The sequence below is a fragment of the Erythrolamprus reginae genome, chromosome Z (genome assembly GCF_031021105.1).
Source record: "Erythrolamprus reginae isolate rEryReg1 chromosome Z, rEryReg1.hap1, whole genome shotgun sequence".
NCBI classification, from domain to species: domain Eukaryota; kingdom Metazoa; phylum Chordata; class Lepidosauria; order Squamata; family Dipsadidae; genus Erythrolamprus; species Erythrolamprus reginae.
The window spans coordinates 11150219-11272114 of NC_091963.1; the positions used below are offsets into that span (position 1 = coordinate 11150219).

General features: G+C 39.3%; 1 protein-coding gene across 1 annotated transcript; it reads right to left on the reverse strand.

Annotated features, from left to right (window-relative positions):
* Positions 1-42343: 42343 nt before the first annotated feature.
* CNPY1 (canopy FGF signaling regulator 1) lies at positions 42344-120100 on the reverse strand. Its single transcript, XM_070728282.1, has 6 exons — positions 119828-120100; positions 112042-112153; positions 82580-82695; positions 50489-50692; positions 48548-48644; positions 42344-43364 (listed from the first exon to the last, which is right to left on the reverse strand). The coding sequence occupies exons 2-6, from the start codon at positions 112136-112138 to the stop codon at positions 43327-43329; spliced, it is 552 nt and encodes a 183-aa protein (XP_070584383.1). The 5' UTR covers positions 112139-112153; positions 119828-120100; the 3' UTR covers positions 42344-43326.
* Positions 120101-121896: the final 1796 nt, after the last annotated feature.

A 121896-nucleotide genomic window follows, 5' to 3' on the forward strand; every position in this document is an offset into this window, starting at 1 on the left:
GTATACACATTTCTTTAAAAAAATGGGGAAATAGGAACATTTTTGTATTTTATTGCTCATTTTTGTACAAATCATTCTGCCTTTTTCTTTTTAAATATATCTTTGTTACCCTTTCCAATTGCCATCTACTTCTGCCGCTATATAACTATTGAATACAGTATTATGAAACACGACCACTTACCTTATTTAATTTTAAAAGATGCTACAATCCTTTAAAATCCTGTAATATTTCTACTTAGATGACAGAGCCCTAAAGACAGTACAATTAAATATGTAAAGTCAGAATTATTCTCACTTTACATTATAATACCTACTACATTATAATCAAATTCATATCCAAACCTATCGTATCCTCCTATAGAGAAACCTGTGGAAAGTCTCTTTGATCTTATATTTTAAGTCTCACACACATCTAAAACAAGCAACTTCTGTAAGGACATTCTGTTACTAGATACATGGCTATGAGCACTATATTAGTTGCAAATTAATCAGGAGCTATTCCTGTGAATAAATATATTACATATTTATGAAGAAAGAGACTGAAATAAATTAAGAAATCTCACATTTTTATCTAGCACTCTTTCATAAAATTAATTTATTGTGTTGTGAGCCGCCCCGAGTCTACGGAGAGGGGCGGCATACAAATCTAATAAATAAATAAATAAATAAATAAATAAATAAATAAATAAATAAATAAATAAATAAATAAATAAATAAATAAATAAATAAATAAATAAATAAATAAATAAATAAATAAATAAATAAATAAATAAATAAATAAATAAATAAATAATAAATAAATAAATAAAATAGATAAATATTTACAGTGTTATGTTCATAAAGCTATCAGCTTTGTTATGAGGATGAAAGATAGATGATAGATAGATAGATAGATAGATAGAGCTAGATAATAGGTAGATAATACACAGAGATAGAGAGAAAAAGAGACACTCTCTCTCTCTCTCTCTCTCTCTCTCTCTCTCTCTCTCTCTGTGTTTGTGTGTGTGTGTGAGTGAGAGAGAGATATATATGTTTTAAATGCCATGGAATGTGTTGTTGAATTATAAGTGTCACAAAAGGCTTTTTTGATTTTTTTTATGCAAAGGATCAATAATATTTCTGAGATGATTATTTTAATCCTAATTTTATCACATCACATTTTTAGTGGTTTAACAATTTAAACCCCTATTTTGTAAGATTAAATATAGTGTCAGTTTTGAAAGTAACAGGACTATACTATGAAAAGTAATGACTCTGCTCATTTCCATATTCAGTGGCTCAGCATTAAGAATACAAAATAAACAATCACCCTTTGCTTATCACATAAATTCATTATTGTGCTTTCGTGGACTAAAATTTTGATATCACTATATATTTCAAGTTTTTTTAAAAAAACAAAACGCAAATGAAACTCCAAAATGAAAAACACCTTCCTGCAAAGTCCAGATTCAGTTTATTTTACCGCGGAAATTATGTTCAAATTAAAAGAATGTTAACTGTAAAAGCAAAATAAATAATAAAATTCAATCCTTCCTTTTGACATATCTGCTGCTGCTAAAGATCATCACCTATTAAAAATATAAGCCAAAATATTCTATTGTCTATTTTCTGTCGGAGTAAAAGCCACTAAAAGTTTCTTAACAGTGGTCAGGAATGGCCATAGCAAGCTACCACTGTTTTATTATGTGTATTCCTAGTGCTGATATTTTCATTTGTATATTTCAAGCTTTTATTTGTTACTGATTTGTACTGAACTTTGTTATGCATAACTGCTGTTTGCATGCCAGAAGATTTTATGAAAATTCTGTCACTTGTTCATTCCTCCATTCATCCCTCCATCCATTCATCCCTCCATCTAATATCTATGTACCATATATTTTATACACTTGCACATAAAAAAAAAATGGCAAGAAAATGCAGTATCACAGAAGTAGGAAAATATTAAAGACACATAATAAAGAAAAGAAATCAAATAATTTATTTAATCTGAGTCAATTTAAAACAACAACAACCAGTAGATAAAATATTTTGTCCCGATATGAATTATCAGATTATATTTATGAAAGTGTCTTCTATGATATAAACGTGGATTCTACTAATTTATTTTATCACCCTGTTGCTTGTATATTTCAAGTTAGTGATGGAATTTATGAATATTAACTCTGATTACATTTGTTTCCACATGTCAAACAGGAACTCCAGCAATCTCTGAGAAGTCGCAAGGCAGTATAATTTATGATTTTAAAAACTGAATAGAATAGAGATAGGAAAATCAACAGTCTTGTGATTGCAATTCCCCATGCTGATAATCATACCAACAAGTAGCAATACAATGTAGTGCGCATTATTAGCTATTTATAATTAGGCAACCATGAGTGTTAATCCCACATAAATTTAAAAGCATAAATTCAGTAGTAATGATAGCAGCAGCAAAAGTAAATTTATTTTTGGTGCAGCTACATTTCAAAGTAATACCAATATAGAATCCATACAGCAATTAAGGTATAATGTCTTACAAGTATTTATAAAATCAGGGTACAAAATTCAGAGGTGGTCGATTAAAGGACCCATAATATATAATAATACTGAAGCTTTATGGGTAGGGTCCAGTGGTATTGGGTATTTTATGAGCATGTTAACTGGGACATTTTCAGCACTGCAGATTTTGATGTCATTAAGGTGTTTGTTAGAACTGCATAGTGTTCTAACATAGAGAGTTGGGAAAGGCCCATTGAATCTGAAAGATTTAGCTGTTTTTGTGGAACTGTCTTCTATCTAATAAATAGCAATAGAATTTAGACTTATATACCACTTTGTAGTGCTTTAAAGCCTTCTCTAAGCAGTTTTACAAAGTCAGCATATTGTCCCCAACAACTGGGGTCCTCATTTTAACAACCTCAGAAGGATGAAAGGCTGAGGCAGTGAGAATTGAAGTGCTGAACTGCAGGCACCCGGCAGTCAGTAAAAGTAGCCTGCAGTACTGCATTCTAACCACTTTACCACAGTGGTGGGTTGTAAATAATTTTGCCATTGTTTTATCTGTGCCTTTGTCCATGCATGTGTGACACGTCTGCGCATGCGCAGAAGCATCCCAGGAGGGTAGGCGGAGCATTCCGCCACTGGCACTACAGGTTCTAAGAACCGGACTGAACCGCGAGCAACCCACCACTGCTGCACCACCACGTCTCAAAATAATAGAGGATAATATCTGTAGCTCTGTATTGTATTTGTATTTATTAGATTTGTATGCCACCCCTCTCCGTCACTCTGCTAAACAAATAATTTCCACAACTGTCAAAACTATTTACTAAGTCTGCACTACTATTAATCTTCTCATTGTTCCCATCACCTATCTCCTCCCACAAATTACTAAATTTGTTGCTTGTATCCTTATAATTTATATTGACTATTTTCTAATATGATTGGATTGCTTATATGTACCTGGACTATCATTAAGTGCTGTACCTTATGATTCTTGATGAATTTATCTTTTCTTTTATGTGCACCAAAACAAATTCCTTGTATGTCCAATCGCACTTTCTCAATAAATTCTATTCTATTCTATTCCATTCCATTCTAAACAAACAAACACATAAATACATAAATATATACACACACACACACTCTAGTAGTCAAACATCTGCCATCTTTTAAGTTCAAACAAAATTTTCTGCAATAAAGTGAAATAGTAATAGATTTGGTTATTCCTGTTATGTCATGATAGATCTTATTTATTTTCTGGTGTTATTATCAGGGAAATAACTTTGCCTTTAATGATGTGTAATTTTAGCAACACGTAGCGTACTTTGTTATTGTGTGAGTTCTAGCCTCCTTCCCTTCTTAAGATGTGAAATATTCAAACGATCCAGTTCCTGCCTTTTATGAAAAAGTTCAAAGCAGTACACAGTTCAGAAACAATAAAATCACTATTAAAAAGAGACAGAAAAGATAGCATAAAATAACCAAGAAGAACAGAGTGGGAAAATTAGAGGCTTGTGTGCATCACATATATTGTACAATGTTGTGACCACTAGGGTGCCTTGTCTTGACTCTGCACACATGATTAATGTATATAGAGAGGTTTATCTTTAGCTTGATTTAATATTCTTCTTATAGTTGTCCTGGAAGGGAAATAGCCTGAAGTGAGAAAAATGACAAATAAATTTAATAAATAAGTAAAGAATAATTATGAAACCTGGTACTGTACATGTGCTATACACAGAAATTATACTAGATGTTGTTCTGCATTGTTCTTTTTATAGAAACATTCATAACTATTTGATCACGCTTCTTTTATTTTAATTTCTGGGGCACTCTGATAGTTTTTATTTGTGCTATTTATTAAATAATTGGGATCAATATATCTAATATTTTTTTTGCTACATTATGTTTAAATTTGTCCACAAATAGTTTCTAATACTCAGTGAAGGGCTATCAAAAATTTTACTACCACACTGTGGGCATAGCTTATGCAGGGCGCCCTGCATTTTCTTTCAACATCTTTCAGTGCGAATTGGGTACTCTGGGTTGGAGCCCCATTTTCGCTACCCCACTCCAGACAGCAGCCCATCCTTGCTAATACTTCTTGTTGTTTCAGGATAATTTTGTGTTGTTCATTTTATAGCTTGTATTTTTATTGGACAATGAACAAAGTAAAGTTTTATCTTTTGGTCATAACAAATGCTACAACAAAAATGCGAAAAAATGGAAAAGAAAAGATATGTAAGTATATGTTATTATAACAGAAAAATAGCTACAATTCTATATATAATTGTACAATACAAATAAAACTCAAGAATATATTTCTGATTTATACACCTAGCTTTAAAAAAAAACAAAAAAACAATCCACAACTATATTCTATATAAATGACCCCTCTATTTTATTATACTTGTCCGTATATGAAGTCTGGTCAAAATGTGAACATGGTCTGGACAAAAATGAATGAATTGTGTATAGGCAATTCATTTATAGGTGGCAATTGCAATCATTTATCTGCTACAATGCTGCTGTATTGGTCTTTTGGCCTTAATAAGGTCACAGTTAATCCATTTATATTGTCCAATGTCAAATTTCAAGTCCTATCATTATAATGATAATTGTATAATCCACTATGTTCTTCCAAAACCTGGTAAGTGTAGCACTTGTTTTGTGTTGTTTTGTGTGCACATGTAACAAATTTGCTGTTTCCAGGTGTTCCAATTGAAAGTGTCTCTTATGATTCTACATGACATGGGGACAAGTTACCTGTGGAACTGCCTTCACTCCATCACATCAGCCCAACCCATCTAATCAGGCAGGGAAGGTTGTTGCAGACTTTATCAATCAAAGAATTTTTGACTCTGTGGCAGTGAAGGGCTGCAAAACTTTTTACTACCACAGTGTGGATTTGGCTTATTTTGTGGGTGTGGCTTGTCAACCATGTGACCTGGTGGGAGTGGCTTGATGATCATGTGACCGGAGGTGGCTTAAAGGTCATGTGACTGGTTTAAAGGTGGTCAAGGGTTTGGGTTATGGTTAGAGTTAGGGTGCCTGGCCTCTCCTCACCTCAAAGAGATACAATTTCCCTATCTATTTACTATTACTGAACTTCCAAAATACAGTGATACCTCGTCTTGTGAACTTAATTGGTTCTGGGACGAGGTTTGTAAGGTGAAAAGTTTGTAAGACGAAACAATGTTTCCCATAGGAATCAATGGAAAAGCGCTCAATGCATGCAAGACCAAAACTCACCCCTTTTGCCAGCTGAAGCGCCTGTTTTGTGCTGCTGGGATTCCCCTGAGGCTCCCCTCCATGGGAAACCCCACCTCTGGACTTCCGTGTTTTGCTGATGCTGCAGAGAAATCCCAGCAGTGCAAAAACGGGTGCTTCGCTGACAACGGAAGTCTGGAGGTGGGGTTTCCTAGCGAGAGGAGCCTCAGCGAAATTGCAGCATCGCAAAAACATGAAAGTCCTCGAAACCCCACCTCTGGACTTCCATGTTTTTATGATGCTGTGATTTTGCTGAGGCTCCCCTCGCTGGAAAACCCCACCTCCAGACTTCCATTGCCAACGAAGCACCCATTTTTGCACTGCTGGGATTCCCCTGCAGCATCGCAAAAACACGGAAGTCCGGAGGTGGTGTTTCCCATGGAGGGGAGCCTCAGAGGAATCCCAGCAGTGCAAAAATGGGCGCTTTGCTGGCAACAGAAGTCCAGAGGTGGGGCATCCCAGTGGCAGTGGCTTGGGTTTGTAAGGTGAAAATAGTTTGGAAGAAGAGGCAAAAAAGTCTTAAACCCCGGGTTTGTATCTCAAAAAGTTTGTATGACGAGGGGTTTGTAAGACGAGGTATCACTGTATACTTTTATTTATTTATTTATTCATTTGTCCAATACACAAATACATAGGAAGAAAAATAGACATGTGGTAAAAGTGAACTTAGAGGACAGGATATATGAAAGGAAGAGAATATATATGATAGGTGAAAGAAAGGAAAGACAATTGGACAGGAGACGAAAGGCACACCAGTGCACTTATGTACGCCCCTTACTGACCTCTTAGGAATCTATTTAATTCTATATATATGCACACAGGCACACAAAAATATATATCTACAATATAAGCTGTATATGTATGTACACACACACACGCACAGTTCTTCTAAAATTATACACAGTCAACCACATTTATTGCGATAAGAAAACATACTCAGAGCCCAGAAGAGGGAAAAAAGAAAAAAAAAATCAATTTTTTCCCTACTGGTTCTGCGTACCTGACCAAAATTTTTCTATTGGTTCCATGTACCTGCTCATACACGTAGGAGCCCATCACTGCTCTGCGGGGTCTAGGAAGGGAGCCTTCTCTGCCATTGTCCCCTTCCTGTAAATAAAATGGGCATTTTTTAAAAAAACCCGATAAATAAAAAATAAAAAATAAAAGAAAATTATTTTTTTAAAAACACACACGTTTTAAAGAAGCATTAACCTTATTGCAGAACACCTCCAGCCAAACGCTGTCATGGACAATCTCTTCCTATGCAAATGCAATGGGGTCCAATAAGGCAGGCTTACATTGCTGCATAATTCTAATGGAGCATCAACCCTGGGGCTGCTGTATTCAGTTCTTCAGAGAGAGGCCACAGCAGAAGGGCTGGGCAGAGGTTGCAGAGAGTGGTGCGTTGGTGGTGATGAGAGCAGTCATGCTTGCATTGAGCTGAAATTGATAAACTGCCTCTTTGCTCTCATCAGCCAAGGAACATGTGAGTTTGCTTCTGCCAAGGCGTCAACAGATTTTACACACCTTGTAGTGGATGCTTCTTGTTTCAGGGAGAAATATATTATTTTAACAACCTTGTAAAAAAAAAAATGTGGGGATAACAGGATACTGCCACAACATATTTGTATTGCATTTGGGTACAAAGAAAGAAAGGCTTAAAGTCAGGATCCGTTCCTAAAACCAGCTGAATTAAAGCTATTGTCCATCAGCTGCATTCCAGAGAGATTGTTAACATCAGCTATACCTTCTTTTTTAGGATGGAGATGAAAAATCCCTTGCTGTTTGCGTTGGGAGGATGCGGTGAAGTTTTGAATGGCGAGATGGACAGCCTGTGAATTTAATAAATTTAAAATAAATAAAGATCTGTCTCGTCACTTTATTGATCGGTTGTTAAAACATTCGGAGAACAGTTCTCAGGGTGAAAACGAGGTTCAGCTTTTTCCTTGAGTGAGATGCCCAGATGGGTCCCAACTATCAAAATGCATAAACTTCAACTATTTGCAAGAGTTTCCCTGAGAAGACCCATAAAGTTTACTGCATCTCCTTCACCATGAAAGGTAAGTAATTGAGGGACTAGGAAATAGTGATTCTTCCTGATATTGCAGTAGAATTTTAAGCTGACCTGAATTGTGTGGTCAAGCTTCGCAGCTATGAAATACAAATCCAATAAATAAATGAATGAATGAATGAATGAATGAATGAATGACTAAAAATGACTAAATGCCTACAAAACTTATGCCAGACCCATTCTCTAATACAGCTCATCTGTCTGGAACCCATACCACATCTCGGACATCAACACTCTCGAAAATGTCCAAAGATATTTCACCAGAAGAGCCCTTCACTCCTCCACTCGAAACAGAATACCTTACGAAAATAGACTAACTATCCTGGGTCTTGAAAGCTTAGAACTGTGGCGCCTAAAACACGATATAAGTATCGCCTACAAGATCATATGCTGCAATGTCCTTCTGGTCAATGACTACTTCAGCTTCAACCGCAACAACACAAGAGTACGCAACCGATTCAAACTTAATATTAACCACTCTAATCTTGACTGTAAAAAACATGACTTTAACAATCGAGTTGTCGAAGCGTGGAACTCATTACCGGACTCAATAGTGTCAACCCTCACCATTTCTCCCTTAGACTATCCACGATTGACCTCTCCAAGTTCCTAAGAGGCCAGTAAGGGGCGTACAGAAGTGCACTGGTGTGCCTAACGTCCCCTGTCCAATTGTCTTTCCTTATCTCATATATCATATATCTCCCTCTCATATATTTCTCTTCTTTTTTACTTACTATCTTTATATATATTACTTAATGTCTATTCTCTTCCATATGTATTGTATATTGGACAAAGAATAAATAAATAAATAAATAAAATACACTGCTAAAAAATAAATAAAGAGAACACTTAAAAAACAGATTATAACTTCAAGTAAATCAAACTTCTGTGAAATCAAACTGTCAATTTAGGAAGCAGCACTGATTGACCGTCAATTTCACATGCTTTTGTGCAAATGGAATAGTTGTGCAAATATTCAGTGAGAATATTTCATTCATTCAGATCTAGGGTGTGTTATTTGAGCGTTCCCTTTATTTTTTTGAGCAGTATATATAAATAAAATGAAACATATTGGTATAAACTTGATCCTTTTCGTTTCAACCAGTTGACTTTTCTTCTGCTTCAAGGTCCTGTAGGGAAAAGGTCTATCCCTGCTTGGATGTTGCTGCCTTTTAGATATCTGTAGATTATGATCATATTATTTTTGGTCTCTTCTTGTGCAAATTAAACATGCCCTTCGTATCATTTTGGGAGCTGTTATCAGATCCACTGTGCAGACCAAGAAATTGCCTTCCTAGGAAGGCTAAAACTGATTTAAGACTAGCTGTAGTAATGGAAACATGCAAAATTTACTTTCCTTTACATCCTCTAGCTCAGGGGTCCCCAACCACCGGGCCGCTGGGCATGTTGCACCGGTCCGTGGAGTCAGCAGCTGCCGGCCCTCATGCCGCCACCCCCTCCCTCCAGCGCTTTGCCTCCCGCCGGGCAAGAGGCCTCGGGAGGCAGGTTCTGCCGGCCACAGGACGATGGACAGAGGGGCGGGAAGGACCGAGAGGCTCAAGCCTCTTTTGGCTTCTGCCGCGGGGCGCTTTTGCGTTTTTGGCTGGGGGGAGGCAGGAGGGCCAGCCTGACCCCCTGTCTCCAGCACTTAGCCCCCGCTGGGCAAGAGGGCTTGGGAGGCAGGTTCTGCCGGCCACAGGGCGATGGCGGGAAAGAGGGGCGGGGAGGACCAGCACTCCCATGCTTAATCCCGCCCCCAACCACACCCTTTTCTGCCCCCACAGGGCCATAGAAAAATTGTCTTGCTGAAACTGGTCCCTGGTGGAAAAAACGTTGGGGACCACTGCTCTACCTCATAACAGAATAAGAGTTGGAAGGGACTTTGAAGGTCTTATAGTCCACCCCCTACTCAAGCAGGAAGCCCTATACCATGTCAGTCAAATGGTTGTCCAATCTCTTCTTTAAAACCTCCATTGTTGGAGCATACACAATTTCTGGAAGCAAGTCATCCCTTTGATTAACAATTGCTACCAACCCTGCCTTCCATTGAGGACATGTATGCTGCACGAATCAAAAAGAGGGCTAGGAAAATATTTACATATCCCTCACACCCTGGACACAAACTGCTTCAACTCCTACCCTTAAAACAATGCTATAGAGCACTGCACACCAGAACAACTAGATAAAAGAATAGTTTTCCCCCCCCGAATGCCATCACTCTGCTAAACAAATACTTCCCTCAGCACTGTCAAACTATTTACAAACTCTGCATTACTGTTAATCTTCTCGTCATTCCCATCACCCATTTCCTCCAACAAATGACTGTATGTCTGTAACTTCGTTGCTTGTATCCTTATAATTTATATTGACTGGTTCCTAATATGATTTGATTGCCTATTTGTACCCAGACTATCATTAAGTGTTGTACTTTAAGATTCTTGACAAACTTATTTTTTTTTAATGTACACTGAGAGCATATGCACCAAAGACAAATTCCTTATATGTCCAATCACAGTTGACCAATAAAGTTCTGTTCTGTTCTACTCTACTCTACTCTACTCTATTCTACTCTACTCCTATTCTATTCTACTCTAGCCTACCCCACCCCACCCCATTCCATTCTACTCCACTCTACTCCTATTCTATTCTATTCTAGCCCATCCCACCCCACCCCACTCCATTCCATTCCATTCCATTCTATTCTATTCTATTCATCAGGAAATTTCCCCTTTGTTCTAGGTTGCTTCTTTCCTTGATTAGTTTCCATACATTACTTCTTATCCTGTGATAAAAGTATAAATTCTCAAACTCTTTTACATCTTATATGAATTAGGGAGGTATCTCAGCTGCTTTTGCACCTCTATTTATTTTGTATCTACAACATGTTCTTTTTCCTGTGGTCATTTTGGTAATTCTTTTAATCTCTCTCCATCAAGGATATCTGTTTTACTGTCTACAGCAGTGGTTCTCAACCTTGGGGTCAGGACCCCTTTGGGGGTCGAACGACCATTTCACAGGGGTCGCCTAAGACAAATTTGTCGCCTAAGACAAATTTCCAATGGTGTTAGCAACTAAAGCTTCTATTCTGGCATCTCGGAACATATTTTTACAATCCAACCAATTAAGCGTTTACAGGGGGGGTGTCCCTCTGACCTCTTGCCAATCAGCTTAAAGATCTGTTGGAAGAATTGGCGCTAAACTTATAGTTGGGGGTCACCACAAGATGAGGAACTGTATTAAGGGGTCGCGGCATTAGAAAGGTTGAGAACCACTGGTCTACAGCTTTCCTCTGAAACTAGACCACATCTTCAGTCAATGGTGGCTAAACAGACAGAGGATGGACAGCATATCTGTGTGTACTGAATCCTTAACCTTTCAAACAAGAAAAGCCACATATTGATAAGGTTGAAATACTATTCGTTTCAGCAATAGTCTTTGTAGAATCTGTTAATGTAACCTTACAAAGTTAAAATGAGCCCTTCTGGATATGACTGAACCTTCTTGTGAAGTGAACACCAATTTTGCAAATATATATATATATATATATATAGTCGGCTATGAATAAATTAACTGCCTTGGAAATGGCCCTGAGTTGGGCCGAGAGGCAAAAAGGAAGCTGTGATGCTCCTTCAATATACCAGGGTGATTCAACACAAAAAACATGTAAACCTTCCCTGGTACAGAGATGAAGGGATTGGATACTATAGCCTAAAAAAGGTTAATTCTCTGCCTTACAAGGCAAGGGCTGTAAGTTCAAGTCCCAGCGGGGGTATGGCTAGCTGATGAGATCAGAACAAGGCTGAAATAGATCTATCCTAGTCTCCCTTATTTTTCAAATTCAGTAAAAACATGTGACATATATATATGTGTGTGTTTTCATAAATGTTCACAGGTACAGGTATGCAGATCTTGGCATGTTCAGGATTATTCCCATATAAGTTTCAGAGATTCCTGGTGATGTTTTGACATTTTGACAAGGTCCCACTCATCATCTTCAGGCTGGTGCTTTTGTCCTTGTGCTAGGGCAAACACAGCAAGACCTGAGCTGCCTTCCCTCTATAAATACTGCTGGGTGGGTGTGGAGTGTTGGCTCAGCAGCTGCAGGCTGTGTTGAAACTTCCTGGTGTGTCAGTGGGGTAACACCTGGGGTCATTGATGTCACCAGAAATCTTTGAAACTTACATGGGAAGCACCAGCCTGAAGATGACGAGTGGAACCTCGTCGAAACATCGCCATAAATTTCTAAATCCTACACGGGAAGAAACCCATGCCACTACACTCTTTCAGAAAATTTAAAAGAAAATATCCACCTCCACCTACAGTATAATGCAAGAGTGCTAGTTGTATTATAAGTAGTATACAGTAGTTAATACTAACATAGTTACTATGGTGCAAGGAACAGGTAGTCCCTAAGTTACAACCACAATGGAGTGAGACAGTTCAGTGAATTTTGCTCCACTTTATGACCTGTGGTTGTTAAGTTAGTAACATGGTTGTTAAATGAATCTGGCTTGCAACTCCAAACAGTCACTAAATGAACTGTTACAAGGATTACTTGTATGTGATTCAAACATTTGGGGATAGTTAAGACACATTTTTTACAGCAAGTACTTTGCCATTTTATACAGCATTGCCATGGCAGAAAATGGTATGTGCGTATATGTGTGCTTGTGTTGCTTTCTTGGAATGCATGAACCCACCAGTGCAATTGCTTTGTGCACACCCTACATCAATACCATCACAGCTTCTGCAGAAGCAGATCTGGTCGGATTCCTCCCGCCCCCCCCCCCCACCCGAAAGGAAGCTGTGCATTACGCAAGTTACAATATCATTTCTCTGGCTACTTGATTACAGTTGGATTCATTCATGCCGATGACACTAAGTTGGCAACTGGCTCAAGCTATTTTTGTGACCAACAACTCATGCAGTCTGCATTTGGATAATAAACTGTTCCATAACAAATGCAGCAGTTCAAACATTATTCCCAGGAAGTAAATCTGAATAATAAATGTGAGAGTAGGGAATGGCATGGAATTAGGTACATCACCTAAGCCCAGAAAATTGACCGGGTATGAAATATATTTAACTACTCCAGCACACACATAATCTTCCTCTGTTATTTTGATTTATTTTCATCTGAATACCATTTCTTGATTTTGACTAAGAAGCTCTGGAGTACTATCATTCATTCACTTGAAAAATAATTAGAGAAGATGCAAACTTTCAAATCATTTAGAGGTTGTTATGAAACCCGATCTAATCAGATTCATTTTTGCAGAGAGCTGGGTTAAAGATCCTTTCTGCTATATCTTTCCTTTCACTTCTTCTCAGCAGTTTTCATTTCCAATTACTTCTTTTCACACATATTTAGAATTACCTCCCGTTCTTTGGAAAATACCAAAAATATTTTTTGGATTGTTCTTTATTGAAACATAGTAAAGTTAGCTTACATTGCAGATTTACAACAGAACTCAGCTGTGTTTCTTTTGTTCGTTTCTTCTCATCCTAATGCTGAAATACAGCTCATTAAAGGACTATTATAATATTATCGCACTCTCTTATTTTAATCATTAATATTTTATAGGCGCTCTAAGATTAAGTTTACAATTACTGATCATAAAGAAAGCTTTTTATGCAATGTCAACATTGTTCTGTCATTCTCTGAATTTAATTTAATTTATTAAATGTGTATACTGCCTGATTATAAGTTAATTTTTACTTGTTTAGAATTTAGGAACAGCACTGCTATAATGATGTAGATTCTTTAGTTTAGATATCTGATCACTGTTATAGATCTTACTTTTCATTGGGGCTTCAATCAAAACATTCTTAAATTAGTGTCATAGATTTTATGGGGTTTGTTTCTCCCTATAGCTGTGCTTAGTTTTGTTGTTTGGTTCTACAAATAATCTCAAAGAGAAAATCTATTAATGTGATCACTAAGAGTTGACATCAACTTGATAGCTATCAATCTACAGATAATCAGCAAGAGTTAATTCAAGTGTTTTGGACAGGAAAACCAATTGATTAGATTTAACGAAAGGTGAAGTATACAAGACTATGAGAGCATTTGACCCCCCACCCCTTTTTTCAGGTTTTAAAAATCAAAACAGAAATTCAACAAAAAATGTTTTATAAATAATTGCCAAGAGCCTAAACATTATTATACATTTCCATCTGAGTTTTGTATAAGAAGCTGAATAAAGCTTACATTCTGTTTAATTACATTTAATTTAAACATGATTAAAAAGAGAAAAAAAAACAGAGAAGAGTAACTGTTACAGAACCCAACTAAAATTTAACTTATGGAGAATTTAATTAATTCATTAAATTAATATAGATTTAATATGTTTCATTATTATGGAAGTAGCAACTCCAAGTACATAGGTTGATAAACATTCAAGAAGCTTAATGCTTTAGCAATATCCTTCCCTAAAATTGGCCATTTCGCTCTTCATACTGAATTAATTCTGGTCCTTTTTGAAGAATCTGTTTTGCATGGATTTCATCTCCTCTCCTTACTAAGTTATTCATTCTCTGTTTAAATCCACCTGACTGCATCATCTGTGCTCTGTTGAGCTTTGAAGCCTGATGGGCAAGATAGCTCCGTTGCTACAATATCTCAGGTTTTTGCTGCCCCTTGTTAGGCCAAGGAAGTTCCAATCAAATCACGTGATGTAGCTTTGTTTTCTGCGGTCACTATCTAATCTCTCCCTTCTTCTTTTCATTACAAGGGATTTGGCTTTGCCTTGCGTTTCTCTCTCTGGCCTGCTTTTATGTCCCTCCAAGTTTTCCCAAACAGCTTGTTCAACAGCCAAACCTTAGAAAGAGCTGAAATGGTTTTTTTTTCCATGGCAGCACAAAGTAGCTCTGTGCTGTTCCAACTTCTCTAATTCTAATCCTTCCTTTCCCTTTTACTCCCTTCCTTCAAACTCAGCGGACAAAATGCATCCCAAATATTCTCTCTTTGACTTACTCATCTTCTGCCTGTCTTGCAAATTTCCTTGCTCCTTGGGATGGCCTTTTTCATTTTATTTTATTTTTATTTATTTTATTTTATTTATTTATTTATTTATTTATTTTATTTTGTCAAACAATTATAGGGTGATAATTTGTACAAATTAAACATTAGATAAGTAATGATATAAAGTAACAAAAGAGGACAATAGGACAGGGACGGTAGGCACAATGGTGCGCTTATGCACGCCCCTTACAGACCTCTTAGAAAGAGGGAGAAGTCAATTGTAGATAGTCACCCCTCTTTCTGTTTTTCTGCTGTGTATTGTTTGGCGCATTGCAATAGAGAAAGGGGGTGTCATGGGTTTCCTCATTATTGACTTCCCATCCTTCTGGATTTTTTATTTTATCCCAGCGTTTGGCACCATATGGCAGCTATGGCAACGGAATATGTCACTGTGTTCATTTTCTGGCTTAATTCTGCATTGCTGAAAACTTCCACTTTGGTCTGGTGCAAAAACATACCATTGGCAAGGCAAGGCTAGCAAGTATGATGAAAGCAAATTTATAACTACTTATTTTTTAAAAAAAAATAAGTAATGAACTCCATTGTACCTATCTGTCCTGCTTATCCATGATGCCTGAATCTTTGCAAATGTCAGGCGCCTGGATGCCATACCAATTGCTCCTAAAATCAGAAGGAGCCCGGTAGCAGTTTTTCTGATAGCGTTTTTTTAAAACGGAAACCAGCTGGGAAGTTTGCAAATGACAATCACCTGGCCTTGGAATGCTGCAACTGTCATACATACATGCCAGTTGCCAAGTGCCTGAATTTTGATCCTATGGCCATGGGAATGCTGCAATGATGGTACATAAAAGGGCTGATTGATGTATAATTATCTATTAGATTACGAAAATATAGAAGAAACAGTAAAAGAAAACATGATAGCGTGGATGACTATTTTTGATACCATCCAGCTAGAAGATTGGGAAAAGGCTATGGAAAATTAACTATAAAATGACACTGTCAGTACCGTATAAAGAAAATTTATACAAGATGGTCTACCGGTGTCATTACGCTCTGGCACGACTGGCTAAAATAGGTCCCAATACAAATAATAAATGTTGGAAATGTAAATTAGCACATGGTACATATTATCACATTCGGTGGATGTTCTGCCAGCGTGTCCCAACCACCCATAATTACAGGGTAATTAGTCCCAAACAGACACACACCCCACGATAGAAGGAAAACCAAAAGTCTTTATCAACAGAAAAGCAGAAACAACTCTCTTTTTAAATGTCAAAAGGATTTTCTGGTACACACAAGGCACAGGTTAAATGCAACCCAATTTCTCACTCAGTAACTGGGAAATTGAGTCCAATTCTAAAGTTCAGAAATTCCACACACAGTCTTGAACAGGGAAACAGCAAACCACGATCTTGACGAAACTATGAATCAGATAAACTTCCACGAGGCTAAACCAGCACACTGCTCTTTTTATCTGTAGCACTAATTACAGCAGCCCCACCCAACCACAGGTGGCCTCACTTATCTCCTGTAATAATACTTCAGTTGTTCTCTCCTATGCATCACTCCACGCATGCATGGGTCCATCATAAGTTCTTGTTCAGAATCCAGGGATGATAAGGATGATTGATCTCCTCCTGGGCTATCTGCCAAACTCCCCTCTCCTCTGTCACTCACGCTTCCTTGGTCAGAGGAGACTTCGTCGGCAGATTCTATCGGGAGCAAAAGAGGCCTGAGGCATGTGGATGTTTTCCCCACACTCCTTCCCTTCCCCCTACGCATGCGCACCTCCTGTGCGCTGCCCCCCATGCATGTGCACAGGCCTTTCTGAAGCTTGACAGGTGAAAAAAAAATGTCCAAATGGGTATTTGGAAAAATGCATTTCTGATTTGCCATTGTGCTGTTTTTTCACCCTGGAGAGTTCAGGGAAGCTTCTTGAAGCCCCGGAGTGCAAAAAACAGCACAATGGGCAAACTGGAACTGCAGAAAATGTGTTTCTGGCTGGCCTATTGTGCTTTTTTTTCACTCATTAGGATGGTAAATTGAGGACTACCTATAACTGTGGTGGAGAACCTATTCCACGCATGCCACAGGTGGTACATGGAGCCATATCAAAGGGCATGCGAGATCTTGCCCTGTATCAGCTCCAGATTTTCAGCCTTGGAAAAGGCCATTTTGTCCTCTGGACACTTCAGGGAGCTTCCCTGACGCTCCGGAGGCAAAAAAGATCCTCCAATGGCAAACCAAAAGTTCAGAAAAACGCACTTTCAGTTTGCCATTGTGCTCTTTTTTGCACTTTGGAGGGTTCAGGGAAGCTTCGGACCAGAATACCTCTGAGACCACCTTCTGCCACATGAATCACAGCGGCCGATTAGGTCCCACAGAGTTGGCCTTCTCCGGGTCCTGTCGACTAAACAATGTCATCTGGCGGGACTCAGGGGAAGAGCCTTCTCTGTGGCAGCCCCGGCCCTCTGGAACCAGCTTCCCCCAGAGATTAGGACTGCCCCACCCTCCTTGCCTTTCATAAGTTATTAAGTTATTAAAAACTCATCTTTGCCGCCAGGCATGGGGAAATTAACACACACCCAATTGTCAAGGTTAGTGTATGGTTTGATTAGATTGTGAGATTATGAGGGTTTTAAATGGTATTTTTTAAAAATTGGATTTGTACACTGTTTATGTTGTTGTGGGCTGCCCTGAGTCCTCGGAGAGGGCTGGCATACAAATATAATAATAATAATAATAATAATAATAATAATAATAATAATAATAATAATAATTGTTTTGTTGTTGTTTTGTTGTTGTTGTTGTTATTTATTATTATTATTATTATTATTGTTGTTGTTGTTATTATTATTATTATTATTATTATTATTATTATTATTATTATTATTCCTGAAGGTCCAGAATGGCCTTTTCCAAGAATGAAAATCTGGAGCTGATACAGGGCAAGGTCTCGCATGCCCCTCAATATGGCTCCACGTACCACCTGTGGCACGCGTGGCATAGGTTCACCATCACGGTTATAGGTAGTCCTCAATTTATGACCCTAATGAGACATTTATTAAGTGAATTTTCCCCATTTTGCAATCTTTCTTGCCACAATTGTTAACAGAACCACTGTAGTTTTTAAATTATTATGTTTGTTAAATGAACTTGGCTTCCCCATTCGCTTTACTGTTAGAGGATTGCAAGAGGTGATCACATGACACAGCAACAACCAGAAATACTTAGCAGATGCCAAGTTTCTGGATTTTGATCATGTGACCATGGGCATGCGATAATGGTCATAAGTATGAAAACAGTCCTAAGTCAGGTTTTCAGTATTGTTGTAACTTTTATCACAAAATGAACTGTATTACAGTTTGCAGCAAAAGGAAATCATGTTCTTAGAATGTACTTTTAATTTAGTCCACAGAAGTTTACCACACTTTGCACATATCGGGAACAATCTTGACTGATGAACAGGATAAAAATAGGTGCAAAACAGGACATTGATTTTTGATTGATTGAACAAAACTGTATAAATATGTATGTTATTGACATTTTAAGATATGTGTGTTGAAATAAAAATGGAAATTGTGGAAGAAGAAAAAAGTTACCCCCCCCCCCAAAAAGGAACAACCTCTTTGGATTTTGCATTAATTCATATTGATCAAACTTTTAAAACATTATTCAAAATCTGGTGAATGGCCCTATGGCTTATTCAAAAAATTGTGCGCAATGGAAACATAGAAATATAGAAGACTGAGGGCAGAAAAAGACCTCATGGTCCATCTATTCTGCCCTTATACTATTTCCTGTATTTTATCTTAGGGTGGATATATGTTTATCCCAGGTATGTTTAAATTCAGTTACTGTGGATTTACCAACCACGTCTGCTGGAAGTTTGTTCCAAGCATCTACTATTTCAGTAAAATAATATTTTCTCACGTTACTTCTAATCTTTCCCCCAACTAACCTCCAATTGTGCCCCCTTGTTCTTGTGTTCATTTTCCTATTAAAAACACTTCCCTCCTGAAACTTATTTAACCCTTTAACATATTTAAATGTTTCAATCATATCCCCCATTTCCATTTTGTCCTCCAGACTATACAGATTGAGTTCATTAAGTCTTTCCTGATAGGTTTTATGCTTAAGACCTTCCACCATTTTTGCAGCCCATCTTTGGACCCATTCAATTTTATCAATATCTTTTTGTAGGTGAGGTCTCTAGAACTGAACACAGTATTCCAAATGTGGTCTCACCAGTGCTCTATACAGAGGGATCACAATCTCCCTCTTCCTGCTTGTTATACCTCTAGCTATGCAGCCAAACATTCTACTTGCTTTCCCTACCGCCTGACTGCACTGTTCACCCATTTTGAGACTGTCAGCAATCACTACCCCTAAATCCTTCTCTTCTGAAGTTTTTGCTAGCACAGAACTGCCAATGCAATACTCAGATTGAGGATTCCTTTGGCCCAAGTGCATTATTTTACATTTGGAAACAATTAAACTGCAGTTTCCATTACTTTGACTATTTATCTAGTAAAGCTAAATCATTTGCCATATTACAGATGTCTCCAGGAATATCAACCCTATTGCACACTTTAGAGTCATCGACAAATAGGCAATCCTTCCCTACCAAACCTTCCCCCAGTGGAGGAATTAAGCCAACAAAATACGCTTAGTTTTTCGACACCCATGGTTGCTTAGTAAGAATGATAAGAAGCTCTCATTTTAGACCGCCAAAAATTGGCAGAATCTCACGCACATGAGCATTCTCATGTGAGATTTCTCTTCCTGTGCATGCACAGAAGTTGAATCTTATGCGGGCGCATGTGTGCACAGGTCGGGGACACAGAGATGCATACGCACCTCCCTTTTTCTTACCAGGATGGCGTACTGGACTGTCCATGTTGCAGCCCAATACTGTTGTGTGCACTCTTGCATGCACGATAGCATCTGCACACATGCTTTTGGCACTTCAGGGAAAAAAGGTTCGCCATCACTGACCTACAACATAGGGAGGCCCTTATATTGACCAATGTAAGATTGTAAAGGAGCAAATGGTTCAAAAAGTTTCAAATCCTCGTGTTAACACTGTATTTTTCAGTGTATAAGATGCACCTTTTTCCTCCCTAAAAGAGGCTGAATATTTGGGTGCATCTTATAGTCTGAATGTAGCTTTTTTTTTCCAGCCCTAAGTAGCTGCTAATGATCTTCCCAGCTCTTACCTTGCAAGCTCTTTCATTGTTTTTCTCTGGGAAGAATGTTTTCCAATCCCTAAGTTTTTGCAGTTTTTTTTTTCATTGCTCTAACTTGCTCTGAATAAGTTTCTTTCCAGACCTAACCAGGTGCTAACGATGTTCCCAGTTCTTACCAGCTTACAAGCTCTTTCATTGTTATTCTCTGTAAAGAATGTTTTCCAAGCCCTAAGGCTTTGCAGGGTATTTTTCCCCATTGGTCTAAATTGTTCCAAATATTTATTTCCAGCCCTAACCAGGTGCTAACGATGTTCCCAGTTCTTACCAGCTTACAAGCTCTTTCATTGTTATTCTCTGTAAAGAATGTTTTCCAAGCCCTAAGGCTTTGCAGGGTATTTTTCCCCATTGGTCTAACTTGTTCCAAATGTTTCTTTCCAGCCCTAACCAGGTACTAACGATGTTCCCTGTACTTATTGGCTTGCAAGCTCTTTCATTGTTACTCTCTGTGAAGAAGAATGTTTTCCAAGCCCCAAGTCTTGCAGGTTTGTTTCCCCCATTGGTCTAACTTGTTCCAAACATTTCTTTCCAATCCTAACCAGGTGCTAACGATGTTCCCAGCTCTTACCAGCTTGCAAGCTCTTTCATTGTTATCCTCTGTGAAGAAGAATGTTTTCCAAGCCCTTGAGTCTTTGCAGGGTTTTTTCCATTGTTCTACTTGCTCCGACTGTTTCTTTCTAGGTACTAATGATGTTCCCAGCTCTTACTGGCTTGCAAGGTCTTTCACTGTTACTCTCTCAGAATAAAGGTTTTTTTTAAGCCCTTAACCAGGGGATAAAATAATGTGCTAAAGCTGATCAGACTAAGGACATTAGCCAGATGAATACCTGGTAAGCAGATTCTTTTCCCTATTTTCCTCCCCAAAAACCAAACTGCATCTTATACTCCAGTGCATCTTATATTAAAAAAAATACAGTATATTAAGAGAAATATTCTCTTCTTTGGGAACCCTTTTATTTCTAATGATCTATTCTGACCTAGGCATTACCAAATCACAAAACAGACTCTTTTTCTTGAAAAACAAAATCCTTTTTATTTGGCTAATGTAAATTATAGCATTTACATCCAGCAAAGTCCTGGCAAACAGTTTTTTTAGAATTGCAGATCTTATCAGTATTTGGATAGTTGCCAGGCCGATAGTTCCCAAACTCTACGCTATACAAGAAAATACTTGGCAAGGAGTCTCTCAGATAAACAAATCTTCCCAGCAATAATATGAACTAATTGTTTCCTGCAAACGCCACTCTACTTTCGCTTCTATTTATTTTCTATGGGAGAATCATTCAGCATCCCCTTCTGCCTTTACTTCCTAATTGACTTCTGTTCTTTAATTGTTCCCTTCTCCTGACAGCCCTGTACAGTCGCACATCGGGAACAGATTCCAGCTATTCTTCAGTCCTGCTTATCTCCGACTCCGAAGGTAGCTGATAACCGTCAGATGGCCCTGGCCCCATCTCTCCCTCCAACTTAGAGCACTCGTCAGAGCCTTCTCCAGACTCCACAACTGACCCATATTCCTCCCCCTCTGAGTCTGCTGCCAGCTCCACTGGCCACTGGTGGCCCACTACATGGTCACAGGTAAAAACAAATCCATGTGTAGCGCACCAATCATGAAGATGTGGGCCTAACATTCTAGCTCTTTTAATAAGCTTTCCGTTTTCTCAAATAAAAGAGATTGCCAAGTCCAACACAAACGTTTTCCTATTTACAATAAGCCCAATGTGGTAGAATGCCAGTATTTTGTCACTGTATTCCAGCAAAGTTTTGGAGCTTAATCAGTTCCAAATTAAATCCCAATTAAGTTGGGCGGCCAATTGTAGTCTGCAGGTTGCACATTGCTCACCTTGTCACTTATCTGGACACCAAGTGATGCTGGGAGACCTCTGGGAATTCCCCCCTCATCCACTCACAGCATTCATTTGACTTCACTGTCACAAAAAATGCAACAGCTTGCAGGAGTTAGGCAGAAATTATTCGGCTGTCCTGCCATAGATTGGAGCAAATCTATGGCAGGATAGATGAAGACTTTCTGCCTAGCTCCCCCAAGGGAAAAACACACATCTGGTTTTATTTATTTCCACCACACCTATCAACCACTGAACTCTCAAAATAAAGAGCAAACAACAACAACAGAGTTGGAAGGTACCTTGGAGGTCTTCTAGTCCAACCCCCTGCTTAGGCAGGAAACCCTACATTACTTCAGACAAATGGTTATCCAACATCTTCTTTAAAACTTCCAGTGTTGGGGCATTCACAACTTCTGGAGGCAAGCTGTTCCACTGATTAATTGTTCTGTCAGGAAATTTCTCCTTAGTTCTAAGTTACTTCTCTCCTTGTTTAGTTTCCACCCATTGCTTCTTGTTCTACCCTCAGGTGCTTTGCAGAATAAATTGACTCCTTCCTCTTTGTGGCAACCCCTGAGATATTGGAAGACTGCTATCATGTCTTCCCTGGTCCTTCTTTTCATTAAACTACCCATGCTCAGTTCCTGCAACTGTTCTTCATGTTTTATCCTCCAGTCCCCTAATCGTCTTTGTCGCTCCTCTCTGCACTTTTTCTAGAGTCTCAATATTCTTTTTGCATCATGGTGACCAAAACTGAATGCAGTATTAAATCTTCTGAATGGGATAGAAAACACCACGAAATGAGGGAAACTATGCCATCACTCTGCTAAACAAATAATTCCTTCCACACTGTCAGACTTTTTACTAAATCTGCACTTCTATCTCTACTAGTTTTTCTCATCATTCCTATCATCCTTTTCCTCCCACTTAGGACTGTATGGCTGTAACTTGTTGCTTGTATCCTAAGATTTTTATTAATATTGATTGTTTTTTCATTGCTTGTTTCACCCCTATGACAATCATTAAGTGTTGTACCACATGATTCTTGACAAACGTATCTTTTTCTTTTATGTACGCTGAGAGCATCTGCACCAAGACAAATTCCTTGTGTGTCCAATCACACTTGGCCAATAAAATTCTATTCTATTCTATTCTATTCTATGCTATTCTATTCCATCACTGCCTTAGATATTGGAAGACTGCTATCATGTCACCTTTCACTGCTCTTGTGTCCTTTCTCACAATGAGCAACCACAATGGATTGTCAAATCTTGAATGCCTACCAAGTCTTGAATGGTGATCTTGAATGTCTACCAAACCAGCTTCTTGTTTCCACTCACTTATCATAAATTTACCGTGTTCCTAAAAAGGATTCATACTTACTTTTTGCAAGAAGCTAGCTCTGTTTCTTGCTTTTAAAAAAAAAACCCTTCATATTCTCTGAATATGCAGAAAGGTGAGTTTGGATGTTGGCAATTCCTGGAATATTCTCGGTCTCTTTAATTCTAACCTTATATTGACTCCTCTACTTGTTTCACATTTCCCCAGGGTGAAAATAATAGATTCCCAAGCATCCTTTCCCCCACTAGAATTATTTCTGCAGTTTTAACCTAAAACATGGTTATCATTCCGGGCTTTCTAACCAAAATCTGAGAAATGTTTCTTGAAGGGAATTCCTAGAGCTGCTTCTTTTCACACCGAATTTACTTTTGAGCAAGAGATGTTGGTGATCCTTGCAATTGGAAGTCTTACCTTTTCTCTTGGCAGATCTGCAAACTTTTGTTGCTACAGGCTTCTCAGGTTGCTTCTTTTTCTCTTAAATAAAGTCTTAGATTAATGGGGAAGGCAGGGGTAAAATAGAGTTTGCAGCTCTTACTGGGCTATCTGGATTTGCAACTGAACTATCAAACATTCATCTCAGGAAGGCAGATAGCATTCTTGGATGTTTTCCTTCCTGCAAGGTTTAGGCTGGCTGCTTGGCATTTTTTATATATACAGTCCTCCACTAATTGAGAGCAGAATTTCATTGCTAAACAGGTGTATATAAAGTGAGTCATGTCTGATTTTACTACATTTTACCACAACTATTTTTTGCCAGAGTTGTTAAATAAATCCCCTCGGTGAGGGAGATGGGAGGTTGTTAATAATAATAATAATAATAATAATAATAATAATAATAATAATATAATAATGATGATGATGATGATGATGATATAGAAGTAAAATGAAGAAAGATAAAATAATAAACAAAAATAATAAAATAAACAAAATAAAATGAACAAAATAAAATAATAAAACAAACAAAACAATAAAATAAAATAAAATAAATAATAAAATAAATAAAAGGACATACCTAATCTTTCTTCCCCTTCCTATTTCCTCTACTACAACAACCCTGTGAGGTGGGAGGGCTGAGAGAGAGGGACTGATCCAAAGTAACCTTGCCAGCTTTCTTGACTAGGGTGGAACTAGAACTCAATGTCTCCTCATGATTGGCTCAATGTCATCCAACTGGCTTTCATGCCTAAGGTGGGACTAAAACTCAGTGTCTCTTCATGATTGGCTCAAAGTCATCCAACTGACTTTCATGCCTAAACTGGGACTAGAACTCAGTGTCGTTTCACGATTGGCTCAAAGTCATCCAACGGCCTTTCTTGCTTAAGGTGGGACTAGAACTCAATATCTTGTGGTGATTGGCCCAAAGTCACCCAACTGCCTTTCATGCCTAAAGTGGGACTAGAACGTACCATCTCCTAATTCCGAGGCTGCCATCTTGTTTCTTCTCTATCTAGGAACTATCCATTAAAATTAGTCTGGTTTTATTTATTTCTCTTTTCTTTTAATGAATCCAAAAAGTGCTGTTTATGTTCTCCAAACAACAGAGTCCATGATTCACCTACAGAAGATAATATATTCTGTACTGATTTGAATACTTACATTACGGAAGTGCTGGCTGGTGAAAAATTAATAGGTTCTTGTTTAAAAGCAAGACATTACATGTATTTAGTCAATATATATTGATGATTACCTCAACAAATATCACTAGGGTGGTGGCGGTAACAATATTAAAAAGGTTAGTGTATCTATCTGGTTTTTCAATGTATGATTTTATAATCTGATTGAGGAATCCTGTTTGAAATGCTGATTATAAATGTCAGAAATCTGTAGTCTCTCAATTGCCATTTTGGTAGGTTCAAAATTTACTTTGTCATAAGTTATCATGTTCTATTTCCTTTCATCACTGTGTGTTATTTCTGAAATGGCAGATAGATGAGGAATAAAGTGAAGACAACATTTAAAAAAGCATGCTGAAATATAAGCTCCCAAAAACACAGAAGCTAGAAATGTTGATTACAGTAGTGCTATCCTTTAGCTAAATGGAAAAGAAAATGACAGGTGAGAAAATAAAACACAGTTTTTCCATGCTTAACTCTTTCCCACGTTGCTATTAACACTGAGCAATAGATAACTTTGCTCGACCAAGCATAAATAGGTTGATTTTATTATTTATTTTATGATTAAGATGGGAAAATAAGCCATATTCATCCAAATACTAAAAAAGGCAGGCATAAAGCTAATAACAGAGCAGGCAGGGAGGAACAGACTAAACAGAAGACTAAGTCAAAATCTTGATCAGGCAGTGAAGCGCCATTAGAAAAAGACAGAAGCCCTATACATCTCCCGTTTAATCAATCAGGTAACTGATTCATCAGTTCATAAAAGGACAGTTAATCAACTGAATTAATTAACTGGTTAATCAGTTAAAACTGGACAATTCAGCAAGGGGAGGGGAATGAACAATTAATTTGCCTTTGTAACAGCTGCTTTTTATAGGATGGAAAGGAACTGGAGTTTAAACAAGGATTTGCGTATGCCTAAAATGTTGCAGCATTCTGCATATAAAGGTTGCAATTCGTAGCAGATTAGTGAGCAGGAAAAAGGGTAAGAGGGGTCATGGTTTGCACAGACATCATGAGATGCTCCATTCTGTAGTTGTTGTTTAGTTCACAAACTTGTGTCTTTGCTTCACAGGTAGTTCAAAGGCCGAAACAACTACACTGCTCAAAAAAATAAAAGGAACACTCAAAGAACACATCCTGGACCTGAGTGAATGAAATATTCTCATTGAATACTTTGTTCTGTATAAAGTTGAATGTGCTGATAATATGTGAAATTGATTGTCAGTCAGTGTTGCTTCCTAATTGGGCAGTTTGATTTTTATTTTATTTATTTATTTATTTATTTTGTCAAACAATTATAGGGTGGTAATTTGTACAAATAAAACATTAGATAAGATTTCACAGAAGTTTGATTTACTTGGAGTTATATTGTGTCATTTAAGTGTCCCCTTTATTTTTTTTGAGCAGTATACTCTCAACTGTAGCAAGCAGGCTGGGCAGGGACACCTTCTGTTTTGACAAGCAGCCACCAATTTAAACATTGAAAAATGGGGTCAGTGCTCGGGTTCTTTGGTTAACCGATGTTTTGTCTGAAGCGAAAGGAGTGAGAGTGGCTTTGATCCTCAGGAATTCATATTGGCTGGGGTTTGTGGAATATTTGTGGAGGACACCCTCATTCTTCATATCAAGGACAAACTTTCTTCCTGGACGTCTCAACCCTTTTTCTGAAAATCATCTCTTCGTTGTCTGGCCTGCTATCCTGAAAACTTTGAATTGCTGCAGATGCAATGGGAAAAACTCAACAAAGTACAGGTTTGCAAAAGAGTAGCCTTTAGAGAAATGTGGCAAACACCTATGATCAGCTGTCAAATGTCTCGGACTGTGAGGGAAGTATTGGCTTATCTAATTAATGCAACAACCCCTGCGGGTCTTAAAAGGATAGGATGAATTTGCAGCCACTGTTCTTAAGATATTTTCCTCTCTGGCATACACTTTTGACTATGGCTACCTAATTTCATGTTATTCTGACTGGCTTTATAATGCATTATTATTATTATTATTAATAATAATAATAATAATAATAATAATAATAATAATAATTTATTAGATTTGTATGCCGCCCCTCTCCGAAGACTCGGGGCGGCTCACAACAATAACAAAAACAATAGTAATACAAATCTAATATTTTAAAAAGTATATGTAAAACACATACATACCAAACATAAAATATAAAAGCCTGGGGGAGGTGTCTCAGTTCCCCCATGCCTGGCGATAAAGGTGGGTCTTGAGTAATTTGCGAAAGACAAAGAGGGTGGGGGCCGTTCTAATCTCCGGGGGGAGTTGATTCCAGAGGGCCAGGGCCGCCACAGAGAAGGCTCTTCCCCTGGGGCCCGCCAAACTACATTGTTTTGTCAACGGGACCTGGAGAAGGCCAACTCTGTGGGACCTAATCGACAGCTGGGATTCGTGCGGTAGAAGGCGGTTCCAGAGATATTCTGGTCCACTGCCATGTAGGGCTTTAAAGGTCATTACCAACACTTTGAATTGTGACCGGAAACTGATTGGCAGCCAGTGCAGGCCACTGAGACCTCTGGGTTTTTTTTAATTTCTAGATTGCTTTCAACCCTAAGAGAAATAATACTAATAAAACTCATAATTGGAACTGTTTACATTCTGCAGTGATACTTTAATACCGCCAACAAACACATCTGCCATTCCCAGGTCCTTGGTAAGGTCTCGATAGGTGGGTGAAAATGCTAAATCCAGTCAAAACACCTGGCTGACTGTGTGATGAATATAATATTTTTTTTAAAAAGTCTAGAAGAGAAAGAACAGGAAAAAAAAATTAAGTGAGCCAGGGTGGCACAGTGCTTAGAGTGCAGCACTACAGGCTACTTTCAGCTAACTGCTAGCTGTAGTTCGGCAGTTCAAATCTCACCACTGGCTCAAGGTTGACTCAGCCTTCTACCGTTCCAAGGTGGGTAAAATGAGGACCCAGATTGTTTGGGGCAATATGCTTACTCCTATAAAATAGGGGAATGTAGGTGTGGGAGTAGGGTGGAAGAGGGACAAACTGAGATATTGGATTGCCTCTACTTTTCACCCTTTGTAGCAGAGGTGGGTTGCTCCTGGTTGGAACAGATTCTTCAGAACCGGTAGCGGGAATTCCCCCCCCCCCCACTCGCCAGGCCAGGAGCGATCGCTAGTTGGCCACGCCCCTGAAATGGTTCTCTCAGCGTCATAGGCACGGCCATCTTGTTTTTGGCTTCTGCGCACGGGCCTGTGTGCACCCACGCGGCATGGGAGGAAGCGAACCGGCAGCGAGGTAAACTTAGAACCTACCCCGGCTCTTTACCGGTTGCCTGTGACAGGTGCTTCAGTTAACAGCAAAGTTTGTTTGTTTGTTTATTTATTTATTTATTTATTGGACTTATATGCAGCCCTTCTCCCAGGACTCAGGGTGGCTCATAACATATTAAAAAAAATAAAACAACCAGTTTAGAAGCCCAATATTTAAAATAATCTAAAAACCCCACATTTAAAATCACACAGCCCTACTTCCTCACACCACAGTCACACAAAAGGCCGGGGCTAGGTACTAAAGTTTAGCGGCCTCAGGCTTGCCAGCAAAGGTAAGTTTTTAAGGCCTTCTGGAAAGTCAGGAGAGTGGGGGCAGTATGAATCTCCAGAGGGAGTTGGTTCCAAAGGACCGAGGCCACCACAGAGAAGGCTCTTCCCCTAGGCCCCATCAGACGACATTGCCTGGCTGATGGGACCTGGAGAAGGCCGACTCTGTGGAACCTGACTGGTTGTAGGGATACATGAGGCAGAAGACGGTCCCATAGATAATCTCCAGTAGAGAGTTAGCCCTCTTGTAATAATTTAGCAGTAAAAGAAATGCTGTGCTTAATGCTATCCAGCTTTATGGAGTATAAGTTTGCTTCAAAAACTTATGTGGCTATGCAAATAGCCACCGCTTAGAAAAAAAAAAATCCTGATTAGTATCCTATTTTACTGGGGCACAATTTTTAACCACTAGGCTGTTTCTTCTTACATGTGTAATCTCACTCAGCTAGAGATCATGTGGTGTGCATATATATGACAATATTATTGAAAGTTTGATGAAAGGAACAATGGGCAAACAAATTTGGTTTCCTGTTCTACAGAGGTCATTGAGGACAGTAGAGCAACCAAGAATGAGAGAAAGGTATGGAAATTTCAACTAATAAATTAAATTTGCAACAAGTGCCAAAAGCAAGTGCTATGGAAGAGTGCGTTTCTTTCTTTCTTTCTTTCTTTCTTTCTTTCTTTCTTTCTTTCTTTCCTTCTTTCCTTCCTTCCTTCCTTCCTCCTTCCTTCCTTCCTTCCTCTTTCTTTCTTTCCTTTTCTTTCTTTCCTTCCTTTCTTTCTTTTTCTTTCTTTTTTCCTTTCTCTCCCTCCTTCCCTCTCCCCCCTCCCTCCTTCCTTCCTTTTTCTCCCTCCCTCCCTTTCTCCTGGGTCCCGCCAGATGACATTGTTTTGAGATATGGCTCCACATGCCCCCTGTGGCACCCGTGCCATAGGTTTGCCATCACTGTCTTAGGCTGTCTGACAGTCAACAGCACCCCATTCCTAAGAGGTCTGTAAGGGGCTTGCATAAGTGCACCATTGTGCCTACTGTCACAGTCTTACTATCCTATTGTCCTCATGTATTTGTACTTACTTTGCTTGTTTATACCTATACTTGCTAACTTGTACATGTCTAACAAACAAACAAACAAACAAACACACAAACAAAAAATAAAAATATTCTTCTGCAGTGTTAAATGTAAGTGTCAGTTTATTATCATTCCCGCTGTAGACGAGCTAAAGAAGATTCTTCTATGACATGGTTTTGAAGGCAGCCAAATTCATTTCTTTTTTGCCATTACACTGATCCATCTGTAAATATATTTAAAGGTACCAAGAAGCTCTTTGCATCCCCAGGACTTTCAAATACAGTATGGTTGGTAGGTTACACCTTCGCCCTCTCTTTATATTTTTCTCAGTGCAAAGCCTCACCAAATTATTTTCCTCATTGGCACTGTGTTCCTCTTTAACAAAATATGTAAAATTGGTTTCTTCTAGCATTCTGAAGCCTTCCAAAACATTGCTGCATCCCAGCAAAGTAGGGATTATAATTCTTCATCTCTGCAATCTCACTTTAGATAAAATGATTTTGTGGAAACTTTCCAGAAAAGGTCCCGTGAGATATATTTCAGCTTGGCTTGTTTTCATGGTCCGACCTGTAAAAGGACTACGAGTTGCTGGATACCAAAGCTTTGCATTCTAGTGTAAAAGTCTGAGGCTTATGTTGGCTTTTCTTTGTTTTTTTAATTTAAAAAAATAGTTTATTGAGTATTAAAAATTAGAAAATAAAAAGGGGAAGAGAGGGGGGAGGGAATAAAGGAAGGTCTTATATTGTACATAGTTGAAGCATATCAAAAAGTCGAAACAACAACTGTATATCTTTAAGTGCCGTAATACATATAGTATAAAGTAAATAAATAAGGTAATAAAAGCGGTAAAGGGAAAGGAGTTTGTTGAGAAGAGGGGAAAAGGGAAGGAGATTATAGTTTAGTTATGTGGTAGGTGTATGTGATAAAAGTTTAAGTTTTAAGTTTTATTAGATTTGTATGCCGCCCCTCTCCGAAGACTCCGACGACGGTAGTAGATCAGATGCAAGATTATAGTATTAAGCTTTGGTGTTTGTGTGCAGTTGTAAATGTTTTTGTGATAGAATGTACAATTAAAGAGTCGCAAAAGTCTATAAGGCTTATGTTGGCTTTTCAACTAAGCTACAATAGATATTTTGGTTGGATAATTGCCATTTCTCTTCCAGTTTGATCCAAAAAGTGAGACCTTTCCATGGCCACAAAGTCTGGGAAGTGTTCTGTCTGGGTCCCCCAGAGGCCAACACCAACCAAAAAGAGTATCCAGACACACTGGTAAAAAGCAAAGGCAGTTTATATAATTCAAAGCAAACACAGGTAACACAAACTGTTCTTACAGACAGGAACACGATGAAGCTTCACAGAGGTTTCACGAAGGCCAGGCAATAAAACAGGATTCTTGCTGGCAAAAACAACACTGGAGATAATAAAACCCACGCCTCCCCCAAGTCTTTCAGCCTTCTAGGCCACAAGCCAAGATCAGAGACGCCAAGAATCGAAGCAAGGTCACAGGACTCCCAGTTGATAACTCTCCACAAGACTGTAAGGGCGGGCCTGCCTTTTCAACCCTGCTGAGGAGAACCACACCCAAACCCAGCTGTTGCCAATTCAGGGATGGAAATACCTTTCTAATTGGCCCCTTCTTTGAGCTGCACGTCTCTGCCTCATGTCTATTATAGCCTGTGCGTCTTCATCCAATGAATCCAGGCTACTAGCTGGGGAGAGCCCCCCCCCCGGGGGTCTCAGGCTGCTCTCCCTCCTCCTCCTCCTGACGTTCCTCTCCCCCGTCTGCCTGGTCCTCCCCATCCTGGTCACTGTCCTCCTCCTCTGGGCATGGATCCGGCAGAGCTCCAGCCGGTCCCTGAGGAGCCTCAGGCTGAATCACAACAGGAAGGAAGGACGGAAGGGGGAGATATAAAGCTCTCCCAAGGAGAGGAGAGGGCAGCCAATGATCTTCGGGGAAAATTATTTATTTATTTGATTTCTATACCGCCCTTCTTTTTTAAGAGATTGGAACAAATTCATTTTTGCCCCAAAATGCATGCAGACTGTTTCAAGGTGTTCTAGACATTTTTACTTGCCCGTAGTTCTCAAGTTACAATCATTTGTTTAGTAACTATTTTTATTTTATTTTATTTTTATTCATTAAACTTATACGCTGCCCTTCTCCTCATGGACTCAAGGCGACTTACAATGATAAAACATACTAGAAAATATTAAAAAATACCCCAATACATAAATAACAACAATAAAAGTTTATTTGAAATATATGTATGTAGTGAAAGAAAATATTAACTGAAGATAAGCAAATACAGAGCCAGGGTGGCGCAGCAGGTAGAGTGCTGTACTGCAGGCCACTGAAGCTGACTGTAGATCTGTAGGTCAGCGGTTCAAATCTCATCACCGGCTCAAGGTTGACTCAGCCTTCCATCCTTCCCAGGTGGGTAAAATGAGGGCCCAGATTGTGGGGGCAATATGTTGGTTCTGTTAAAAAGTGCTGTTGTAAGCCGCCCTGAGTCTAAGGAGAAGGGCAGCATAAAAATAAATAAATAAATAAATAAATAAATAAATAAATAAATGGACGGACGGACGGAAGGAAGGACGGACGAACAAATAAATAAATAAATAAATAAATATGTGCATATATAGAATACCACTGAAACTGAATACATTTTATATGTTGTTTTATATGCTCATTTGTCTGTCTATCTTGTTTTTTCTTCTTTCTTTGTATGTTCTGTTTGTTTAAATTGTTTTTCTTTCTATTTTTATATGTAGAAACGTAATAGAGATTTTATTTTTTTTAAAAAAAGTTTATTCGAAGTTACAACACTGGAAAAAAATAACGTATGACTGTTTTTACACTTACAATCATTGCAACATCCCTCTGGTCACATAATCAAACTTCCATATTTGGCAACTGGCTCATAGTTATGATGGCTAGAATGCCCTGGGGTCATGTGGTCGCTTTTGAAATCTTCTGATAAGCAAAGTCAATGAAGAAGTCAGATTCACTTTACAACCTAAATACCTATAGTGATTCACTTAACAACTGCGGTAAGAATTGTTGTAAATTGGAGCAAAACTCACTTAAGTGTTTCAGTTAGCAACAAAAATGTTGGGCCCAATTGTTGTCATAAGCTAAAGACCACCTGTATTGAGTATTTTTTGAAGATTTACCACAATGTAAGTATGTATGGGACTTGTTGGCGGGCTCTGAATTTGTTTGCCATTGGTTCTGCATGCGCAGAAGCGTCCTGGGTGGGTGGGCGGAGCCTCCTGCCGGTACCAGTTCTAAGAACATACCGTTGATGGGGCTGCTATTCAGGCTCTTAGTTTCCCTTGGGTAGAACTTTTGTTGTTAGACAAGTTGCTTTGTCTTTATCCCAACTTTCAATGCAGGCCTCGTTGAGCTAATTCTGTAGCACAAGCCAACAAATTCTTGCAAAGCCGTTGGAAGCCCACATATGATCCCGAACAACTGAATATCTTTAATTCTAATTATCTAGTTAAACTACCATAACAAAAACATGCTGTATGTAGTTGTGTTCGGGATAATTACAGAATATTTCACACAGAAGTGTGATTAACAGTATTTCATTACATTTCGATGCGGCTTCCCTAGTTTGTGATGAATTGAAATGCATGTTGGATGGTTGTCTCTTCTACAAGTTAATAATCTCACCATCAGCTTTGGATTTGTGTCTCTAAAATGCAAAAGTACATCAGGACTTTTGTGACACTGTGAGTGATTATGAGTGTGTGTGTGTATGTATGAGAAAGATATGAAGTGTGAGTACTCACCAGGACACAAAATATGATTTGTCTTTGAAGAATATGATTTGTAGGCTTATCTTAGTAAATAAAGAATTGATTTTTCCCATTGGAGACTGTTCAATTTCACTACTTATCCCCCAGTTATTCTAGAGAGAGTAGTTGGCAGCTCATTCAGGCTCACTTCCACGTTGTTGAATAAGGGGTGTGCATAAGTGCATCTTTGTGCCTACCATCCCTGTCTTACTATCCTATTGTCCAAATATACATATACTTACTTTGCTTAAGTTTATGTTTATACCAATACCTACTATCTTCTACATGTTTTTGACAAATAAATAAATTAAATTAAATTAAATTAAATTAAAGTAAAGTAAAGTAAAGTAAAGTAAAATAAAATAATAAAATAAAATAAAATAAATAAAGTAAAGTAAAGTAAAATAAAGTAAAGTAAAATAAAATAAAAAATAAAAAATAAAATAAAATAATAAAATAAAATAAAATAAAATCTTCAGGGAAACCATTAAATTTGAAATTTTTAAGTGGGAATTGAACCGTTGGTGGAATTCATTTTTTTTACTACGGTTTTGTTGTTGTAAGCCGCCCTGAGTCTAAGGAGAAGGGTTAGAAACTAATCAAACAGAAGAAATAACCTGGAATTAAGGAGAAACTTCCTAACAGGATAATTAACCAGTGGAGCATCTTGCCGCCAAAAATCATGGATACTCCATTATTGGAGATTTTAAAGAAGAGTCTAGACCAGTGATGGGTGCCACAGGGGACATGCGGAGAGCTATAGCTGCTGGCACCCAAGCTGTTGCCCTAGCTCAGCTCACAGAGGCTCTGGGGGGGGCATTTTTGGCTTCCAGAGAGCCTCCAGGGGGCTGAGGGAGAACATTTTCCAGGGAAGACTTTGGAGCCTGGGGAGAGTGAAACACCATCCACCAGAAGTTGGGAAATAGGCCGTTTCTGGCCTCTAAAGGGCCTCCGGGGAGCCTCCAGGGGGCGGGGAAACTGTTTTTGCCTCCCCAGGCATTGAATTATGGGTATGGGCACTCGCACATATGCAATAGCGCTCGGCCATGCTCTTTCGGCAGCCGAGGAAAAAAAAGGTTCACCATCACTGGTCTAGACAGTTACTTACCTGAAAAGGTAAAAATTCTCCTACTTCAGCAGAGGGTTGTGTCAAGCGGGTGCAGAAATTGGTGATAAATTAACAGCTTGCCATGATGGGCTGCCAAAATTTTTACTGCCACCACTGTGGGCATGGCTTACTTTGTGGGTGTGGCTTGCTGGTCATGTGACTAGGAAGGAGTGGCTTGCTGGCCATGAGACCAGGTGGGAGTGGCTTGGCAATCGTGTGACTGGGTGGGAATGACTTATCGACCAAGATAAGTTTTCAGATAGGTGCTTGGACTCTTCTTCAGTTGATTAAGTCACAAAAAGGTATTAGGTTCAGTATGTTAACACATTAGGCAAGTAGCTCAGTTTTCTTTAATCGCTATAAAAGTTCGGTTCTAGATAATGATGAAAATGATTAAAATGTTTATGAGTAAAATATTTAATTATTTCCTATTTTAAAAGTAATTAAGGATCATACTAAGGTACTAAAGAAGGACAATAAAAAATATTAAAATATTCAATAAATAGTGCATAAACTTATCACCCCCCCGTCCCCCCCCCCCGGGGGCAGCAGCCATTACTGCATTGAGAGCTTATGCACCAAAGACAAATTCCTTGTGTGTCCAATCATACTTGGCCAATAAAGAATTCTTTTATTTTCTGTTCTATTTTCTTCAAAGCTTCAGACTTATTCTAGATATGATTAACATTCTTTCCAAAGGCAAAAGCTGAAAGTTCAGGTAGTCCTCAACTTACAAACATTAATTTAGTCACTATTCAAAGCCACAATATGACTGCAATCAAGGAGCTATGACTGGTCCTCGTCACAGCATCCCCACAATCATGCCAACAAAATTTGGCAGTTGTCAGCCAGCATATATTTATAGCAATTATAACATCTTGGCTGGAATCTCTGATTGCCATTTGCGATCTTCACAGCCGGCTTCCGACCAGCAATCAATGTGAAAAACTGTATTTGCTTAACAACCAATATGATTTACGGTACTAAAACAATGGCAAGAATTTGCGTAACTATGGCCAAAAAAAGCAAAAAGATCTTAAAATTGTGCACGATTTACTTAGCTAGCTGATCTGGACTGCAAAATGCAGATGACAAGCAGATGGCAGCAGAGAGTTAGGTCTTTCTGTACCTGCTAATGGCTATCTTGATTTTTCCATCCCAGATTTGATAGCTCTGGATAAGGGATTTTATTGAAATGAAACGCGCTACAAATGCATTAAGCTAATGCTATATAACATAGACGTATTAGGGATCCATTTTCCAGCAAGATTGGTACAAAATGTTTGGACTATTCAAATCTTGCCATGCTGCAGACAAACAACTTTTAGGATATGAACACATTTAATTAAACAATGTTGTTAATAATACTTTATAAGGCCTTGGTAAGGCCACACTTGGAATATTGCATTCAGTTTTGGTCGCCACGATGCAAAAAGGATGTTGAGACTCTAGAAGGAGTGCAGAGAAGAGCAACAAAGATGATTAGGGGACTGGAGGCTAAAACATATGAAGAACGGTTGCAGGAACTGGGCATGGCTAGTTTGATTTATTTATTTATTCAATTTTTTTTAATGCCGCCCTTCTCCTTAGACTCAGGGTGGCTTACAACATGTTAGCGGTAGCACTTTTTAACAGAGCCAGCATATTGCCCCCACAATCCGGGACCTCATTTTACCCACCTCGAAAGGATGGAAGGCTGAGACAACCTTGAGCCGGTGATGACATTTGAACTGCTGACCTACAGATCTACAGTCAGCTTCAGTGGCCTGAAGTACAGTGGTACCTCATGATACGAACCCCTCGTCTTACGAACAACCCGAGATACGAACCCGGGGTTCAGAATTTTTTTGCCTCTTCTTACGAACTTTTTCCTTCTTACGAACCCGCCACCGCCATGAAGCCCCACCGCCTGGCTGTTGCTTTTTGAAACAGCCGGGGGGCTTCTTAGCGTCCTCCTGAACCCGAACGCCAAACCTGAACTTACGGGTTCAGCGTTTGGGAGGCCGCCGAGAAGCCCCCTGTCTGTTTCAAAAGACGACAGCTGGGCTGCGGGGCTTCTCGGCGGCCTCCCGAATGCCGAACCCAGAAGTTCGGCAAAGGTTCAGGTTCGGGTGGCCGCTGAGAAGCCCCGACACCCGGCTGTCACCTTTTAAAACAGCCTGGGGGGCTTCTCAGCATCCTCCTGAACCCGAACGCCAAACCCGAACTTACGGGTTCGGCATTCAGAAGGCCGCCGAGAAGCCCCCCGGCTGTTTTAAAAGGGGACAGCCGGGCGGCGGGACTTCTCAGTGGCCTCCCGAACGCCGAACCCAGAACTTTGGCAAAAGTTCGAGTTCGGGAGGCCGCTGAGAAGCCCCCCGGCTGTTTCAAAAGACGACAGCCGGGCGGCGGGGTTTCTCGGCGGCCTCCTGAACGCAGAACCCGGAAGTTCGGGTTTGGCGTTTGGGTTCAGGAGGACGCTGAGAAGCCCCCCGGCTGTTTCAAAAGGTGACAGCCGGGCAGCAGGGTTTTTTTGCATTTTTTTTTCCGTTGCACGGATTAATTGATCTTACATTGTTTCCTATGGGAAACAATGTTTCATCTTATGAACTTTTCGTCTTACGAACCTCCCCCCGGAACCAATTAGGTTCGTAAGACAAGGTATTACTGTACAGCATTCTACCTGCTGCGCCACCCCAGCTCTTTTTGAAAAAGAATGAAAAGCAGGACCAGGGGAGACATGATAGCAGTCTTCCAATATCTCAGGGGTTGCCACAAAGAAGGAGTCAACCTATTCTCCAAAGCACCTGAGGGTAGAACAAGAAACAATGTGTGGAAACTAAACAAGGAGATAAGTAACTTAGAACTAAGGAGAAATTTCCTAACAATTAGATCAATTAATCAGTGTAACAGCTTTGCCTCCAGAAGTTCTGAATGCTCCAACACTAGAAATTTTTCAGCAGATGTTGGATAACCATCTCTCTGAAGTAGTGTAGGGTTTCCTGCCTAAGCAGGAGTTGGACTAGAAGACCTCCAAAGTCCCTCCCAACTCTGTTGTTGTTGTTGTTGTTGTTGTTGTTGTTATTATTATTATTATTATTATTACGATTATAGATATAAGATTACTGACACTTCCAGTTTTAATCAGTTTTCCAGCTAGATGTGTTAGATATAAAGTCTGAGACACAGGTATAAACCAAGAGAACAGATGCACCATAGGGACATCTCATAGGAGATATTTCCTGAGAGAACAATTAATCAGCAGAACAACATACCTCCAGAAGTTGTGAATGCTCCAACACTGGAATTTTTAAAGAGGATGTCAGATGGTCAGAAGAAATAGTGTAGGGTTTCCTACCTAAGCAGGGGGTTGGGCTAGAAGACCTCCAAGGTTCCTTCCAACTCTATTATTATTATTATTATTATTATTATTATTATTATTATTATTATTATTAATTTTATTATTATTAATTTTATTATTATTATTATTATTATTATTATTAATTACTATTACTATTTATGGATTCATGCCTGGATATTTCCAAGACCACCTTCTTATCTCAAAAGATCCAGGAGAAAAGACTTGCTAATGGTCTTCCCCAGAGGGCCAATTCTGCAGAACTGGTAGCGAAAATTTTGAGTAGTTCGGAGAAGTGGTAAATACCGCCTCTGACTGGCCCCGCCCACATCTATTCTCTGCCTCCTGAGTCCCAGCTGATTGGGAGGAAATGGGGATTTTGCGGTAATGGGAATGGAGATTTTACAGTATCCTTCACCTGCCACCAGTAGCAGTACAGATGAGGACGCTGCACCAGTGGTAAAACTGTAGCTGTGCATACAACTTTAGGTCTCTGGCATGCACAGGAAGCAAAATCTTGCGAGGGGACAGGTAGGTACATGAGATTCTGGTGATTTTCTGCATCTGCGCATGCACAGAAGTAAAAAAATTGCCGAAACCTTTCTCTCACCCGCGTCCTCTTGCGAGATTTTGCTTCCTGTACATGCGCAAAAGCAAAATCTTGCTGGGACGCACGTGGGCCAATCCAGAGACCCAATGCATGCACATCATACTGGTAGCAGCGGTAGCGCAAACCCCGCCTGCCTGCCACACCCACCAAGCCATACCTCCAAGCCAGGCCACACCCACCAAGCCATGCCCATAGAACCAATAGTAATTTTTTTAAAATCCCAACAACTTTTCCCAAAAAAGGAATTCCATCTGTGGGTACCCCACACACAACTGAATAGGTAGAGTCCACTTTTTGTGAAAAGGAGCTTTCATAAGCCTGGAACACGACCTCTGCAATGAGCTTTCACAGGACTATTGGAACATGGCTTATGATGAGTAATGAATGATATTATTTGGCTTGCCCGTGACTTGTAACTTGTTGCTTATATCCTAAGATTTTTATTAATCATTGCTTATTTGACCCCTATGACAATCATTAAGTGTTGTACAACATAATTCTTGACAAATGTATATTTTATTTTATGTACGCTGAGAGCATGTGCACCAAGACAAATTCCTTGTGTGTCCAATCACACTTGGCCAATTCTATTCTATTCTATTCTATTCTATTCTATTCTATTCTATTCTATAGATGGCTTTGGAAATCTGTGATGTTTTAAAATTTTCCTTAATAATACATAGTATATTTCTGGAAGCTCCTGGAATAGAGTGGCATAGGTATTACACAAACACACTGACAAATATCTAGTGAATTGTTTGGGGTAACTTCTTCTTATTACATGAAAAATCAATAGTGTTCCATGAAAACTGAAGTAAACCATTTGACACTTTCCATTAAATTTTCTATGTACTTAAGTAGGGACCAGATTTCCAACCACATTTTTCTAAATGAACACACTGAAAATCCTTTTCATTTCCTCTTCATATTTTAGTGTTGTCTAAGCTTAAATTTCAAGTTAAAATTCAGGTACTGAAACAAATTGAAGTATTCATCTTTATTGATCAACAGAAGCAAAACCATATTTTGTAGTAAAAATGTTTGATTTTTAACAAAAGGAAGTCAACTCTTGAAGGAGACAATAGAAATGTATTTAATGGGATAATAAATTAGAAAATATTTCCAATGCAAGTGTATTTATGTCTATATTTATATCGACATTGCAGTCCAAACAGATATATTCAGAAGAAAATCACACAGATTTCATTAGGATTATACTATAAAGCCATTAATTCTGAATTCATTGAGCAATGAAGATCTTTTTTTTCCATAGAAAATCACTTTCCGTATTCAGAAGTACATCCCACTAATTTAATATATCATATTTAAATATTAAAGCCATAAGAATTAGAGCTCATTGCTGTAAACATGCACTACCACATTAAAAGGAAGTTGGTAGAACTGAGTTTTAAGCCCATGTATGTTATTTAAGGCAACAAAAAAATATTATAAGACTTGCATACTAGTTTTTAACTATCAATGGGGGATTTCCTATAGGGAGGAAGTGGATCGTTCTTCATGTGAATATTTATTTACTTATTTACTTATTTACTTATTTGCTTACTTACTTACTTACTTACTTACTTACTTACTTACTTACTTACTTACTTACTTACTTACCTACCTACCTACCTACCTACCTACCTACCTACCTACTTACTTACTTACTTACTTACTTACTTACTTACTTACCTAAATAATAAGCCACGGTAATGTTAAAATAATTTGTTCTTGGCCACAACACAAGCAGTCTGCGACTTGCGATCATTTGTTTAATGACTGAAGTTACAATGGAACTGAAAAAGTGATTTACAGTATGGGCATGTTGCATACTTATGATCATTGCAGGAGCCTGCTTGGCCTCTGGCATGTATTTAAGACGTTTGCAGTGTCCCAAGATCATCTGATCCCCTTTTGCAAACTTCTGACAAGCAAAGTCAATGGGGAAGCCAGATTCGCTTAAGAACCACGTTACTAACTGTAACAACTGCAGCAATTCATTGAACAACTGTGTCCAGGAATGTCGTAACAAATGGGTTTTTATTACGGGGTTTTAGTTATTAGATATTATATTTGACTTCTTATTGCTCTGTATACAGGGGATGGACAAAAGAATGGAAACACTTGACTTTTTGGCATCATAATGTTTGAATGTGTTCAAATCAATCAAAACTTGACATATTTTAATGTTTTTTTAAAAATTCTGTTATTTGATATGTTTTTTTAAACTGCCTTTTTTTAAACAGAAATTTGAGGAAATTGGTTATAACCTTCTAGAAATGGCAGACCTCTCAGACTTTCAAAGAGGCCAAATTATTGGTGCTCGAATGGCAGGCGCTAATGTAACAGAAAGTGCCCGAATGTTTGACGTTTCAAGAGGTCATGTCTCAAAAGTAATGACTGCTTTTGAAAGAGAAGGGAAAATGTCCTCAGCCAAGCACAGGTCTGGTCGAAAGTCGAAGTTGTCTGAGAGAGACCGTCGGACTCTAAAGCGAATTGTTAGAGAGGATCGCAAGACCGCAGCTCCTAAAATCACTGCAGAGCTCAATAGACATGTACAGAACCCAGTTTCCACAAAAACTGTTTGAAGGGAGCTTCACAAATCTGGATTCCACGGAAAAGCTGCAAGGTGTTTCCATTGTTTTGTCCACCCCCTGTATTTTGTTATTTGTATTATATTATTTTGTAAGCTGCCCCAAGTCCTTTGGGTTTGGGCAGCATAGAAGTTGAAGAAATAAATAAAAATAAATAGATAAATACCAGTTGTGGGTTGCTTCTGGTACAGTAAAGGACGGCGCACCAAGTAGTGATCGCTGCAGGTGCACACACAGCTTCAATTATCTTGCATGCGCTCGCATATGTCCCATCCTGATTTTGCTTCCATGCATGCGTGAAAGTAAAAAATAATAATTGCCAAAATCTCACGCGCATGTGCGTTCCCTCATTAAATTTTGCTTCCTGCGCATTTTATCTTAGTTAGGATGGATATTTGTTTATCCCAGGCATATTTACATTCAGCTACTGTGGATTTACCAACCATGTCTGCTGGAAGTTTGTTCCAAGCATCTACTACTCTTTCAGTAAAATAATATTTTCTCATGTTGCTTCTGATCTTTCCCCCAACTAAATTCAGATTGTGCCCCCTTGTTCTTGTGTTCATTTTCCTATTAAAAACACTTTCCTCCTGAACCTTAGTTAACCCTTTAACATATTTAAATGTTTCAATCATGTCCCCCCTTTCCCTTCTGTCCTCCAGACTATACAGATTGAGTTCATTAAGTCTTTCCTGAAACATTTTATGCTTAAGACCTTCCACCATTTTTGTCGCCTGTCTTTGGACCCGTTCAATTTTGTCAATCTCTTTTTGTAGGTAAGGTCTCCAGAACTGTACACAGTATTCCAAATGTGGTCTCTCACCAGCGCTCTCTACAGTGGAATCACCATCTCCCTCTTCCTGTTTGTTATACCTCTCGCTATGCAGCCAAGCATTCTACTTGCTTTCCCTACCGCCTGACCGCACTGTTCATCCATTTTGAGAGTGTCAGAAATCACTACCCCTAAATCCTTCTCTTCTGAGGTTTTTGCGCATGCACCCAAAAGAGAAGCAAAGCTGTGTGCGCAAACGCCCCTGGTCCTTTTATCATTTCATCTGTCAAAACAAGCCCGCTAGTTCCTAAGAATCTAACAGCCCAGCGTAAATTTTGCAACTTTAAAAATGTGTAACAGCTGCACTGGAAAGTTGATTCTATGGCTTTGCCTTTTTCAAAATACAGATTGAAAGTTCATATTTAAATAAATATCATCTCTTTTTTTTCATAACAGTGTGGAAGTTTTCAGTCAAGAAGTCTGCGATATACAATAGAAATCAGTCAAATATATTTTCCAATGGAAATAATATAGCTGAGGGTGTGTTTGAAATGTTAAACATACTGATGCATTAGTAAGAAATTACTACGGAGTGGGTGAAGGAATCGAAAGCCACTGAAATGAGGAAAAACCTTTTTATTATACAGTGCAAGAAATAATAAACAATTATATTCCTGAGTTAGTAATACCTTCCAACCAAACTATTAGACATGGTTTATTGGTACTAGAGTTACATTTTCCTACCTAAGCTGTCTACTTACAAGTTACAACAGTGATTTAAAAAAAAAAAAAAATTATAAGGCATAAGGAGGCACTATATTAACTGATTGGATTGTCCAGTTAGATCAGCCAAGTAGAGATCAATTATTTCATTTTCATTACCCGTTCTCTCCCCAAATTCGGGGTGTAAAACCTGTTGGTGACCCTTTGCTCCTAAGTAAAACCATTTTATATAAGGCACATCAATTTTTCTATGACAACTTGCCGTGGGACAACAGTTACACTAAAGGATACCAAAGGAGGATACCAAAGGAGGGACAAAATGAAGTGTCAATGATAACAATTATTCCTCCCACCCCCCAAACTATTTTAATTAATTAAATTGCATTTTTGAATTGTCTCACAGCAAGTTCTCCTATGATGAGTTAGCCATGGCGAATTGACTTTGGAAAGTTGTCCCATTCTAGTTTAGAAAACTGCCCCAGCATTGATCTAAAAGCTACAGAGAATAAATCAACAGGTTTTGGAAAAGTATAACTCACGTAGATTTGAAACAGCATTTTTACTCGTAATTAACAATTTCTCCTATGAGAAGTGCAGGATTTTTTGAGTACAACTGACCCAGCAGCTTTAAAAGCCGAAGATTCCGCCCCCCCCCAACTAACTCAATCCAATATCCGAAATAGACAAGAATAACAGACATATTAATTTATCAGACAATTCATGGAAGTTTGTTATGAAGGTTAATGGAAGATATAGAAGGTAGAATTATTTTAGTTTATATTCTTCATCCAGATGTTGATTAATACTAATACTAGTACTAACACTAGCACTGCACTAACATTAGCACTAACACTAATAATGATGGTGATGTTTGTTGCCTTTTAGAGTTCACTGTGCATTTCAGCTTCTTTGCAAAGACCTATCAAGAGAGGGCAAAATTAGACACCAATGGAAGAACAAACAATTAGATTATCTCACAATTACATGTTTATATTTATTCAGGCTTCAGGTACCCTTGATCATGACAATGCAATAGATTATTCACCATTATTCAAAAACCATAAGTCATATCCTGATACACATTTTGAAACAGAGAGTTACTGATGAGTTTTTAATATCATAGTAGGTTATTTTTTCATTTTAAGCCTGGTCCAATATATTCAATGATTTGACACAGTGTTTTAAAACAAAGCAATCAGATTTTTAAATATAACTTCATGGATAGGTGTGTTAAGATTTTTAAAAATTGAACAGTATCTGAAAGTCCATATTTTGGGCAAACTGGTGGCATTAAGACAATGGACAAACATGTGATGATTTAATCACTAATTAACATGATTGTTCTCTTTCTTTAGAAATTTGACAAAATTGTTAATTTTTATACACAACACACAACTTTTCCTTTCAGTATTTTGCTTTGTGGAAGCTGTTTCAATTTAATAAACACAGAACTTTGGTATAAAAATATTACATCCTCTTTGTAGGAGATTTATCTAAAGACCACAGCCCGGATCTTTAACAAAATTATTGGGGAATAAATCTCTTTTTTGTGCTGCTTATTTCTGAATCAACAGAGTTAATACTGGCATCTAATCTCTGACAACATAAAAAACCAGAATTTGAACTGATTCAGTATTTGGAGACAGGAATATGTTTCAGATACACCAGCAAAACAAAATTAGTTTCCCCCCCCCCTATTGTGACGTAGTTGGGTTTTCCTTATGCATTCTTTTAAAGAGTTGAGAGAGATCTAAATAATAAGCTAAAATCAGAATTACAAAATGACATAAAAGTAAAAAAAAAAAAAAGGCTATCAGAAAGAGTTTGTCCTCAGATGACTGCCGCATTTATTCCTAGAAAGCTTGAATGTACACTACCCGTCATAGGGGAAGATTAATAAAACTCTATATTTACTAGAAATTTCTGGGCAGGAGAGAGAAGAAAAGATAATTATGAAACTGTAAAGGCTCATTAAAAATAGATCAGTGGAGAGTACATCTTTATCTTCAAATCCCAGAGAATGTTATTAGAATACAGTAAAAATGTTAGCATCATTTGTATATTAACACTGAGTTGCATTGTGTAGGATCTGGTTGTCCTGTTTGGGGTTGGCAACCCATTTTGAAGAATAGTGTTAGCAAGTTGCCTAGAAAACAGTGAATCTGAAAGAGAAGCTATAATAGATGTGCCAAACTGAACAAGTGAAAATGGAAGCAAAAACATCAGGGTTTTATACAATAATAGAAGCATTTTTCTATCCTTGTGAGACTTAAAAATGCATGAATGGCTTCTGCTCAAGCTTTCCACATACATAAATAAATTCACCTTTGGGATGAGAATGAAAAATTTCAGCCAAAGAGAATAATTTTTCAGAGTTATGAGCACGTGAAGCTGATTAGAATAATGGAAACCTCTATATTACCTTAATGATAATAATGGGTTGGGGACAGATGGACATAATGGCAGTCTATTATGTTGTTGAAACAAATTAACTGATACAAATCCAAGAATGCTACATTCTTGACCAATGTCTTAATCCTATTGCTTCTAAACAGCAGAATTACAAAATAACAGTGAGGCAATGAAAATTGTGCTTTAGGCAAATTAATGTCCACCCAATTTGGTTTAGGTAGACTTCACTGGCATAACAATAAATTCCGAGTTAAGTATTTATATGAATGTCAGTGATCCTATAGCGAAACGTAGTTTCCAGCTAATGGCTACAATGTCTATTAACTTCAGAACCAATTCCTTTAAGCGGAGGGGAAAATATCTTCGTAAGAACTGTGAAAAAGAATAGATAAAGGCTGCTTTGCTCTTTCGATTCCTTCTTGGCTGAAAGAGGAATATAGAGATTTTAAGTGAGATCAAAGAAATCTTTTGACAGATGACTGATCCATGGTTGTCTGCATCAAATAAAAAATAAATAACAAAAAACAACAAAACACACAACCCTCATCCTTTTAACATAGCTTGTGAAAGAGTTTTTGGCTGTTTGTTTTTTTTTAATATGAAAAACCAGATGCAATTATTATGTAAAAAATGGAAGAAACACCACATATTTTTCTAGCTAAAGAGTGCCTCAGTTTGACAGATTATAGGGTAAGGAATTCATAGATAATTTATCATAGATTGCTTTTAATAAGGTAATTTCCCCATCTCTGATGAAAGAGGTACATAAATCAGTAACTGCTTTGTAGGACATCTTTCTTGTACACTATCACAAATATGTCACAGTCGCTAAAGTGTGCTTTGTAAAACATTTCACCCAAACTGTTTATCTTTTGTGTTGCAGAGAAATACATACTGACACAAGTAGTTGCTTCAACTAAAGCATTTCCTCCCACAAATTTCACATCAATACGTTATATATGTATTGTATGCTATGTGTATTGGAAACAACTAACAGCATTTAAAGAAGTATATAATCAAAACTGTAATATGATTTGTAGAGATGAGAAATGAGTTGGGCGCATTCAACACCCACAGGGCTTCCCTACAATTTGTTAGGCTCTTTTGTTTCTTATATTTATGGGGCGATCTCTGTAAAATGTGATTTTTCTGCTACTCAAGGCAGACATCAGTTAGTAAACACAAGTGCTTGGTTTGCCTAAAGCTGAACATTTTTATAATTGGAATGAATATCTGCAGTTCCCCCTTTTCCTTTTTTTTGAAAAGCCTCACTGTGTTTTAGCATTTGGAAGGGGATCTTTTTAAAACTTTCTACTTACGGAAGCAATAGAAAGAATGTATGGTTGTTTACTTTTCTTTCTGAGTTTTCACTTCAGCCATATTTATAATCCTGTGAGATTTTACAAGGTCAGAAAGAAATGCTGATCTTTCCTGTCATTTGTTTTTCCTTGTTTCTCATAAATAACCTGTGCAGGGACTAATAACAAACTATTATGACCTTCTCTTCCTCCTCCTTACCATCATCATCGCCACCACCACCACCACCACCATCATCAATTTTTCTATTCAGTTCTTTAAGAAGAAATGTTTATGGCTGATTGGTGCAATAGCCACCTTTCTCATCATTCTTTCTAGTCATTGCAGAATTTTGGCACAATTTTGGAGTAAACTGGCTTAAAGAAGCAATCTAGCTTCACAGTTCTAAATACAGTGATCCCTCATTTTTCGCGGGGGATGCGTTCCAAGACCACCCGTGAAAAAACAATTTCCGTGAAGTAGAGGAAAGATATTTTTTTAATGTATTTGGACTTTTAAAATGCACCCTTTGCATTAAACAGTCATTCCATAATGTTTCTCAGCTGGAACTACATGTGATATCCCACCAGTTTCTTTAATAGAATACAGTAGTACTGTAGAAGAATTTTATGAATTTTTAATGGATTTAAAATTTTCAATGGATTTAATGGATTTAAGCCCCCTTTGAAAACCCGTGAAGTAGTGAATCCGCAAAGGATGAACCGCGAAGTAGCGAGGGATTACTGTATTATTAGAAGGAAATAAGTCCCATAGATTCTGATCAAAGGTCACCAACTTCTCAAACACTATTAAATTGCAGGGAGCCACATTACCAAAATGAGAATACTGCAGTAGTCTTGAAGTTATGATCTATCCTCAAATAGATGGTAGTTATATAGGTAGATAGGCAGACAGATACTTATTTGACCAAAAGAGCCATTATTTTCACTGTTAACCAAGGTAGACCACAACCTAGACCCAACTAAATAATAATAATAATAATAATAATAATAATAATAATAATAATAACAACAACTTGATTCTATCCCATTGATTTTTAAATGAACCCTATTTATTTAAGTCACTACCTGGATATATATATATATGTACAGTATATTGCATCCTAAGAACCCAATATATCACATCTTACTTTGACAAGAATAAGACAACTGAAAGAATATAGATTAGAGAAAAGGTGCCTTAAAACAAAGGCAAATTTGAAAATAAGATTAATATGCTGGAGGAAATTGTCTCATACTATTCTTCTCTTTCTTTCAGCTTATTTCTACACTTTTCTCTTTACTTTCACATTGTTTAAAAACCTTTCAAGCAGTTCAAAGTTTATATGCCCCCCTGGACCTATTTGGGAGTTGGGCGGCATATAAATTTAATAAAACAAAATAAGAAATAAAAGAAATAAAAGGCAAAGTGTACACAAGTTTTAAAAGTCATTGTGTGGGACAATTTGTTTCTACTATATTAAGAATCTCAATTATATTGTGATCAAGTGATAGATAAAATTTAAATAATTTATCTTTTATTTGCAATAGATTTTTTTTAACAATTACGAACTTCTAGACTATGTAAATTATTAATTCCTCCCCTGTATTCTTCTGAATTCTTTTATTAACCACTAATTGGCCCCGTTAACATTTGCTAGTGTTAACATTAGATCTCATCATCTCTCCAAGTCATCTTTTTAAAAATCACCCATTTTTACAATCTGCTCATTCAGATGCGATAGCAATTTCATCCTACACATATTTCCTGCTAAAAACCCAGTTTGTTTTGTGGCCTTATACGAGTAATTGTCCATAGTATTTAAGTTTATGTTTATTTAGAATTTGACACAAGAGATTGGATAGTCCTAAAACAACCTTCTTGGTTTTAGTATCAACAATCTGAAACTGAAGCCAAAATGAATAGATGAAATGATTCTTGCAGGAATACCACTGCTTAAATTCTATTTCTATTGTTCTCTTTATAATAGTTGAAAATCAGATGTTAATTTAGTTAAAGGAACCAACCTTTCCTAGGCAGGGAATTTAGCCAACATTAAAATACTCTACTGGTACTCCAGACCTTGAAGTAAACCCTTCTATGATATATATTTGCCTATTCATCCAACCCCCGCCCCAAAAAATAATCTTGTTTTGGATATATATTTTTTTGAATGAATAGGCAAACATATTTCTATTTCTTTAACCAACTTTCCTTGGCAGGGCAATGCCCATGCAGCCTTCAATCTAGAAAATATTATCTTCCAAAGTGTTTTTTCTGCATCCCAGCAACACAACATGGATTGGCGGGGTGTGGGGGAGGGAGAAGGTATACGTGTTGAAGGCGGGAGAATTGCTGTTGAGAAAGAAGCACATGTTACATCAGACACACTACCTGATTTTTCAATGCACAGCTTGTCAGCCAGAGAGTGTGTCTCCCGAGTGATAACTGAGAATATTTCTTCTTCATACTGTTCTATGATAGTCTCACACTGCAAAGAGGGGAAAAAAACAGCAGAAAATAACTAAAGAAGGCCATTTACACAGAGCAACCAAATGATGTTATGTCAAGGAGAGACAATTTGGGTTTGTTGTTTCATGTTGTTGTTATTTTGCCGAGACAGCTTGCCTTCCTGATCGGTTGTCCTGTAACAGTATATAGGATTAACAATATATTGAGATTTCATTATAGGCTCATTCAAATTCTATCTGCTGATGAATGATTCTGCTTAATGCTGGTTATTCATTTTGTGGCACAGTTGCTTGAAACGGTTCTAGGGATTGATTCTAATGCTTTGAAATGGATGGATGGATAAATCATGTACAGTATGTGCATATGGGGAAAGGAACTATTTCACTGTATCACCAAATAATAACTTATTTTTCAAAATGAAGAAGGCATCAGTGACTTCATACATAAGTCCTCAGAAAGGGGCGGCATACAAATCCAATAAATAAATAAATAAATATCAGTTCTATTTCTGATTTTGATCACCTTTGGGCCTCCTCCCAATGAGGAGATTTGGTCACTTGGCCTTAAGCATTAGGTAAAAGCCCCTGTCCCCAAAATCTACAGAGAATCACAGCAAGGGAGAAGCATTCTATCAGATGCCCTTAAAAATAGCCAGGAAACCAACTATTATCATGAAAAGACCCAATTCTACCATAAAATTTTACACCTCTCCCCCCAAGAATCCGGTTCTTAGGTTCAAATCTCGTACGTGATGTGCATTCTTAAATAAACATTGCTTCAGCACATGAAATAAGTCTCCATGGATTTTGTAATGCAAAAATTGTCTTCAAAAAATGAAATTTCAAGTATCAGTTCCTTAAAATTTTTACATGCTCTCTTGGGTTTATTTAGAATTTTGCAAAACAGCTTGGATGACCCTAAAACAACCTTCTTGATTTTAGAATCATGTAAAAGGTAAAATGAGTAGATAATGAGATTCCTGCAGGAATCCCCTTGCCCAAATTCTTTATTTGATCTTTGTGCTAATTGTTGAAGATCAGTTCTTAATTTAGTTAAAGGAACCAACTCTTCTTGGCACGGAATATAACTGGCATTAAAATACCCTACAAGAGCTCAAGACCGATTAGAATCCTGAAATAAATTCTTCAAAAATAACAAGACTTGCTTTCTTTTCTATGAGTCTAATTTTGAATGACCAGGCAAATATATTTCCAGATTTCTTTCTTCTTTTCACAGGCCAGTGTAGAAAAAGTTATTTTCATGAGATTTGTTGGTGTTTGAGGCACAGGCCAGCTCAACAACAACATTCTTGTGTCAACTTGCTCTAGACCTCCATTCTAGCTCTCAACAAAGTTGAAAGAAAGAAAAGTGAAAAAAAACAACAACTAAAGTCACTACCACTTCACTAGCTATCAGTGTTTGAATTAGCAATCTTTAAATCTGAATGCAAAACCTAGCATCACATTGTCATGTTTTCTTGCAGAACAGAGTAACCAATTGTTGTCTTTAGATTCATATTTCTGAAAATTATGGAAGGTAAATCAGTAGATTTGTGTTGCTTTTCTATCTTTTATTTTAAAATTATTTCAACTTAAATATTTGATAACCCAAAATGTAAAGAGAGTGACATTACCCATGCATACTTTTTCTGAAGGATATTGAGATATTCCATAGTATTCTTGCTTTAACCCATCCTGTCCCATTTATTATTATTTAAGGCAAATTAACTCAGGCCCTGAAAAACACCCCGATACTATAAAAGCCTTAAAATTAGATTCAGGGAAGCAAATTAATCTACAGTATCAAATGTGAGGGTCAGAACAGTTCATCGCCCAAAGTCATTAGTTTATCCTGTTGTCTTACCGCATAACTCAAGGGTTTATAAGCATCAGAATAAAAGAAATATTGTTTATATATTGGATATATTTCCTCATCCTTCCTTGGAGCATATCTCTTGAATATCTTTTTCTTAGTTACAGGATCATCCTCAAGTTTGTAATCGTTCATCCGATCGCATATATCTTCCAAAATGTCTGTTAAGAAGGTCTCTGACTTTACAAAAGGAATCTAAAGAAAAAGATGTACAGAAATATACAATTTTTTTTCCAGATTTTACCAAAGCAAAATCCTGCAGGCGTACATAAATACAGAATCCTTAACCCGGATTGACAGTACAGAACAATGCCTCCAGATCTCCGTATCTACATAATTATTGTCTGATATCGTATTACATATATAATTAAAAATGTCAGCTAAATCTAGGATGAGTCTGGAAATAATTAAACATTTAAGACGCTAATAAAATATTCTTTTTAGCCTGAAAATATACGTGCCATTGTAAGCTGATTTTTAAATGCAAAGGTGCTTAAATTTAAAAAAAAGAAAAAAAAAGAAATTGCAGAGGTATATTTTATGTTCAAACCTCAACCTATAAAGAGAGAGAAACTTTGTTTTTCAGGTCTCTGTGAAGTCTTAGTAGATTCCTTGTTAGAATAGTTTCTTTAACCAAAGTTTCCAAACATTCTACACCCACCCCCCAACACTCACTCACTCTCTCTCTCTCTCTCTCTCTCACACACACACACACACACATACACACGTCCATCTTTCAGTTAGTCTGACTTGTTCATCAAGTCACTTGCAGCTGTTTAATGCCTCCCAAGGGTTTGGGCAAAGAAAATAAACACTTACAAAACTGTACTTCTCCCAGAATCTACTATTTCAGGTTTTCTTTTCAAACAGCTGGGCCATGTCTTTGCCCTTTCCTCTTCCTTCAGAATTAAGCAAGAATTCAGGGGACACATTTAGACACACACCCCTACGTACTTAGCGAGGGTCTCAGCAGTCAATGCTACAAGGGTCAAAGAGCACCCCCTGCTCTTGGTAACAGAGACAAAAAAAACCTTCTCTCCCGTCTAGACAGGTCAAGGTGCACGATGCGCCCATCTCTGGTGCTTCTTCCGGAAGAGGGCGTGAATTGAAGCCAAGTGCACATTAAACAACAGAGCTACATTTTTTGGGGGGCCTTTAGAAGATTTCCCCTCTTCACCCTCTGCTGATCAAAGGAGGAAGTTATCATGACAACCGGAGTCAAAGAACCTGAATCACAAATGAACTCGATTTCTTCAGTGTTGATATATCCCATCCCTATTGTCTCTTTTCACACATAGTATGAACCCTTCCGGTCGGTCTCAACGATTACATTACAGAAGGACTTTCATATGTGTGCTCCATTTACACAAAGGGGGTCCCTTCCTTCACCACCATCTGGTCACAAATCTGGGAAATAAAGGCCGGAGAATTAAAATTAAAGCTTAGAGTCCCTTTCTCTCCAACCCCCATCTCTTGTGTGCATCTTGAAGTAGGCCTTTCATTACAATAGGGCTTCCCTCGTTTTGCCTTCTTCTCCTACCTTGTAGTTAGAAACCTGAAGCTTATGGAAATAGGAAAGAACAAGAAAAAACCCTCAACATTAATTATATATAATATAGATAATATATATATTAAGTCTCAGTGAGGGTATGTCTAGCTGATGAGGTCAGAATAAGGCCAAAATAGATCTACTCTAGTCTCCCTTAATTTTCAAATTCAGCAAAAACATGTGACACACACACACACACACACACACATATATATAATTAATATCACGAATAAAATTGTTCTAAAAATGAACACATTTGTGTGTGGATGCACATTCTCATATCTCAAAAAAAAATTCCTCCCTTATATATATATACTATACAGTATATACACACACACATATATGTTATACATGTTTATGCTTTTACTTTTAATCTTATATATGCTGGACAAAAAAAAATTAAATAAATACATTTTTTTTAAAAAAGAATATGGCTAATAGGAAATGTCCTCTCTTTGTTTCTGTCCTTCCTTTCTTCTTTTTCCTCCACCTTTTTCCCCCTGGCAGATGTTCGGAAACAGATTTCATGTGTTGTGTTGAAATCACAAATTATGAATAAAATTGTTCTAAAAATGAACACATTTGTATGCGTGTGCACATTCTCATATCTCAAAAAAATATATATTCCTCCCTTATAATGTAGAGACTCCATAGCATGTTTCCAAAGACATTAGGGTGAAACACATGATCTGACATAACGTTTCTCCATCTTTATGAGTAGACTCGCATTGCAAAGCTAGGTGTACTCTGATTGGAAGAACTTTTTGCTAATTTCAATGGAGTTTTAAAAAAAATAAAACACGTAAAGCATTTGCACCAAGTGGAAACAAAAGCAGAGATAGCGCTGCCTTTCCCCACCCTTCATGATACTTTAATGTGTTAAAAGAGATGCATTTCTTTATTTCACAAAGTTTGTATTGAGCTCATGGAAATGAATGATTTGATTTAAAAGTCTTCGACTACAATAATGTAATGAGAATGAAACTTTACAAAGTTTGATGTAGGGTGCATCTACAGTATACGCAAGGGTTCTTCAGATATGAGGGTTTTAACTGACTTTGCTGCAAATAAATAGCGTTAATAATATTTCAATATAATATTGAAATGCTTAAACATATCTTCCTGACTACGGGTGGGGAGAAAAGCATACGAGATGTATTGCTAAATAAACCGAACTGAACTTGCATCAACCATGGGAAATAAAAATAGAATGATGATGCTGTTAAACAGAGTAGCTTCATATTTCGAACTGTGGTTGTTTTCAGAGGACTGTTTTAAACAACAACAACAAAAGATATGTAGTAAAAATGCATGAAAAAGCAGAATGGATATTTAGCTAAGATTTTTGGGGAGGAGTAGAAGTATATTTGGGATGTATATATCCAAGCCAATTAAAGATACTGAGGTGTCAAACATAAGGAAAAAGTACAAGAAACATTTGAGAATTGGTTTCGGCTTGAATCATACAATGGGATATATATTAAGTTAATCAGAATATAGGTAAGACTTCAATTTGAACCCAAAAATCTTTGTATTGCTTTGAAATAAGCATGTATTAGCTTCTCTTTCTAAATATACAAACTCTTCAACAAACTGTGAATGAACTAGTTTGATGCCTGACATGGAGTTCCTACTTCAAAATAATGTTTGGTAGTACTGATCCTGTATAGATCTAAAATATGTACAGAATAACTTATGCAGGCATGTAGAAAAAAAGAGGTATACACTCTACACAACTCAATATATTTCTGAGGGATTTGCTTGCTTTCATGACAATTTTCAATAACCTATTTTTTATTTTGAACAAAGTAGCTTCAATAAACAAAGTCCCAATATTTCTTCTCTTCTCCCATCCCCTACTATCTAGAATGACCGCACCTAAATTTAAAACAAGACAATTCATATGGTTTTGCTGTTTTACAAAACTCCTAAGGAGAGTAAACACTCTGTTGACAGAGTTTTGCATACAAAGAGATGCTGTGGGCCAAATTATATCCTCACCAAAATTCATATACATGTTAACCGATGAGTTTCTTACACCAATTCAAGACGGGCAATAGCACTCCTGCTTTTGTATAATTTTCTTGGTTCCCAAGTTAAGAGGCCTTCCCTAGAAGGCCACCACAATTTATATTTCCACTGTTTTAGAGTTTTGAGAAAGATACATCAAATAGCCATCCGTGCAAAACCACCCCTCCCAAAGTTAAGCATACTTTAAAATTGCTTTAATAATATTTTTTTGGAGGGGGGGGGCCTTGGACAAGGGGCAGAAACCAAGAGCAATTCTATGAAAGCCCTAAAGATTCTGAATGGTGCTTCTCAATAAGACAGCTTCTATTGTAATCACCCCGGAGATGTGGGGCCTTCACCATGGAAAAAACTGCCTCAGACATTGTAACCTCATTAAAATATGAATAACAAGTCAGCCGTCATTCAAAAGAAAGAAAGGCATCTGATTCTGCATCAAATTTCGCCATCATTTCAAACAACCACAACAGAGCAACATGGAACAACACACACCCCTCACAAACAAAAAAAACCGGGGGAAAACCCTCTTTTCCATTTCCCTAACTGGATGTTTGTCGCATGTGGAAACGTTGTTAGCAGCAGAGTGGATTAAGCCTAAACATTTTCAAAGAAATCACTTGTGTTGCCAAATCTTTCAGAGCATGCCGATCACATCTTTTTAAAGAAAAAGAGGAAGACTCTCAAACCAACGGTCAGATAGTTTTTCCAACAATGCAAAACCCAAAAGAAGAAGGGAGGGAGGGGGGAGAAAAAGTTAACATCAACACACCTCGCGGGTGGAAGAAAGGAGGCACGCCACAATTCCAAGACATTTTAGCCAATTTTAAGCCCCAGGATGGAGAATTCATTACGAGCAACAATGACACCTTCATAACAGTCAATTACATGGAAGCTCCTGATCCAGTTCATTACAGTGTCTCTGCTAATTTCATCGTAAATTTCTGCCTTGATAGAGAACGTAGCTTGCCAAGAATGCAGTTGGGATATGCAATGAAAAATAAAAACGTAACTGCTACAGATGGGCAGCTTCCAAAACCCAGATCAAATGTTTCTGAATACTACATTCCATGCAAGAATTTAGCCCTCTCTTCTATCCAGGTTTCACCATACAGTGTTCCCTCGATTTTCGCGGGTTCGAACTTCGCGGAAAGTCTATACCACAGTTTTTCAAAAATATTAATTAAAAAATACTTTGCGGGTTTTTTCCCTATACCACGGTTTTTCCCACCCGATGACGTCATATGTCATCGCCAAACTTTCGTCTGCCTTTAATAAATATATTTTTTAATAAACTTTAATAAATAAACATGGTGAGTAATAATCTAAATGGTTGCTAAGGGAATGGGAAATTGCAATTTAGGGGTTTAAAGTGTTAAGGGAAGGCTTGTGATACTGTTCATAGCCAAAAATAGTGTATTTACTTCCGCATCTCTACTTCGCGGAAATTCAACTTTCGCGGGCGGTCTCGGAACGCATCCCCCGCGAAAAGCGAGGGAACACTGTATATGATTTCTCTCTCTCTCTGTGTCTCTCTCTCTGTGTGTGTATGTGTGTATCTACAATCATGTACCACTAAAAGTAGATCCACACAGATGAGAATAGAAGTATGCATCTCTTTAGATTCTTCCACGCAGGAGAAATCATCAGCTTTGTCATTGGGAACAATATTCCAATTTTCAATATTTATTAAGGGTCAGTATTTAAAAATGAAAACTCAATCGTTCACACACACACACACACACCATTTGCTTTAGGCTAGTGCAGGAGAAACATGAATGCTGAACCACTCAAAAGGCTGATGGGATATATAATTAGCTATTATGTTAATTGAATCCACTGTGAGTTTATTGTATGAGATTTCTTCATATAATATGCAAATGATCTCTAAGGTTTAGTTTTATTAGACAATATAATTAGAAATCCTTTTAAAAGAGAGAATTCTAATGAGGTACAATAAAGGTTAGGAAAATATGTTTGCTATGTTGAGTTACCACCTGGGCTTGCTTAATTAAAATGAAGCGAGCGAGAGAGAGAGAGAGAGAGAGGAAAACTTTGCACATCAACCAGGCCCTCTCCCATACATACACATTATACAAATGCAAAGTTTAAAACCTTAATTGTTACAGTTCAGAAATTTAATTTACATTTTTTTTTAAAAAAATCATTTATTTGTCCTTTATAATCCTTTACCATTGGTTCATAGTCTAACAGGATTTCATTCATTCCCCATCTATAGTCTCTAGATTTCTTTTTTAAGAATCCAAGTCACTAGGTTATGTCCAGAAAAAGTTCTTGGTATTATCTCTTTTCCAATCCAATCAAGCAGATTCTTGGAAATACAAAATATATCAATTCTTCACAATGGATGAGAAATGTTTGACCTGTTTTAGTCTGGCACTTTCAATTTTCAAAATCAAAGCACAGATCCAGCTATATACATAAAAATAAGAGAATAGGGGATTCACCTATTAAATTCACCTGTTATTGTTCTATTGATTAAGAGATGTGATCCAAGTAAATACTCTAATATTTGTTCTGTAACCATCATCATTTCATTTCCAATAACAGATGCCTGGTGTTCTAAGAGCTGGAATTATTCATCTTCCTGAATGTAAAAAGTAACCCTGTCTTGGCTTAGAGTTTCTGGAGTAAAGTTTGTCTCACCTCACGTAAACCAATCATCAGTTTTAGAGTTGAAACTCTTTTTACTTTTCTGTTTTCAATATTGCAGAAAAATTACACCAGTAACATTAATATAGAAGATATAGGCAAACCGTACAGTATTTAAACCTGGGCTTTCCTGTTACAGCAACTATGCTATATTTTATGAATATGATGAATAATGTGATGTAATCAGACATCATTTGTTTAATATAATATTGACCATTGTTTTTAATAGGTACCCTCTACTATAAGAGCCTGGCCAATCTAGGAAGAACTAGAAGACTAACCATTTCTTAATTTTGGATACAACATTTTGATCGGCTTAATTTTTGATAAGAAGCAATAATCCTGTTAGCATAAAATTAAATTATTGTTAACCAGTAAAATGAAGACTTTGTAGAAAAGGTAATCTGCACCCTAACAATTGGCAACACACACCATACAATGACCCCATGCTCAGAAACAAAGTTGAACTGGTGTCACTATCCTATTGATGTGTGCTTCACATTTTAAAATTTGTGTTCGACTTTTTTGGGGGAGCATGTAGTACTTATATCAAGGCGTTCTTTTAATATGATCCCTGATCCAACCAAGTAAAATAAAAGTTATCCTACATTCTCAGTCCAGACTCAACCATTGAGATAAATTCTACCGGCTTCTATTGTGTAGTATCTACTATCCAGTAAATAAAGATGTAACATGTTAAAGAAGAATGGTTTCTTTGCAACCAAGTGGACAAATAGGTTTAATTGCCAGCATCATCAAAGGTCTATGATCAGTTTGCAATTGGAAGGACTTCCAAATTTCCAGGTTGGAAATTGGAGAGCAATAAATAGCGAAACATCGATTTAGATGACAAGTCATTTAATTTGGCATAAGAAAACTATCTTGGCTTTGCCTGTAAGCCAAATGCATTCCAATAATATAAAATTCTACATTCTAGAAATTGCTAGTTAAAAGAAAGTGGAACTGTTCATAGTGGGAAAGTTACGATTTTCACCCTGTAACAAAAAACATCACTGAACTACAACCCTTCTCCTCTTTGACAGAAGTTTAGAAGTTGCCAAGAAATATCCCAGTTTGTGTATTTTGAAGAGTAAGGGGTAATATATGCTTGATAATTCTAAAAGTCCTGGTGTAAAAATTCCATCTAAGTTGTTGACTTCAACCCTCTACTTTCACATAAGCTGTTTCATTCTTTAAAGCACCATGCTTTATTAATGCATGTTATGGTTCCCCCCTCCCCTCTATAGAGCTGATTCCATCCGACTAAATAAACTGAATACCATACAAAGCTCCACTCACGATCCTATCTCTCTTCCCAGTTTACAGGGGGGCTTCTTCAGTATAGGAACAATATGGAACAACAATGGTGTATCCTTATCAAGGGTAGATTCTGCAGTATCTTAGGGTGACCCATGGCCCCAGCTGACAATGTATGAGATGCTCCTATCCCTTCAAAGAACAAAATGAGGCTATCTGATCAGATTATTGATTAGAATAAAATGAGATTGATTGGTGCCAGCCAGCTACAGTGAATGGAGTTTCGGTTCCACTGATCGAACATGAGACAAATTAGGTTTCATATTTGAAGTCAATGGGATATAAAGTTAGTTAACCTTGACTACTTATGCTGCTGCATTGTCAATACATTTTAATAGCTGATAACATAAAATTTGTACTGTTCATTTACTATTACCCTTGAATTGGATGGAAGGGAGGAAGGAATAAAAATGAGAAAGAAAGAAAGAGGGAGGGAGGGAGGAAGGAAGGAAGGAAGGAAGGAAGGAAGGTAGTGACCTGCCGGTGACATCACAATGGTGTTATGTAACTGGTTCGGTTGGTCCCGGTTAATGGGTACCGCCAACTTTTAAAAAAAACATGATTTTTAAAAAAATTGTCTTCTGAACATGTGCAAGCTTCCGGCACTGTGCATGTGATCGCCATCTTGTTTTCAGCTTTATTTTTTTTTAAATTGGCACTGTGCATCCGCATACGTACACCAAGTAAATACGCGCCCACAAGGCGCAACCCATTCAGCATGGGAGGAAGCGGACCAGCAGTGAAGTAAGTTAGAATCCACCCCTGGAAGGGAGGGACGGAGGGAGGAAGGAAGGAAGGAAGGGAAGGAGGGAGGGAGGGAGGAAGGAAGGGAGGAAGGATGGTTAGAAGGAAGGATGGTTAGAAGGAAGGAAGGAAGGAAGGAAGGAGAGGGGCGACATACAAATCTAATAAATAATAATAATACAAGGAAGGAAGGATGGTTAGAAGGAAGGATGGTTAGAAGGAAGGAAGGAAGGAAGGAAGGAAGGAAGGAAGGAGAGGGGCGACATACAAATCTAATAAATAATAATAATACAAGGAAGGAAGGAAGGAAGGGAGGGAGGGAGGGAGGGAGGGAGGGAGGAAGGAAGGGTTCTCTAGTCCAATATAGATAGTCCTCAACTGACAAGAGTTGATTTACTGACTGCTCCAATTTATAACAGCACTGAAGAAAGTGACTTATGATCATTTTCTAGAGTTACAACCTTTGTTTCTAGCATCCCCATGATTATGTGATCAAAATTCAGATGCTGGGCCACTGGTTCATATTTATGACAGTCACACTGTTCTGAGGTCACGTGATCCTTTTTTTGCGACCTTGTGACAGGCAAAGTCAACTGGGAAACCTAATTCAGTTAACAATCTAGTTACTAAGTTTTCCCCTACAGTGATTCATTCAACAACCAAGGCAAGAAAATGGGGCAGAATTCAATTAACAAAACCCCCTCTCGTTTAACAACAGAAATTCTAGGCTCAATTGTGGTCTTAAGTTGAGGACTACCTCTATACAATTACACATGGTATTGTCCATTTCAGCTGAAATTCAGTTTATTCCTTTCCTGTGCATTGTGCTTCAGTCAACTAACATACTTACTAACTAGATGTTAGTTATCTAATGTGAAAAATAGCCAAATTAAAAAAAACAACAGACCAAGGAAACCAAATGCAAACTATATTTTCTGCTTCAGCTTTCCTCTTCTGCAAATTTAACATCTGTGATCCAAAGAGATTTGCTGAAGAGGCCTGAAGTCATCTCTGAATACAAGTAAGTGGTTCTCAGTTTTGATATCCTCAGTGCTTCTAGACAGAAGGGCTTTGGGGAACGTTACAGCACTAAATTACTGGGATTCTGAGTGCCTAAAACCAGCAGACTCCACCTATCAATCCCCATAAACAAGCCACCTACCTACTGCTAAAGGAAAGGAGGGCAGCTAATAAGCACCTGTTGCACCCTGCCAAATTCCCATGTAATATTTCCCTTTGTCATAACATTCTTGTACTTCCAGCTAATGATGTTTATGTGGAGACTGAGCCATCTGAACACACAAGAGAGGTAGCATTCACCTTGCAGTGGGTGAATTTCTAGTAGGTTAGCCCTGAGATTAGGTAAGAGCTCTGCAGTATATAAAAATGTTCTTAGCTTGGCATTACATCAACACATCTATGTAGTTTTCTGGCAATAATACAGCAGTGATCTGCTGCTTTGTTTGTTTGTTTGTTTGTTTGTTTGTTTGTTTAGAAGGGGACATTAATTTTTCAGTCCAGTCCACAGCCTTGCAATTCTTTGTCCTATCTCTCTCTCTCTCTCTTTCTCTCTCTCTCTCTTTCTCTCTCTCTTTCTATCTATCTATCTCTATCCATCCATCCATCCATCCATCATCTATCTACCCACAGTATATACCTATCTATGTGTCTACCTACCTACTATCTATCCAACTCTCCCTCCATCATTCATCTATCATATAGTATCTACCCACCCACCCACCCATCCATCCATCTGTCATCCATCTATCATCTATCTACCCACAGTATACACTTATCTACACATCTACATATCTACCTATCTACCCATCCCTCCCTCCCTCCATCTATCTACCTACAGTATCTACCCACCTACCCACCTACCCATCCCTCCATCCCTCCCTCCCTCCCTCCATCCATCCATCCATCCATCTTTCTCTCTCTCTCTCTCTTCTATCTATCTATCTATCTATCTATCTATCTATCTATCTATCTATCTATCTATCTATCTATCTATCTATCTATCTATCTATCTATCTATCTATCTACATATACCCACACACCCTTTTCCTGATCTGTGAAAGCATCCATTCATTCTTGAATTTTTTGTACTACAGAGGAATAGGTCTAGCATCCGATTTTTCCATATTCCAACAAATGACACAGACATTTATATATTTACGGACATTTATTTATATACCTTCCGAGGTGGGTAAAATGAGGACCCGGATTGTGGGAGCAATAGTCTAGCTCTTTTAAAAAGTGCTATTGCTAACATGTTGTAAGCCACCCTGAATCTAAGAAGAAAGGCGGCATAAAAATTGAATTACTACATAATAATAATAATAATAATAATAATAATAATAATAATAATAATAATAATATAATCCTGCACCCATTGTAGGAAGGTTTGAACATGATCTTGCTTAGTGTAAGGGTTCTTTTCTTACAAGAAATTTTTTTTAATGAAACCTAAGTATAAAGTAACAGAATAGCAGAGTTGGAAGGGACCTTGGAGGTCTTATAACTCCCTGCTCAAGTGGGAAACCTTATACCATTTCAGAGAAATTGTTGTCCAAAGTCTTCTTTAAAACCTCCAGTGTTGGAGCATTCACAATTTCTGGAGGCAAGTAATTCCATCGATTAATCATTTTAACTGTCAGGAAATATCTCCTTAATTCTAGATTCTCTCCTTGATTAGTTTCCATCCATTGCTTCTTTTCCTACATTCAAGTGTTTGGGAGAAAAGGTTGAACCCCTCCCCTCCCTCTTCTTATTGGCAACCCTTTAGTTATTGGAAGATTGCTATCATATCACCTTTCACTGCTCCCATGTCCTTTCTCACAATGACCGCCCAGAGATAATTACATGATTGTCAAATTTCTACCAAGTCTTGAATGGTGATCTTGAATGTCTACTAAATCAGCTTCTTGTTTCTACTCACTTATTGTAAATGTATCCTGCTCCTAAAAAGAAGAAAGAAGCTAGCTCTGTTTCTTGCTCTTTTAAAAAAAACACCCTTCATATTCTCTGAATATGCACAAAGGTGAGCTTGGATGTAGGCAATCCCTGTAATATTCTCTGTCTCTTTAATTCTAACCTTATGTTGACTCTTCCTACTTGTTTCACACTTCCTCAGGGTGAAAATAATAGGTTCCCATGCGTCATTTCCCCCATTCCAGTTATTTCGGCAGTTTTACCCCTTTTGGTCTGTCCTAAAACATGGTTCTCATTCTGGGCTGTCTAATCTAATCTATTCTACTTACTTACCTACCCACCTAAAATATTTCATTTTAATAGAACTTCTGCGCAATCAGCTTCTCCTTTGCAGCTACTTATTTCAGTGACCATCAGTGTTCCCTCTAATTTTTTTGGGGGGTGGGCGGAAAAGTATAGTGTCTGAGCGGCAGTCCCTTCGGGACTGGGCGGCACAGAAATAATAAATAAACAAACAAACAAATAAATGAATGAATGAATGAATAAATAAACAAACAAACAAACAAACAAACAAAAAACCCACCCTGTTTTGCCTCAGAGAATTTCAAAATAAAACACTGTACTGTGTGTCTATAACAGTGAGCTCATAATAGGGCAACTCCATCAATATCAAAATGCCACTTAAATAGTTGAGCTAGTTTCAAACTAGATTTTGATTTTCTTTCTCTCTTCCTTACTCCCATTCTTTTTCTTTCTCTTTTCCTTCCTCTCTTTTTTCTATCTGTTTCTCTCTCTTCCTCTCTTCCTCTCTCTCTCCTTCCCTCTCACTCTTTCCCTCTCGGCTTCTGGGCAGGTTTGGAAAACTCTGAGTTGATGATGATTTTTAAGTGAGCGATTGCTCACTGCTCAGCTTAGAGGGAACTATGGTGGCCATAATGGTTTTTTTTTTAAGGGGAAGGATCACTTGATACTGGTAGCTTTGTTCACCCCTCCTTCATAGGAAATACTTGGATTTTTCTAAATATGACCAGAAAAAAAAGCATGTGATGTGATTTTGTTTTTTAAAAGGTTAACACATTTCTTTTATTTTCCTTTTGAAAAGAATACCTTAGAATAGAGCTAATGACTAAATGACATTCTTGTTTTGAATGTTTAGCATTCGGAGATTGGCAGAAAAGAAGATAATTACCAATAATCTTCAAATTTCTCTTTAGGATTGGGAAGAGGAAATGGTAACAGTGCATAAATGCCAAAGACTAGATGTTTCAGATAGTATAACCTGGAATATAACTTTAATTTATTGGCAAGGTAAGAAAAATATTTCCTATATTCCAGCTTTACCATTGAAGTATCACTTTAACAACAGCACAACAGCAATATTTTTCAACCTTGGCAACTTTAAAATATCTGGACTTCAATTCCCAGAATTCCCTGAGCCAGTATGTTTTGATCTTTACTAACAGCATATTTATTTCCGCAACAGCATGTATTTATTTCCGGCAGGCTAGGGAATTCTGGGAGTTGAATTGTGTAATTAGAGATACACATGCTATTACAAACACAAACAACCCCAGCAATTACACAGCACTAAGGCTGTCCTCAAAGAATGAATTTACAACTAGTACAGGTTTCTGAGACGTACAAACTGCTGACCTGCCCAGTGGCAGGGGGACTTCTAATATTTGCAACAAGACAAGATTTTTCCTAATCCCCCCACCCCACAAAGCAACAATAATATTTTCAAGAAATTTTGTGTCTGCGTGGCCTGCATTCACAGCGGCAATTCAGCCACAAGTGTTGAAAAGGAAAGGAAGAACATCACCTAAGAGAAACAGATGCAAAGGCAAATAAGGGGTGGGGTGGGGAAACATAGATAGAAGAATATAAAATTATGCCTGGTATGAAGAACTTAGGGGAAAGGCAATTTCTATCACTCTTTCCCTGAATACTAAAACTTGAAGTCATCTATAAAATGTCAGGAGTATGTATGCGTGCAGATATGTACACATAAATGCACACACACATATATACATGCACACAAAGACACATGCGTTTTCTCACCAGTTCTGACCTATCCCAGTTCACATCTGGCCTGTGACGGCTCCACCTTCTGGCCTTCCTTTTGGGGCACGCTAATTCTGAAACGAAATGTTCTCAGCACCAACCTTCCATGGGGAGACCGCAGGCCCCACTCCTTCCTTAAGAAACAGGGGGAAAGAGAGGCCAATCCTACCTTGAGCACATTGTGATAAATATCTTCTGGCATTTTCCCTGTGCAAATGTAGAAAGCAAATGCCCACTCTTGCCCATTATGCAGAAGGAGAGCCAGCTGGCCATGGATGTGAAAACCCAGCCCAGGATCTTTGTATGGCTTGTGGATAAGAACACAGACAGCTGAAAGGAAGAGGGATGAAAGGTTTGCTGACATTCCAGTCAACCTTAGCCATCCTTTATTCACCAAAAATAATGGTGAACTGCAGGGGACTTGGTGCATGACCCCATTCATCCATCCCTTTTGCTAGCAGGAGAGGGAGAGAGAGAGAGAGAGAAGGAGGGAGGGAAGGAGAGAGAGAGAGAGGGAGAGAAAGAGAGAGAAAGAGAAATAATAATAAAGCTCAATGCAATGGACTCGACCATTTAATGTGATTCTGGTTGCCTGCAAATGTTCTTCCGGTGACCAAGCATGAAAGAAGAGGAAAAGCAGTTTGCATCCCATATGCATTTGCAAAGCATTCGACAGGGTAGACTTTTCAAAGGATTACACTCTTGTTCAAGGCTGAGCATTGCAGACCCACACTGGAAATAGATCATGAATGAGAGGAAGGCAAGTCATTAATAACAGGATATTCGTCTAATCGCTACTTTGTTTCCACCAGAACCTCATCTCCTAAAGGATTCTTAATGGGCCTGTCATGCCACCAGAATCACTTGGCAAAAATAGCAAACATAATGGACTTTCGGATTTAGGTATTTAGAAAAACCAGAATAAATTGCACCTTTTGGAGGCAATGTGACCCCTTTTGCAGAATGAATTCATAAACTTGTGAAATTTGGCCATAATGGTTGATGAGATAAGGAACTGAAGAGAATGATTAATTTTCAACTGTGGCATCCCAAGGACCTATATTCAGTTGATTTATATAAATATTTCTTTGGCAAAAGTGATTGAAATATTGGCTCAGTAGACAAATTATATTTAGTATATTTTAGTGCTGGCCCTAAGTTACAAGTTTCTGGTCATAAGTTACCCATCAAAATAATTTTGGGTTATTTTCTCTCTTGATTTGTTTCTGTTTGGTTAACCTAAGGCTTAGCAGAGATCCAAAGGACATTCCATTTGGGGGGAAAAACCATGATCTTAATCAGTCACCATTAAAAAAAAAAAGAATATGCCTATAAATACAAAATTGTGTGTAAAAGTCTAAAGCCCAGCAATGCAAAAAAATCCACTGCAATAAGAATTGTGGATTGAAATTTGTCGAACGTCTTCAAAAGTACATTAATTTTCTTTAGTTTTAATATTTAATATTTAATTTTACATGAGTTGTTATAATTATTCATGTGTTAAAAAAACAAACTCATTATCTCTCAGTGTAGTACATATATTGTTGAATTGAATATTTTAATATTGCAAGCTGCCTTGACAAAAACACAATCTTGAAAAAGTAGTTAACATTCAACAAGAAAAACTATAGGGAGAGAAAAGAAGGAATGTTGGTGGAAAATAACTTTAAAAAACATCCTTTGTAAAAATATGAAAATCCTGGCTGTGGCCATTCGTAATGAATTTGTGTGTTGGTGTGCAATCTTATTAATTGTTACTTTTTAAAATTATGAAAGAGTGAGAAAAAAACTTCCTATAAATAAAATTATCCTATTTTCTTACATTTTAATAGTCTTGGGATTTCTTCAGCTACTATTATCATTCTTTTTCTCAATGTTTTATCATTATGTGTTATTTTCTTTCACTAGCTAAAATTCCCCTTTTTGTGGGCATGTTATTTATTAACTTAGGGTGGCTATTGAGTATATGCTATTAATAATAAAATATTATTATTATTACATGCTATTGAACATATAATATATAAATAAATTGCGAATACATGAACTCCTAACAAACCATTCATATATCCCATCTATTTGTGCTAAAAAAAAGGTGTAAATATATAAAAGGGAAGAGAAGAGAAGAAGCCATCTACTTTTTTGTGAGCCTTGATTCCTTCTTCTGCATATACTAAATAGCAAATACTAAACTTCATATACTAAATAGCAAATTCATTCCAAGATTTCTTAGATCACAATCTCCTTTTGAAAAATAGGCATTTGACTGCTTTAGATTACCCCTCCACACTTTTCAGTTTTTGCCAAATTGGATGGGAACAATTTCTCCATTCCTTTTTAGAATAAATATTTTGAAGCCAACTTGCATTCCTTCACATTTTCCTGGAGAGAAAAATACAGCCAACATTTCTGTACAGACTTATCAGCTATCACTTAAGAGAGACAAAGCGGATTATCACCCCAGCTGTCAGGGAAGGCAGGCATCTTACACAACATTTACAGGTAGCAAAGGTCATGTTCCTATGACAGCCTTGGGGACTGGACATATTTCTCCAAAGAATTATGTCCTTTGCCGAAATAAACAGAGACTAATGATTGATTTAAGCACTGAAAACAACTCCATGAAGGGAGAGAGGGAAGGAAAACCCCAATCTCAAAGAGAAAGAACATCAGAAAAAGATTTCAACGCATGCACCAATGTAGATTACAGTGATCCCTCACCACTTCATGGTTCACCTTTCGCGGACTCGGTGCATCGCGGGGTTTTATAAAATATTAATGGAAAAAATATATTGCGGATTTTCGCTCACTTCGCGGGTTTTCTGCAGAACTCGATCTGAGACGCTACCTGCCTACATGAGATTGTAAACAACACACGATTGGTTGATTGATGGAGAAGTGACCAATCAGAGAGTGCTGCTTTGTATCCCAGAGCCTGATTGGCTCAATACAGTAGCGCGTTGTTTACTTTTTGTCTGTGCACAGCTTCCGCATCTCTGAAACTGCTCCTACACTCGGCCATTTCACGTGGAGCATCGTTTCATCACGTAGATTTAGGAATAAATTCAAAACATTTAACAGTAAGTGTAAAGGTATAATACATGCACAGAACAATGTAGGAATGGTTATTAAGGGAATGGAAAAGGTTTATGTAGCGTAAAAGTATGGTGGAGGGTTTATAAAGCCTTAAAATAGTGCATAAGTATTTAAATAAATATAGCGTCCCTACTTTGCAGATTTTCCTTTATCGCAAGCGGTCCTGGAAAGTAACGCCTGCGATAAACGAGGGAACATTGTACTATATTTGCCCAGATTATCATCTCCTCTTCTTGTCCTCTTTGCCACAGGAACATTCATTTTCCAAAAATCAGGCAGGTAAAAAAGACATAAACTTCTCCAACCTTGTAAGTATGCACACAGGATGGTACAGAGTCAAAGCTCTCAGGAATCAGTATCCGAGAGTTACCCTTACAACCACAATTCATGGTTTGTGAATCACCACCCACCAATCCTGCCAGAAAAGATGATCACATAACCCCGGGACACAACAAACATCTGCCGCATGAATCCCAGTGACCAGTTAGGTCCCACAGAGTGGGCCTTCTCCGGTTCCCGTCAACTAAACAATGTCGTTTGGAGGGGCCCAGGGGAAGCGCCTTCTCTGTGGCGGCCCCGGCCCTCTGGAACCAACTCCCCCAGAGATTAGAATAGCCCCCACCCTCCTTGCCTTTTGTAAGCTCCTCAAAACCCACCTCTGCCGTCAGGCATGGGGGAACTGAGATACTCTTTTCCCCTAGGCTTGTTCAATTTATGCATGATATGTTTGTATGTATGTTTGGTTTTATAACAAGGGTTTTTAGCTGTTTTATTATTGGATTTTTCCATTCTGTTTTTATCACTGTTGTTAGCCGCCCCAAGTCCACGGAGAGGGGCGGCATACAAATCCAATAAACAAACAAACAAACAAACAAATAAATATGAATCAGTTGCCAAGCATTTGAACTTTGGTCACATCACAACAAAGATACTGCAGTGGTTGGAAGTGTAAAAAATGGTCATATGCTGTTGTAACTTGGAATGGTTAGCAAATAAACTGTTGTAAATTGAGGACTACCTATAAAATTTTCCAACGACACAGAAGGGGTCACTATTAAATATGTGAAGAATAGTTGGCATTCGAATTGTTGCTTCGAATTTATTGAATTTAATTTAGACATGAAGATGACCAAATTTTGGGTTTTGTCTTGACCCCTTCCACCTTTGGGAGTGTAGGTATGTTTGTTTGTTTGTTTTATTGTTTGTTTGTCAAGTATATATTGGTAGTATACAAAGAAATAACACTGTTTATATAGATGATATTGGTACTACCTTTACAAAGAATGAGCCAAAGAATATGTTTTTGGTGTAGCAAATGAAAATTAAAGATAATCTTTCTTGTCTACTTCAAAGGTGATCACCTCGGATTTAATGGACGCATTAGTGGCACATCACAAAGTTTTTGGTTGGCCTGGTTGTTTTTGGTTTTTTTAATCCAGCTCTTTCCCCAAACATTTACATGAATTCCAGCTGAATTATTTCCCATTCAGAACTAATATATCATGTATATTACAGAAAAAAAGAAATTTGTTGATTTTCTTTCTGACAGCCTTTGTATGTTTTGGGAAGGAGTGGGATCTCTTTTCCAACGATGGACAAACATGCAGCTACCTTTTTATACAACTGACTCCTAAATCTTTATGAGTCTGGGAACCAATTGTCCCCATCCTGGAAAAAAAGAATTCAAAATACCTGCCCAAAATCCCCCAGAGGTTTTCAGAAGAAGCACTATGTTGACATTTGGCAAACCTGAATTAAGGAAGATCTGCTCCACCAATGTATTGCAGACGGTGGCATCCTGGTTATTCTTCTCTAAAGAACCTACTCTTGATATCTACTCATGCATATCTCCTGTATATCTTCAGCAACAGCGCTACCATCTGCAGATAGCAGGAACTTAAAACTGCATGGATGTTTTCAGATGCAAAGGTAAGATTGAAGATGTCCATGCTTCCATTCTGGCATTCAGTAAGGTCTCAAGGAGATTGATATCAAGATGTTCCTATGGTGCTCCTGTTCTCATGGGTTGTACCTGTGTCTCAGGCTCTATATCTAACACATCTAGCTGGAAAACTGATTAAAACTGGAAGAGCCACTACTTGTCAACTTTGAAATGAGCTAGATGGATCAGTAATCTATAATAATAACAACAACAGAGTTGAAAGGGACCTTGGAGGTCTTCTAGTCCAACCCCCTGCTTAGGCAGGAAACCCTATACTACTTCAGACAGACATCTTCTTAAAAACTTCCAGTGTTGGAGCATTCACAACTTCTGGAGGCAAGCTGTTCCACTGATAAACTGTTCTAACTGTCAGGAAATTTCTCCTTAGTTCTCAGTTGCTTCTCTCCTTGTTCAGCTTCTACCCATTGCTTCTTGTTCTACCTTCAGGTGCTTTGGAGAATAGCTTGACTCCCTCTTCTTTGGGGCAGCCCCTGAGATATTGGAACTCTATCATGTCTCCCCTAGTCCTTCTTTTCATTAAACTAGCCATGCCCAGCTTTTGCAACTGTTCTTCATATGTTTTAGCCTCCAGTCCCCTAATCATCTTTGTTGCTCTTCTCTGCACTTTTTCTAGAGTCTCAACATCCTTTTTGCATCATGGTGACCAAACTGAATGCAATTTTATTATATTATCTAGTTTAATACACTTTAATTCATTCATACATACGCATACATTTGTTTGAGAGCAGATACTGTACTAGAAACATGAACAACAACAGAGTTGAACAGGACCTTGGAGGTCTTCTAGTCCAACTCCCTGCTTAGGCAGGAAACCGCCCGAGTCTTCAGAGAGGGGCGGCATACAAATCTAATTAATAATAATAATAATAATAATAATAATAATAATAATAAAGAACTTGGCAGGGTGATTTGAGCCAGTTTCTTCTCACCACAAGAGTCAACATAATGTAATGGGTTTGATATAAAGGTGGTACCAAACTGACAGACCAGGTTCTATACTTCCCTTAGAGAAAGGGAAGTTGGGTTGGTGATTTTGGGGCAGTTATTTTTTTTTCCCCATCCTTAGTTTTGGGAGTTGAAAAACATCTAGTTACCAACTTGCACTGGATCAGTGTTCATTATATTATATAATATGGATCCCAAGCTTTAAATGTAGCAGTATAGTAGAAGATAATTTGACAAGACATAACAAAATACATGTAGATCTGAAGGCATACACCTGTAAAAGCTCATATGGAGATTTACAAAGTGGCACTCAGGGCAACAAGATGCACGTATAATGTCGCCCTGATTGCATCTGCGGAATCCCGCCCAGCCACTCTGTTTAGGGTGATTCGCTTCCTCCTTAATCAGGGGGGAGTTGACAAACCCTTGCAGGGTAGTTCTGAGGACTTTAACAAGTTTTTTGCAGATAAAATCACTCAGATGTGGACAGACCTTGACTCCAATTGGAATGTAGTGTTGGCTGGCAAAGAGTCAGTCGAGATGATAGGGGCCCATCCTAGTCCACCTGTATTGGAGGAGTCCACGGAGAGGGGCGGCATGCAAGTTCGACAAATAAATGAATGAATGAATGAATAAAATTTATATTAGGTTTCAAGAGTAAATTTCATGTTCATATATTTGTATGCCGCCCCGAGTCTTTGGAGAGGGGCGGCATACAAATCTAATAAATTATTTATTATTATTATTATGTCAGTACAACACAGCAAACGAGATCACTATGCTGGATTTCGTATTTCATCACCAGTCGGGCGCTTCCCAAGCACCTAGGACTGCGTGATGTAGTGGCGAATTATGTTTGCCGATCCCAGTAAAGCGGCCTTTTGCAATTGACAGATGGAGATTTTGTCAATTCCAATGGTTTTCAAATGTCCTCTGAGATCCTTTGGCACTGTGCCCAGTGTGCCAAGTACCACTGGGACCACTTTCACTGGCTTATGCCAGAGTCGTTGCAGCTCGATTTTTAGATCTTTGTATTTCACTAATTTCTCTAGCTGCTTCTCCTGAATTCTGCTGTCTCCTGGGATTGCGTTGTCGATGATCCATACTTTCTTTTTCTCCACGATCGCAATGTCTGGTGTGTTATGCTTCAGAATTCGGTCAGTCGGAAGTCGGAAGTCCCACAGTAGTTTTGTTTGCTCATTTTTGACCACTTTTTCGGGCTTATGATCCCACCAGTTTTTTGCCACTGGTAAATGGTGGTTCCGGCACAAGTTCCAGTAGATCATCTGTGCCACAGCATCATGTCTATGCTTGTAGTCAGTCTGTGCGATCTTTTTGCAGCAGACTGCAAATTATTATTATTGTTGTTGTTGTTGTTGTTATTCAGACGAAACTGGAATTCCTTCAGAAGGAGAAGGAGCTGGAGCTAGAAAATATTTAGGCTGCTATGTTGCATCATCCAAAAGAGTTTAAAAAAGATGCTGAAATGTGAAACTTGTACAAATAAATAGGCATGATAGAATTTGAATGGCATATATCCCATCAGAACTGAAATATGATTATCCTTCATAAACAGTTGGATTCAGATATATTTGCTCTGCATTTTTTTTTTAATCCCTGTGGGAATGGAGTTTACAAATTAGGAGAGCAAAATAAGTTCTAGTGTGTTTCAGAATACAAGGGATGCTGTTTGTTACAGTTCAGGTTGAATTAATCTGCATTGGTTTTGTCTGGTATCTCATTACAGTCAGAGGTTGTCAGTTGTGTCTGCCCTGCTTTTTGAGAGAGGTTTTAAAAATCAGCATTTGCTTCTGATGAATCAGCAGCTGACGATTTCTCTATTGCTAGCCCTTAAAATATTGGAACGATTTAGATGCAGAAATCTGAATATTCATAGGCAACTAAAACATATTGGCAAGCCATTCTGGACCATCAAATAATTTGAAGATTGGTGTTACCTAGTTCATTTTTAATTACTGTAATTGCATTTTTTAAAATTTCTTTTTATGCAAAATGGCATTTATTTATTTATTTATTAGATTTGTATGCCGCCCCTCTCCGTAGACTCGGGGTGGCTCACAACATATAATAAAACAATTCACAACAAATCTAATAAATTAATTTTTTTTTTTAAAAAGCCCCATTATTAAACCAGACATACACACAGACATACCATACATAAATTGTATAGGCCCGGGGGAGGGGGGAATGCCTCAATTCCCCCATGCCTGACAGCAGAGTTGAGTTTTAAGGAGTTTACAGAAGAAGGGTGGGGGCAGTTCTAATCTCCGGGGGGAGCTGGTTCCAGAGAGTCAGGGCTGCCACAGAGAAGGCTCTTCCCCTGGGACCCGCCAGATGACATTGTTTAGTTGACGGAACCTGGAGAAGGCCAACTCTGTGGGACCTAATAGGTCGCTGGGATTCGTGCGGCAGAAGGCGGTCCCGGAGATATTCTGGTCCGATGCCATGAAGGACTTTATAGGTCATAACCAACACTTTGAATTGTGACCGGAAATTGATCGGCAACCAATGCAGACTGCGGAGTGTTGGTGTAACATGGGCATACCTAGGGCATGATGTAAAGACGCAGATTCTTCAAGCCACAGACCAGATGAATGCATGGATTCTGCAAATATCCATCATTCTTAACTCTTTCAGCCAATCACCAAGGGAACGTGAGCTCTAGCCCTGCCTTAGGCATAAATACCAACTGGTAAGTTTGGGCCAGTCACTTTCTCTCAGCCCTGTCTACATTACAGGGTTGTTGTTATGGAGAAAATAGGAAAAGGGAGGAATATAGTGGTACCTCTACTTACGAAGTTAATTCGTTCTGTGACCAGGTTCTTAAGTAGAAAAGTTTGTAAGAAGAAGCAATTTTCCCCATAGGAATCAATGTAAAAGCAAATAATGCATGCGATTGGGGAAACCACAGGGAGGGTGGAGGCCCTGTTTCCTCCCAGGAGATTTCTAGAGAGGCCCCACGGACGCTTCTCCCCACCTTTTCCGGCCCTCTTTCCTCCCAGGAGATTCCTAGAGGGGCCCCACGGAGACTTCTCCCTGCGTTTTCCAGCCCTGTTTCCTCCCAGGAGATTCCTAGAGGGGCCCCACGGAGGCTTCTCCCTGCCTTTTCCGGTTACAGCTTCAGAGGCTCGGGTTTGTAAGTGGAAAATGGTTCTTGCAAAGAGGCAAAAAAAAAAATCTTGAACACCTGATTCTTATCTAGAAAAGTTCATAAGTAGTCATTCTTAGGTAGAGGTACCACTGTATTAGGTACATTCACTGCTATGAATATTACTTATAAAGTAATAAAGGTGGGATAACAATCTAATAAAAGTAGTCCTTGACGTACAACCTTCATTGAGCCCAAAATTGCAGTGGGTAAGCAACGCGATTATTAAGTGAGTTTTGCTCTAGTTTATAATTGTTTCTGCCACAATGATTAACAACCGAATGCAAGTTGTTTTGTATTCAATTGTTATGCAAATCTGGCTTTCCCCATTGACTTTGCTTATTGGAAACTAGCTGGTAAGGTTTCAAATGGTGATTCTGGGACGTCACAATTGTCATAACTATAGGCTAGTTGCCAAGGGCTCAAATTTTCATTACATTACTATAGGGATGTAATGTAAATGTAGAAACTGACTTTCTTCAATGCTGTTGTCACTTCATTCAATCATTAAATGAATGCTTGTAAATACATTCACTATATTAAATACGTTTTTCCTTTAATTTTGCTAAACTGACACTTCGGTTTGGCCAGACATTATGTTTGTTTTTATTATTGTCTGGTGGTAATAATGAAAGATGTGTATCCTTTAAAAACCCTGCGTTCTTCTGTTCTCTTTTCCTCTTTGTGTTAAATTATTTATTCTGGTTATTATTATATGCATTGGCTGTGCTCGCATTACAACAGTTCGCTTACTGACTGTTTGAAAGTTACAATGGTACTGAAATATGACTTACAAACATTTTTCACACTGATGACCATGGCAGCATCCCCACAATAACGTAGTTTACATTTGGATGTTTGACAACTCACTCACATTTTTGACTGTTGCAATGTCCCAGGGACATATGATCCCCTTTTGCAACCTTCTGACAAGCAAAGTCAGTAGGGAGGCTAGATTCACTTAACAACCATGTTAATAACTTAACAACTGCAGCGATTCACTTAACAAATTTCCAACTGTAAAATAATGCACTTGGGGAAAAGGAATCCTCAATCTGAGTATTGTATTGGCAGTTCTGTGTTAGCAAAAACTTCAGAAGAGAAGGATTTAGGGGTAGTGATTTCTGACAGTCTCAAAATGGGTGAGCATTGTGGGTGGGCGGTAGGAAAAGCAAGTAGGATGCTTGGCTGCATAGCTAGAGGTATAACAAGCAGGAAGAGGAAGATTGTGATCCCCTTATATAGAGCGCTGGTGAGACCACATTTGGAATACTGTGTTCAGTTCTGGAGACCTCACCTACAAAAAGATATTGAACAGGTCCAAAGACGGGCTACAAGAATGGTAGAAGGTCTTAAGCATAGAACGTATCAGGAAAGACTTAATGAACTCAATCTGTATAGTCTGGAGGACAGAAGGAAAAGGGGGGACATGATCGAAACATTTAAATATGTTAAAGGGTTAAACAAGGTCCAGGAGGGAAGTGTTTTTAATAGGAAAGTGAACACAAGAACAAGGGGACACAATCTGAAGTTAGTTGGGGGAAAGATCAAAAGCAACATGAGAAAATATTATTTTACTGAAAGAGTAGTAGATCCTTGGAACAAACTTCCAGCAGACGTGGTTGGTAAATCCACAGTAACTGAATTTAAACATGCCTGGGATAAACATAGATCCATCCTAAGATAAAATACAAAAATAGTATAAGGGCAGACTAGATGGACCATGAGGTCTTTTTCTGCCGTCAGTCTTCCATGTTTCTAATAAAACACGAAAATAGGCAGTTCCAGTCTTAAAGAAAACATAAAAACAATGTAAGAAATCTTCCCAGGATAAAGTTAGCTTATGCCTCATTGATAAGAGATTGAGTTTTTAGATTAACACCACCACCTCCCATATCCCTAATTATGAATTGGTTGAATAGTCTGAATTTGGAGATAAAGAGATAAAAATATATCATTTCCACCACTAGTGGGAAGCAAGGGATGGTCTTTGACCTTGATGGGTTGCGATGCCCTCTGATTCTCTCCACATTAGAAGACTCCTGAGAACCCTGATCGTTAGCGCTGCTGGGCAAATTGCCACAGAGTTTATATTTAGTAGGTGTTTGATGCATTTTGGCAGGAGAAGAAAAAAAGAGAGAGTGGGATGAGAAAAAGACATTTTAAAAACAAAATATCATCATGCAATATTTTGCAAGAATATTTTACAAGGAAGATAACTTTTTAAAAATAAGGTTGCCTGTCCAAAAAGAGGTTTGGATCCATGGCCCTAATTTGCAATTTAAAAATAAGATTGCCAGAAGTGGAAAAATATTTTAAAAACTGAGAAATCTGGCTAGAGCAGTGTTTTTCAACCAGTGTGCCGCGAGACATGGTCAGGTGTGCCGTGAAGAAGGAAGCTCAGGTTCCCATCTCGCAACTTTTGGCAGAGAGAGTGTGTGTGTGTGTGTGTGAGAGAGAGAAAGAAAGCAAGAGAGAGAAAGAAAAAGAAAGAAAGAAAGAGACAGAGAGTGAGAGAGAAAGCAAGAGAGAGAAAGAAAAGAAAGAGAGAGAAAGCAAGTGTCAGAGAGAAAGAAGGCAAGAGAGAGAAAGAAACCAGGAGAGGGAGAGAGAGAGAAAAGGAGAGGAAGGGAGAGAGAAATGAGCAAAGAGAGGAGGGGAAAAAAGAGAAATGAGAAAATGATTGAGACAGAGAAGGAGAGGAAAGAGAGAGAAACAAGAGAGAGAGAGAAGTGACTCTTGATTTAAAGCATATTTAAAGCACCCAAAGAATAAGAGAGAGAAAAACCCCAGCCCTCACCTGTTTTTGGAAATGATTCAAGAGTGTGTATACACACACACACACACACACAAGGGTGGGGAGGAGACAGGGATGGAAAAAGAGAGGAGAGTGTCTTAGGGTGTCATTTTGTGTCATTTTGGTTGGTGGTGTGCCCCAGGATTTTAAAATGTAAAAAATGTGCCGCAGCTCAAAAACGGTTGAAAATCACTGGGCTAGAGCATTAGCCAAAGGAATGTTCAAAGTAATCGATACTGATCTATAGATAAAGTTTGGGTAGTATAGTTGAACCTGAACTTTGATCAGAGCAATGGGGGGTGAGTTTCTACACATTTGCCTTCAGCTTTTCCCAAGACTTTATCTCTCCTTTTCTTTCCCAGGTTCATTGTGATGTTCTTGCTAGATGGAGAGAGAAGGAAAGCCGAGGAGAACAGGCGATGCCTCTCAACGCCAATCACCGGCAAGGCTAATAGCAAACGAGTGAAGAGCTGTCACTCAATAACATCTGGCGAGGTGCAAACTCTCCAGCTGTGCAGGAGATGAAAATAGGCTTTGAATGCAGAAATATCTAAATTCAACCCTCAAGTAACAGGTGTGAAGAAAGAAGTGATGTGTGGAATCCTACAGTTACTGCCCGTCTCAAAAGATCAGATTTAAACAACATGGTGCCGTCCAAATTTGTAGGTCCACTTTCCATCCAACACAGCCTGCACTGGCTGCAGATCGGTTTCCGGTCACAATTCAAAGTGTTGGTAATGACCTTTGAAGCCCTACATGGCATTGGGCCAGAATACATCCAGAACCGCCTTCTACCGCACGAATCCAGTGGCCGATAAGGTCCCACAGAGTTGGCCTTCTCTGGGTCCCATAGACCAAACAATGTCATTTGGCGGGCCCCAGGGGAAGAGCCTTCTCTGTGGCGGCCCCGGCCCTCTGGAATCAACTCCCCCCAGAGATTAGAACGGCCCCCACCCTCCTTGTCTTTCACAAATTACTCAAGACCCACCTTTGTTGCCAGGCATGGGGGAGTTGGGATATTCCTTATGTTATGTTATGTTATGTTATGTTATGTTATGTTATGTTATGTTATGTGTGTTATGTTTGTTATGTTATGTGAATAACAACAACAACAACAGTCCTAGATGCTTGGGAAGTGTTTAATTTGTGATACTGTGATACCAGTGATGGGCTACCAAAATTTTTACTACCACACTGTGGGCGTGGCTTATGCATTTTGTTTCAACATCTTTCAGTGCAAATTGGGTGCTCTGGGGTGGAGATCCAAATTTTGCTACCAGAACTGCGTTCCTGATCGTTCCCGTAGGAGCCAATTACCGTGTGATACAAAATCCAGCATATAAATCTTGTTTGTTGTGTATTACTGTTTTTTTGCGAATATAATAATAATAATAATAATAATAATAATAATAATAATAATAATAATGTGATTACATGACCTTGGGACACTGCAACCCTCATAAATACATGCAGATTGACAATCATCTGAATTTTGAATCACGTGACCCTGGGAATGCTAAAGTGGTCATCATAAGCAGAGGTGATATTCCGCCGGTTCGGACCGGTTCGGGTGAACTGGTAGTGGCAACCTGTGTATGACGCCACCCATTCTGGTGCTATGCCATCCTATTTCTGCCTATTTTGAAGCTGCCCACATATGTGCAAGCCGCATGCGCAAGCAAAGTGCATGCACAAAAGGTTGCGTGGCCACCCACATTTGCGAACTGATAGAGAAGGTAAGTGAATAACACCTCTGGTCATAGGTCACATTTTTCAGTGCCATTCAGTAGCGAGTTTTATTTATTTATTTATTTTATTTATTCTTTGTCCAATATACAATACATATGAAAGAAAATAGACATTAAGTAATATATATAAAGATAGAAAGTAAGAAAGAAGAGAAGTAGAAGGGAAGGAGATAAAATATATGATATATGAGATAAGGAAAGACAATTGGACAGGGGACGATAGGCACATCAGTGCACTTATGTACGCCCCTTATTGGCCTCTTAGGAACCTGGAGAGGTCAATCGTGGAGAGTCTAAGGGAGAAATGTTGGGGGCTGGGGGCTGACACCACTGAGTCCGACAATGAGTTCCACGCTTTGACAACTTCAACAGAACAGTAAAGGACGTTGCACCGGTAGTAAAAGTTGAGCTGCGCACACAGCTTCGGGTGTCCTGCATGTATGTGCACACATCCCAGTGTGGTTTTGCTTCTGTGCATCCAGAGAAGCAAAAAACCCTGCCAAAATCTCTCTCACACACGCATCCCCTTGCAAGATTTTTCTTCCTGCGCATGCGCAGAAACAAAAACACACTAGGACGTCCGAAACTGTGCAAACAGCGAACTGGTAGCAGCTCTAGGAGAAATCTGCCCCTAGTGCCATTGTAACTTTGAACTGTCACTAAATGACTGATTGTAAGTTGAGGACTATCTGTACATAAATACCTCTGGCAAATAAGGAAGTGATCCGTATTTAGAAGAAAGAGCCCCCGTTGGAATAAGATTGCTTATATGAGTTTAGGCCTTTGCCTCTTCTGAGGTTTTCTGCTCCAAATAGTCCCTCCAAATGCTGTCTTCACATGTTTAGGCTGGGGCAAAGGTCGCCCAGTCATAATCTTCCGCTTCCTATTTGCAATTGTGTGGGCTTGTATCCCAGGTCCTTTTTCTCTGGTTACTTACAGGTCCCCATTGGAGGCCTCGCTATTTCTCTGAATGGTTTGAAACGTTCAGATTCTATCCAGAGAGTTGTTTGGTTATTTTACTTCTGGTGGGGTAGTTCAGATGTTGGCCTTGCAAGCATCTTAGAATGTGAAATCTACTCTGGTCTTAGGCCTGAAAGCTGTCTTGATGATTTTTTAAAATTTAGTTTAATCTTTCCTTTATTATTTTTATAAATAAGTCAAGGCGGCAAAGATATCAAGCACACCTTCCTCCTCCTGTTAATTTATGGTCTTGCACTGGTGCTTTAATCACTGGACTAAACTGGATCTCTAAATAACTTTGGACCAAACCTGGTTTGGATTGGTTTTATAGGACCGTAGCGGGAATTTCCTCCGCTCACCGAACCAGAAGTGATTGCTGGCTACGCCCTTGAATTAGCTCACTCAGTGGTGTCAAAGGCACCACTATCCTAGTTTTGGCTTCTGTGCAGAAGCTGGGTTTTTGGCATTGCGCATGTGCAGGTGTGTGGTACGCGAGCATCTACATGGCACATAACACCAATGATCCATCTAACATTAGAAAATAGTGCGTGGCAATTGGAAACTACTGCGCGCCATTCTCTAGTCATATGTGTGACCAGTCGTGCAGCCTTCAATATTATTATTATTATTATTATTATTATTATTATTATTATTATTATTAATTAGATTTGTATGCCGCCCCTCTCCGGAGACTCGGAGTGGCTCACAATAACAAAACACTACAAATCCAATAGTTAAAAACAATTTAAAACCCTTAATATAAAAAACAATCATACATCTCATACAAACCATACGAAAAGCGGAAATGGCCCAGGGGAATCAATTTCCCCATGCCTGGCGGCAGAGGTGGGTTTTAAGGAGTTTGCAAAAGGCAAGGAGGGTGGGGGCAGTCCTAATCTCCAGGAGGGAGTTGATTCCAGAGGGTCGGGGCCGCCACAGAGAAGGCTCTTCCCCTGGGTCCCGCCAGATGGCATTGTTTCGTCGACGGGACCCGTAGAAGGCCAACTGTGGGACCTAACCAGTCGCTGGGATTCGTGCAGCAGAAGGCGGTCTCAGAGATATTCTGATCCAATGCCATGGAGGGCTTTATAGGTCATAACCAACACTTTGAATGTGTTGGTGTGACATGGGCATACCTGGGGAAGCCCATGATTGCTCTCGCAGCTGCATTTTGATATATCTTACCATTTGTTAGATATCTTTTGGGTTCTGATGGACCCACATTATGATGGATAAAGAGGCGGAAGGCTAAATCGTATGACAAATAATTGAAGGAAGTAGGTATGTTTAGACCAGTAGTGCATTGGTACCGGTGCACAGGGTCGGGCTACCATTCCTGGTCCTACCAGAATGGCATTTCCGATCGTTCCGGCTGGTGCCCATCACTGCTGGTGCAGTAATGGACTGTGCACCGGAAGCATCCACCAGATTGCGCAATTTGTGTGTGACTGTTCCTGTGGCAGTCCTATGGGCACCACCATCTTTTAAATTTTTTAAAAAATATTTCTTGCTTTGTGCGCATGGGCAGAAGCAAAATCTTGTGAGGCGATGTGTGCGCGAGAGAGAATTTGGCAATTTTTTGCTTCTGTGCATCTGTGGAAGGAAAAAAAAATCATGCGCACACGTGCCCTTGCAAGATTTCAGCATGTTTTTGCTTCTTACGCATGGGTAGAATCAAAGCCATGCTGGGGATGCATGCACGCACACGCAAGACAACTGAAGCTGCACAGTAGTGGTGGTAATGGCAATCCGCCCCTGGTTTAGCCCTTTGAAGAGAAAGATTGGAGTGACATGATAGCACTGTTCCAATATCGGAGGAGCTGTCACAGAGATGAGAGAGTCGACTTATTCTCCAAAGGACGATTGATTGATTGATTGATTGATTGATTGATTGATTCATTGATTCATTCATTCATTCATTCATTCATTCATTATGCCGCCCTTCTCCTTAGACTCAGGGCGGCTTACAAAATGTTAGCAATAGCACTTTCAGAACCAGCCTATTGCCCCCACAATCCAGGTCCTCATTTTACCCACCTCGGAAGGATGGAAGGCTGAGTCAACCTTGAGCCGGCGGTGAGATTTGAACCGCTGACCTACAGATCTAGAGTCAGCTACAGTGGCCTGCAGTACAGCACTCTACCTGCTGCGCCACCATGGCTCCCCATTCAATAAAGATCCAAACTGGAACTAAAGAGAAATTTCCTGACAAAGAGAACAATTAGAAAATGGGATAGCTTGCCTCCCGCAGTCGTGGGTACACCACGCCTGGAAGTTTTCAAAAATAGACTGGACAGCCAACTGGGATGGGATAAAGCAGTGATGGCGAACCTTATTTTCCTTGGGTGCCAAAAGAGCATACACATGAGTGCCCACAACCATAATTCAATGCCTGGGGAGGGCAAAAACAGCTTTCCCTGCCCCATAGAGGCCTTTTGGAGGCTGGAAATGGCCTGTTTCCCAACTTCTGGTGGGCCCAGTAGGCTCATGTTTTGCCCTTCCCAGACTCCAAAGGCTTCCCTGGAGCCAGGGAAGGGTAGAAACGCCCTCACCCATCCCCCTGGAGGCCCACTGGAAGCCAAAAATGCCCTCTTAGAGTCTCTGTGCGAGCCAAAAGTCAAATGGCCAGCACACTTGCATGTCTTGCGAGTCTTCAGAGAGGGGTGGCATACAAATCTAAATAATAATAATAATAATAATAATAATAATAATAATAATAATAACAACAACAACAACAATAATGTCGGAGCTGAGTTTGGGCAATGGCTCGTGTGCCAGCAATATGGCTCCATGTGGCACCTGTGGCAGCCATAACATAGGTTTGCCATCACTGGTATAAAGACTCCTGCCCTGAGCAGAGGGTTGGTTTAGAACCATTATGCCAAACCTATGGCACACGTGCCACAGATGGAATGCAGAGCCATATGGGAGGGCACATGAGACTTTTCTATGCTTCAGCTCCACCGCGTTCATGCTGGCCAGCTGATTTTCAGCAGTTTCTTCCTCCGGATGCTTCAGGGAAGTTTCCCTGAAGCCCCAGAGGCCAAAACACCCCCCCCCCCCCCAATGGACAAACCGGAAGTAGTAAAAATGCACTTCCGGTTTGCCGGTTTAGGCATTTTACTCCATGGTGGATTCGGAGAACTGCACAGGTATGAACCCACTGATTTTGGGCGATTTTTCCCCTCAGCATCTCTGTGTGGGAGAATCCCTCAGCTGTGCTTCGGATGAAGAATAAAAGTCAGCATTAAAAGGGCGCGAGGGCTTCTTCTGACAGGGAAATGCCAGGGGGGGGGGGAAATCACCCAAAATCAGTGAGTTCACATTGGTGCAGCTCTCTGGACCACAACGGTAAGAATCCACCACTGCCTACCAGGCTTCACAAAGGCCTGTGTGCATGTGTGGTGGGGCAGCCCAGGAGGGGGGAGGGGGGCATGCATGAGGAGAGAGGGAAGGTGTTCTGTCCAAGGGAATTTGCATACTGGCCGCTGATTGGATAACAGCGGCCATTTGAATGCTGCCCGCTGATTGGACAACAGCAGCCATTTGAATACCAGCCACTGATTGGATAACAGTGGCTGCTGCCAGTTTTAAACGGCTGTCAGAGCCACACACGTACCCTTTTGAATTGTTTTATAAAGCGTGCCATTATTTTAGGGTGCTTCTTGCACTACCCAGCCTGTTAGCGATCACTTGCTGCCGTTCCAGTTAATTGTTAATAAAACCAATTTAACTACGTGTCCATCCTGGTGTACTGGTCTAGAAGTCCTCCAAGCTTCCTTCCAGTCCTACGATCCGATGTTCTCATTCCGTAGTACAACTTGTCAATGCAACAAGACTCCATTCTCAACATTTTTTTAAAAAGTCCCCATCCAATTTTTTTTTTTTTTAAAAAAAGACGCTGGGAAAAAGGGAAAAAATATACTTCAATTTCAAGCTTAGAGATGATTTTAAGTCCCAGAGGAAAATGAAGCAATTTAGTGGCTGCTGGCCTAACGCAGGAAAGGTTAGAAGATTAAAAGACCAACTGCTGTTTGGGTAAGTGGTTGATAATTGCACGACCTAGCAATTACTGAGCTTGGTCTCCTGGTCTTGTCTTACCTTCTTTTTACCTCGTGTGCCATCAGGGTTGATTCGAAATGTCCCCGAATTTACAGTCCTTCTTGGTCCAATTTTCTTGATCTCATACTCCAACTCATCAGCAAGAGCCCTACATGCTGCAGAGTGCAAAGGAAAAGGAATACGGAGAGACATCCTCATTCCAAAAAATCCCAATAGAAAAATACGACAAAAACAGGGTGTGTGTGCGTGCGTACGTGTGTGAAAAACTGACACAAATACTGAGAGAGCTGTTTGCAGTCAAAGCGTCTTCCAAAACATGGGCTTACATAGCCATTCAAACATGTTGTCACCAAGAAGTATTAATATATTTAATAATTTAACCTTAATAATTAAGGTTAAAGCTACTGCCTTATAGACAGACTCCCCAGGTTCAAATCCCGGCAAGGGTATGGCTAGCTGATGGGAGCAAAATAGTTTGAAATAGATCTATACTAGTCTGCCTTCCTTTTCATTATCAGCAAACGTGTGTTACACATATAGAATATAGTTTGTCAGCTACATTAAAAAAATTAACTGCCTTGTATATGGCTCCTGGAGGGGCCGAGAGGCAAAAAAGAAACAGTATGCTTCCTCACATAATTGGGTGATTTGACAGGAAAAATCATGTAACTCTTCCCTGTACAAGCTGAGAGGAGGAGAACCTGTGGTCTAGAGGTTAAAGATACTGACTTACAGGCAGACTCCCCTGTACAGGTTCAAATATCAGTAAGGATATCGCTAGCTGATAAGAGCAAAATAGCTTTAAATAGATCTATACTAGCCTCCCTTCCTTTTCATTATCAGTAAAAATATGCTACATACATACACACACATGTGTGTGTGTAACATATTTTTGCTGATAATGAAAAAGAAGGGAGACTACTAAAGATCTATTTCAGACTTATTTGCCTTAATCAGGTAGCCACACCCTTACTGGGATTTGAACCTGGGGCCTCTGCCTTGTAAGGCAGTGGCCTTAGCCTCTAGGCTACAGGATCATCTCCTGTATCACCTCCTATATATATAATCCGGGCCAGAAACTCACTGTAGTTTTCTTCTGAGAATAATTCTTGGAAAGAAGATTTGGACACCAAAGTGTCATGTGCAGTGTTGATGGCATAGATGACAACAGCTATTTTATTGGAGGGAGAGATAATTCTTGTACCTTGATAGAAGCCACATTTTAAAGATTGGTTGTGCCTGAGATGGCACCATCTGGAGCCTTGCATGTAGTAAGCCAGGTTATACGGCTGCAGCTAAATGTTATCCCCTTGTCATTTATTCTCTTGGAAACAAAACTAATATGTGTCCCAAAGAAAAAAAAAATTGTACTCATTCATAATTTGCTAAATTATGAAATGCCTGAAGCTAACCAGATAAGATATTCAAACGCAATGTGTAGAGAAGAGAAAGGGAAAAGCAGTGCCAAAGCCGACAGTTCGTAAAAAGGTTGCAAGTGACGGAATTGGCAGCTGAACCTGGCAACTTTGAGATGTGTGAACTTCAGCTCCCGGGGTCCTTATAAATGGCCATGATAGTTATGGAGTGCTGGGATTTGAAGTCCAAACATCTCAAAGCTGCCATGATGGTTATGGAATGCTGGGATTTGAAGTCCAAACATCTCAAAGCTGCCATGATGGTTATGGAATGCTGGGATTTGAAGTCCAGACATCTCAAAGCTGCCATGATGGTTATGGAATGCTGGGATTTGAAGTCCAAACATCTCAAAGCTGCCATAACACCTCAACAGTGCCACAGGCTTATAGCATCCATGCCACGCCGCAATAAGGCAGTAATTGCTGCAAAAGAGGTCCAAGTCAAGTACCATGTACATATGCATGCTTATACTTTTCAGATGTCTTATATTGTTCTATGTACAATCTTTGTTTTATTAATCGCATGTAATATTCTAATAGTCTGAGATGGTAGATTTTGGCTGTCCCATAATCATCACAATTATGACAAATCACAAGCTTGAAATATTTTGCCTTGCATGTTATGAATATCTCTCCTATATTAAGTTTCACCTTTTAAGTTACATTACTGAAATGAATGAACGTTTGCACGATATTCTAATTTTTTGAGTTTCACTTGTAAATGCCTACGTGGCATAACTGAACACACTCAAAACCATAGAAATGGTGGTAGACTTTAGGAGAAATCTTTCCATCCTTACAATAGTAGACAACACAGTATCACCGTATTCTATTCTATTCTATTCTATTCTATTCTATTCCATTCCATTCCAATACTAGACAACACAGTAGCACCGTATTCTATTCCATTCCATTCCAATACTAGACAACACAGTATCACCGTATTCAATTCTATTCTATTCCATTCCATTCCAATACTAGACAACGCAGTATCACCGTATTCTATTCTATTCTATTCCATTCCATTCCATTCAGCCTGGTTACTTGAGGGACTGCTGTCTCTCACAATATCTATCCAGCAGATGTTTGATCCTGTACAGCTAGTACACTCTGGATTCCTTTGATCAAACAATGCTATCTATTGGGACCCTGGAAACACGCCTCCTATGAAGCAGCACTTGCCCCTCTGGAATGAGATCCCCCTGAGATTGAAAGGTCCATAAAGACCCCTAAGGTTTTTGGCAAAGAAGACCCTTCCCTTCTTTGCCCTTGCCATCTTAGAAACATAGAAACATAGAAGACTGATGGCAGAAAAAGACCTCATGATCCATCTAGTCTGCCCTTATACTATTTTCTGTATTTTATCTTAGGATGACTATATGTTTATCCCAGGCATGTTTAAGTTCAGTTACTGTGGATTTACCAACCACGTATGCTGGGAGTTTGTTCCAAGAATCTCCTACTGTTTCAGTAAAATAATATTTTCTCACGTTGTTTTTGATCTTTACCCCAAAAGCAATGTGAGAAAATATTATCTTCTTTCCTCATCTATTCTTTATTATCTTAATTTATTTAATTTACATCGCCTGCCATTTTTTTTATAAACCCTTCAAGGAGGTGAACATATCTAATGCACCTTCTTCTATTTTCTATTCTCCTTCTTTCTATTTTCTCAACAGCAGCAATCTTGAGAGACAGGTTGGACAGAGAGAGAGTGAGTGGCCCAAAGTCACCCAGTTGGTTTTCATCCCTAAAAGGCAGGACTAGGAATCCCACTTTCCTGGCAATTAGTCTAAAGTCGCTCAGTTGCTTTCACGCCTAAGGCGGGATTGGAATTCACACTATCCTGGTGATTGGTCTAAAGCCATGATGGAGAACCTATGCCATGCGTGCCACAAGTGGTGCATGGAGACATATCTGCTGGCACGCGAGCCATTGCCTTAGCGCAGCTCCAGTGCACGTGTGGGTGCCCGCATGATTTTTGGCTTGCATGGAGGCTCTGGGAGGACCTTTTTGGGCCCCAGGGGGGCAGGAGTGGGTTTTTTATCTTCCCTGAGCTCCATGAAAGCCTCTGGAGCCTGGGGAGGGTGAAAAATGAGCGTGCCAAGCCCACTGGAAGTCAGAAAAAGGGGGATCGGGGGCACGTGGAGGTGTATTGAATATGGGTGTGGGCACACGCACACGTGCAATAGCGCATGTGCACTATTTTGGCACCCAAGGAAAAAAAGGTTTGCCATCACTGGTCTAAAGCCTGGGGTCAAGCTCGATCACTTCCCATGATGTCACATGACCAGGGATGGATTGCCATTACCCCCACTACTGATGCACTGCGCACGCAGCTTTGGTTCTCTTGTGGGCAAGCAGCACTATGCGTGTACATCCTAGCATGCGCAGGAAGCAAAAACATGCTGAAATCATGTGAGGGGATGTGTGCGCACATGAAATTTCAGTGATATTTTTGCTTCCGTGCATGCAAGTCTCCGGAGAGAGGTGGCATACAAATTCAATCAATCAATCAATAATCCCTAAAATCTTGCACCCACGCATGTCCCCTTGTGAGATTTTTCTTCTATGCATGTGCACGAAGCAAAAATTCAAACAAGTAACAAAAAAAGATGGCAGCACCCATAGGACTGGCACCGTAGCGGCTGCGTGCAAATTGTGCAATCTGGCATTCGCTGCCAGTGCGTCGTCCCCTACCATACCAGTATCAACCCACTACTGCATACGATGTATCGCAATGTTTTTTTGGCCTTTACAGAGCTGGGGAGGGCATGGCCTGTGCGTGATGCATCTGGCCCGCAGACCACCAGTTTGATACCCCTAATCCAGTGATGGCGAACCTATGGCACGGGTGCCATAGGTGGCAAGTGGAGCCATATCTGCTGGCACATGAGCTGTCGCCCTAGCTCAGCTCCAGTGTGCATGTGTGTGACAGCCAGCTGACTTTTGGCTCACACAGAGGCTCTGGGAGGGCGTTTTTGGCTTCCAGAGAGCCTCCGGAGGGAAGGGCGTTTTTACCCTACCCCGGCTCCAGGGAAGCCTTTGGAGTCTGGTGAGGGCAAAACATGAGCCTACTGGGCCAACCAGAAGTTGGGAAACAGGACGTTTTTGGCTTCCGGGGAGGCAGGGGAAGGTCTTTTGCCCTTCCTAGGCATTGAATTATAGGTGTGGGCACTCGCACATGCGTGATATGTGCACCCACACTCTTTTGTCACCCAAGGAGAAAAAAGTTCACTATCACTGTCCTAATCTAAAGTTATCCGGTTGACTTTCATGCCTATGACACGAAACTCTACCATCGCCTAGTGACTGACCCAAAGTCACCCAGTCAGTTTTTAGGACTAGAACTCATTGCCCAGTTCCTATCCTGCTTTCTTTCTTTCTTTCTTTCTTTCTTTCTTTCTTTCTTTCTTTCTTCATTCATTCATTCATTCATTTATTTATTCATTGGATTTGTATGCCGCCCCTCTCCGTGGACTCGGGGCGGCTAACAACAGGGATAAAAACAGAATTTAAAAATCCAATACTAAAACAGCTAAAAACCTTTGTTATAAAACCAATCATACATACAAACATACCATGCATAAATTGTAGAAGCCTAGGGGGGGAAATTATCTTAGTTCCCCCATGCCTGATGGCAGAGGTGGGTTTTGAGGAGCTTACGAAAGGCAAGGAGGGTGGGGGCTATTCTAATCTCTGGGGGGAGTTGGTTCCAGAGGGCCGGGGCCACCACATAGAAGGCTCTTCCCCTGGGCCCCGCCAACCGACATTGTTTAGTTGATGGGATCTGGAGAAGGCCCACTCTGTGGGACTTAACTGGTCGCTGGCATTCGTGCGGCAGAAGGCGGTCCCTGCTTTAACCACTATTATTTACATAAGAACATAACAACATAAAAAGAGCCATGCTGAATCATGCCAAAGCCCATCGAGTCCAGCATTCTGTGTCACACAATGGACCAGCAATTGACCCTGGGGATCTTGAGCAGAAAGAGAAGGCAAGACCCTCCCTTTCCCTTGACCCCCAACAAACGATACTCAAGGTAATCCTGCCTGCCTCAACCAACATAGAGGCAGCACATGGACATCCGTTTTAATAACCATCGATTTACAATGGATATTGTATTGTGATTTCTATCTTTGATTGCTGTCAGCTGCCCAGAATTATTAAAAGTCAGGTAGCAAAGAAATTTAATTTATCCTCATGATCACATCATACTGAAGCTATCATTTAGGCTCTTTCTGCAATTTCCATGCGGTTTTACCATCCATTCTTCTTATTTGCCAGGAGATATTATTTCCTTCTTTTCCCATTCCATCCCCTACCGAAATCATGCCGCGATTGTACAAGTATCAGAAAATTATCCAATTGCAAAAAAATCTACAGATTATAATTTATATCTTCAACTGCCTGCAAGATATATTTTTAATTATACTTGGCAGACATAAAGTTTTCCTTCACAACCTCAGAAGCCAATTTATTTGGCTTTTGAGGCTAAGGGGATTCCTCCCCCACTGTAATACCAGTGTCAGGAAAGTTTTGGCACTTTTTATAATTTGGCAAGACATTGATTATTTGATTGTGTTTTTAGCATTTGCGGTAGTTCAGAAAAGGAAAGAAACCATAAAAATGAATACTGATATTATTCTTGCTGTAGAGTTACAATAACAGTATCTTGCAAATCTGAAGATGCCTCCCTACTCTCTGCCTTTATCTTATTGGGTTGATTTATTAATCGAACTTACAGTTAAAGGTCTTAGCTTCAAGGAACTCTGGGCTATCTTATCAGAGATGCTTTCCCCGGTTAGAATTCTACTCCTTTCTCTTATCTAACCCATTATTTTGGTTGCAGCTCTTCCTCCTTTTTTCCCCCCTCAAGGCTATCCTCATAGCTGCATTGCAGGTAGGAAAAAATGAAAGCAATTAATTTTCTGACTCTTTCCAAGGGTTGAGAGTGACCTATATGTCAAGGCATCTCCAACTCCAAGGCCAGAGTGATGGGAAAGCAAGCAAGCCAAACTCACATCCATCCCCCGCATCAGTCAGTGGAAAAATTGTCTCCCACGAAACTGATCCTAGGTGTCAAAAAAGTTGGGGACCACTGTCCTAAGTGTTAGTGTGAAGGTATCAAGTGGAGAAGTATCATAAGCTATTTTCAGATTCCTGTGTTCAACTTTCTCTCAAACCCACCCATCCATCCACCCATCGATTCACATTGCATACCTACTGCAACTTTTACCCAACCCATCATCAGATTGCTTCAGACAAGATGGACTTCTTAAAGATGGTACCTTGGTTCCCCCTTAGCAGGAAGTATTTATTATTTTTATTAATTAGATCTCTATGCCGCACTTCTCGAGACGACTCGAGTATTTGTTTGTTTGTTTGTTTGTTTGTTTGTTTGTTTCTTTGGTTTGATTTGTATGCCGCCCCTCTCCGTAGACTCGGGGCGGCTAACAACAGCAAAAAGACAATATGAACAAATCTAATATTAAAAGTAATGTAAAAAACCCCCAATTTAAGAAACCAATCATACATACAGACATACCATGCATAAATTTTATAAGCCTGGGGGGAAGGGAATATCTGAATTCCCCCATGCCTGACGACAGAAGTGGGTTTTAAGAAGCTTACGAAAGGCAAGGAGGGTGGGGGCAATTTTAATCTCTGGGGGGAGTTGATTCCAAAGGGCCGGGGCCACCACAGAGAAGGCTCTTCCCCTGGGTCCCGCCAGATGACATTGTTTCGTCGATGGGACCCGAGAAGGCCAACTCTGTGGGACCTAACTGGTCACTGGGATTCGTGCGGCAGAAGACAGTCCTGGAGATATTCTGGTCCGATGCCATGAAGGGCTTTATAGGTCATAACCAATACTTTGAATTGTGACCGGAAACCGATCAGCAACCAATGCAGACTGCAGAGTGTTGGTGTGACATGGGCATATTTAGGAAGGCCCATGATAGCTCTCGCAGTATGAGAGAAACAGCTTCCTATCTCCTATTGACCCTTCCTTGAATAAGTGGCCTTGACTAAGGTGACCAGATTTTAATATTGGTAAATATTATTTATTGGTAAATATTTAATATTGGACACCATTGATGGAGGTGGTGGTTATTGATTCTTGAGCCATCCAGAATGAATAAAGTATTTAATTTCTCTCAGTGGTGGGAGAGGTTCATTCCCTCTCCAAGTGCTCAGAGAAAGGAAGGACTTTATTCACTCTGGACTGCCCAGAGTGAATAAAGTGCTTCCTTTCTCTTGGCGTGTCATGCATTCTTTCTAAAAACCGGAACTTTTTTAAAAAATCGGGACTTTAAAAGTCTGGTCACCTTAGGCTTGACCCAATTGGCTACCCTGATTAGCCAGCTTGGTTTCTCCCCCAGAAAAATATGAATATTTCTAATAATAATAATAATAATAATAATAATAATAATAATAATAATAATAACAACAACAACAACAATAATAATAATGACGATAATTTATTAGATTTATATGCCACCCCTCTCCGAAGACTCAGGGCGGCTCACAACAATAACAAATACAGTAACAGTAATTCAAATCTAATTAATAAAAAATAGAATTAAAACCCCAACACAGTCATACCATTCTCAAGTGCTTAGAGTCAGAAGAGGGGGGAGTTAATCTCCCCATGCCTGGCGGCATAGGTGAGTCTTTAACATCTTATATTTATCTTTAACACTTATATTTTATCCATGAAATTCTCTTAAGAGTTAATGCAATTCTCTCCCACCCCTGCCTTTCTCTCCAAAACTTTCTAAAGGAACTTATCAGGAAAAGAAGGAGGGAAACACAAGTGGTTTTTTCCCTATTTGGCCCTCGGGCTAAAAGAAGCATTACAAATATTAATGAGTAGAGAAATAGCCCTCTTATACTATATCTCAGGTTCTAGAACAGGGATAGGCAAAGTTGGCTCTTCTATGACTTGTGGACTTCAACTCCCAGAATTCCTGAGCTGATCATGCTAGCTTAGGAATTCTGGGAGTTGAAGTCCTATGTCATAGAAGAGCCAACTTTGCCTACCCCTGTTCTAGATACAGGTAGTCCTTGATGTATGACCCCAATTGACCCCAATACTTCTATTGCTAAGTGAGAAAGTTGCTAAGTGAATTTTGCTCTTTTCTATGATTTTTCTTGCTGCAGTTGTTAAAGGAATCAAAATGGTTGTAGTTGTAACAATGTTAGTAATAAGGTCTTTAAGTGAATCTGGATTCCCCATTGATTTTGCTTGCCAGAAAGTTGCAAAAGGCAATCACATGACACTGCATCCATCATAAATATGAACCAGTTGCACAAATTCAATTTTGATCATATAACCATGAAAATGTAGCAACGGTTGTAAATGTAAAAATAAGACACTTTTTCCCTGTGCCATTGTAATTTTAGACGCTAAATGAACTGCTGTAATTTAAGAACCATCTCTATGGTGATTGAGGACCCTGCCAAAACTCTACTCCAACTCAATCTGTTCTGTTCTGGGACATGTTCATGGCAAATTGATATTTGATTTCTGATTTAATAAGATTTCAGACCATCCACCACTATCCACATCTGGCTAAAATAGAGAACTACAAGGAAATAAGGAATTTTCAAAGAATTGAGAAAATGTGGAGTGGAAATATTGGGATGGATTGAATCAGCACCTGATATAGCACCTTCCTGATATAGTGTGCACTATGACTGCTGTTAGGTAATAACAACAACAACAACAAAGTTGGAATTGACCTTGGAAGTCTTCTAGCTTAAGCAGGAAACCCTACACCACTTCAGACAAATGGTTATCCAACATCTTCTTAAAAACTTCCAGTGTTGGGGCATTCACAACTTCTGGAGGCAAGCTGTTCCACTGATTAATTGTTCTAACTCTCAGGAAATTTCGCCTTAGTTCTAAGTTGCTTCTCTCCTTGGTTCAGCTTCTACCCATTGCTTCTTGTTCTTCCCTCAGGTGCCTTGGAGAATAGCTTGACTCCCTCTTCTTTGTGGCAACCTCTGAGATATTGGAACATGCTATTATGTCTTCCCTGGTCCTTCTTTTCCTTAAACTAGACACACCCAGTTCCTGCAATGGTTCTTCATATATTTTAGCCTAATCATCTTTATTGCTCTTCTCTGCACTTTTTCTAGGTTTGCAAGTATTAATCCTGCTGACTGAAATAGAAAGCTGTTTCTGTAGGAAGAATGACATCTAATTTTGTTTCTTTCTTTTTAAAAAAAAAAAAATAGGCTAGTTAAAAAAATAGTGCATAGTATCATAGAGATGGAAGGGACCTTGATACTTTCTATTCCAACCCTGTACTCAGTGGTGGGATTGAAAAAAATTAGCAACCAATTCGCTGCCCAGTTGTTTAGTGGGTATGGCCAGGGAGATGTGGTCTACTCAGCCTCCTGAACCACAGGCTCCAGAGACTTTCCTCCAGATTTCAGGAGGGTGAAACGGCCTCTCCTGAACACCGGAGCCCCTATTTCCCTCTCCCAAAACTAAGGTGTGTCTTATACTCTAGTGCATCTTACACTCTGAAAGATAGGGTAAATGGAACACTTGCCTCTACATGTGATGAAATAAAAGCTACATTTTCCCAGAGGGAAGAGGGAAGTTTTGTTTTGAGTCTAGTTAGAGATTTGGCATCTTTTGAAGGGGAATACCATATATTCTGGAACAATTACCCATCCCACTTTCCAGAAGAAATTGTGGCCCAATAAAGTGTCAAAAGATAACAAAATCTACTCTAACAAAGCTCATAATCTATTGCCTGGGGAATGGCCTTGGCTGATTGGTTGTTTCAGCACAGACTATTTAGTCCCTAATCAAATTTTGCAGTTAGAATTACTATTGGCTGTTTTGTTCTCATTAAACCGTACTGGAATTATTGCGCAGCCACCCTTGCATGGAGTAGTTAAAAGCTAAACCCGATTATAAATTCCAGCTACAGGCTGGATGGGCTAAAACCAACCATTAAAAACCCCTCAGAAGATGAAGGGTAAATGCAGGGGTCCTAATGTTACCTACCTAGACCTGATGAAATCTGTATTATTATTTTAAATTTATCACTGTGTGCAGCTGCTAACCTGAAATGTGCCTGGTGATATAAGACAGGTGGGGAGAGGGGGGGAAGGGAAAAATAAATAAAGAAAGAAAGAAAGAAAGAAAGAAAGAAAGAAAGAAAGAAAGAAAGAAAGAAAAATTAAACAGCTAAAAGTATTGTTGGTCTTATAGGTTGATTTGGGTTTGGGTTGAGGGGAAATCTAATAGGTTGAATGATTGCTTTTCATTTGAAGTGGCTATGTCTCAGCCCCTATAATTTGCTTGGAGTAAGACTTAATGAGTAAAAATATGTCTAGAAAGATTTTTCTCATTTAGTTTATTTTATACTGCTCAAAAAAATTAAAGGGAACACTCAAAGAACACAGCCTAGATCTGAATGAATGAAATATTCTCATTGAATACTTTGTTCTGTACAAAGTGGAATGTGTACAACAGCATGTGAAATTGATCATCCATCAGTATTGCTTCCTAAGTGGATAGTTTGATTTCATAGAAGTTTGATTTATTTGGAGTTATATTGTGTTAACTGTTCCCTTTATTTTTTTAAGCAGTGTATTTTCCGAGATCCCATCTTTCTGCTTCTAAATTTAATTGCCTCAGAACTACACAAGGATCAGTATGATGCAATTGCATCTTCATTACACACACCTGCTCAGGTGTCTCACTCTGGAGAAGGCTGGTAGGATGTTTTATATTTATTGCACTGGTGGATAACACAATATTTCCTCTTACTTACTTAACAATCTTGCTGAACTGCAATTCCTAACCTTTCTCATTGCCTCGTTGCCAGTCGGGTTGCTGGGAATTGAAGTTCTGAATATCATATTCTCCAAGTCCCAAAAATTGCATTTGTTTGTTTATTTGTTATTTACTTATTGGGCTAGAAAATCAAAGCAATAAACAAAATCCTAATCAAGGAATTACAAAGTCAGATAAACAAGCAACAATAGACAACTCTCTAATGAAGAAACCAACAAGAACAACTCCCACCAAATCTATCAGGGTAAATAACTAATATATAATATATGTACCCTGTGAGCCGCCCTGAGTCTTCGGAAAAGGGTGGCATACAAGTCTAATAAATAATATAAAATAATAATAATAATAATAATAATAATAATAATAATAATAATAATAATAATAAACAGAGAGCAAACCCATTGCCTTCTAGTACTATTGAAGTTAGCTAGATGGGTAATGAAATGTCTATAAGAAAACAACCATACTGAGTGAGCACCAATGACCGCACAGTTCAAGCCTGAGCTACAAACATTTTCTTCTATCAAAATCAAATCAGCCTGGATAGAGCATTCTGTGGCTGGGATGCCCTCACCAAAAAGGCCCTGTCTCACTTTTCCATGACCAGTTTTTGCTAGATTGTAAAGGTGCCTTAAGATCTATACTGAATTATTAATGTGGAAGCAGTGTGGTGTTATTAATAAATACTAATTAAGACATTGCTCAGAATTACAGCCACAGACATCTTCCCCAAACCTATATAATTTATGTATGGTATGTTTGTATGTATGTCTTGTTTTTAAATAAGGGTTTTTAAAAATATATTCGATTTGTTATTGTACATTGTTTTTATTATTGCTGTGAGCCGCCTTGAGTCTAAGAGAGGGGCGGCATACAAATCTAAATAATAATAATGATAATAATAATAATAATAATAATAATAATAATAATAATATGCTAATGCTAATGCTAATGCTAATGCTAATGCTAATGTATTGGACCCAAATCAGCATGGCTTTACTGAAGGCAAATCATGTCAGACTAATCTCATTGATTTCTTTGACTATGTCACAAAGGTGTTGGATGAAGGTGGTGCCGTGGATATTGCCTACCTGGACTTCAGCAAAGCCTTTGATACGGTTCCACATAAAGAGCTGATAGATAAATTAGTGAAGATTGGACTTAATCCCTGGATAGTTCAATGGATTTGCAGCTGGCTGAAGCGTAGACATCAGAGAGTTATTGTTAATGGCGAGTATTCTGAGCAGAGTCAGGTTAAAAGCGGTGTGCCACAAGGGTCTGTTCTGGGTCCTATTCTTTTTAATATATTTGTGAGTGACATAGGGGAAGGTTTGGTAGGGAAGGTTTGCCTATTTGCCGATAACTCTAAAGTGTGCAATAGGGTTGATATTCCTGGAGGCGTCTGTAATATGGTAAATGATTTAGCTTTACTAGATAAATGGTCTAAGCAATGGAAACTGCAGTTTAATGTTTCCAAATGTAAAATAATGCACTTGGGGAAAAGGAATCCTCAATCTGAGTATTGTATTGGCAGTTCTGTGTTGGCAAATACTTCAAAAGAAAAGGATTTAGGGGTAGTGATTTCTGACAGTCTCAAAATGGGTGAACAGTGCAGTCAGGCGGTAGGGAAAGCAAGTAGGATGCTTGGCTGCATAGCTAGAGGTATAACAAGCAGGAAGAGGGAGATTATGATCCCACTATATAGAATGCTGGTGAGACCACATTTGGAATACTGTGTTCAGTTCTGGAGACCTCACCTACAAAAAGATATTGACAAAATTGAACGGGTCCAAAGACGGGCTACAAGAATGGTGGAAGGTCTTAAGCATAAAACGTATCAGGAAAGACTTAATGAACTCAATCTGTATAGTCTGGAGGACAGAAGGAAAAGGGGGGACATGATCGAAACATTTAAATATATTAAAGGGTTAAATAAGGTCCAGGAGGGAAGTGTTTTTAATAGGAAAGTGAACACAAGAACAAGGGGACACAATCTGAAGTTAGTTGGGGGAAAGACCAAAAGCAACATGAGAAAATATTATTTTACTGAAAGAGTAGTAGATCCTTGGAACAAACTTCCAGCAGACGTGGTAGATAAATCCACAGTAACTGAATTTAAACATGCCTGGGATAAACATATATCCATCCTAAGATAAAATACAGAAAATAGTATAAGGGCAGACTAGATGCACCATGAGGTCTTTTTCTGCCGTCAGACTTCTATGTTTCTATGTTTCTAATGATAATGATAATGATAATGATAATAAGTATGTCCAACATACAACTGCATTGGGCAGCCAGTCATAAAATGAGCCCATTCTTCCCTGCAACCTGAATATTTGCTCCGTGTCTGTCTTAAAATTAATTAAACCAGGAGAAGACAGCCTAGAAAGGCTGATAAAGCTGTGAAATTTTCAGTTCGAACCATCTTTCAACTCCTGCCAAAGAATGGTGTGGAGGCTGGAAATAATTTAGAAAGGTTGAGGGAAGGTCAAAGAGCTTGTAATTGAATAATTCAGCACAGCAAACTGAAGCAAAAGCAAAAGTTTAGCATCCTGACAAATAAGCATTAGATAGGAAGCCTGGAAATAAATATTGAATACATAACTGATATATGACTTTAGGGTTAATCGATAAGCATTATTATTGCTGAAGTAACTGGGGGGTTTTCCCTCTTGGGACAGAATGAATATTATTTTCCATTGTCATTCTGGGTAGAAGATAAATCTTCCCCAAATAAGCTGTTTGTACATTTCTTGTGTGCCTGATGATTCAAACATCTAGCAGCAGGGGCGGATTGCTGCTACTGCTGCTACTGGTGCGCTTCATTTGTCTTGCGTGCATGCACGTCCCCAGCGTTTTTTGCTTCTGCACATGCATGGAAGCAAAAAAAATGCCCAAATCTCATGCGTGCGCATGTCCCCATGCAACATTTTGCTTCTGTGTATGCGCACAAGGCAAAAAATACCAAAAAAAGGCAGCCAAGACTTCCAAACTGGCAAGTATATTTTCAATCAGCAGCACTAGTATAGATCATAGAATGGATAGAACTAAGAAATAAGGCAATACTGACAATAGAGGGACATGATCTTCAACTAGGATGGCATGCATTTATATAGGATGAGAAATATGAAGTCCGCACATATTTTAAGAGACATTTGCTTAGAAATGCATTATTACAAATTTGGTTGAATATTAAAAAACATAATTACTTAAAGATCCCATATTGGCTTTCTACAGTTGAAGCAATAAAACATTCAAATCCTAAAACACTTGATATAATTATATGATACAAAGGTAGTTTGAGAACTAGAGAAGATCTGACAGAACATGGAATTAGTTTGGATTGGTGGACCTATACACCAGTCCAAGCTAAATATCATAAAAATATAAAATTGTTCAAAATCCAGAAAAAACCTAATGACCTTGATAGGATATTACTTAGTACAGATGAAAAACTATTAAGCAATATCTATAAGTTTCTAATAAGATGTAAAATGGAAGAGGAGATAGTTAAAGACATGATGATTAGATGGGGAAAAAACTTTGGTCACACTATTGATTTGGAGAATATGGGGGGGGGAAAATTGGACAACTAATTGAAAATTAACAATGTTGGTGCCATAGAAAGAAAACCAGTATAAGATGGTCTACATGTGGCATTTACCACCTGTAAGAATTGCCAGGATGTTCCCAAATTCATCCTCAATATGCTGGAAATGTAAAAAGGAAACTGGAACTTATTACCATTTATGATGGACAAAGGCAAAAAAATATGGAGTAAAATCAGACCCTGGCCGATAGAGATAATAAAAGAAGATATAGAGATGAAGCCTAACTTATTTCTATTGGGCATAATTGACAAAAAATATAAAAAAGAAATAAACGACTTGATTATACACATCACTACTTCGGCTAGAATAACATATGCACAATTTTGGAAAAATTAGGAAAAAACAAAAGACGAGGATATAATTAGAAAAATATTGGATTGCACTCAAATGGACCAATTAAAGAGGAAAATAAAAGAATAAGAAGACATCGAATATTACTCAATATGGAATAAATTATACGAACGGCTGAAAGAAAGAATTAGGTAAAACTGTCAATACTTGAATTGTCAATACGTGAAAAAATATCATCAAATATTTATGGATCATTCTATAGAATAATGTAGAAGAAGAAAGAAGATAAAAAACAAGTAACTTATAAAGTGAAAATATATTTGAATAGGAAAAGTATATTGGTGCATATATATATGTGTGTGTGTGTGTGTGTATAGCTGAAGGGATTGGATACTGTAGCCTAGAGAATAATTCTCTGCCTTACAAGGCAAAGGTTGCAGGTTCAAGTCCCAGTGGGTATTGCTAGCTGATGAGGCCAAAATAAGGCCGAAATAGATCTATCCTAGTCTCCCTTAATTTTCAAATTCAGCAAAAAACAGGTATGACGATCTTGGTATATTCGGGTTTCTTCCCATGTAGGATTTGGAAATTTCTGGCGACGTTTCGATGAGGTCCCACTCATCATCTTCAGGCTGGTGTTTCTGTCCTTGTTCTAAGGCGAACACTTAGAACAAGAACAGAAACACCAGCCTGAAGATGATGAGTGGGACCTCATCGAAACGTCGCCAGAAATTTCCAAATCCTACACAGGGAGAAAGATAAAATCCGACTAGAACACCAAGGAATCTATGAAATCCCTTGCAAAACATGTGCAGCCACATACATTGGACAAACCAATCGAAGAGTGAGCCAACGCATTGCAGAACATGAGAATGCAGTTAAAAAAGAAGAAAAGACTTCCTCCCTTCTCCAGCACATCAAAAAAACAGGGCACGAAATTGACTTTGAAAAAACTAAATTACTTTCCAAAACAGAAAATTTATACAGAAGAATTACCAGAGAAGCTATAGAGATTGAGAAACGCCCCCTATGCATAAATAAAAGGGATGATACGTTCCGCCTACCAGAGATTTGGAAACCAGCCTTAAACAAAAAAACATATCAGAATAATCACCATATCAATCTTCCAAGTAAGTGTGATTCCACCAACCAATCAAATCACTAAAACATAGTGACCCAATCTATTTGCTACATTCAAACCAAATCTCCACCCCCAACACTATATACAAGGAAGAAATGGCAGTTACAAACATTCCATATTTACAGCAACACGAAGCTTGAAACTTCAGCCTGATGATGGTGAATGTGATTAAATAAAACAGATACAAAAATAAGTTTTATTTAACAACAGCTGTCACTTCCTGGATTACTGGTCTTGGCTCGGCTCTCCTTTTTTCCCCTGCTGCTGCTGCGTCTGTGCTCCTTGCTTTTTTCTTCTTTCCTCCTTCCTGGCCTTGGACAAGCTTCCCTCTCTCCTGCCTGGCTCCCCTCCAGCCTCACGTGGCCATCTCCCACCTGAGGTACAAGCAGAAGGTGTGGGTGGAAGCGGCGCTGGCAGCATTTATGCTTCTAGCAGCACCTGTTCGCCTAGCTACCCAGCCTGAAGTGTGTGTGTGTGGGGGTGACCCAGGAAGGAAAGCACGGGAAACGCAAAGCAAATTGTCACCCCAGTGAACGACACTGTAAGGTTGTACGTCGAGGACTTAACAGTTCACTTGAACGATCATGATCATTCAAACCAATCCCTCTTGGTCACATGGCCAGCAAGCCACTCCTACCTAGTCTCATGACCACACCCACAAAATAAACCACACCCACAGTGTGGGAGTAAAAATTTTGGCTGCCCATGACTGTTTTCACCCATGCACAACACATCCTCATCATCTTTATCTACAAATGATAGAGTTTGCCTAGAACAAGATCTGCCCCTTACTGCCTGAAGTCAAATTATTTAGGTCATATTTTTTTAACCTGTCCTTTCACAGCTGGATATTCATAATGGACAGCAATAAAGTCTTAAGAAGTCCACAGCTGAAGTGACAGAAGGCCTCACTTATTCTTTGGACTTATTTGCATTCTGGATTGTACTGAACCCCCTTCTGTTTGAAAAAAACAGGTCGATTAATTAAACAAATATATTAACCATATATTTGCAAAGCTCCATTTTTCCTCATGAGTTCAATCTTATTATAAAGATCTCTTAATTTTTATGCGAACAATATTTTTCTTAGTCAAGTTGGGCTAAGAGATAGTGCCTAAATAGCAGTAATACAGTGTTCAAACTTCGCGGAAAGTCAATACCACGGTTTTTAAAAAATATTAATTAAAAAATACTTTGAGATTTTCCCCCTATACCATGGCTTTTCCTGCCCGATGACATCATATGTCATCAGCAAACTTTCATCCACCTTTAATAAAAATTTTTTTAATAAACTTTAATAAATAAACATGGTTGCTAAATGGTTGCTAAGGGAATGGGAAATTGTAATTTAAGGGTTTAACGTGTTAAGGGAAGGCTTGTGATACTGTTCATAGCCAAAAATACTGTATTTACTTCCGCATCTCTACTTCGCGGAAATTCAACTTTCGCGGACGGTCTTGGAATGCATCCCCCGCGAAAATTGAGGGAACACTGTACTCAGACTTATATACCACTTCACAGTGCTTTACAGCCCTTTCTAAGTGGTTTACAGAGCCAGTTTATTTCCCCCAGCAATCGGGGCCCTCATTTTACTGACCTTGGAAAGATGGAAGGTTGAGTCAACCTTGAGCTGGTCAGGATCGAACTGCCAAAAGCCGGCAGTCAGCAGACGTATCCTGTAGTACTCTAACCACTGGAACCCCCCTTCTCATGGATGAGTCACTCAATCAGGTCTGTGCATTTGAGGAATCAAATGGAACCTGGGTTCTATCAGGACTTAACTATAGTCTCCATACCTACAAATGCCTTGTATGAACAGAATCCGGAAAATAAATTTCTCCAAAATGGCGACATCCGATAAGACAGTGATGGCAAACCTTTTTTGGTTCATGTGCCAAATGGGAGTGTTTGTTTGTTTGTTTATTGATTGATTGATTGATTGATTGATTGATTGATTGGATTTGTATGCTGCCCCTCTCCTTAGACTCGGGGTGGCTAACAACAATGATAAAAACAGCATGTAACAATCCAATCCAATACTAAAATAACTCTTGTACTCTTATTATAAAAACCAAACATACATACAGACATAGCATGCGTAAATTGTAAAGGCCTAGGGGGAAAGAATATCTCAGTTCCCCCATGTCTGAGGGCAGAGGTGGGTTTTAAGAAGTTTACGAAAGGTGAGGAGGATGGGGGCAATTCTAATCTCTGGGGGGAGTTGGTTCCACATATGCCCACACCCATTTCCTCCCCCCAAGCTACTCTTGTGCATATGCACAAACCCTCCCATCCCCAAACATGTGCACAGGTCTCACTGAAACCTGGGGCGGGGAAAAAATGGGCAAACCAGAAGTTCAGAAAAACAGACTTCCGGTTTGTGCATTGTACTCTTTTTTTTTGCACTCCCGGAAACCTCTGGAGGATGAAACGGCTGGCTGGTGTGCCCACGCATGCTTGCTGACATAGGGCAATGCTTCGCATGCCCTCCGATATGGTTCCGCGGGCCATAAGTACCATAGGTTCTACATCACAGCGATAGGACACAATCAACCCTAGCTAGACATCAGCCTCAAAGTTTAATAGTTCCTGCAAATTTTTTAAGCCCCACGTAGATCCATTAATCATCCTTAGAAAAATTCAAAAAAAAAAATCAGTGGATTTTTTAACACATACTTACCCAATTCAAATCTCAGATCAGGTTCTACTGAATTGCGTTGCCTTAGGGTTTTAATGGCAAATGCAACCCTGTGTCTCTCAGATCACCTGAGGACAAGGAGACGACAGCATACCTGTTCAATGATAGCTGACCTCTGACATCTATGATAACCAGTTTGTGTGCAGGTAAGTGTCCGTCCGCATAACTTTTTTGTTTTTTTAAGGTGAGACATTTCGAGAGTATATAGAGCAAGTTTGGCCTACTGATGAAAGCACCAGGCTGGAAATGGCGAGTTCTGATTCCGATTTAGGCATGAAAGCTGGGTGGGCCAATCACCAGGAAACTGTGAGTTCTAGTCCCCCCTCAGCAGTAGCGGGTTCTAAATGCCGTTACTACTGGTTTGTATTTGCGCATGCGTGGAAGCATCTCTGGAGGGTGGGCGGAGCCTCTTACTGCCATCGCTTCCGGTTTGCAGAACCGGGCCAAACTGGAAACAACCAACCATTTCACCTCAGGCATGAAAGCTGGATAGGCCAATCACCAGGAAACTGTGAGTTCTAGTCCCACCTCAGGCCTGAAAACTATCTGGGTGGCCAATTACCAGGAAATGGAGTTCTAGTCTACCTCAGGCACGAATGCTGACATTGGCCATTCCCTTTCTCTCAGCCCAACCCACCTCACAAGGTTGTTATTGTGAGGAAAATAGGAAGAGGAAAGAATATTAGGTATGTTTTCCATATCTAATATTATATCTAAGTAGATATAATTACATATTTAATATATATATAATTATATATAGTACAATAATAAAGGTAAGATATAAATAAATATTAATACCACTCTCACAAAACTGTAAATTAATCCAGGGGCTCCAAAAGTTTGCCAGTCTTCATTAAGTTCATGGATACTCCGTATCTATATTTCATTATGTTTCATGGCTAATGTTAAGCTCTGCCTCATTATTAAGCAGCACAGAACGAGCTTTCAATTTATTGATTGATTGATTGTATTTTTATGTCACTCACTCCAAAGCAGAGCAGCTAACAGCAGAAATAAATACAACAGCAATAAAAAAACATTTAAAATCTAATAATAAAATTTACCACAACAATGATGACATTAAAAACCATATACTTGCAATCAACCTAATTCCAGGCCTGTTGGAAAAGCCCAGTCTTAGCGGCTTTCTAGAAGACCAGTAGGGTGGGTGGGGATAGTGCAGATCTCTGGGGGCAGAGATTCCACAGGGTCGGAGCCACCACAGAGAAGGCTATTCCCTGAGGTCCTGCCAACTGACCTTGTTTGGTGGACAGGGCCTGGAGAAGGCCGACTCTGTGGGCCCTTACTGGCCACAATGAAGTATGAGGGAGAAGGCAGTCCCATAACTAGTCTGGCAATTTAGGACTTTAATTTAGGACTTTAATTTAGGACTTTAATTTAGGACTTTAAAGGTAATAACCAACACCTTGAATTGAAATATTTTTAACTAATGAAAGTATACAATCTATTTTTAGCAGCAGCTGGTCATTAACTCGATGGGAAACCCAAGTTCATGGCGTGAAAATCTGAGTTGCAAAACATGATTGGGAACAATAAGAGTAGAAGAAGTCCTTGATCTATGACCATAATGAAGCCTGCCCATTATGGTTATTAGCTGTGGTGGCCAATTTAATTATCTTTTTGTGGGATTGATAAACAGCACAGTCATCAAGTAAACCAACTGTTCTCTATGGGTTGGTTTTGTTGAAAACAAAATGCCATTTTAAGCAAAAATGTTGTAAAATGTGGTCATGTCAACGTGGGATGCTGTAAATAGTCATAAACGCAGCCATCAGACCTTCAGAACCAGGTCATAAGTGCTGCTGTGCAGGTCCATAATTTTGAACAATTGTTAAGTTACTAGTTGCAAGTCCAGGACTATAGTACACAAAATGGAGCTTTCCATTTAGAAACATAGAAACATAGAAGACTGACGGAAGAAAAAGACCTCATGGTCCATCTAGTCTGCCCTTATACTATTTTTTGTATTTTATCTTAGGATGGATCTATATTTATCCCAGGCATGTTTAAATTCAGTTACTGTGGATTTACCAACCACGTTTCTTCAGAATGGACCAAAATATGCCCTAAAATATGAAAAGCTTTGGACATTGAGGGCTAATCCCAAGTCGCCTGAAATGCCAAAATAGATCAGAATAACTACTGGTAACATAAAAAATTAAGCTTTCCCTTATAAAAACCTTACAGGATATATGATTTCACTTTCCACAATTTGACATCCACCAGAAATGTTGGGTTTACAGAACCTTCCAAATTCCCAAAAACTTATGATATGGAAATTTATCCCCATTTTTTTTTTTAAAAAAAAAGACCTTTCTAGCGTCACTGCTAAGGGACTGGTCATAAGTCAATACTACCTATACCAGTGATGGCGAACCTATGGCATGGGTGCCACAGGTGGCATGCAGAGCCATTTCTGCTGGCATGCAAGCCATTGCCTTAGCTCAGCTGCAATGCACGTGTGTACACCGGCCAGCTCATTTTTGACTCACACAGAGGTTTTTGGAGGATGTTTTTGGCCTCCAGGGAGCCTCTAGGTCAGTGATGGCAAACCTATGGCACAAGTGCCACAGGTGGCACACGGAGCCATATCTGCTGGCACGCAAGCCATAACCCTAGCTTAGCTCCAACATGCATGTGTGTGCCAGCCAGTTGGATTTTGGCTCACACAGAGGCTCTGGGAGGGTGTTTTTGGCTTCCATAGAGCCTCCAGGGGGGATGGGGAAGGGCATTTTTACCCTCCCCTGGCTCCAGTGAAGCCTTTGGAGCCTGGGGAGGATGAAACACAAGCCTACTGGGCCCACCAGAAGTTGGGGAAAAGGCCATTTCCAGCCTCCAGAGGGTCTCCAGGGAGCGAGGGAAGCTGTCTTTGCCCTCCCCAGGCATTGAATTATGTATGTGGACACTGGCGAATGTGCGATAGTGCATGTACTCTTTTGGCACCCGAGAGGAAAAAAGTTTGCCATCACTGCTCTAGCGGGATGGGTGTTTTTACAGGGAAGCGTCTGGAGCTTGGGGAGGGTAAAACATGAGCCTATGGACCCACCAGAAGCTGGGAAACAGTCTGTTTCTGGCCTCCAGAGGGCCTCCAGGAGGCAGGAGAAGCTATTTTCACCATCTCAAGGCATTGAATTATGAGTGTGGGCACTCACACATGCACGATACCACGCGTGCACACTCTTTCGACACTCAAGGATAAAAAGGTTCACCATCACTGACCTACACTGAATTTATCCCAGAGATATACAGTGATACCTTGTCTTACGAACTTAATTGGTTCCGGGAGGAGGTTTGTAAGGTGAAAAGTTCGTAAGACGAAACAATGTTTCCCATAGGAATCAATGGGAAACTGATTAATGCGTGCAAGCCCAAAATTCACCCCTTTTTCAAGCCGAAGCGCCTGTTTTTGCACTGGTGGAATTCCCCTAAGGCTCCTCTCCATGGGAAACCCCACCTCCGGACTTCCGTGTTTTTGCGATGCTACAATTTTGCTGAGGCCTCCCTCGCTGGGAAACCCCACCTCCGGACTTCCGTTGCCGGCAAAGTGCCCGTTTTTGCGATCCTGGGATTCCCCTCCTGGGATTCCCCTACAGCATCACAAAAATGCGGAAGTCTGGAGGTGGGGTTTCCCATGGAGGGGAGCCTCAGGGGAATCCCAGGATCGCAAAAACTGGTGCTTCGCTTGCAACGGAAGTTCGGAGGTGGGGCATCCCAGTGGCGGCGGCGGGTTTGTAAGGTGAAAAAAGTTCGTAAGAAGAGGCAAAAAAAATCTCAAATCCTGGGTTCGTATCTCGAAATGTTCGTAAGACGAAGGGTTCGTAAGACAAGGTATTACTGTATTTGAAGCAGAATCAGGAGGATAAGAAAAGAGATGCAAACACACTGTTCTCTCTTCCTGGAAGAGACACCTTTGCTAGAGTGGTGGGTTCTCTTTCAATCAAAGCACATCTGGAACAGCCGTGTCTTTGGCCACCCAGGAAACACAAGGTGGCTTGTCTCTCAAAACTGCCGCACCCGAGTTGCCCAAACCAGACTTTTTGTCTAGAGATCTTGCGATTGAAGATTCCGCAGCCCTGGCAGACATCAAGGGAGGATTTATTTCAATATGTTGCTGCAACTACTTTTGTCAGGTTACCCGTCTCGAGAGAGATGTTCATTTCTTACAGCTCATTGTGCCATCTGTTTAAAAAACCAACCACTCGTCTCCTTGCTAGGAGACCACAGATGGAGCTCTTCCCCCCCTTGTGTGCACAACTGTCAACGGATGACAAAGCCTTGTGTGCTTTTTGGGGTTTTTTTGCAACCAGGTGGAATTGCTGGGGAGGAGGAAAGAGCAACGTGGGTGCTCCTGCAACGGGTTGAACCTTTGCCTCTAGGTCCTGAGCGATGCACAGCGAACAATGCCAGTCAATTCCCTTTCTAAAGCAATTTTAACATATCAAGTGAGCATCAAAACTACCTGTAGATAAAGCAAGAGTTTATTTTCTCTCCTAGGCATATTTACTGAAGAGGCGATCCTTCCGTGCTGAGCTGAAATTGTTCTTAGGGTGAGCGGAGGGATTACAACTTTTAATGAAACAAATAAAAGGAGAAATATAGGTAGTCTTTGACTTAAGGCTGTAACGGAGCTTGCCCATTAGTCATATCATGAGGGCAGTGATGGGCTGCCAAATTTTTTACTGCCACACTGTGGGCATGGCTTATTTTGTGAGTTTGGCTTGATGGTCATGTGACCGGGCAGGAGTGGCTTGCTGATCATGTAACCAGGTGGGAGTGGCTTGACAATCATGTGACTGGGGGGTGGCTTAAAGGCCATGTGACTGGGTTGGAGTGGCTTAGCGACCAAGATAAGTTTTCAGATAGGTGCTTGGACTCTTTTTCAGTTGATCAAGTCACATTATTTGAATAGTCACAAAAAGGACAGATGATAGACAGCATCATTTGTTGAGGAGCACAGTAACATTTTAAGGTTTTGTACTGAACCCACAAGGTTCAGTATGATAACAGACTAGGCAAGTAGCTCGATTTTCTTTCATTGCTATAAAAGTTCAGTTTTAGATAATGATTAAAATGATTAAAGTGTTTATGGGTAAAACATACTATTTAATTATTTCCTATTTTAAAAGTAATTAAGGATCGTAATAAGGTACTAGAGAAGGAAGGACAATAAAAAAACCTATTTATTCAATAAATAGTGCATAAACTTACTCCCCCAGTCCCCCACTGCATCCCACCACCCCCGCTGTGGGGGCAGTACCCCATTATTGCATGAGGTTCATAAAGCAAGTCATACAGATAATTGACACAATTTTATGACCTTTTTGTGGCAATTGTTAAGCCACCCTGTGGTTGTTAAGTAAACCAATTGTTTGCTACAGGCTGGTTTTGCCAAAAACTGAATGTGATGGTTTCCGGGAAAAATGTTGTAAAATGATCACTTAGTTATGGACCCTGTAAATGTTCACAAATGTGAGTCCATTGCCAAGCTCAGAGTCCATTTGGAGTGAGCAGCATATAAATACAGTGTTCCCTCAATTTTCACAGGAGATGTGTTCTGAGATTGCCCGTGAAAGTCGAATTTCCGCGAAGTAGAGATGCGGAAGTAAATACAGTATTTTTGGCTATGAACAGTATCACAAGCCTTCCCTTAACACTTTAAACCCCTAAATTGCAATTTCCCATTCCCTTAGCAACCATTTAGATTATTACTCGCCATGTTTATTTATTAAAGTTTATTAAAAATATATTTATTAAAGGCGGACGAAAGTTTGGCGATGACATATGACGTCATCGGGCGGGAAAAACCATGGTATAGACTTTTCGCGAAGTTCAAACCCGCGAAAATTGAGGGAACACTGTACAGTAAATAAATAATTTAAAAAAGCATCTGAAATACGGACATGTGGCAGTAAGGGGGCAGAGCTCATCATAATGTAAGTATCTCTATGGAGTCTGTCAAAACTTTGAATAGTTGCTAAATGGCTTATCATAAAGGGAGGATTATCATATTTTTTGGAGCATAAGACACACCTAGATTTTTAGAAGTGGAAAACAAGGAAAAAAGTATTCCGAACCAAATGGTGTAATAATACATTATTTAATAAAATACCAGTGTAGCAGAATACTTTTTACAAACATGTATACTTTTTACAACCATGTACACTTTTTACAAACTTCAAACTGGGCACGTTTAAGACTTCAAACTTGACAACTTTAAGACTTATGGACTTCAACTCCCAGAATTCCTCCTCCAGTCATGCTAGCTCAGGAATGGGAGTTGAAGTCCACAAGTCTTAAACCTGCTAAGTGTGAATAGCCTTGTACCTCTAATCCCTAACCCATCCCTAAAGCTATCAAGTTTGAAGGGGTCTTCAAACGTGATAGCTTTAAGACTAATGGACTTCAGTTCTGAGAATTCCTCCTCCAGTCATGCTAGATAGGGTAATTAGAAGGCATTTTTGTGAAAAATGGCCCATTTTTATTTATTTTTTTTGCAAAAATTGGGGATCCTGCAGACAGCTCTTGGGTGCTGGGGGATGGCAAAAATGCCCCCATTTTTGTGAAAAATGAGCCGTTTTTCTGCCATTTTGTCACAAAAATTGAGGCATTTTTGCCTTCCCCCCAGTCCCCAAAAGTTATCTGCAGGCTCCTCAGACCCTTTGCCCATCCCATTTTTGTGGGGGGGGAAATGGGAAAAAACCGACTCGTTTTTCACAAAAATGGGGCATTACTGCCATTCCCCACCACCCAAAAGCTCTCTGCAGGGGGTGGGCAGGGCTTCAGGACAACAAAGATGGCTGGATTCGGTATCTAAGACACACCAACATTTCCACGCTCTTTTGGTGGGGAAGAGGTGCATCTTATATTCCAAAAAATATGGTACTTGTTGAGTAAGGTTGTTCTGTTATGTCGTGAAAGTGACTGCTTGCAAAGGCTCTTGGATTGGGTCTGAAAGGCAATAATGCAAGTAATATGCTCCATCCCATAATAGGCTCCGTCCCATAATTGCCCTGATAGATTGGTCCCACCAGAGAAAAAATGAGCAGATAGATACATTCTTTGCATTCAAGGCAGTAAAAAAATTAAAAATCTACAATGGTACCTCTACTTAAGAACGCTTCTACTGAAGAACTTTTCTAGATAAGAAAGAGGTGTTCAAGATTTTTTTGCCTCTTCTTAAGAACCATTTTCTACTTAAGAACCCGAGCCTGGAAAAAAATCCCAGGAAATTTGAGAGCAGCATGAAGGACCGGCCAGTTTCCGGCCATTCTTCCTTTAATCCTGGCCATCTCGGGATTTCTGGGCTGCCAGAGGAGCCTTTCGGTGGCGCTTAAGGAGGCTTTGGCAGTCCAGAGCGAACGAAGCATTTTCCTTTCTCTGGATGCTTGGAGAAGGAATAAAGCTCTGCCAGTGTCCAGAGAAAAGAAACTCTCCCTTCGCTCTGGGCAGCGACTGTCTTCCTCCTCTTCTTCCTCCTCCTCCTCCCACCCAAATTCCGAGCTTTTATTTCTTTCCTAATGGGTTTGCACACATTATTTGCTTTTACATTTATTCCTATGGGAAAAATTGCTTCCACTTACAAACTTTTCTAAAGTACCTGATCATAGAACAAATTAAGTTCTTAAGTAGAAGTACAACTGTATGGAGATTCTCAGTCATCCAGGCCATGGTTGTCCTAAAGGTTATTTTTTTCCTTCAAGGGGCAACTGGACTTTCTTAATTTTTCTTTGAAGATGTTTCATTTCTCATCCAAGAAGATTCTTCAGCTCTGACTGGAAAAACAGTTCCAAGAAGGCTTCACATCCATTTGCACCACTCAGGTGACTCTGATGACACAGGTAAAGCTCCAAGTGGCCTCAATGACTCTTATCACCAATTTCCTCCCACTTGGGACTGTATGACTGTAACTTGTTGCTTGTATCCTAAGATTTTTATTAATATTGATTGTTTCTTCATTGCTTATTTGACCCTTATGACAATCATTGTGTTGTACCACATGATTCTTGACAAATGTATATTTTATTTTATGTAGCTGAGAGCATATGCACCAAGACAAATTCCTTGTGTGTCCAATTACACTTGGCCAATAAAATTCTATTCTATTCTATTCTAAAACAGGTTCTCAACCTGGGGGTTGGGAACCCTTTGGGGGTTGAATGACCACTTCACAGGGGTTGTCTAAGACCACAGGAAAAAACAAATTTCCCACAATGTTAGGACTCTAAAGCAAATCTAATAAAGCAAATCTGTACAAATCTATTTAATAATAATAATAATAATAATAATAATAATAATAATAATAATAATAATAAAGCAGCTACTATTCTGGCACCTTGGAACATAGTTCTTCAATCCGACCAATCAGGCGTTTACAGCGGGAGTGTCCCTTTGACCTTCCTGCCAATCAGCTTAAAGCTCTGTTGGGAGAATTGCCACTAGACTTATGGTTGGGGGTCACCACATGAGAAACTTCATTAAGGACTTGCGGCATTAGAACCACTGCTCTAAAGAATGCAAATGACCAGCTGTCTGCAAGGAATATAAATGCTTCCATTCCCTGCCATTTAGGCAGAGCTGAAGAAGCTTTTGGGATGAGAAGCAAAACGTCTTTCAAATAAAAACTAGAAAGTCCAGTTGCCCCTTAGGGGGAAAAAAGCATCTTCGCGACAAAGCAGTGGAAACCATGGATTGATTTGCAGTCCTGAGTTATTTTTCTACTTTGGATTTGCTCACACACTCTAAGTAAGAGCCTCGGTTGTGTATTGGTTAGAGCGCAGTACTGCAAGCTACTTCTGCTGATCACCGTCTGCCAGCAGTTTGGCAGATCGAATCTCAGTAGGCTCAAGGTTGACTCAACTTCCCATCCTTCCAAGGTCAGTAAAACGAGGACCCAGATTTTTGAAGGCAATGTGTATACTCTCTGTAAACTGCTTAGAGAGGGCTGTAAAGCACTGTGAAGCGGTACATAATTCTAAATGCTAAATGCTATAATCACTCAAACGGACGGAAACAATGGACAAAAGGAGTAGAGGTGGTCCTTGGCTTACAACCATTTATTTAGCAACTGTTCAAAATTACAATGGTATGGGGGGAAAGTGCTCACACTTAATGACAGTTGTAGCATTCCCACAGATCAAAATTTGGGTGCTTGGCAAGCGGCATAATTTACATCCCAATGTCGTGTGAACACCATTTGCAACTTTCCCGGCTGGCAAAGTCAACAGGAAAGGCTGGACTCATTTAATGACTGCATGATTCACTTAACAACCACAATGATTCATTTAATAACCAAGTTGTAAAACTGGATACAGCTCACTCCACAACTGCCTCGCTTAGCTGTGGCAATTCTGGTTCCATTTGTGTGGTCATAAATTGAAGATCACTTCTAAGAAAAGGATGGCGGGGATCCATTGATGAGCCGAGGTGGCGCAGTGGGTAGAGTGCAGTACTGCAGGCCACTAAAGCTGACTGCTAGATCTGCAAGTCAACGGTTCAAATCTCACCACCGGCTCAAGGTTTACTCAGCCTTCCATCCTTCTGAGTTGGAGTAAAATGAGGACCCAGATTGTGGGGGCAATAGGCTGGCTCTGTTAAAAAGTGCTATTGCTAACATGTTGTAAGCCGCCCTGAGTCTAAGGAGAAGGGTGGCATTAAAAAAATTGAATAAATAAATAAATTGATACATCTCATATGAGCCGGGGTGGCGCAGCAGGTAGAGTGCTGTACTGCTGGCCACTGAAGCTGACTGCTAGATCTGTAGGTCAGCGGTTCAAATCTCATCACCGGCTCAAGGTTGACTCAGCCTTCCATCCTTCCAAGGTGGGTAAAGTGAGGACCCGAATTGTGGGGGCAATAGGCTGGCTCTGTTCAAAAGTGCTATTGGTAACATGTTGTAAGCCGCCCTGAGTCTAAGGAGAAGGGCGGCATAAAAATAAATAAATAATTGTTGTTTTATTGTTTGTTTTATTGGATTTATATGCCGCCCCTCTCCGAAAACTCGAGGCGGCTAACAACAATCATGAAAATATACAATAAAATCCAATACTAAAAGCAAATTAAAACCCCTTAATATATAAAAACCAAACATACATACAAACATACCATGTATACAGTTGTAACGGCCTAGGGGGAGAAAAAAGTCTTAATTCCCCCATGCCTGGTGGCAGAGGTGGGTTTTAAGTAGCTTACGAAAGGCAAGGAGGGTGGGGGCAATTCTAATCTCTGGGGGCAGTTGGTTCCAGAGGGCCGGGGCCGCCACAGAGAAGGCTCTTCTCCTGGGTCCCGCCAAGCGGCATTGTTTAATTAATAAACAAACAAACAAACAAACAAACAAACAAACAAATAAATAAATAAATAAATAAATAAATAAAATCTCTGACTTTCAGCCTTCATAAAAAAACTCTGCTATTAAGTTATTGGCTTATTTGTGCAAATTATCAAAATTGTGAACCACAAGCCCTTTGGGTGCATAGAGAAAAACTCAGCTGAGACACTAACCTCCGCAGAATACCTCGGGGTTCCGCTGTGCTCTCCCAGTATTGCTGAACAGGCCCAGAAGCAGCAAGGAAAACAAACTCTGGAGGGATGAAGCCATGCCTTAAGGCTTAACCTGGAAAAACAGACAAGACAAACCAAGGTGATTCCATGGCTAGTACAAAAAAAGCTGCCAAAAAAAGCCAACATAGTGAAGATCAGGTGAAGTCTTAATATCATTTTATAGGGCCTTGGTAAGGCCACGCTCGGAATACAGTACTGCATTCAGTTTTGGTTGCCACGATGTAAAAAGGATGTTGAGACTCTAGAAAGAAGAGCAACAAAGATGATTAGGGGACTGGAGGCTAAAACGTTTGAAGAACGGTTGCAGGAACTAGATATGTCTAGGGAGACATGATAGCAGTCTTCCAATATCTCAGTGGTTGCCACAAAGAAGAGGGATTCAAACTATTCTCCAAAGCACCTGAAGATAGAACAAGACACAATGGGTGGAAACTAAACAAGGAGAGAATCAACTTAGAACTAAGGTTTTTAAGATGTTGGATAACCATTTGTCTGAAGTGGTGTAGGGTTTCTTGCCTAAGCAGGGGGTTGGACTAGAAGACCTCCAAGGTCCCTTCCAATTCTGTTATTCTATTCTATTCTATTCTATTCTATTCTATTCTATTCCACTCCACTCCATTCCATTCCATTCCATTCTATTCTAAACTTGTTGCTCATTAGTGATGCTACATTGCAATTTCTAAAATCTTTATCCAATTCATCAGACCACATCAGAAGGGCTGAAGGTCAAGGAAGTGTAGCCTAGTTTTTATAGATTCAATCCTGAGACACCCACCAGTTTTATAACGCTCCCATACACCTCATGTCGCCAAATATATTCACCAACTATGCAAAACATTTAATTCGATATATTGTTTTATTGTCCTATATTTTTCCCTTCTTTAGTAATAAATGATTCTCATTTATTCTCATGTACAGTACTTCTTTTCTACAAAAGCTGAGGAAAGACTACAATGAAGATATCTGATTTTATAACCGTTCCCAAATTTTGGACGTGGTTGTTGGTTATTATTATTATTATTATTATTATTATTATTATTATTATTACCTTTAAAGCCCTACATGTCATTGGACCAGATTACCTCTGGAACCGCCTGCTACCGCACGAATCCCAGTGACCGATAAGGTCCCACAGAGTTGACCTTCTCTGGGTCCCGTCGACTAAACAATGTCGTTTGGCAGGCCCCAGGGGAAGAGCCTTCTTTGTGGCAGCCCCGGCCCTCTGTAACCAACTCCCCCCGGAGATTAGAATTGCCCCCACCCTCCCTGTCTTTCGTAAACTACTCAAGACTCACTTATACCGCCAGGCATGGGGGAGTTGAGATATTCCTTCCCCCTAGGCCATTACAAGTTATGCATGGTATGTTTGTGTGTATATTTGGTTTTATAATAAGGGTTTTTAGTTGTTTTATTATTGGATTGTTACATGCTGTTTTTATCATTGTTGTTAGCCGCCCCAAGTCTACGGAGAGGGGTGGCATACAAATCATAATCATAATCATAATTATAATCATAATCATAAATATGCCGCCCCTCTCCGAGGACTCAGGGCGGCTTACAAAATATAAGAAAGTTAGTATACATCTAGATACAGTTAATTTGAATTAAAAGTTACATTTTTAAACGTTACATCTAAAAACTAAATAAAACCCTATTAAAATACACACATATCCATTCATACAAACTCATTATATATTCATTGGCCAGGGGGCAGAGTCTAATAACCCCAAGCTTGGCGGCATAGGTGAGTCTTTAGACTCTTTCGATAAGGTGAGGAGGGTAGAGACAATATGAATCTCCAGGGGGAGCTGATAGATAATCTGATAGTCCCATAGGTAATCTGATCCCGTGCCATGTAGGGCTTTGTAGGTCATAACCAACACTTTGAATTGAGTCTGGAAACTAATTGGCAGCCAATGCAGTCCATGGACTGCTGGAGAGATATGGACATGTCTTTTGTCTCTTTGATAAAGTGCCTTTCCTCTTCAAATTGAAGTAGAAAGAATGATTCCTAATATAACACCAGTTCTAAAATAATTAGTAGGTAATGTATTACTATTTTTAAAAAAATCTTTAACCCCTAAAGATAATATAGAGACAATCTATAGACTGATGATGAGCAATATTTAAAACCAGGGTGATTTCCTCCTACAGGGAGTATTTTGAAGCATGAACTTTATGTGCTCTAATTATATTGCAAAAACCTCTGCTCTTTAGGCATGGTTCTGTATCACTGTCAAATTGCTTTTCAAGGTACATTTGAAAAGTTTTAACACATGTTTTGGATGCTTGATTTGCCTGTGAGTTATTTCTCTGCACTGATCTGGCCCGCATTTCTGCAAAACACACCAACAAACCCTTATTTGCTATTTAAATTCTCCTTAACTGCACCTGGGACTGGAGAAAGCAAACCAGAATTTCCCCAAGGACACAGCTGACTACATCACAGCTGTTTGAACCTGTGGGCTCGTCCATCAGTTCAAAACTCTCAAACAGTCTGTTGTTTTCAAAGGATGACAGATGGTTGAATTGTACCTAATGTACTCAACTTCATGACATGCATCTCCAACCATTTTGGTTTCTTTCCCAGAACTTATATATATTGCTCAAAAAAAATAAAGAGAACCCTCAAATAACACACCCTAGATCTGAATGAATGAAATATTCTCATTACTTTGTATAAAGTTGAATGTGCACAACAGCATGTGAAATTGATTGTCAATCAGTGTTGCTTCCTAAGTGGACAGTTTGATTTTGCAGAAGTTTGATTTACTTGGAGTTATATTGTGTTGCTTATGTGTTCCCTTTATTTTTTTTTTGAGCAGTGTATATAAAAGAAAAGAAAGCTAAAGTGAAAGAGGGAGAAGGAAAGAAAAAGGGAGATAGAAGAAAAAGAGTGTAAAGGAAGGGAAGAAATAATGAAGAAAAGAAAGAAAGAGAAGAAGAGGTAAATTCACTTTACATTTACTTGGGGTAATATTGTGTTGTTTAAGTGTCCCCCCCCCTTTTTTGAGCAGTGTGTGTATATATATGTGTGTGTGTGTGTGTATCACATGTTTATATACAAATATATATACAAATATATACTGTATATACAAATATATATACAAGTACTGTATATATATACAAATAGCAAACTTATGCTACTTTGTTACATACATTATTTTCCTTGTCTTGGCAACAGTATCAGACTTAAAATCTTATAATGTAAAATGAGGACTCGGATTGTGGGGGCAACATGCTGGCTCTGTTAAAAAGTGCTATTGCTAACATGTTGTAAGCTGCCCTGAGTCTAAGGAGAAGAGCGGCATTAAAAAATCAAATGAATGAATGAATGAATGAATGAATGAAGGAAGGAAGGAAGGAAGGAAGGAAGGAAGGAAGGAAGGAAGGAAGGAAGGAACAAATGAATGTGCTAGTCCTTTCTTTTCTCTGTGTATTTCCAAAGTGTAGCTATCAAAGAGGTGGTATGGGACATCCATCTGAGAAGCTTCACCCCTCCATATATTCTTCCATCTTGTCAAGTCTCTCTAAACCATGATTCCTAAATCATGAACCACAAAGTTTTTGCATTGTTGAGCCACAAAGTGCCATCCTGGTGTTAGACCAAAGATTTTTTATCACTGATTGAACAATACGGAAAAACTTGCAAGTGTTTGCATGCTGATAAAAGGCAAATTAAACTTTTGACATATAAAAAATATAGCCCTGGGGTATTTCTTTGCCCCCATCTTATTCAAATTTAAGCTCTAAAGTACCCAGGCAACAGCTTTCCCTTCTAATTACCATGTTTTAGCCAGTTCCTCTGCTTTACTGAAATCAAGGTATGGCTCAGGTCTACGAAGTTAATGAGGCATGAACCCACTTATGGAAAAAAGCAAGTATTTTGCATGCTGGTCACAGCCAGGTTTCAAAACAACCAAATTATTTTCACGTCCACAGCAACCAATATACATTTTCTTTAAAAACCATCCTTCAATAATGAAGGCTTTTTTAAAAGTTAATATCACTGTAGCAAAATCAACCTAGAAGTTTCATTTGATGGAATCAGAGTATCTCTACCAAGGTGCCCACAGAAGGAATGGCAGAAAAATGACTGACAGTATATTTTAGACATGATCAATTATGAAATTTTCTGATGTTTGTAGTATTAAAAGGCAGGAATTCATTACTATGGCAGATTCCCTGCCTAGTTTTCTCCAACTATATTGGAGCAACCTGCAACAAGTTTAACAAAAAGCAGATACATGTTCAAATAGGAAAGACTGATTTAGCATATCATACAGTGAATACCCTTCTTTTCCCCACTGTATTTAGCTGCAGTGGCCTCGGTAGGGAACCTGTGCCAACTATGGATGTTGGTGAGCTACAATTACCAGCATTATTCTCCATAGACCATGCAGGTTGAAGTTGTTGAGGCTTGTAGTTCAATATCTAGAAGGCTGCAGGTTGCTTGCCTATGTCATTGTGTTTTATATTGATAGAATTTATTGAATGCTGGTGCAGTCATGGACTGCTGGTTTTGATCGCTATACCACGTATCATGATGGATCATGATAGAATATTTTCTGATTTATTCCTTTACACCAGTGGCAGTCAAAGCCCACGGAGTGCTCAGATGTGGCCTGTTGGGCTGCCCTGGAATCAGCGAAGATTTGGTCTGTGGTGCCTCTACGGTTGAAAATAGAGCTCCATTTTTGGCTGCAATGGCCTCTTGCAATCTTTTGCAGTGAAAACGGAGCTCAGGGGGGCTGAGTGTAGCCCTGAGTGCCAATTTTGCTGGCTGTGTGCTCAGGACACACAGAAAAATCTGACAAAAGGATTCATGCAGAGACACTTATAGGAGTCCAATTTCAACATGAGTGACATTGAGCTGGTTATGCCCACCCTGGCCATGCCCACTCCACCCCCCACAAGTTCAAACGCAACCCTGATGCGGCCCTCAAAGAAATTGAGTTTGACACCCCTACTTTACACTAAACCTATCTATTCAATATGATCATGTGGGATGAACTAATACAAGTACATTAACTGCATAAGAGAGTTGAACTTTATAACACCATTATAAAGCTGTTGCATATGGACGTATGTAGCACTGATGGGCAGCAGCCAGTGCTTCCAGGCATGCAATGCCGGTAGGAAAATCCCTGATGTGTGCACAACTGTGGACCCCTGATGTGTCCCTGCATGAGATTTGGCTTCTGCGCATGCGCAGGAACAAAAAAATAGGCGAAAATCGCCGAAATCTCCTTCTTGCATGCATCCTCGTGAGAGATTTGATTTGCTGTGCATGTGCAGAAGCCAAATCTCACACTGACGGGTGCGCACACGACCGATGGGCATGCATGTACCGGCAATGGCCTCGAGAGAGCTACAGTAGCAGGTAAGAAGAGCAACCCTTCACTGGTACGTAGTGATTATTTGCATAGCTGCTGCTGATTGGCTAATCTAACGGCAGAACACATAAACTCCTGCCAGTGGCTAACAAGCTTCAGGGAAGCCCTTAAGAGTGGCTTCCCTGCAGCCTGCCTCCTGTCCATATTATTTCTAATTAATGGACCATAAAGGTGCTGAACTGTTCCTATGGCTCGCCTCTTCATTTATGTATGAATCTAACAAAAGCAATGTAGCCTATTCACGTCACATATTGCTTAATCCGTATGTGGATGCCACAGATTGCTCTGTGTGCAGAAGTCATACAATCATTGAATAAAACAAGAAACAATAAGAATTACGTTGATGTGGAAATCTGGGAGAAAGCATGAATTAAGACTATGTGGCCAACACTGGAAATAAAATTAGAGGTGTTCCAGATGAAGATGATTGAATATCTGTCTTACTTGAAGTTTTAAGTCAATAAGGCCCAGTAGTGAAATTCCCAAACATCTGTATTTCAGTTATTACAAATTAAGGTAATCAGAGAACTGATGTTGATGTTACCTAAGAGGGTAATGAAACATCTCCAAGAAAGAAACCAAGCTCAAAAAGTACCAAGAACCCTTGGCTACTGCAAACATCTCCACTATGTAGCCTTATTATAGCTTAAGACTTCAAAGCCTACTTTAGCACCATTGTTTGCAAAAGTCCCAGTAGGTATCTCCTTCCTTCCTTCCTTCCTTCCTTCCTTCCTTCCTTCCTTCCTTCCTTCCTTCCTTCCTTCCTACCTACCTACCTACCTATCTATCCTGCCTGCCTGCCTGTCTATCCTACCTACCTACCTACCTATTTATGTTTTATCAAGTACATATTGGTGGTATACAAAGATATTATATTTATATGATACTAGTAAAAGAGAAATATTAGGACAGGGGTTAGAAGGCACTCTGGTGCACTTATGCACACCCCTTACTGACCTCTTAGGAATCGGGAGAGGTCAACAGTGGATAGTCTAAGGGTAAAGTTTCCTGATAAGATTCTAAAATTTTTCCTACTCTTACAAACAGATCACTTGCAATTTTCTTGAAGCTTTGCCCAGCATAAAACTCGCCCTTGCGAAGTAGAAAATAGTTAAGTTTCACGCTCCTTGTTGGCTTTGTTGCCACTCCCATGAGGGACAACTATTTTCCCTTAGAGAAATTCTTTGCACCTGAAGTGGAGTTAATGTAGCTTTTTCATTCCAGCTTCTCTGATACAAATAACCTTTTCGACCCCTTGAAACATAATAATCAATTGTTGCTAGCAGGCAATGGTCTGAAGAGGTAAGGATAAAATACTTGTGGTAAAATGTTAATGCTATCACTGGGCCTGTAGTCTTTTTCAGCAAGCACCCCCTCCCAAAAAAACCCCTTTCAGTTCTTTGCTTACTGTGGTGGGTTTTTTTTTAATCAAAACTTGATGAATTTAAGATGCTGTTTGGAAGTATAAAAAGCAAGTTGTAAATGATCCAGAACTGGTGGATCATTACCTTGATTACAAATCAAGGAACTGCATGGGTTTTTTGGGTATCGCAAAAACCCAATGAGTATCTCCTACTTTTTCCTGATAAGATTCTAAAAAATTTCCTACTCTTACGAACAGACCTCCTGCAATTTCTTTGCAACTTTACCCAGCATAAAACTCACTCTTTCAATTTCATATACATATACATCAGCCCAGGGCTAATGGAAAAATCTGATAGGCTTTCTATCTAAATTACAGTTCTTGGTATTTTCAGAAATTCTGTTACCACTTATAAAACTTTAATTCATTACAAAGCTCAGTTTTTGGCTTACCAAAGAATTGGCAAAACCACAATACCCCTTAAAAATGTTTGGGGGGAATCTTTTCACTTGAGCTTGTTATCTAGCTTTTCAAACAGAACTAATAGTACTTTTATTAGTAAATTTCATGCACATTTACTGACGTTTGAATAATTTTGAAAGCAAGATCAAACAATTCTACCACTCTTATTGCATTTTATTTTTTTGTGCAGTTAGGACCCTAGGGAATAAAGTTATTAAAAATTACTGGACCCAGCTGTACTCGGTACAGGTTGACACTGCATTAGAAAGAAAGAAAGAAAAATAAACTATAAATAGGTGGAGACATGGATTTATTTTTATTTGTAAGCTACCAAATTTACACAGGCAAAGTATCTAAAAGAATAAAAACATCCAGCTTATACTTTCAGCCTAAAGAATATTAGATCTAAGTTTTTTTCCCCTTAAGTATATGACAATGATCTCAAATTTCCCACTGTTACCTTTAAAACTTAATGTCGTCAATTTCATTTTCAAAATGTACTTACTTGGCAAAGGTTTCAGCTTCTGCTTAAGCAAGCTCTAAGTTTCAGCCAGGGCAAGGGTTTAAAAGCGGATCTTCCTCCAGATAAGGTAATTTTATCTCCCTCCTTCAGCATCAGGATCTCTTCAGGTCTATTTCTCAGTGAGAAATCCTAATGCTGTCGGGATCTAATGAAATAATCCATGGACCAGGCAGCCAATGAAAGAGCAACATGTGGGAAAAACAGAGCCCGGGAGCCAACTGGATATTGCATAAAAGCTCAGGTGCCTCGAGCAAGCTGTAAAAAAGGGAGAAGGGGGAAGGAATGTTGGTTGCTATAGAGAATAAAATCACCTGTGTGACATGTGCTCTTATTTACTAGAAGTTCATTAGAACTGCATTTTATTTATTTATTTATTTATTTATTCATTCATTTATTCATTTATTCATTCATTCATTCATTCGTTCATTTATTCATTTATTCATTCATTCATTCATTCATTTATTCATTCATTCATTCATTTATTAGATTTGTATGCCGCCCCTTTCCGTAGACTCGGGGCGGCTCACAGCACAATAAAAACAGTTTATAACAAATCTAATAATTTACAATATAAAATATTAAAAAACCCCATTATTAAACAGACATACACACAAGCATACCATACATAAATTGTATAGGCCCGGGGGAGATGTCTCAATTCCCCCATGCCTGACGACAAAGGTGGGTTTTAAGGAGTTTGCGAAAGGCGAGGAGGGTAGGGGCAGTTCTAATCTCTGGGGGGAGCTGGTTCCAGAAAGTCGGGGCCACCACAGAGAAGGCTCTTCCCCTGGGGCCCGCCAACCGACATTGTTTAGTTGACGGGACCCGGAGAAGGCCCACTCTGTGGGACCTAATCGGTCGCTGGGATTCATGCGGCAGAAGGCGGTCTCGGAGATATTCTGGTCCGATGCCATTTTCCGATCTTTACTTCCTAAATCCATAGAAGAGTGTTTCCTTTATCTCAGCTACTTTAGGATATGTGGCAGGTGTAAAATGCGTCCCGATTTGCTCGTACCTGTTGGTCATTGAAGAGCCGGTCATGAAGGCCGCATGAGGCTCCGCCCACCCACCCACCTGGATGATGCCATTTGGGTTCTTTTACTCTCTGTGCATGCACAAAGAATTCTGTGCATGCGCTGAGGCTAAAGCAGCCAAAATGGCAGCGTCCTGGAGAGTAGGCGGAGCTTCGCACTGCCTTCTGAAACAGCTCTTGATTTGATTGATTTGATTTATTGGATTTGCATGCCAATAAAAATAATCCAATTAAAACCCATTAATATAAAAAACCAAACATACATACAGACATACCATGCATAAAATTGTAAAGGCCTAGGGGGAGAGAATATCTCAGTTCCCCCATGCCTGACGGCAGAGGTGGGTTTTAAGTAGCTTACGAAAGGCAAGGAGGGTGGGGGCAATTCTAATCTCTGGGGGGAGTTGGTTCCAGAGGGCCGGGGCTGCCACAGAGAAGGCTCTTCCCCTGGGTCCCGCCAAGCGGCACTGTTTAGTTGACGGGACCCGGAGAAGACCCACTCTGTGGGACCTAACTGGTCACTGGGGTTCGTGCAGAAGAAGGCGGTCCCTGAGATAATCTGACCAGGCCCGAGCGAACCGGGAGCATTTCACCCCTGATATGTGGACTTCAACTCCCAGAATTCCCCAACCAGCACCTGTGAACTTTAACCCCCAGAATTCCCTAGTCAGCCCACATCTCTATGGACTTCAACTCAAAATGGTAGCTGGAGAATTCTGGGAGTTGAAGTCTGCACACTTTACAATGTGAAGGAGAAACACAAAATGGACTAAAATGTTTTTCCTGTAAGCATAGGGGCATCACCTCGAGGCTCGACTACTGTAATGCTCTCTACATGAGGCTACCTTTGAAAAGTGTTCGGAAACTTCAGATTGTGCAGAATGCAGCTGCGAGAGCAATCATGGGCTTCCCCAAATATGCCCATATCTCACCAACACTCTGCAATCTGCATTGGTTGCCGATCAGTTTCCGGTCACAATTCAAAGTGTTGGTTATGACCTTTAAAGCCCTTCATGGC

What these genes read in the sequence shown, in the direction of transcription:
- CNPY1 (XM_070728282.1), bottom strand. Translation starts at nt 112,138, where the DNA reads ATGGCTTCATCCCTCCAGAGTTTGTTTTCCTTGCTGCTTCTGGGCCTG. An exon ending in ATAAACCCTTGAGTTATGCG is followed by an intron (nt 48,645 to 50,488) that starts GTAAGACAACAG and finishes CCCTCTTTGCAG; the next exon opens with TGTGAGACTATCATAGAACA. An exon ending in GCTGTGCATTGAAAAATCAG is followed by an intron (nt 43,365 to 48,547) that starts GTAGTGTGTCTG and finishes CTCTCTTGATAG; the next exon opens with GTCTTTGCAAAGAAGCTGAA.